This window comes from Ipomoea triloba, chromosome 2 (assembly GCF_003576645.1).
Source record: "Ipomoea triloba cultivar NCNSP0323 chromosome 2, ASM357664v1".
NCBI lineage: Eukaryota > Viridiplantae > Streptophyta > Magnoliopsida > Solanales > Convolvulaceae > Ipomoea > Ipomoea triloba.
The window spans coordinates 5,564,966-5,695,224 of NC_044917.1; the positions used below are offsets into that span (position 1 = coordinate 5,564,966).

Below are 130,259 nucleotides of genomic sequence, written 5' to 3' on the forward strand. Positions count from 1 at the left end.
TTTTTTTTTTTTTTTTTTTTTTTTTTTTTTTTTTTTTTTTTTTTTTTTTTTTTTTTTTTTTTTTTTCTGAAATTTCTAGTACAAGACCTGTGTTCCTAACATCTTGATCTCAATCAGCACATGGTACCAGCTATGAACAAGATCTGTAGTGAAATGGTGGGAAGATGGGAGGAAATTGTGTCGAGGAACGAATCTGGCGAGCTGGATGTGTGGCCTGAGCTTCAAACCATGGCTGCTAATGTGATTTCTCTTACAGCATTCGGCATCAATTATGAAGACGGAAGAAGGGTGTTTGAACTTCAAAGTGAACAAGCTGAGCATGCCATGGAGCTTAGGCATTCAGTTTATGTCCCTGGAGGGAGGTGTTTTATCTTTTTTACCATAATCTAGTTCAAAGAATTTAATCAAATCTATTGCCTTTACAACTATTTATCTTTCATGGAATGATACTGCAGATTTTTGCCAACAAAGAGGAACAGGAGAATGAATGAAATTGATAAGGAAATCAATGCAGTAGTCAGAAGGATCGTCGAGAAAAGGATCGAGGCAGTGAAAGAGGGGGAGGCAAATAACAATGATTTATTGGACATGTTACTGGATTCAAACTTCAAAGAAATCAAGCACCATGGAAACCAGGCATTTGGAATGACCATTGAAGAGATCATTTCAGAGTGCAAGCTGTTTTACCTGGCTGGCCAGGAGACTAGTTCAGCTTTACTTGTGTGGACAATGGTTCTGCTAAGTAGAAACCAAGAGTGGCAAGAACGAGCTCGAGAGGAGGTTGTGCATGTCTTTGGGGACGACGAACCAGATTTTGATGGACTAAATCGCCTGAAAATTGTGAGTACTACTACTCGATCTCCAGTCTCCAAACCTGTCTCCTCAAACATGTGTGTCTGTTTTGCTTGATCCCAACAGGTGACCATGATTCTGCACGAGTCTTTGAGGCTATACCCGCCAGTGGCAACACTAATCCGAATAGTCAAGGAAGAGGCTAAACTAGGAAACCTGTCTCTGCCAGCAGGGGTGCTGCTCCTAGTACCAACAATATTGCTGCACCACGACCCCGAAATGTGGGGTGAAGATGCAAATGAGTTCAAGCCGGAGAGATTCAGGGAAGGGGTATCCAAGGCAACAAATGGTCAAGCCTGTTTTCTACCCTTCGGCGGGGGGCCTAGAATCTGCATTGGCCTAAACTTCACAATGGTTGAAGCAAAAATAGCACTGTCTTGCATCCTGCGACGTTTCTCCTTCAAGCTCTCTCCATCCTATGCACATGCTCCTTACATGCTTCTCACTATAAAGCCTCTGTATGGTGCCCCTCTTATTCTGCACAAGCTTTAATTTCAGCATTGCCAGCAAGCAGCATCTCTATGTTCTACTGCATTTATTTATGAGCTAGCTCTGTGTGTTACTTTTGAGATTGAATGGCAGTGCTTGTATCATATAAAATATATCAAATAATAAATGAGTACCCTCATTTAACTGCTTAAATTTTTAATTGTGGGTTTATTATTCACTATTGGCAATTTCTCACTATAACATTGATGTTTGATTTCTTACCTAAATTGATGGCATTGCATTTAGATTTAGAATTCTTGATGGGGCACACCAGTTCTGCTAATTTCAGTATCAGGCTACTTTTTCCAGTTTTACTTAATAATTTTTGGATATATAGTACAACAATTCTGGTTTATTACAGAACAAAAGATGCTTGCCAATATCCACTCTCTCTGATAAAGACACAAGGGTTAGTTCTGACACTTCCTAGAGGCCCCATATACCCACCCTCTTTGTATTGATGATATTCAGAGAGATCACACTGTGATTGTGCAGGTGATGATGAGAATGGAGGTCTTCTGCTACTTGTTCCTTTTTTCTTTCTCAATAATCTTCTTGATATGTGCATGGAGAGTGGTGAATTGGGCATGGCTTAGACCCAAAACTTTGGAGAAATGGCTCAGGGGACAGGATCTCAAGAGTAATGCCTATAGACTTTTCTATGGGGACATAAAAGAGCTTGCCAAGATGAGGAATGAAACCAAGTCCAAACCCATGAAAGTTCTTTCAGATGAAGTAGTTCCTAGAGCAATACCTTACTTCTTTGAATCCATCCAGAAACACGGTACGCTACACCCTAGAAATTTAATTATATATGTTTATAATGCCATGGTGAGGCTATACTTCTTATAATTATTGGTTTGACTCACGTGCATTATAGTCCAGTAATATGTAAATCCGGCCAGTTTTCTTTCCCTTTTTGCTTTGTAACATCTAAGTCAATCCTGAAACTGTGTTCTGCAGGTAAAAATTCCTTCGTATGGCTGGGGACAATTCCCATGGTGATCATCACAGACCCTGATCATGTGAAAGAGGTTCTGTCTAAGCACGACACTTTTCAGCAGAATCTTACTGATCCAGTAGTGTATAAATTGTCACAAGGGCTACTGAAATATGAGGCAGATAAATGGAGTAAACACAGAAAAATAGTTATTCCTGCCTTCCAATTGGAGAAGTTAAAGGTTTGATTCTTCCCCCCCTCCCCATGCCTGCAAACAATGATTATATGTTAGAAGTATATATTATTAAGGCAATGGCACTAATTTGTATATACTGTCTTTTCTGAAATTTCTTGTATGAGACCCATGTTCCTAACATCTTGATCTCAATCAGCACATGGTACCAGCAATGAACAAGATCTGTAGTGAAATGGTGGGAAGATGGGAGGAAATTGTGTCGAGGAACGAATCTGGGGAGCTGGATGTGTGGCCTGACCTTAAAACCATGACTGCTAATGTGATTTCTCTTGCAGCATTCGGGATCAATTATGAAGACGGAAGAAGGGTGTTTGAACTTCAATGTGAACAAGCTGAAGATGCCATGGAGCTTAGGAATTCAGTTTATGTCCCTGGAGGGAGGTGCTTTTTATCTCTTTACCATAATCTAGTTCAAAGAATTTAAACAAATCTACTGCCTTTACAACTATTTATCTTTCATGGAATGATACTGCAGATTTTTGCCAACAAAGAGGAACAGGAGAGTGAATGAAATTGATAAGGAAATCAATGCAGTAGTCAGAAGGATCATCGAGAAAAGGATCAAGGCAATGAAAGAGGGGGAGGCAAATAACAATGATTTATTGGACATGTTACTGGAATCCAACTTCAAAGAAATCAAGCACCACGGAAACCAGGAATTCGGAATTACCATTGAAGAGATCATTTCAGAGTGCAAGCTGTTTTACCTGGCTGGCCAGGTGACTACTTCAGCTTTACTTGTGTGGACAATGGTTCTGCTAAGTAGAAACCAAGAGTGGCAAGAACGAGCTCGAGAGGAGGTTGTGCATGTCTTTGGGGACGACAAACCAGATTTTGATGGACTAAATCGCCTGAAAATTGTAAGTACTACTACTCGTTCTCCAGTCTACAAACCTATAACCCACAGACAAATTTGTTTCCTCAAACATGTGTGTCTGTTTTTCTTGACCCCAACAGGTGACAATGATTCTGCACGAGTCTTTGAGGCTATACCCGCCAGCACCATCAATAACCCGAATAGTCAAGCAAGATGCTAAACTAGGAAACTTGTCTCTTCCAGCAGGAGTGTTGCTCCTAGTACCAATAATCCTGCTGCACCACGACCGCGAAATATGGGGTGACGATGCGAATGAGTTCAAGCCGGAGAGATTCAGGGAAGGGGTATCTAAGGCAACAAATGGTCGAGCCTGTTATTTACCCTTCAGTGGGGGGCCTAGAATCTGCATTGGCCTAAACTTCGCAATGGTTGAAGCAAAAATAGCACTGTCTTGCATCCTGCGACGTTTCTCCTTCAAGCTCTCTCCATCCTATGCACATGCTCCTTACACGGTTGCGACTATCCAGCCTCTGTATGGTGCCCCTCTTATTCTGCAGAATCTTTAATTTCAGCATTGCCAGCACCATCTTTATGTTCTACTGCGTTTATGAGCTGTGTTACTTTTGAGATTCAATGGCAGTGTTTGTATCAAATAAAATGTACTCCGTATCAAATAATAAATGAGCACCCTCAGCTCAGTTAAGTGCTTAAATTTTTTACTCTGATTCTCCAATTATATAAAATCTAATATTGGGCTTGTTTGGAAAATGTGGGACCCGCCAAAATTTTGACGGATCCGTCATTTTTTTTTACGTTTTGATCATGTCAAAATACCAAAATTTTCGTTTGGTAATTCAGTGGTTTTGAGCAAACCGTTGAAATCCCAAATGCTGCATTTTGCAGGGCTTGGGGTTAGCGTTATGAAAATCCTTCTCCAAAACGCCCTCCTATTAATAAAAAAATAGTATTATAATTATTATTATTACTCCGTATTATTATTATTATCATTATTATAATTACTATTATTTTTATCTTGTTAAGGAGTATTTTAATTTTATTATTACATAATAAAGTTAATAATAATATTATTATTATTACTATTATTGTTATGAATGTCTTTTAAGTCTTTTTACATGTTAACCGCTAATTTAAAAAGTTAATTTTATTAAATATTTTTTTACAATTCTCTGATCAAACTCGTTAACACAATCCGTTATCCGTGAACCGCTAGTATAATTCGTTAAATGCAAAACAAAGCCATTGTCTAATATCGTTTTTTAAAACAGCATTTTTTGTTAATCTATTTATATCAAATAGCAGTTTTAGTCCTACCATTATTAACGTGAGCATTATTGAGTGACCCTCCAATTTTTTTTATAAGGTGACAACTTTGGTTCATCACCAATCGAGATAGCTAAAGTCCTTCAAATTTGCTTTGCACATGGAGAATATGTTAGTCAAACAAATACAAACAATTTTCTATAATTTTTCTATGCAAAAATACAAACTATTGATTATAGTGAAAATTTACAAGACCAAATGCTTGGGACAGTCTATTCTGAGACCGTCAACTTCCCGCGCATTCACCACAGTAAGCTCCAGAGATTACGCAGTGTGTTCCGAAGGCTATGTCAACACCTCTCAGATATGGTTAAACCCATCCCTCTTCTCTCATTTTCTCCAAGAATGCATCCGAGTCCAGTCTCTACCCCTGGCCAAACAGCTCCACTCGTTGATCCTGACATCTGGGTGCTTCAGAGACCGGTTTGTATCCAACCACCTCCTCAATACGTACGCGAAATTGGGTCGTTTAGATGTTGCCCATTTCTTGTTTGATAGAATTCCCAGGAGAAATGTAATGTCTTTTAACATTTTGGTTGGCGGGTACATTCAGAATGGAGATTTGGATGTTGCCGCCAAGTTGTTTGATCAAATGGGCGAGAGAAATTTGGCAACTTGGAATGCAGTAATCACTGGGTTTACCGAGTTCGAGTTCAATGATAAGGCGTGGGGCTTGTTTTCTGAAATGCATGTGCTTGGTTTCTCGCCTGATGCGTTTACTCTTGGGAGTGTTCTGAGAGCCTGCGCTGGATTAAGAGATTTGGTTAGGGGCAAGCAAGTTCATGGGTATGCGGTGAGATCAGGGTTGGATGGCGATTTGGTTGTTTCGAATGCATTGGCTCACATGTACATGAAGTCTGGTGTTCTGGAAGAAGGGGAGAGAGTGATTAGGGAGATGCCATTTCAGAATGTGGTTGCTTGCAATACTCTCATCTCAGGGAAGGCACAAAACCAGTGTTCTGAAGGTGCTCTGGATCAGTATAATATGATGAAGATAGCTGGGTTGAGACCTGATAAGATTACATTTGTGAGCGTGATCAGTTCATGTTCTGAGCTGGGTATTCTTGGACAGGGCCAGCAGATTCACGCTGACGCGATAAAAACCGGTGCCATTTCTGTGGTTTCAGTTGTCAGTTCATTGGTCAGTATGTATTCAAGATGTGGATGCTTGGAGGATGCCATTAAGGCCTTTGAAGAGAGGCAGGAAGCAGATGCTGTTCTGTGGAGTGCCATTATTGCTGCTTACGGGTTTCACGGGAGGGGAGCCGAGGCTGTAGAAATCTTTGATAGGATGGAGCTGATAGGATTGGAGGCAAATGACATCACATTCTTGAGTCTGCTCTATGCTTGTAGCCATTGTGGAATGAAAGATAAAGGGCTTGAAATTTTCGACTTGATGGTGGAAAAGTACAAATTGAAGCCTCGACTCGAACATTACACCTGTGTGGTCGACCTTCTGGGAAGATCAGGCCGTTTGGAGGAGGCTGAAGCCTTCATAAGATCTATGCCTGTCGAGGCAGACGCTATTATATGGAAAACTCTGCTATCAGCCTGTAAAATTCACAAAAATGCAGATATGGCAAGAAGGATGGCCGAAGAAGTTCTGCAGATTGATCCCCGAGATTCAGCTTCTTATGTGCTTCTTTCGCACACTCAAGCCTCTGTCCGAAGATGGCAGCAGGTTTCCGAAGTGAGGAAAGCAATGAAAGAGCGCGGCGTTAAGAAAGAGCCCGGAATAAGCTGGGTGGAACTGAAGAACCAAGTTCATGAATTTATTATGGGGAGTAACTCTCATCCCCAGTCTGAGGAGATTGACAGGTATCTAAAGGAATTAACTGCAGAATTAAGGCTAAGTGGCTATGTGCCAGATACAGGGTCAGTTTTGCATGATATGGATGTGGAGGAAAAAGAGTACAACTTGTTGCATCACAGTGAGAAGTTGGCAATTGCTTTTGCTCTTATGAACACCCCAGAAGGTGCCCAGATTAGGGTTATGAAGAATTTGAGAGTCTGCAATGATTGTCATGTGGCTATAAAGTATATATCCAAGATCAAAGGGCGCGAAATTGTTGTTCGTGATTCAAGTAGGTTTCATCACTTCAAAAATGGAAATTGTTCTTGTGGGGATTACTGGTGACTTGTGAGGAACAATATAACAGTGCCCCGGGGATACACGTGAGCAGTTACCACTTGCCAGATTTATCATCTGCCCGTAAGATCATTAATAAATATTCATTTTTAATATACAAGGTTTATTTTTATTATATTAAAAATTCATTTCCCAGGATCACTAATAAATATTCATTTTTAATATATAAGGTTTATTTTTATTATATTAAAAATTCATTTTTAGGTTGAGTATGTTACTATATTAAAAATTAGGGGTGTATAACAGAAACTACTCGTATTGTGTTCGGAGAGCATTCGTTTATGTTCATTTATTAATATAAACATTTATAAATTCGTTAGTGTTCATTTTATAATGTCCATGAACAAACAAACACAAACAACCTTTATTCATTCATTAACGACCCTATTAAAAGTAAACCTTATGTTAGTGATCCACACTCCACGATACAATGATTGCTAATTGTCTACTCTCCCAAGTGACCTTTAAAAACTAAAACAAACATGAATATATCAAATTGCATGCTGTTAATGAACGGCCAAGTAATCTCCAACCTCTAGCACACAAATATTATTGCAAACTTATCTCCAAATAGTTTGCTGTACGACAAAAATGTCAAAAGGGATAAAACTTGGTTTTTGGGACTCTTATCACCCATGGTGTTCAATACAACATCTGATTTATACATTAAAGAGGACTTCCCCCTAATGAAATTGCATCAATCCATTCAAGTATAAGCTACATATTTGATTTACAAAGTGCTTCGACTTCACTGAATCCACAACCGCAATCTAATTTACCCCAAAGATATCGACTGAAAGTTCGATGAGCTTGAGCCAAGCAATCTCATGCAATAAGATGTTAGAAATATGTCATAAAATGTGAACCAACCTCTAGTTCCAGCATGATAAAAGATTTTAGTCAGTCGCTAGCCTAGCAGCATAAACCACTTCGAAAGAATATGGCGTTTTCATCATTCAGCAGTCTTCAACTTTATTACCTTTCCTCTGATGGCTTCATATCCACGCAGATCATCTGTTTTCTTTTTAAAGATTGACTTAAACTCTGCAACCATCGAATTTACTTCTTTTTCTTTCACACAGATGAATAATTGCAGACAAGGGATAAAGGAATAAACATAAAAAAGAAAAAAATAAAAAGCAAATAAAGAATGAACGGTAAAGTCACTACATCTTCGATCCCATAGGCCTGAAATCTATTGTCCTACAGGACATATGCCATCTTCCAACATGGATTTTATGCAACTAACCAGGACCCCGAGTTCAGCAAAAGAATCGAGTCGACACCTCTCAACATCCTTCAAGAGTCGTCATCAGCTTCTTCGTCAGAAGTGACCGGGGTGCTGGTTGATTCAGCAAGAGATTCAAGCATGACTATAACCTCGGATGGGTCGTCCAAATAATACTTCGCCTTGCTTGGCTTTTGTCCAACAGTGCAGGCAAAAACCTTCGCGTTGAAAGAGAGGATACTTCTAGAGACCGCATCACCAATTACTTCAAACATATCCTCATCAGATCTGTCGTCACCAATGCAAAGCACAAAATCCGCCAGTTTCCCTTTCTCTGCCATAGAGGTGAATATTTTCTCTGCAACCAAACCTTTGGTGACTCCCTGTAAAGAAAAAGCATAAAAAACTTGAGAATTCATACAGATGGCTGATGAAACTAAAGGGTACCATAATAAAAAAGAACCAAAATAGCGCAGATTAAGCATGCAAATGATGAAATGCAACATAATCAGAAAAATAGAAGCAAACAAGAGTTCAGAAATTGTTCACAGCAGTACCACGATATGTAATGTCTAAATAGAAAGAACAAGGGGGCAAGGCAACCCAGCCAAGTTGGTCAGGCTGTTGACTTGGTAGCCACAAGGTTACAAGTTTGATTCCTAGCAGGAGTGACCTATTGGTCTTCTTAGTTTGAGTCGGTTATTGCTATCGTAACCTTTTCTCCCGGTGTATGTGAAAAAGAGTGACGAACTATAGGCAACCTAGGCTGATTTACTTCCTTGGGGTCCTTTGCAGGCTAGGGTCACAAGGCAAGGATTGCCCAGTGTGCACTCGGATAGTGGCTGTGGGTTTCCCTCGTCACTCAAAAACAAAATAAAAAGAACATTTTGAAATGCCAACACATAACAGAATGCAGCATACTCTACAACCAAAACAGTCCAAATTGATGATACATACCTGAGGCTTGACTTCTACAATGTGCTGCCCACTTTTCACCGCAACAGGTTCATTTGCCAAAACGCTCTCGAGATGATCAAGCATCTCCTTTGCCTGAGAAAAACCAAAACCAGGATCTGCATCACGATACTGCCAAACTATAGCACTTTCCTTCTTTTCAATGGAAGAACCATCTGTAGCATCAGTATAGGACTGCATCACAGGCTCAGCAAGCTGCATCCATCCAAAATCAGAGCCCTGACCAGACAGTTCCCAATCATGGTCTTGTGACCGCCTATGTTTTACAAGTTCAAAAGTTAGCAAACTTCAAAAGCAAAAGAGGTTAAGAAAGCAATGCCACTTGACTCCATAAAATAAACCAAATAAAAGCCTAAGTGCACCCACAAAATCATTATCTACACTTTCTTACATTATCCTTGCTAAGACAAAAGTTCATTGACAATGGGTAAGGCACCTCTTCTCAAACCAGAACACTTCCAAAATTATAGATTCTGATCATATAAATAGAAAAGAAAAACAAAAATTGTGCTAACATAAAAAATTATGTTCTGAGAACTGAACAGTACAAAATATGATATATAAATATTCCTGCCGAACTCTATAATAGAAAGATATATAAAGCAGGAAGGGTGAAGGATGCAAGGATAATGATACGAGAATAGAGATCCCCTCTGTTTGTGCTTTTGTCATATAAGTGCATCATCACGACTTTATCCAATCAGATATATATCACTAAGATACGTAATCTAGTAAGGGAAAGAGTAGGAAATCATACCTCAAGAAGTAACCATGTTCTGCAGCAAGCCCCAATTTCCTACAAGGAGAGAACCACTTGCTTAAACTGTCCCTTCCTCTTCCACTAACTATAAAGACTGTATTATTTTGATCACTACAGATTCTGTTTAAAATTGAGAGGACTCTTTCACTAGGAGACTTGATGATAGAATTTTGGGGCATAACAGTTCCATCATAGTCCAGTAATATCGCTCTGCTCTTAGCCTTAATATAGGCTGCCTCAATATCATCTATTGAGAGCTTTCTGAAGTTGGGATCAAGGGCCACAACTCTGAAACCAAAGCCCAAACCAATGCCATAGCATCTTTTCCTAAAGTGATCAGCACAAGTTCTCTCCATATCTTGCAAAAAGCTCCGTGACCAATAAGCTATATCATGAGTGCTAACATAACGATAATGTTTCTCATGTCGCATTTGTTTCTCTTGCTCAGACATTGATAAAGCCTCATTCATTGCCTCAGCAGTAGCTTCAACATTCCATGGGTTAACACGGATGGCCCCACTTAGCGAAGGAGAACACCCAATAAATTCAGATATCACTAGCATGCTCTTCATGGCTCCAGCCAAATCAGAATCTGCTTCTGCACCAGGAATTCCTTGTCTACACACAACATATTCATATGGAGTCAGGTTCATCCCGTCCCTTACAGCTGTAACAACAACACATTCTGCGACACTATAGTAAGCCATTTTTTCACTGCTTGATATGGAGTTATCAATGAAAACTACTGGCTCATATCCAGGATTGCCAAATTCCTTATTGATTCTCTTGCAGCTTTCCTGCATCTCAGCATGTATTTCCTCCAAATCAATCCCTTTCCCTCTTGCAGGATTTGCAATTTGGATGAGCACAGCCCTTCCTTGCCACTTTGGATGTTGTTTGAGCATGTGTTCCATAGCTAGAAGTTTTAAGTTGATGCCTTTGAAAATATCCATGTCATCAACTCCAAGCAACACGATTTTTCCTTCAAATTGCTGTCTTAGCTCCTTGAACTTCTTCTCTTTATCAGCAAGTCTCATCACTGATTCAATATGTCCCATATGTATACCAACAGGCATAATCTTTATCCCTACCGTCCTCCCATAGTACTCCAGCCCAATATAACCCCTTTTTGACTGGTACTCTAAGCCTAACATCCGACTGCAGCAAGAGAGGAAATGTCGTGCATAATCAAAAGTGTGGAAACCAACAAGGTCAGAGCAAAGCAGAGCCTTGAGAATTTCGTCTCTGACAGGAAGTGTCCTGTAAATCTCAGAAGAAGGAAATGGGCTATGAAGGAAGAAACCCATTCTCAGTCGGTTGAATCGCCTCCTCAAGAATGTGGGCAACACCATCAAATGATAATCATGAATCCAAACAAAATCATCCTCAGGATTAAGAACTTCAATCACCTTTTGTGAAAAAATCTTATTCGCAGACACATATGCTTCCCACATAGATCGATCAAAGCGGCCTCCATGATCAGGTGAAAACGGCAACATGTAGTGAAAAAGCGGCCACAAATGTTTCTTGCAGAATCCTTCATAATACTTCTCCATTAAATTTGGGGGAAGGAAAGTAGGAACGCACTGGAATTTTTCCAAAAGATAGCTGGAGACATCATCCTGTTCAATTGGATCAACATCAACACACAAAGATCCAACGTATTGCACTTCCATTTCTTCCGGTAAACCATCCTTAAGTCGGAATAGTATCGAGTCCTCATTCCAACTAAAGCTCCACCCTTCATTATCTGGTCTTCGCTTTGCTTTCAAGGGCAACTGATTAGCAACAATAATCATCCTATCACAGACTAGTGAAGACACATTATCAGAAGCAACACTATTAGCCTGTTCATCTTCAAACTCACAGATACTACCAGGCACCGTCATTACCCTTGGCATTGGCATCCGTTTACGCTCCCTTTCCCTCCCCATTTCTGGAAAATTTCCAGCTGCCAAATCTAAAAGGTTTGTATACGATCTTGACATCATCTTTGCAAAGATACTAGGAGTCTCTCCTCAACTTCACCAAGTAAGCAGACAACGTCGGCACCCAAAATTCACTATTGTCTCCGCAAATGGGTAATTCTCAATTCCCTGAACAGCACAAATCCACACCATCAAAGATCAAACCCCTAAATCGAGCTAAAAATAATACTCAGGAAAAAAGAAAACAATAAAATCGAACAGAAACACAATTCTCATACCCAGACAAGCATCTGATCCGATGCACATCTAGAGCAAAAAATCGAAATAAAAACACTGAATTGTAAAAACCCTAACTTTCACATAACACAACAGAAAGACAAACAATTCCAAACTGGGAAATACCTATATGGCTGAATTGGGATAAGCATAAAAGCCAAAAAATAATAATAATAATAATCCAATCTTCTCACCGAAAGACTCAAGCTTTGGGGTTAAATTGGACGGATTTCTTACGCCGGAATGATACTTGAGAATCAAAGCAATTGGAAATTGAGAAATACTTGTTGTGGTCCAGTCGATATAGCATAGAATCCAAATCTTCTTGAGTGATAGAGTCGATCTCTGGGGCTAAATTGAATGGATTTCTAGGGTTGGAAAAGAAACCAGGAAATCTAGAGTACTTGCTCTTTTTATCAACATTTATTTGTGGGTACACATAAAGCTCCCCCAAAAAAATATGTACGCTGGAAAGTCCTGGTCCCCTGTCCCCAGGAAAATGAATATTCAGGGAATAAATTTTCTACAATAAAATAACACAATTATAAATCCGTACAAGCCCACTGTTTTTTTTTCCCCAAAAAAAAAAAAAAAAAAACTAATTTTCATGTAAAACGTGGTACCCTGTAAGGAACAACTCGTAGGTACATGAATCCAGCACTCATTACAAAATAATTTGGCCGGAGTATTAAAATAATCCTGCACTCATTACAACTCGTAAGTTACGGAGTATTAAAATAATTTTTTAAATAAAAATTAAATAAATTAGTCGGTCACCGGTGACTTCGCCGGAAATTTGGCCGGAAAATTTAACGGCAGGACCAAATGTGATACAAAATGAATAGTCATGTACCTAATTTGAAAATGTTAATAGTCAAGGACCAAATGTGATACAAATTGAATAGTCATGCACCTAATTTGAAATTTTTAATAGTCAAGGACCAAAATTGATACATGTATTATAGTTGAGGGACTAAAAATGATATTTTCTCTTATTTTAACTAGCTTATTCTTTAAAAAAAAATCACTTTTTTCTTTTTTTTTTTTCTTTTTTTTTTTCTTTTTGTAAAAGATTTTTGTTTTTTATTTGTATCATATTTGATTTGGAATATATGCACCATCAGCTTATTGTCAATAAAGTATTTTTATTTTTATTTTATTATGGTACCAATATTATAATTATAATAGAAAAATTATAAGAAACACTATTTGCATTTGCTAAAAGCTATTTTTTTTTTGTATGCAATACCTATTATGTTCAATGCATTTTCAAAAAAATTATGATAGATAATAATATTTTTAATAAGAAAAAAATTAAAACTTCATCTTCTAATATTTATAAGATATATGTGTTTCTTTATTTATTTTGATCATTTAGTTTTACTAACTTTTGATTATTCATTGAACATTATTCAAATGCACATGACGCGTATTTACAACTAGTAATTTTATTAAGCAACAAACTTTTGGTTGAATCTCATCAACAACATTTTAAATTTTTGTTAAATCCAACAAACTATATGACATGTTAGAAAGATGACATGACATATAATATGATATGGCAAGGATAACGGTCACAGTGTGTATGACATGATAATAGCAATTCAATTATTAAACAATAACATTTTTAATTATTGTTATTATGCCAGTCTATGTAGCATGAAAATCGACAGGGAAATGATAATTTTAGAAAACGACGCGTTTGACATGACAATAACAACTCAAACATTAAACAAATAAACAATAACGTAACATTTTTAATTATTGTTATCATGCCAGCCTATGTAGCATGAAAATCGACAGGGAAATGATAATTTTAGAAAACGACGCATTTGACATGGCAATAACAACTCAAACATTAAGACAAATAAACAATAACATTTTTAATTATTGTTATTATGCCAGCCTATGTAGCATGAAAATTGACAGGGAAATTATAATTTTAGAAAACGACGCGTTTGACATGGTAATAACAACTCAAACATTAAACAAATAAACAATAGCATTTTTAATTATTGTTATTATACCAGCCTATGTAGCATGAAAATCGACGAAATGATAATTTTAGAAAACCGACGCGTTTGACATGCCAATAACAACTCAAACATGAAACAAATAAACAATAACATTTTTAATTATTGTCATTATGCCAGCCGTAGCATGAAAATCGACAGGGAAATGATAATTTTAGAAAACGACGCATTTGACATGGCAATAACAACTCAAATATTAAACAAATAAACAATAACATTTTTAATTATTGTTATTATGCCAACCTATGTAGCATGAAAATCAACAGGGAAATGATAATTTTAGAAAACGACGTGCTTGACATGGTAATAACAACTCAAACATTAAACAAATAAACAATAGCAATTTTAATTATTGTTATTATACCAGCCTATGTAGCATGAAAATCGATAGGAAAATGATAATTTTAGAAAAACGACGCATTGGACATGCCAATAACAACTCAATCATTAAACAAATAAACAATAGCATTTTTAATTATTGTTATTATACTAGCCTATTTAGCATGAAAATCGACAGGGAAATTATAATTTTAAAAAACAACGCGTTTGACATGACAATGACAACTCAATCATTAAACAACAACATTTTAAATTATATATATATATATATCATAATTAGAAGTATTACACTAATAAACAAACGTAGTATATCAAATCACTAATAAATAATTAAATAGTAAATATCAATTATCACAAATTTATGAGTGTGTTTGTTTCACAGGTTTAGGTACATATCAGGAATGAGTATCAAAATACTTGGTGATGATAATGGATTTTGGTGAAAGTATTGTGTATGTTTGGTAGTAGGGTGGAATGAGAATAATTATTAATAGTTGAGGAAGCGGAGGAGGAAGGGAAATGGAACCCTTATTTGATTAGGGAATGAGTTTTGCAATTAAGAAGTAATCAAAACTTATAGTAGTGTTCTGTAAATCTGTCAACCCAACAATACAATGATTTTGATACCCATTCCTGATAGCTAAATATGTCAACCAAACATATCCTAACTGATGTCAATGTCTTTTTATATATGTTCACAAATATCTACATTATATTGTTTTCGATTCTTTTTTAATACAACTGGCTCTATTACGTACATTGTAGTATCTGTTCATACATACTTTAAAAAAAAATATTGTTTTCGATTTAAGAAATGCATCTTTTTTTTTTAATTTTTAATTTTTAATTTGTGCCGAAATTATAAAATGGGTCAACATTTTTTTTTTATTTGCGTCAATTTTTTATTTTTTATTTTTAAATTTTGGTGATAACGCAAAAACATGTTTATGAATTTAAATCAACTAGCGTATTAACACATGAAATGAAACACAAGTACACCCAGTACAAATCATTTGGCAAAATCACCATTGTCGATTTGAGTTCAAAAATATCTACAATTTTAAATGATTTTCAATTTGATGAAACTAGGATTCTCATATGGGCACCCAAGAAATTAGTCCTGATGAGATGAAGAAATAAAAAATAAGTGATAGAGAATAATAGTTATATGTCAGTACACAATGTAATTCTATTACAATAAGCTTTCTAAAGTCTAGATAGTTATGACATAGATTCTTAATTAGATACATTTCATTTTTTCCAGTTTAATATTCGTCTTTATCAAGCCAACCACCCATCTATCTCATCCATATCACTTTATCCTAAATGAAGTACATAATCTCCTTTATTGCCACTACTCCACTAGTTCATGCTTTACGTCCTAGGTCAACTCATGAGTCATGATCAAGCTCGAAAATCATGTCCTAACACTGCACATTTGTTTGATAGGTTATATTGATTTTTTTTTTTACTGAGTATTCTTAATATATCATTTTCAACCAGGATTACATGCAAGTGGGCAAGTGGCAACCCCCCCCCCCACCCCCACCCCTCATAAAAAAAAATTTTGTCAGTTGTTTTAGCTGGATAGGATTGGGGCAAGATTGTCGAAAGTGAAGAACTTTACTATGACATGTTTGTACGTGTGAGATGATGGTGGTCCATTTCTTCTTCCATCATTTTTTTGTCCTTCTCAACAAAACATTGCCCATTATAGGGTAAGCAGCCTACTACTACTAATAATTCAATTTGGTTCAATGCTTCCCTTTTTTGGATTTTTTTGGGGTTGTCATCACAAGCTACTCTTGTGGTTAGGGTTTAAAGAAGTGAAGTCATGCTTGCTTTTCAATTTTGCTTTGATGAAATATCTAGATTCTTTTTGAATACTATCAAATTTAATTTAATTTTGAACCGTTTAAATATTGAGTCAAAGTAAAACTTATGGTTTGAGTAGCACCCGATTGCATTCCCATATGAAAGGGGGTGAGTTCATTGGTTCAAGTCTCAATTGAAGCGATATTGACTCTTTGTGTTTCAGTAGGTTGAGAAATGAAACGTAAAAATTAGACTCTTATTTATTTTTATAATTACTTGTTCAGCTATTTGTTAGATCGATTTGATTGTATAAAGTTGGGCCTCAATGCATAACAATTTGTTATTAATCTTTCGACAATTGAGTTTATATAAATATTATAATCTCTGAAAATAAATAAAAATAAAAATTAATTTTACTTAAATGTCATTAGCCAAAAAATTGTGCCAAATAATTGAATAAGAAATACATTGGGCATTGCTTTCAAAAAGAAATACATTGGGCATTGGTGAACATAGATGATATATAAGCCAAATTACAAGGAAACCACCGACATGTGAGGCAAATTATACAGGCCATTGATGGCCAATTTATATCATGGACCAGGGTCCAAGTCCACAACTTTCACTCTTCAATCACCTCTGGAGTGGTCATTACAAAATCCTGCTAATACGATTTCTTAAAAATTGGATTCTAGTAAAATACCCAATTCATCATCTTCATCATTTCCTGTCAATTATACTCCGGATTGATGCTTGAACTTGCTTATCAATTTCCACCATTCTTCTGTTCTTATTAATAGGGACAAACCTGAAGGAGAAAAAACCAATTTAGGGATAATTGAAGGATGTGTCCCTTCTCAAAAAGTCTAAACTGATAGTTAGATGGTACATTTATGTCTATGCATTGTATGTCAATACATCATCTCACATGTGCGGGTTGAATACTACTTTTTGATGGGCTCCAACCCATGACCTCTTCATAGAGTTGATTTTGGTACCAAAATTGAAAGATGTGTTCATAGTTGAGTTTTACATTTATGTTTATAGAGAGAACCCTAAACCCTATATATCCTGAAATTATCAAGTAAAAAGTAGCCTGGTGCTGAAATGAGTAGAATTGATGTGTAATTCTATATCTGAATGCAATGCAATTACTAAATGCTGAGCTGCTTCTTTAATGATTTAGCTAAGAAATCAAACATCAATGTTATAGTGCCAAATTGCCAAGGATTAGTGAATAGTAAACCCACAATCTCTGCAAAAGTATCACTATTCAAAGCTGCTGCTAAAAGAAGGAAGAAAGAAAGAACGAAACGCGATGTTTGACTTGAGTTATTTAAAGCAAGTTCCATTATTTAAGACATGATATGGTGCAAAAGTCACAATAATGCAAGATGAAGTTTGCTTGTTCTTTAGCTAACAAATCACATAGCAATATAGCCTGGAAGTGGCAAACATGCGTAGATGCACAGTTAAGATCCTTCAAACTAAGGATTTCTGTTATGTTCATAACTGATGTATTAATGTATAGGATTAATCATGTCTGCAGCTATGGTTTTACAGTCTCTGCAGAATGAGGGGAGCGCCGTGCTGAGGGTGAACGGTTACTATTGCGAATGGAGCGTGAGCATAGGACGGAGACAGTTCAAAGGAGAAGCGCTGCAAGATCATAGCCAGAGCCATTTTTGCTTCTAACATCGCGAAGTTTTGTCCAATGCATACTCGAGGCCCCCATGAGAAAGGGAAGAAGCATATTTTCCCCTCGGTTGCCTTTGACACTCCTTCGCTGAATCTCTCCGGGTTGAACTCTTTTGCATTTTCGCCCCAAATCTCCTTGTCGTGGTGTAATAGAATCGTTGGTAGAAACAGCAACACTCCAGCTGGTAGATGTAATTCTCCCAATTTAGTGTCCTTATGGACCCTTCGGCCTGTTGTTGCCAACGGTGGGTATAGCCTCAAAGATTCGAGCAAAATCATTGTCACCTGTACATATTAGAACATGTCAATGAACTTTACAATTTTTACAGTCCAAGTTTACAAAGAACTTACAATTTTTAGCTTATTCAATCCATCGAGGTCTGGTTTATTCTTCCCAAAGAGCTGCAAAACCTCCTCTCTCGCTCTCGCCTGCCAATCTTGATTCATGCTCAGCAAAATCATAGTCCAGACAAGCACCACAGAGGTGGTCTCTTGCCCAGCAAAATAGAAAAGCTTGCACTCATCAATCACTTCTGATATTGTCATCCCGAAATCCTTATTTCCATGTTCTTCGATTTCTCTAGAATTGGACTCCAACAATATCCCCAATAGATCCTCCTTACTGGCCTCCCCGGCCTCCATTGCCTTCAATCTTTTATTAATTATGCCCCTTATCGACGTTTGAACTATGTTCTCTATTTCATACATTCTTTTGTTCCTTTTAGTTGGCAAAAACCTAGGAATAATCATATTTGCTTTAGTTAATAAAAGTAAAACCAGACATACATTTAGGCAAAGACTGTGCTAAACTGGGGAAGGACTTGATCTTACCTCGACCCCGGGATATAAATTGAGCGCGACATTTCCATTACATGCTCAGCTTGTTCTCTTTGAAGTTCGAATATCTTTTGCCCTTCTTCATAGCTACTACCAAACGCTGTGCGTGAAATCACTTCACTAGTCATTTTCTCGAGGAAAGGCCACACATTAACCTCTCCTGATCCTCCCTCTGGGATAACATTGTCCCATTTAGCCAACATCTCAGTGCAGCTCATGTAGAATGCTGGTAGCATATGCTACATGAAAAAGATCAGAATTCCTTAATCAGAATACATATCTATTTATGTTAAAAGCAAAATCTCAAAATCACACAAGGGAATTAGCTAGGAACCTTTAATTTCTCAGAATGGAAGGCAGGATTGATGAGTTTTCTATGTTTGGCCCATTTGTCTTCCTCAAGGGATACTAGTCCTTGAGCCAACAACTTGGTCTGTGGATTGGGGTGAAGGATCTTCTGAAAAACATCATATTTTGCATAGATTTCCTTTACAAGTTCAGTATCAGTGACTATTACCATAGGACTTGGCCCAAGCCACATAAAGCAATTCTCACCTGCAAGTTAATTGCCATTTCTACCATGTTACTTTTGACAGACTACAAGCAACACGTGGACAATGCCTAACTTTGATACCAAATTGAAGCATATGGTCCATCTCAAAGTTAGATTGCTACACATAGACAATCTCTAACTTTGATACCAATATCAAATTGAAGTATGTGGTCCATCTCAACTAAAAATTTAAGCTGATAGTTGGATTGCACATTTATGTTTATATATTATTGGATCAACACAACTATAATCCATCCTATATATCTACTGAACCAGAGAGTAGAGGATTTGGGTAAAATACCATATTTGATGATGGAGTCAAGAATGAAAGGCATGATTCTTGGGATTGTATCATCTGAGAGATTGATGGGTCTGGACTTGGCTTCAGTGATGCTGCTGATTAGGTCTGGCAGGTTTCCATAAGGGGCCCTGTAAGGGCTCCCCTTAAGACCTTGTTCTCTAAGGCACTTCTCCAAACTCCTTGGCTTAAACCAAGCCCACTTCAACAGTCTCCATACATAATATGAACACACTGAGACTACTGCAAACCATATGCCAATTGTTGTACTGGACATAGTCTCAGGTTCTGTCTTCTTCAAATCCTAGAATTAATGGAGTTCTGTTTAGCTTTGTGCCTTCTTTAATGTCTGTCTGTGTGTACAGCTATATATAATTATTCCCTTCTTGTCATCCACAAGTACTGCCACAGTGCCCCACACAAATCAAATTTTAATTGCATTATAGAACAGTTGGAAGATCTAATTGACCTTATTTCAATTTTATATTAACTATAATTATTTTTATATAACTAATGTGTAATTCTACCTATACTAAAATTCTATATTCTCATTTTTCTACTCCCTAATACTCCCTCGTCCCATTTTATGTGTCTGGTTCGGTTAACGACGTTTGACTGAAATTATTATTATTATTTTTTAATGACTGAAATTATTTTTAATTCAATTTTTCTTAATATTAAGTTTAGTATTAATATATAAAATTTATATATATAGAAACTACACTAAAAGTACTATTAAACACAAAAAATCAAATTTAAAAACAAGTAAAAAATAATAAAGAAAATAAACAAATAAGAAAGAGTTTTTGACTCATATGAATAGTAAATATGACAGATAAAATGAGACAGAGGGAGTATATGACATGCTTTTGATTGCTTAATATAAGGGGGCCATAATTTTATCAATTACTTTTTTTTTTCCTCTAATAAACTTTGAATGTACAGAGTAAAAGTTGGGAATAAATTTTTGGAATCCAAATAATATTTTTGAATTAATTTATAATAAAAATGATTAATTCATACAAAAGATCAATCATGTCAACAAATACTTTCTTTCTTTTTTTTCTTTTTTTTTTGGGTCCTCCTAATGTTGTCGTGGATAATAATTGCTTGGTACACTAAGTCAATATGTCACTATCTAGTAGGTGGGAATTGGGAAACATGCATGGGAGTACTCGTCCACGGTACACTCGATGTAATAATAATTCGTTCATCGATTATTCAAATTTTATGACTTTAATCTCCAATTTTTTAATTTACTTAATTTCATCCTTAATTATATAATTTTTTACCTAAATTAATCTTTTGACTACATCAAAATAATCCTAAGCAAGTTGACAAGACAATATAAAAGAAAAATAATTTTGATATTTTTTTCTTGAATTAAGAATAATGTTGTAATATTGCAATCAAATCATATCAAAAGTATTCTAAAATATTACATGCATTCAACATGAATGAGTATTATATATACTGAAAGCATCTTCTAACATAAACTAACCCCAGCAAACATATTATTTTTCCAAGATGTTTTTGTACTCATTCATTGACTATTTATTTTTTAAAGAATAAATAAATAAATCCCAAAAGAAAATACAAAATGTACTTGTCGCACATGATGTATGTACGAGACTATCGATGCCCAATAGCTTCGCCAATTAACTTTAGCTCTTGTTCGAAGAAAGTTACGTGCGAAAATAAAGGCATCGACGTAACTCTCCTATTTTATTAGCCATTTAATAGTTTTGACTTTTATTTCCTAATAAATTCATTAATATTTTTGAACATAGAATTGTACATTAAAATATGTTGAACATACTAACATCCCGACTTTAGCCCGTGGACAACTAAAGCCCGTGTGTTTTTTCTGTTGAGGGGTAGAAACAAATGGGCTAAAACACATTGGCCTTGTTTGGTTAGTAGCGGATCCGTCAATTGTTTTCAGCGTTTTGACTAAAAACCTTGTTTGGTTAATGGCGGTTTGGAGCAGCGGATTTGCTCCAAACCGCAAAGTTACAAAACACTAACGCCCTTATATAATATTAAAAAAAAATTAAACCTTATAGTTTGCCCAGCCTCAAGGCTCCATTCCCCACTTATTCCACGGATGTGGGATAAATGGGGAAACAAAGGGCCTCACCCCCACCCCTCCTCCCTTTTTTTTTTTTTCTTTTTTTTTTTTTGTTTTTGTTTTTTAATTTTAAAACATTATTATTATTGTTATTATTTATTATTTATTATTTATTGTTATATATATATATATACCATTTTGGTCATTTTACGTTTTAATCGCTAATCTAAACAGCTAATTTTACCAAAACATCTTTTTACAAACCGCTAATACAATCCACTGGTCAAACCGACTAATACAATCCGCTATTTGATAACCGCTAACACAATCCGCTACCGCTAAAATCTAACCGCTGATAAAACAAGCCCATTACAACTTGTGGAAAACCAGGGGAGCACCATATTGGGGATGAATAGTGATGACAGTGGTGGGAGAGTGGGCATATGATGGAGAGAGCTCGAAGGTGAAGCGTTGCAGTATCATAGCTAGCGCCAATTTACTCTCAAGCATTGTAAAGTTTAGGCCGATGCATATTCGCGGTCCACCGCCAAATGGGAGGAAGGCTAGCTGTCCATTAGTCACTTTTGAAACTCCTTCGCTGAATCTCTCTGGCTTGAACTCCTTTGCATCGTTGCCCCATAATTCTTCATCATGATGCAATAAGATAATTGGTATTGAGATTAGAACCCCCGAAGGTAATGATAGATTCCCAAGTTTAGTTTCTTCATTTGTCCTCCTGTTTATGGTTGGTCCTGGTGGGTACAATCTCAATGACTCGTTTAAAATCATCGGCACCTGTATTTCCAACAAAAATGCTTAAATTAGAGGCTATTGAAATATGTTAATTTGTACTGGTGACTTTTGTACACTATAGATACTACTCCGACAAGTATAAATAGTTGTGCCCAATACAAAAATACACCAAATCAGTACCTTATTAGCTTCAATTTTGCAAGTAACTAAACAATAATTTTGCTGGATTACTTACGATTTTCATACGATTTAATCCTTCAAGAGTGGGTTTATCTCTGCCAAACAGCTGCAAAACCTCTTCTCTGGCTCGCGTTTGCCATTCTTGATGCCTACTCAACAAGACCATAGTCCAGACAAGTAACACAGCGCTGGTCTCTTGCCCAGCAAAATAGAATAGCTTGCACTCTTCAATCACCTCATTGATAGTCATTCCAAAATCCTTGTTTTCATGTTGTTTGATTTCTTTAAAATTGGAGTCCAGTAAAATGCCCAATAGATCATCCTTAGCAGCTTCTCCAGCTTCCATTGCCTTCACTCTCCTGTCAACTATATCCCCAATTGATGCTTGAACTTGCCTGTCAATTTCCACCATTCTCCTGTTCTTCTTAGTAGGAATAAACCTGCAGTAGAAAAAAAAAAACCAGTTTAATCTTATCACTGCGCCAAAAGATATAGTTATTCTGGTCGGCCACCAGGTGCTAGACTTGGCCCTTCAGGCATCCCGACACTTATGTTACCTCCATCCCGGGATATAAATTGAGCGTGACGTCTCGATTACATGCCCTGCTTGTTCCATTTGGAGCTTAAATATCTTCCTTCCTTCTTCGTAGTTACTCCCAAAAGCTGTCCGCGAAATGGCATCACAGGTCAATTGCTGAAGGTGAGGCCACACATCTATCTCTGAACATCCTTCCTCAGCCATAACCTTCTCCCATTTGCCCAACATCTCAGCACAACTCGTGTAGAAAGCCGGGAACATATGCTATATATAATATGTTTGACATTCAAAGTAGCAACAACTACATAATTAAGAAGCCTGAGAGAGATATATGTTATACTAGGTAGCAGTAAATGATAAAAAAAAAAAGAAGGAACCTTTATCTTTTCAACATGGAAGGCGGGATTAATGATTTTTCTGTGTTTATTCCATTTATCTTCTTCAGAGGCAGCTAGTCCTTCAGCCAATAATTTGGTCAGGGGACTGAAACGCGGCTTCTGATAGACAGTATACTTATTTAAGACCTCCTTTATAAGCTCAGGGTCCTTGATGAACACCATTGGGTTTGGCCCAAGCCATATAAAGCAATTCTTACCTGCAATTTTAATTTGTTTCGTTTTTGCTTATAGCTCTGTTTGGTAAATAATCACCTATCAGTCAATTTTGACTTATTTGACCATTATTAGTTGTTTGGTTAATAAGTTTTTGTAACTCTAAAATACTAAAATTCAAAAGATACTCAATGCACCTTTTCAATTAACTTTGTGAGAAAAGAAATTATACCAAACAGCTTTCAGCAAATAGCTAATTTTACTAAACAACTTTCTACAATGAGCTAATGTTATCAACTAATCGTACTTTCTAACTCAATCGGCTAACAACCATTTACCAAAGAGTCATATATGAACAATTATTATACTGGATCTGAAGAAATTAAAGATGGTGAAACAAGCGTACCATATTCTTGAATGGAATCAATGAAGTAAGGAACAATTCTTGAGGCTATGTCATCTGAAAGATTATTCAATGGCGGCTTGGACTTGGCTTCTTTCAGGGACTTGTTCAGCTCTCTTAGATCTCCAAACAAGAAACGATAAGAATTCCCCTTGAAGCCCTGCTGTCTGAGGCATTTCTCTAGTTTTCTGGGTTTCAGCCATGCCCAGTTCAAAGCTCTCCAGGAAAGTAGAAAGATAACTACTGCAAATGGAAAAGCTAAAAGGGCATGAACAATCTCCATCTCAGTGGACAAAAAATGGATACTATTCAATTCTAGCTTCTTCCAACTTTATGTGCAATATATATTTATGTTGATCGATAAAGAAGGGCTCAAATAATATCTCTACAAGATTGTGTGGCAGAAGGGGCCAGTCAGTGGTGGAAACGAGTCCAAACGTTTATTTAATCATTTCTGCTACAGTGCGACTTTGCCCGAACGTGACTAAAATTGTGACAGAGATATATAGATACGGAGTATATTTTTTGAAACCGACAGAGACTTAAAACATATCATTTTTTTTTTTTTATTTCTTTCCCCTTTTTTTTTTTGAATGCTTTAAACATGTTCATTTCTGGTACAGTGTGGGCGAAAGTGATTTGTTTGTATTTGTTTTTTCAATCTTTAAAAGCAACCCCGGAGTTTTTTGCTTAGATTTTTTATTTTTATTTTTGCTTATTTTTTTTTAAATACTCATAATTCTTTACAAATTAGTATATATTCCATGGTGTCATTTTCATTTTTGGTCCTACTATTATTGTGGAATTGCCAATTTTAGTCCACTTCATTAATTTTTGCCACATTGCGGCCAGTCTTATTTAGTCATTGCCACTTTTAGTCCACCGTTAAAATTTTTGTCAAATGGCCGTCCAAAACATGGGTATTTTTTGTCTTTTCATGCTTTGGTCATCTCCTTGACCCTTTGCAGTGGTTTTCCTTACACATTTTCGTCCAATGAAGAGGTCCGACAAAAGTCATGGCTTTGTAATGTGGCTCACATGGCTTTCATCTGACCTCTTCATTGGATGAAAATGTGTAAGGAAAACCACTACAAAGGGTCAAGGAGATTACCAAAGCATGAAAAGACCAAAAATATCCCTGCTTTGGACGACTCTTTGACGAAAATTTTAACGGTGGACTAAAAGTGGCAAAGACTAAATAAGAATGGCTGCAATGTGGCAAAAATTAATGAAGTGGACTAAAATTGGTAATGCCACAATAACAATACGACCAAAAATGAAAATGACTCTATTCTATGCTTTATCAATCTTTTCCAACCTAATAATTAATGTCCCCATTACCGATGTTCAATCTAGTGACCACACATTTAGAATGATGACAGAAGTGCCATCGGGCTTAAAAAAACATTTGCTCTTGCAAATTGATTTTTTTTTTTAATCTCTCATCTCTTATCTTCTTGGGTTAGGAAGAAGAAAAATTGGGTTGAGAATTTCGATTACTTCAATTTTATTGCATCTTTTTATTGTGGTATGCAAAAGAAATTGTTTTGAGATGTATAAATTGAAAGAGTGATATAAATGAAGAGTGGGTAGTATAGGAATGAATTGAGAGTATGATGAAAATCATTTGGTATTTATATAAAATAAAAACTGTTTTTTTTTAATATGCAAAAATTAGTGCACCGGAGGGAAATCACTTGTTCAAAAATCAATATTTCCATTTGTGAAAACCATTCCATTAGTTGATTGAAAAAACTTCTATTTGGGATGCTTTTATAGTCCTAGCTTGCCAATACTTTTTTTTTTTTTTTTTAATAATGGTTTATAACGATAAACTATCAAATTTGAACTATAATCAACAATTCATGGTTTGTCAAAATAAAAAACTTTAATTGTAACCATAGTCTATCTTTTTCAAACTTTAACTATAACCGTATGTGTCTTTATGATTTAAGGTTGTTTCGCATCATGTATGATTTGATTTTAAATTTTCAATTAAATTGAATTGAGACCACCTCTACTTAAAATAGTTATTTTTAAAAACAAAAATGTCAAAATAGTAACGGAATTAAACACGAAAATATATTTGAACCACTAAACTTTAAAAATTAAAGTGTAATTAACACCCAAACACCTAAAATCTGTGCAATCAAATCAATTTGCATGTTGTTGATTTTTTAATAATTTAATTAATTGTCATATGATGTGGCATTTTTAAAACATGTAATGCTCACGTGTTTTACAAATAATCAATAGTGTTCTTCCCCATAGTCAACAAGTATTCTTCATCGTAGCCAACAAGCAGCTTTGCCACTGCCGACCATCCTTACCACCATAATCAACCATCTTTGCCACCACCAAGTATTTAGCTCAAATTCGAAAATTTCTTAACTTTGCTACCAACAATCAAGCTATCAATCCACTTCGTTGTTCTTCGTCGTCTCCTTCATATGCCTTAGTTTCAGAGATGAAGATTTCTTCATCTCAGAGGTCTGAGATGAAGGTGTTGGATTTCCAAGTATAATATAAAGCATGGGATATATATAGGATATACATAAGCACATTCACTTTACAGTATTCATACTATTCAAAATAATACTAATACACCATTTAAGGTTCTGAGTCAAGAAGGTATTCGGAGTATTGTGATCTCTAAAACCACTATGAAACAAAAGGGAAGGTTGGAGATGGAAATGGTATACTAATTTCACATAAGTTGGTAATTTGATAACCAAAGTTATAAAAGTTGTATAATCCTTCAAGCCTGAATATATATGTGATATTCCTAAATTTAACTACAGTTTGCGCAGCACAAGCGGAGCGCCGTACTGAGGCTGCAGAGTTATGACAGTGGTGGGGGCATGTGTGTACGATGGGGAGAGCTCAAAAGAGTAATGCTGCAAAATCATGGCCATTACCAATTTTGCTTCAAGCATTGTGAAGTTTAGCCCAACACATATTCGAGGTCCTCCGCCAAAGGGGAGGAACGTTAGCTGTCCTTTAGTTGCTTTTGACACTCCTTCACTGAATCTTTCTGGCTTGAACTCGTTTGCGTCATCGCCCCATATCTTCTTGTCGTGGTGAATTAAGATCAACGGCATTGAGATAATAACTCCGGGGGGAAGTGTTAAGTCCCCTAGCTTAGTTTCTTGTTTAGTCATTCGAGCTAGTGACACTGCAGGTGAATATAGCCTCAAAGATTCGTTTAAAATCATTGTCACCTGTTTTTAACCATGTACATATTTAGTGTGGAGATTCAAAAAACTGATAGTTAAACTATACATTTATGTTTTATAATATTATATGCACTAAATATACCAAATTGTTTAATGCACTTACAATTTTCAGACGATTTAATCCATCAATATCTGGTTTATCTTTGCCATATAGTTGGAAAACCTCTTCTCTAGCTCTTGTTTGCCATTCTTGATGCCTACTCAACAAGATCATAGTCCAAACAAGCAACACAGAGGTGGTCTCTTGTCCAGCAAAATAGAACAACTTGCACTCTTCAATCACCTCTCCAGTGGTCATTCCAAAATCCCTATTTCCATGTTTTTCAATTTCTTTAAAATTGGATTCTAATAATATGCCCAATAGATCATCCTTACTACCCTCCCCTGCTTTCATTGCTTTCACTCTCTTGTCAATTATACACCTAATTGATGCTTGAACTTGCTTCTCAATATCCTTCATTCTTCTGTTCCTCTTAGTTGGTAAGAATCTGCATCATCAATAACTCACTAACTTAAAAAAACCAAAACTTCAATTATCAAGCTAAAAACATAAAAACAGCTCTGATCTGACATATCCAAAAACATTTAATAGCTTTAGGACTGAGGTGTAATCCTTTAATTCCTTTTAAAATATAAAAGTGATCGAATTTAACTTTACCTCCATCCCGGGATATATATAGAGCGAGTAACTTCTATTACATGCTCGGCTTGTTCCTTTTGGAGTTCAAATATCTTCCTTCCTTCTTCATAGTTGCTCCCAAATGCGGTTCGCGAAATTGCATCACTGCTCAACTGTTGAAGGTGAGGCCACACATCTACCTCGGCTAAACCTTGGTTGTCCATCTTCTTTTCCCATTCGCCCAACATTTCGATACAGCTCAAGTAGAAAGCCGGTATCATATGCTATATTTTAAGAAAATTGTAAAACCAAACTTATGATCAATTCGTTAGTTCATCGTTTTAGGGCAAAAGCAAAATGAAATGATACTAGGGAAAAAACCAAACCTTTAATTTCTCCATATGAAAGGCTGGATTGATGATTCTTCTGTGTTTGGACCACTTATCTTCTTCATAAGATACAACTCCTTGGGCTAACAATTTGGTGAGGGGATTGGAAGGAGGCTTCTGAAACACAGTATGCTTAGTTAAGACATCCCTTATGAGTTCAGATTCCTTGATGAATAGCAGTGGGATTGGCCCAAGCCATATAAACGAATTCTCACCTACATATGTTAATTTCCTTTCCAGTTAGATAACTGTCAGTCTTTTCTATTATAGAGACAGTTCTGACTCTTCAAGTGAGGCTATTTTAAAGCTAAGATTGTGAAACTTACCATTTTTGTGGATGGCATCAATGAAGAAAGGAAGTATTCTTGGGGATATGTCATCTGAGAGATTCATTGGCTTTGACTCGGCTTCTTTGATGCTCTTGGTTAGGTGTTTGAGGTCCCCAAAGATGAAGTTATATTTGTTCCCCTTAAGGCCCTGTTGTCTCAGGCACTTCTGCAACTTTCTTGGCCTAAACCATGCCCAGTTCAGCACTCTCCACAGGTATACCAAGAAAACAACAGCAAAAGAAACAGCTGCCAGACCAAACACCATCTCCATCTGGACTGTACTTGTGTATGTTCTGCAAAAATGTTTGTAGAAATTCTCCTTCTTAGTTTCTGTATGATTGAAGAGGACAGGGCCTGAGATATATTTATATACACACACAACCTGTAGAAGCTGACCCACATTTATCAAAAGCTACTCACCAATTTTATTTATTTATTTATTTTTTAATGAATTATATATGTGGGTTGCTTAATTTTTGAAGTCTTTTTTATTTTTTTATTTTAGGTACTATTGACTTTGTTACAATGTAGTATATGTCCATATAGATTTGTACAAAGAGTCATTGCCTCAATATTTGTTGCCCTATTGGGGTTCAAACCCAGTCACAATTATACCAGTGACCATAAGACCAGGGGATTGGGGGAGTAATACCCTTTTATTTTTTATTTTTGGAAACATATGGAAGGGGGAGACCCCAAAGCCGACACTATCTATCGGTTCTCAAGAAAACACTTGTCCTTCACAAAATTCTCCATCACTTCACGTGGAGATTCTTGAACTCGATTCAATCACACCGCTCTCAAACCGCAAAGCTTAGCAAATGAGTGATGATATCTTAAATAATTGTCTGTGTCATATATTGAAAGTGTAGTTAATAGTTATGAGTATTGTATTTGGACGATTTTGATTTATAAAATTACACTTACTTTTATTTTACCTCATTATATCAAATATAATACTCCGTATATATCTAACTCTTTCACTCTGTCGGTGACTATTACAACGAGCACTAAAGAATATTCGCTTCATTGTTAATTTCATATAATATTAGTGTGTATTATTTAATTAATTATTACATTAATTTTTACGAAAATATTTGATTAAATTATGACGATGACGGTTAATTATGAATAATGATAAATAAATATATTTTTTTATTTAACTTCATGCGAGAATATATTATTAAAGAGTGAATATTAAGAGGAAACAACATTTTTTTTAAAAAGAATTTCAAAGAAACCCAAGGTAAAACCAGTTTCTCAAAATCTTCACAACCAAGAAAGAAAGAAAATATTGTCAAAAAAAGAAAGAAAGAAAGAAAGAAAGAAAATGCCAAAAGCAACAAAAGAAATGCAAAAAACACAAAAACAAAAACAAAACAAAAAAAAAGAAGAAAATTTTTGGATTTATCCAAAAGGTATCACTATTAAGCCATCTCATAAGAGAACCAACGAATGAATGATCCAAAATGTGTCGCTCCTAACAGAACAAACCGTTGAAATTATCATACTTTGCACAATTGCACATAATAATCTGTGTTTTATATGCCATTATTCCTCTGTATGTCTCGATCCGGCCTTTTAATTAAAGAACAATATTTAAGAAAACATTGCTGTATTTTATTTTTACTATGTGATGTTTTGTTAGCTTTCGTTGTTCTTCTCTTGAGTAAAAAGAAAAATGCTATGTGTACTCCAATTTTTTATCCTCACATAAAATTTTTATACATTTGCGTTGAGATTCACATAAAAAATGTAATTTATCAGTGTTTGTTATATTAGAGAGTAAAATTTAGGGTGTAAGATTTGAGAGTCTACGGTAGAAATCTGAGTAAAATTATTTTATCATAACATGTGGCAGTAGTGTTTCTGTGGCGTGACATCAACCTTCTAGAATTATAAATGCATGTGGACAGAAGTCAACGACAAAAACAATAGATGTTTTAAGTAATTGTTGAGTTGCGTGATGGACATTATAATGGCTGATTTATTAATGAATTTTGGTCCTCAATTATATTTAGCGTATATGCAATATAGTTCATGATTTTTAATTTGATCAGATTTGACCCCTCAATCTTTCTAACTTTGATCAATTTTGTCATTTCATTATTTTTCTAGTTAAAATCCATTTAAGGCCGGGATAATTTCAAAATTAGCATAGTATATACTCCTTAATTAGCATATAGTAATCATAATAAAAAACCTCATTTTTATTAAGAATAATATATTATTAAGAATAATATATACACTTTGATTACCATAATTATTCGGATTCACGGACGTCATAATTAGCATAATTATTGAGAAAAGTAGTTATGAACAGATACTACATTGTAATAGAGTCGGTAGTATTAAAAAAAATATTAATTAAGAATAATATATACTCCTTAATTAACATATAGTAATCATAATAAAAAACCTCATTTTTATTGAAATTAATGGTAAATTTTCCGTGCCCATATAGAAAATTAAACATACAGATGTTACGGTGGGTAATTAAAGAAAAATAAAAACACACATATTACATCCATAATTAAAGAAAATTAAACATACACATATTACGTCCATATTACCAACTTGTATTTAACACTTTAATAATCTTACGATGGTAATTAAACATAGAGATTTCTTTCATTTGATTATAGTATATTTTTGTTTCTTAAAATAATATCAATTAGTCCTGATCTTATTTCTATTTTTTTTTTAGACTTTTCCTAATATAATTTTTAAGTAATCAATTTTTGAACTAACACTAATATACAATTTTGACATAAAGATATATATCCTAAAAGGAGGGTGGACGTGGAAACTTGAGAGTGTGTACCTAGTAATATTCATTTTTTTATTTTTTTTTTGTAACGAGAGAATAATCCGCAAACATTATTAATGGTATACATTGGGTAATACTCAATACTTTGTTGGGATGATATGCTGCATATGCATCCTTATATATAGTCTATAAGATGAAAAAAGCCCAATTTAAATAAGAATAATTTGCGCAAACAAGCATAAGGGAGGAGATTTATAATACTCAAACCATTATTATTATTATTTTTTATTGCAAAAATAAAATAAAATAATGGTTTGAGTGTTTGACAATATAATTGTTTAAAACAAAAAACACCAACCTTTTAAGAGCCATAGGCACTAGACAATGTCTTTAATTTGGTCTGTTCCTAAGACGAACATTTTCAGAATGATATTGAAAAACAGTAGAAGTCTGAATATATTTGATAGTCCTACTTACAGTTTGTGCAACAGAAGCGGAGCTCCATATTGAGGTTGCACAGTTATAACGGCGGTGGGGGCATGTGTGTACGAAGGGGAGAGCTCAAAAGAGTAACGCTGTAAAATCATGGCCATTACCAGTTTTGCTTCGATCATTGCGAAGTTTAGCCCAACACATATTCGAGGTCCTCCACCAAAGGGAAAGAAAGTTAGTTGTCCTTCAGTTGCCCTTGACACTCCTTCACTGAATCTCTCCGGTTTGAACTCTTTTGCATCCTCGCCCCATATCTTTTCATCGTGATGAATTAACATCATTGGCATTAAGATTAGAACCTCCGGGGGAAGCATTAGGTCTCCTAGCCTAGTTTCATGTTTTGTCTGTCGAGTCATTGATATCGAAGGTGGGTATAGTCTGAAAGATTCATTTAGAATCATTGTCACCTGTTTTTGGCCATATACATGTTTAGTATGGAGATTCAAAAAGTTGATAATGGAATGTGTACCAAATTAAATTGTTTAGTGTACTTACAATTTTCATATGATTTAATCCGTTGATATCTGGTTTATCTTTACCGAATAGTCGAAAAACCTCTTCTCTAGCTCTTGTTTGCCATTCTTGATGCCTACTCAACAAGATTATAGTCCAAACAAGCAACACAGAGGTGGTCTCTTGACCAGCAAAATAAAACAACTTGCACTCTTCAATCACTTCTCCCGTGGTCATTCCAAAATCACTATTTCCATGTTTTTCAATTTCTTTAAAATTTGATTCCAATAATATGCCCAATAGATCATCCTTACTACCTTCCCCTGCTTTCATTGCCTTCACTCTCTTGTCAATTATACACCTAATTGATGCATGAACCTGCTTCACAATTTCCTTCATTCTTCTGTTCTTCCTAGTTGGTAAGAACCTGCACCAATAATTCATCAACTCAATAGAGAACCACAACTACTTTATTATCAAGAGGAACATAAAATTAAAGCTAACCGGATGACATAATTCAATTGCTGGTTGGCCAATTCAAAAAGAGTTTATAACTTTATTTCGCTAGCTAACAACAATAGCAAATTAAAGTGATATATAAGGCCCTTCTGAATTGGAGTACGTGCAATTCTTTAATTTTACCTCAATCCTGGTATATATATAGACTCCAAAACTTGTACCCTATGCTGGATTTGCTCCTTTTGGAGTTCAAATATCTTTCTTCCTTCTTCATAGTTACTTCCGAATGCAGTTCTTGAAATTGCATCACCGCTCAGGTGTTGAAGGTGAGGCCACACATCCACCTCGGCTAAACCTTGCTCACCCACTTTCTTCTCCCATTCGCCCAACATTTCAATACAGCTCATGTAGAAAGCTGGTACCATATGCTGCACTTATTATGAATTCATTATTTTTAATTAGAACGTACAAAATTAAAGCAAAATGAAAGGAAACTTGGGAAGAAACTAACCAACCTTTAACTTCTCCATATGAAAAGCAGGATTGATGATTCTTCTATGTTTGGACCATTTTTCTTCTTCGTAAGTTGCAACTCCTTGGACTAGCAGTTTGGTCAGCGGATTGTAAGTAGGCTTATGATACACAGTGTACTTAGTTAAGACTTCCTTTATGAGTTCAGGTTCCTTGATGAGTACCATTGGGTTTGTCCCATGCCATACAAACGAATTCTCACCTTCCATGAAAAACAAAGCTTTGTATTTTCTTACAATATAATAATTGTAGTCAATAACTCTAAACATATATAATTCAAATCTCTTGATTTAAGTATTAATTAGTGACTGTAATATTCAAACACCCTTTTATATTCTAAACTATTTGTTTGAAGAGTTTAATTTTGAACTTTTACGTAGATATTTTTATACATTATATTTTTAAAAACCATGTTATGTTGTTCATTTTTAAATAATTTGTGCACAAACTCAACAAGTTTGGGTTAAAAATTATAATTGTTATAAAATACAAATGTTTGACGATATCAATTTATCAAACTTTAATTTACAAGTTTTTAAATATTCTATGCATAATAGGGTATATCTGTGTAGTGTTATGACACATCTGTTATCATTTCAAATATGTAGTCATATATCGAATCTTGGGTGGGGACATTGATTATTTGGGCTGAAATATTAAAAAAAAAAAAAAAGTATAGAACAAATACATTATGTAAATAACCATGAGTGTTTCAAAAAAAAAAAAATTGGTATACTTGTCAAGAAATACAATTTTTTTTTCACTAAATTTAAATGTTTGGATATAATTATTGCCACAAGACTTGTGTGTGTTCCAAAATTCATTATATCTAATCAGTTCCCTAATTCGCAATATCAATATTAGATTTCTAACAATTTAGAAACGGATTCGAGCCAAATAATAGTGAATCTTGAAATCAGCCCACACAAAAGATAGATTGTGAAACATACCATTTCTTTGGATGGCATCAACATAGAAAGGAATGACTCTTGGGGATATGTCATCTGATGAGAGATTCATTGGCTTGGACATAGCTTCTTTGTTGCTCTTGGATAGCTGTTTGAGGTCCCCAAAGACGAAATTATATTTGTTCCCCTTTAGGCCCTGCTGTCTGAGGCACTTCTCTAATTTTCTTGGCCTAAACCATGCCCAGTTCACAACTGTCCATAGGTACACCATGAAAACAACAGCAAAAGAAACAGCTGCCATACCAAACACCATCTCCATCTTTGTTCCAGAAATGTTTCTAGTAATTCTCTTCTTACTTTCTGTATAATTGAAGAGGCAGGGTCTGAGATTTGTTTATATAGGGGTGGATTCTCAAATCTCAGTGCAGAAATTTTTTGAAAAGCGTGGACAAATACTATATACATATTAGTGTAAATGCTTAAATTAAGGTGAACTTTTACTTTATTGGTGTAAAAGTCAAAAGTATGACATATAGACATATAATAAATGCAGATTTTTTTTAGATTGTGTGAACAAAATAGAGAAGATTTTGTGGATAAGCCAAAAAAAGAAAAAACTACAATGTACTTGCCCTTTTTAATTAGAAATTAATTTTTCCCTATCTTTTCAAATTACACAATACTGTACACATACGGTATATTTACGTTATATTTGATATTATATAATTATTTTACTTTTTTTTTTTTAAATAAAGACTCCTATTTGTACTCTTTTATTAATTCTTGTTCGGTTGTTCCGTTGCTTCAGCCGGTAATTGTCGTTCTAATTTTATTGAGAAAATATAAAGAGAATAATGAACTTCTTTATTAAATTTTGGCTCAAATATAGGATTTAAATAGGTGTCATAATTTATTCTAACTAATTAGAATTTTAATATTACATAGAATATTATGTAAATTTAATATAGGGGTGGATTCTCAATGCAGAAATATTTTGAAAAGTGTGGACAAATATTATATACATATTACACGTTATGCTGTAAATGCTTAAATTAAGGTGAATTTTTACTTTGTTGGTGTAAAAGTCAAAAGTAACGCATATAGACATGCAATAAATGCAGAATTTTTTTTTAGAAAGTGTGAACAAAATAGGGAAGATTTTGGGGACAAGCCAAAAAAAGAAAAAACTACAATGTACTCGCCGTTTTTAACTAAAAGTTAATTTTTCCATATCTTTTCAAATTAAACAATACTATACACATACGGGATATTTACGTTATATTTGATATTATATAATTTTTTTTTATTAATAAAGACTCCTATTTGTACCCTTTTATTAATTCTTGTTCGGTTGTTCCGTTGCTTCAGCCGGTCATTGTCGTTCTAATTTTATTGAGAAAATATTAAGAGAATAATGAACTTCTTTATTAAATTTCGACTCAAATATAGGATTTAAATATGTGTCATAATTTATTCTAACTAATTAGAATTTTAATATTACATAGAATATTATGTAAATTTAATATAGGGGTGGATTCTCAATGCCATTTTTTTTGAAAAGTGTGGATAAATACTATATACATATTACATGTTATGCTGTAAATGTTTAAATTAAGGTGAATTTTCACTTTGTCGGTGGAAAAGTCAAAAGTAACACATGTAGACATGCAATAAATGCAAATTTTTTCTGGAAAGTGTGAACGAAATAGGAAAATTTTTGGGGACAAGCCAAAAAAGAAAAAACTACAATATACTTGCCCTTTTTAATTAGAAATTAATTTTTCCCTATCTTTTCAAATTACACAATACTGTACACATACGGTATATTTACGTTATATTTGATATTGTATAATTATTTTACTTTTTTTTTTAAATAAAGACTCCTATTTGTACTCTTTTATTAATTCTTATTCGGTTGTTCCGTTGCTTCAGCCGTTCATTGTCGTTCTAATTTTATTGAGAAAATATTAAGAGAATAATGAACTTCTTTATTAAATTTTGGCTCAAATATAGGATTTAAATAGGTGTCATAATTTATTCTAACTAATTAGAATTTTAATATTACATAGAATATTATGTAAATTTAATATAAGGGTGGATTCTCAATGCATAAATATTTTGAAAAGTGTGGACAAATATTATATACATATTACACGTTATGCTGTAAATGCTTAAATTAAGGTGAATTTTTACTTTGTTGGTGTAAAAGTCAAAAGTAACGCATATAGACATGCAATAAATGCAGAAATTTTTTTTAGAAAGTGTGAACAAAATAGGGAAGATTTTGGGGACAAGCCAAAAAAAGAAAAAACTACAATGTACTCGCTGTTTTTAATTAAAAGTTAATTTTTCCCTATCTTTTCAAATTACACAATATTGTACACATACGGGATATTTACGTTATATTTCATATTATATAATTATTTTACTTTTTTTTTTTAATAAAGGCTCCTATTGGTACCCTTTTATTAATTCTTGTTCGGTTGTTCCGTTGCTTCAGCCTGTCATTGTTGTTCTAATTTTATTGAGAAAATATTAAGAGAATAATGAACTTCTTTATTAAATTTAGGCTCAAATATAGGATTTAAATAGGTGTGATAATTTATTCTACCTAATTAGAATTTTAATATTACATACAATATTATGTAAATTTAATATCGAGGTGGATTCTCAATGCAGAAATTTTTTGAAAAGTGTGGACAAATACTATATACATATTAGACGTTATGCTGGAAATGCTTAAATTAAGGTGAATTTTTACTTTGTCAGTGTAAAAGTCAAAAGTAACGCATGTAGACATGCAATAAATGCAATTTTTGTTGGAAAGTGTGAACGAAATAAGAAAATTTTTGGGGACAAGCCAAAAATGAAAAAATTACAATGTACTTGCCCTTTTTAATTAAAAATTAATTTTTCCCTATCTTTTCAAATTTCACAATACTGTACACATACGGTGTATTTACGTTATATATGATATTATATAATTATTTTACTTTTTTTTTTTTAAATAAAGACTCCTATGTGTACTCTTTTATTAATTCTTGTTCGGTTGTTCCGTTGCTTCAGCCGGTCATTGTTTGAGTTTATACAACTTTCCCATATATATTCACCTATAGCATTATTTGATTGAATTTTTAATATTTGATTACTAATTATGTTAATTTCTTTTAATATTTGCCTCACACCATTGGTTGTTCGCCTTTCATTATTAAAAGTTGCAAATTAAGGGTGTGTTTGGTTCATGGGTTTACACACTATGAATGTGAATTAAAAATTGAATACTATGAGTGTGCGCGGAAGAGTAGAGAAATGTAATAAATTAATAATAGGTTACCATAGACAAAAAGGATTATTGCATTTAACGATTTGAACTGTGAATCATTTGATTCAANAAATGCAGAAATTTTTTTTAGAAAGTGTGAACAAAATAGGGAAGATTTTGGGGACAAGCCAAAAAAAGAAAAAACTACAATGTACTCGCTGTTTTTAATTAAAAGTTAATTTTTCCCTATCTTTTCAAATTACACAATATTGTACACATACGGGATATTTACGTTATATTTCATATTATATAATTATTTTACTTTTTTTTTTTAATAAAGGCTCCTATTGGTACCCTTTTATTAATTCTTGTTCGGTTGTTCCGTTGCTTCAGCCTGTCATTGTTGTTCTAATTTTATTGAGAAAATATTAAGAGAATAATGAACTTCTTTATTAAATTTAGGCTCAAATATAGGATTTAAATAGGTGTGATAATTTATTCTACCTAATTAGAATTTTAATATTACATACAATATTATGTAAATTTAATATCGAGGTGGATTCTCAATGCAGAAATTTTTTGAAAAGTGTGGACAAATACTATATACATATTAGACGTTATGCTGGAAATGCTTAAATTAAGGTGAATTTTTACTTTGTCAGTGTAAAAGTCAAAAGTAACGCATGTAGACATGCAATAAATGCAATTTTTGTTGGAAAGTGTGAACGAAATAAGAAAATTTTTGGGGACAAGCCAAAAATGAAAAAATTACAATGTACTTGCCCTTTTTAATTAAAAATTAATTTTTCCCTATCTTTTCAAATTTCACAATACTGTACACATACGGTGTATTTACGTTATATATGATATTATATAATTATTTTACTTTTTTTTTTTTAAATAAAGACTCCTATGTGTACTCTTTTATTAATTCTTGTTCGGTTGTTCCGTTGCTTCAGCCGGTCATTGTTTGAGTTTATACAACTTTCCCATATATATTCACCTATAGCATTATTTGATTGAATTTTTAATATTTGATTACTAATTATGTTAATTTCTTTTAATATTTGCCTCACACCATTGGTTGTTCGCCTTTCATTATTAAAAGTTGCAAATTAAGGGTGTGTTTGGTTCATGGGTTTACACACTATGAATGTGAATTAAAAATTGAATACTATGAGTGTGCGCGGAAGAGTAGAGAAATGTAATAAATTAATAATAGGTTACCATAGACAAAAAGGATTATTGCATTTAACGATTTGAACTGTGAATCATTTGATTCAAATTACGGTTCACTAATATAAAAATTCTAATCTTGTTTTTTTTTTTTTTTTTTTTTTAATGAGGAGGAAAATTCATAGTGGCTATTCGAAATTTAAGTTATTGAGTTGAACTAACTTTTGACCAAGTTTAGAAAGAAACAAGGATTAAATTACTTGAATCTTCATGCATAGTAAGAATGCTAACATCAATTGATATTTATTTAATTACATAATTAGAACACAAGAAATACAATTATTTAAATATATTAAAGATAATGATAGTCCCAGATGTATAATACATAAGCTGGTAAGCATAGTACAAGTACTCTGAGATAAAACACGCACTCAAGATTCAAGAAGCTAAGCTAAGCTTAAGCAGTATTTTCAAAAGCAACTTTATTTAGTATTCATACAAACCTTAATCTAATTGTTCTCTAGTTTTCTCAGAATTAACTGAGCGCCATACTGAGGTATGAGAGCCATTCCAGCTTGAGGAGCATGCGCATAAGACGGGGACAACTCGAAAGCATAGCCCCGTAGGATCATAGCCAATGTCATCTTGGCCTCTAACATGGCGAAGTTCAGTCCGATGCAAATCCGAGGTCCCCACCCGAATGGGAAGAAGCATAACTTCCCTTTCGTTGCTTTGCTAATCCCTTCGCTGAACCTCTCTGGCTTGAACTCCTTTGCATCTTCGCCCCACATTTCTTCATCATGATGCAGTACAATGACTGGGATGTGGATATGAATTCCGGCCGGTAAGGTTATGTTTCCCAGTTCGGCGTCTTGTTCAATAGCTCGAGTGAATAGAACTCCCGGTGGATACAACCTCAAAACCTCGTTCAGGATCATAGTTACCTAGACAAATTGGCAAGTTTATATATGGCTCTGATATGATTTTGTTTTTTTAAGTACTATTGACTCTGTTAGAACGTAGTATCTGTCCATAGCTACTGAACAGATATCTGATATGGCTATAATATGATAGATGCTGAAAGTTCAGAAGATGAGATGAGAAAGAATACTAACAATTTTGAGTTGGTTTAGCTTGTCGGAATCTGGTTCCTCAGTTGTGCCAATGACTTGTAAAACCTCTTGTCTAGCTCGTTCTTGCCAGTCCAAATGCTTACCTAGTAAGATCATGGTCCAGAGCAGTAAAGTTGAGGTTGTCTCAAGCCCGGCTAAGTAGAATAGCTTGCACTCCTCAACTATTTCGTCTATACTCATTCCGTAGCTCTTACTTCTATGCTGTTGGATTTCAGTGAGGTTTGATTCCAGCATTATGCCCAACAAGTCATCATTTCTTGATCCCCCTGCCTCAATTGCCCTCATTCTTTTATCAATCATTCCTAGTACTAATGATCTCACTTCGTTAAAGATGTGCTTCATCCTCCTGTTCCTTTTGGTTGGCAGAAAGCTATATATACAGAGAAAGGAATACAAAATCAAGATTCAAGAATCCATGAGTCTATTGGGACAACCAGTCAAGTTGATTAGATTGTTGACTAGGTAACTAGAATGGTACAAATACGTTCGACTCTCACTAGGAGTAGCCTATTGGCCTTCTTTATTTGAGCCACTTAGTTATATCTCCTTGTCATTCTCTGCTGATTAGGGTCACAACGTAATGATTACCCTTGAATAGTGGTTAAGGGTTGTTCTGATTACTTAAAAAAAAGTTAAAAATCCAAGAAATCAAGAATCTATTGTTGAAAATTGCAGGATATGATTGATGGTGTGATTACCTTAAACCTGGAATGTTCAAGGAGCGTACTACTTGAATAGTAAGCACTCCTTGTTCTTCTTGAAGTTCAAATATCTTTTTTCCTTCATCATAGTTACTGCCAAAGGCTGCTCTTGAAATCCCATCAGCTGTGAGTGTTCTGAGATAAGGCCAAACATCCAACTCCGATCCTTCTGCGCCCACAAGTTTTTCCCATTTGCTTAGCATCTCCGAACAGCTCAAATAGAATGCTGGTACCATATTCTATATATGTGCAACAAAAACATAATCTGTATTATCAGTACCATTCAAGAACAGACCATTAAATATCTATCTGTTTAGCACAGTAAACCATGAATTTGATAGAATAAGAAATCACTACCTTCAGTTTTTCTGCGTGAAAAGCTGGATTAAGAAGTCTTCTGTGCTTAGCCCATTTATCTTTCTCAAATGATACCACTCCATAGGCTAGCAGTTTAGTCAGTGGGTTACTTGGAGTCTTCTGAAACACAGTGTGTTTGGAGAATATCTCCCTTATAAGTTCAGGGTCCATGATGAAGACCTCTGGTTCTGGCCCCTTCCAGATAAAAGCATTCTTGCCTGCCAATAAAAACACAACATACACCAATAAGAAACAACCTTAAATTAATCAAAATTCTCAAACTAACCCCACAGAAATTCTTGATAACTAGATATACATGAGAGAGGAGGAATTGAAAACGTTAGTTCTTACCATAATTCTTGATAGTTTTGTGAAGGGATGGCAAAACTCTAGGAAATATTTCATTGGTGAAACTGATAGGCTTGGAATTGGCTTCTTCAATCAACTTGAGAGTCTCTTTGTAGTCCCCGAATGGCGGCCGGTACGAGTTTCCATTGAAACCCTCTTGTCTGAGTCTCTTCTCCAACTTCTTTGGCTCAAACCATAACCAGCTCAAGGTTTTCCAGGCCAAATAAGCCAAGAAAAGTGCTGAACAAAGTATTGCAATGCTAAAGCTGCTCATCATATTCAGTATTTCTACTAAAATTGCCCAAATCCCAACTCTATGTATAGTTTGATGAATAAAAAAGAAGACAATAAAGTAGTAGTGACCCAACTCTATATATAGTACAGTTGATGATTAAAAAGGAATACAATAAAGCCGAAGTGACCCAACTCTATATATATACAGTTGATGAAATAAAGTAGAAGTTTCTCTCTTGTTTCCCTTTCGCCTTATCCGACTTTTCTTTCTTTGTGTGGGGATAAAGCTAACTTTGGCAGTAAAGTCAAAGGAGTCAAAGGATCTATGACTATATTCTTGCTTTGTGTGGGGAGAAAGCTAACACGTGTTTGCATTGTTTTAACGAGCAGTAGATATCAGCCAATTATATTTTGACATGTCAGGTAGCTTGGATGGATTTGGCTGAGCATCCACACTTGTGAATGTTATGGGATTTTTGCAAATTAAAAAAATCAAGGCAAAATTACACTTTTCATTCTAAGTTATAGGGTAATTGTTGAATTCTTCTCTAAGTATTAATCATACTCACTTTTCGTCTTCAATTTATCATTGAGTTTGCACTTTTCGTCCCTTTACTAATAAAATATTAGAAACAGAATTTGCAATTTTAGTTTAACTTAGAGACGAAAAGTAAGCACGAAAGGACGAAAAATATAACGCCAATAATAACTTAGGGACCAAAGGTGAGCATGACCAATACTCAGTGACAAATTCTACAATTATGCTATAACTTATGGACAAAAAGTGTAATTTTTTCAAAAATCAAAGAAAGGGTTTTAACAAATGTGGGGATGGATTTTTAAGATAGTATGTTTTCCAAGTTAATGTTTTTTTTTTTTTTTGTGGGGCCCATCATGTAAGCAAAAAAAAAGGCAATGCAAAACTGAGATGCTGGGCATAAAGGGCAGGGAGTGCGCCCAGTAGGTGTGTGCGCGTTTCAATAACTTTTTCAATTTGATGTCAGCGTTTTTTTTTTTCTTTTTCTCCATTTTTTCTTGGCATCCTCTCTCTCTTGAATGTTACTTAAAAAAGGGGGATAAAGCTTGAGCTAACATGGTTGTTCTAAATGTAATCAAATTTTGTTAAAATATTACTCTCCCCGGCCCTAATTGCTTGTCACATTTTTTTTTTGCATGAACTTTAATGCAACAAAATTAATAATGGAGCTAGAGGAAGAGATGAATTTTGTATATATTCCTTCTTAGGGAGTACGATTTTACAAAGAGACGGGTATTTACAAGATAAAGATTAAATAAATAAAGATTTTACAAGATAAGGATAGTTATCCTTTGACTTATCACTTCCTCACAGCATTCAACATTATTACAATTTACAAGAGGTAATGTGTTCCATACCCCTTCACATGAGTCAATCCTTTTTTAAACTTGGAAACTGATTGTGCTCCATACTCTCCATTATGAGTCAGTTCTTTTTTAAACTTGGAAACTGATTGTGTTGACAATGACCATTTATGTTCAATGTGTCCTACCTGTAAATATTAACTCAAATTGGCCTATAGCTCAGTGGGTAAAGGCTCTTGTTTTTTAAACTAGGTGGTTATTTTATTTTATAATGTTTATTATTTTAATACGTGCAAAAATTAAGTAATTTTTTTAATATTAAAATGATATCGTTTTGGATCGTGGTCTATACATAATTTGTCTTTAATCACACCTGTTATGTTGTAAATATTACAATTTCAGTTATAAGTATTATAATATTTTTTTTTTCAAAAGTAAAACTAGTACTTTGACTCTGTTACAATATTGAAACTCAAACCCACAACCTTCCATATGAGAGAGCAACTTGGTGTCACTAGACCATAAGATCCTTAGCACTTCACATATTAATATTACAATATTTACATTAGAATTACATTTTGTAAGTATCACAATTTCAATTATAAATATTCAATATTTATAGTTTACAATTATTTTTACCCTAAATAAATTTACAATCACATATAAATACTACAATATATATATATATATATATAGGGTCATGTTCAGGTGTGGCTGTGCTCTCCCGTGCGGCCGTGCGGTTCACACCACTCAATGTTAAGAAATACACCACTCAATGTTAAGAAACACACCACACAAATATGCACTGTGGTGTGTTTCTTAACATTATGATGTGTTTCATTGTGTTTCACTGTGGTGTGTTTCGTAACATTGAGTGGTGTATTTCGTAACATTGAGTGGTGTGTGACCGCACGGCCGCACGAGAGAGAGCACGACCGCATTTGAACCAAAATCTATATATATATATATATATACCTATTATATAAGTAACAATTTATTTATTTCAAATTGGTATTAAATTTTCTGTAATACGTATTATGATTTATATCATAAGAAACAAACAATTATTCTATATTCTACCTGTGTCGCAAATTAAAGTCCATAATACCGTCTCACACAAGTGTAACTCTTGTCAAAAAGTTATTTATCAACACTCGTATTAAATATTTGACAAATCAAATACTGAGTATGTTAAAGTTGGTCAAATAAACTATATGTTGACTGATAAATTATTTTCCAAACACTTCATAACTGGATAAAAAAGATTAAAAGAGAGGGATGATTTTCCAAATAAACTAAGCAGTATTCATTTTTCTCCAACTAATCGTTCTCTAGTTTTTTAAGAATTAACTGAGCGCCATACTGAGGTACGAGAGCCATTCCAACTTGAGGAGCATGCGCATAAGACGGGGACAACTCGAAAGCATAGCGGCGTAGGATCATAGCGAATGCCATCTTGGCCTCTAACATGGCGAAGTTCTGTCCGATGCAAATCCGAGGTCCCCACCCGAACGGGAAGAAGGAGAACTGCCCTTTCGTTGCTTTGCTGATCCCTTCGCTGAACCTCTCGGGGTTGAACTCCTTCGCATCTTCGCCCCACATTTCTTCGTCTTGATGCAGTAGAATGAGTGGGATGTGGATATGAATTCCGGCCGGTAAGGTTATGTTTCCCAATTTGGCGTCTTGTTCAATGGCTCGAGTTAATAGAACCCCCGGTGTATACAACCTCAAAACCTCGTTCAAGATCATAGTTACCTGAATGCATGTGCACAAATTCACAAGTTTATATATGGCTCTGAAAGTTGAAAATTGATAAACGTTAAGAAGATGAGATGAGAAAGAATATATACTAACAATTTTGAGTTGGTTTAGCTTGTCGGAATCTGGTTCCTCAGTTGTGCCAATGACTTGTAAAACCTCTTCTCTAGCTCGTTCTTGCCAGTCCAAATGCTTACCTAGTAAGATCATTGTCCAGATCAGTAAAGTTGAGGTTGTCTCCTGCCCCGCAAAGTAGAATAGCTTGCACTCGTCTATTATTTCGTCGATACTCATTCCGTAGCTCTTACTTCCATGCTGTTGGATTTCAGTGAGGTTTGATTCCAGCATTATGCCCAACAAGTCATCATTTCTTGATTCTCCTGTCTCAATTGCCCTCATTCTTTTATCAATCATTCCTAGTACTAATGATCTCACTTCGTTAAAGATTTGCTTCATCCTCCTGTTCCTTTTGGTTGGCAGAAACCTATATATACAGAGAAAGAAATACAAAATCAAGATTCAAGAATTCTTAAGTCTATGGGGATAATCTCAGCCAAGTTGATTGGATTGTTGATTATGGTAACCAGAATGCTACAAGTACACTCTACTCTTACTAAGAGCGGCCTCTTAGCCTTCTTTATTTGAATTAGTCAGCTATATCTCCTTGTTATTCTGTGCTGATTAGGGTTTTTCTAATTACTCAAAACAAATTAAAAAAATCCTTGAAATCAGGAATCTATTGTTGAAAATTGCAGGATATGATTGATGGTGCGATTACCTTAAACCTGGAATGTTCAAGGAGCGTTGTACTTGAATAGCAAGCACTCCTTGTTCTTCTTGAAGTTCAAATATCTTTTTTCCTTCTTCATAGTTACTGCCAAAGGCTGTTCTTGAAATCCCATCAGCTGTTAGTGTTCCGAGATAAGGCCAAACATCCAACTCTGATCCATTCTGGGCCCACAAGTTTTTCCCATTTGCTTAGCATCTCCGAACAGCTCAAATAGAATGCTGGTACCATATTCTATATATATATGTGCAGCAAAAACATAATCTTTATTATCAGTACCAGAGCTACTAATTCAAGAACACATACAGCATTAAATAACGATCTGTTTAACACAGTTAACAATGAATTTGATAGAATAAGAAATCACCTTCAGTTTTTCTGATTGAAAAGCTGGATTAAGAAGTCTTCTGTGCTTAACCCATTTATCTTTCTCAAATGCTACCACTCCATAGGCTAGCAGTTTAATCAGTGGGTTAACTGGAGTCTTCTGAAACACAGTATATTTGGAGAATATCTCCCTTATAAGTTCAGGGTCCATGATGACGACCTCTGGTTGTGGCCCCTTCCAAATAAAAGCATTCTTGCCTGCCAATAAAACCACAACTACCTTAAATTAATCAAAATTCTTGATAACTAGACATACTACATGAGAGGGGAGGAATTGAAAACGTCAGTTCTTACCATAATTCTTGATAGTTTTGTGAAGGGATGGCAAAACTCTTGGAAATATTTCATTGGTGAAACTGATAGGCTTGGAATTGGCTTTTTCAATCAACTTGACAGTCTCTTTGTGGTCCCCGAACGGCGGGCGGTAAGAGTTTCCATTGAAACCCTCTTGTCTGAGTCTCTTCTCCAACTTCTTAGGCTCAAACCATAACCAGCTCAAGATTTTCCAGGCCCAATAAGCCAAGAAAACTGCTGAACAAAATATTGCAATGCTAAAGCTGCTCATCATATTCAGTATTTCTACTAAAATTGCCCAAATCCCAACTCTATATATAGTATAGTTTGATGAATAAAAAATCCAACTCTATATATAGTACAGTTGATGATTAAAAAAGAAGTGACCCACTCTATATATAGTGCAGTTGATGAAATAAAGTAGAAGTTCCTCTCTTTTTTCCCTTATGGCCTTATCCGACTTTTCTTGCTTTGTGTGGGGAGAAAGGTAAATTTGGCAGTAAAATCAAAGGATCTACTATATATTCTTGCTTTGTGTGGGGAGAAAGCTAACACACGTGTTTGCACTGTTTTAACGAGTGCAGTAGATATCAGCCAATTATATTTTGATATGTCCGGTAGCTTGGATTTGACCGAGCATCCACCGTTGTGAATTTTATGGGGTTTTTCCGATTAAAAAAATAAGGGAAAATTACACTTTTTGTCCTAAGTTATAAGGTAATTGTATAATTTATTCTTAAGTGTTAGTCATATTCACTTTTCGTCTCTAGTTATCATTGACGTTACACTTTTCGTAATTGTACGAATAAAACATTAGGGACAAAACTTGTAATTTTAGTATATAACTTAAGGACGAAAAATGAGAATGACCAACAAGTATGAATTTTACAATTATCCCATAACTTAGGGACGAAAATTACAATTTTTTAAAAAATCAATGAAAGATTTTTAACAAATGTAGGAATGAATTTTTGAGGTAGTATTTTTAATTTCGCTCCTCAAAATTAAGTGTCATTTGTACAAAGTACAGTTGTACTTACTTCATTAATTGACTGAAATTTTGAAAAAGTAAAGATAAATTGAGAAATGTAGAATGATAACTATGTTTAATTTTGAAGAGATGACACTGTTTTGGGACAAACTAAAAAAAGAAAGTAAGACAAATAAAATGAGATGGATGTAAGTATTTCGTATGTCATACACTCATACTTGTAAGTGTTGTGAATAATAATAATAATAATAATGCTTTCAAAAAATAATAATAATAAGAGTCATTTCCATTTTTGGTCCTACTGTTATTTTGGCATTGCCAATTTTAGTCCATTTCAGTAATTTTTGCCACATTACGGCCAGTCTTATTTAGTTATTGCCACTTTTAGTCCATCGTTAAAATTTTCGTCAAATGACCGTCTAAAACAGGGGTATTTTGATCTTTTTATGCTTTGATTATCTCCTTTACCCTTTGCAGTGGTTTTCCTTACACATTTTCATCCAATAAAGAGGTCCCGCTAAAGTAATGGCTTTGTAACGTGGCTCACATGGCTTTCGTCGGACCTCTTCATTGGATGAAAATGTGTAAGGAAAACCACTGCAAAGGGTCAAGGAGATGACCAAAGCATGAAAAGATAAAAAAAAATACCCCAGTTTTGGATGTTCATTTGACTAAAATTTTAACGGTGGACTAAAAGTAGCAAAGACTAAATAAGACTGGCCGTAATGTGACAAAAATTAATGAAGTGGACTAAAATTGGCAATGCCTTATTGGACCAAAAATGAAAATGACTCTAATAATAATAATAAAATGGAGCTGTAGGGAGTACGACTTTACAAAGAGTGATGGTGGGTATTTACAAGATAAAGATCAAATAAATAAAGATTTTACAAGATAAGGATAACTGTTCAAGGACTTCTATTACATGGATTTTTATTTTCTACTCCCTCACTCGTACTCATTGACGTAACAAGATATAATTGATTATTTTCATCCTGTGAACCCTAAAGAAAATGTCAACATCAAACTATTATATGAGAAAATAAAAGTAGGGAGCAAAATTTAGAAGTTCGTAGTATTTTCCTTATCCAAGTCACTCGGATTGACTTGTCACTTGCTCGCAGCATTCAACATTATTACAAGAGGTAATGTGTTCCATACCCTCCACCATGAGTCCATCCCTTTTGGAACTAGGAAACTGATTATGTTCCATACCCTCCATTATGTGTCAGTCCTTTTTAAAACTTGGAAACTGATTGTGTTGCTAATGAGATTTCAGAACAATAAAATTTGAGGTTTTTAACAAATGTGAGGGATGAAATTTTGGTGATTTTTTCTCTTGTAAGGGAGGGAATTTTGGCTGTAGTGTGGGGCCCACTGTGAAAAAGATAAGTTGCGCCTCACGTGCATATATATTATTTTTATTTTGTTTTTCTTTTCTTCTATTCTCATTTTTTCTTTCCTAATCACACTTGCAAATCTCTTCAAAAACCGATCACTATTGAGGAAGGCATTATGTTCAATGTGTTCGATGGGTGAATATGAAAAGAATAAATATGTATACAGTGAATTACAATATGATTTTATAGGAGATATTTATATACAGATAGGAACACAGAATGAGCTAACTAAACACATATTAATCTAACCACCCTTATGACTCTAACTACTCAATATGTCATACTCGTAAATATTAACTCAAATGGGCCAACAGATGAGTGGGTAAAGGCTCTTGTTTTTTTAAACTAAGGCTATATTTGACAAACCTAGCTGAAAAAAGTAGTTGAAAGCTGAAAAATAACTGAAAACTGAAAAGCTATATAAGCTTGAAGTTGAAATCTGAAGAGCTGTTATGTATAAAAGTGTTTGGTAAAATTAGTTTTTTGATAAGCTGATAAATGTAAAAAGACTAAAATTGACATCTTTATACAATTTAAATAGGTTTGTTTATATATTAAAATATAAAATAATGAAATCAATATATTTTAATAAAATATAAAGTAAGGACATATATTTGAAAATATATAAAGTAAAATAAAATGTTTATAATTTATAAGATTAGTCCATACAAAAAATTAATGTTCAAACACAAATGTCAAATTGAAATTACAACCAAATATATTATAGAGAAAATGCCAAAAGGATTTTAATTGGAGGGGTAAATGATGTCATTTATTTAGAATAATAATGATAAAGATGGCAAAAAGTTAAAAAGCTACTAGCTTATTTTTGAAAAGCTAACTAAAGTAGATTTTCAAAATAAATTCTTATTTTAAGCTACTAGCTTATTTTGAGAACATTACCAAACAGAGTTTTTTTTTTTTTGTTGGTAAAAGGATAATATATTAATAACGAAAAGAACGGGAGGCAGCAAAGCCCCGAAAGTCATACAGCAAAGCCAATTTAACTTTATCAGGGAGGGAGTTAAAAGATGAAAATAAAGTGGCAGATGTGCGATGCAACCCCTCTAAAGCTAAAGCATCCGCAACCCTGTTTCCCTCACGATAGACATGAATAATGGATGACGACCAAGAAGTGATCCTTGAGTGAATGTGTTTGACTGCACTACGAATTCTCCATGGTAACAAGTTGGTGATAGATGTTGCGAATCGCACCAAAACAATAGAGTCAACTTCAATATGTGCCGGGATCATTGATGCTAGCTCACACCAGGATAAAGCAAAGTCAAGTGCCAGAGCTTCTGCTTCAAGTGCTGAGGATGCTATCAAGGGGAAAGATAATCCTACAATGAGAATGCCTTCCGAATTCTGTAAACATGCCCCCCCGGCCGCTCCATTAAAGGAAAAAAAAGCATCGGTGTTTAATTTTAAGCGGCCAGATGGCGGTTTTTGCCATTTTATCCAAGTAATTCTGATTCTCTGGTTAGGAGAGAAAGAAGAAACGATCCCTTCATGAACTAGAAAGTAATCTGATGAACTACTTCTGCGAATAGGATGAATCAGAGATATTAACATTGTCTCTCTTTTAATTTTCGAGATGGCAGCAACCAAAGTGAAAGGTGAATCTTCATAAAGTGCTGCATTGTATAAGGTCCACACCACCCAAAGGATTAGACAAGGAAAAATAGAGCAGTAGAAACCCGAAGCTGTTCCTGGTTGGGCTGAAAGCCACCATGTGTGACATGCGGCTCTTATTGATCGAGCATTATTCAGGGAGATTCCGAACATCACAGCAAATGTTTTCCAAACTCCATAGATGTGAGTACAAGAGTAGAGACAATGCTCCCAAACTCCATAGATGTGAGTACAAGAGTAGAGACAATGCTCTAGTGATGCACTTGCATTAAGGCAAAAGTAGAGACAATGCTCTAGTGATGCACTTGCATTAAGGCAAAAAGGACATATAGAAGGTAGGCAGATTCCAAATCTCTCTAGACAGTCTGGAAATGACAAGAATTTTCTGAGGAGTTTCCACATAAAGATTGAGCATTTAGTGGATAAACCTGGTGCCCAGATACACTTTGAGGAAAGTGTTGAGCCCTTTCTCGGTCTGATCAGATCATATGCCGTTGATGTTGAGCCCTTTCTCGGTCTGATCAGATCATATGCCGTTGATAGTGTAAAATCACCTTTTGTGGATGGTTTCCAGATTGTTTCATTGTCAATTACACTGCTATTTTCATCCACTAGGTCCGCAAGTTGAAACATCCTGCGCCATACTATCGAACCATTTCTCCGGACTGAGCTCGTAGAGTAGCGGGCTTTCATGAACTCTGACCATAAGGAATCTTTGTTCTTAAAGTTAAACCAAAGCTTCGCTGAGCATGCTTGTTGTATCGATGTCAGATTATGAATTCCCAGTCCCCCTTCATCGGTAGGTAAGCAAATTTTTTCCCATGATGCCCAATGGAATTTTTGCTTGCCTTCATATGTTCCCCAAAAGAATCTAGCAAACTTTCGCTCCAGTTCTTTGATAACTTGGCGAGGTAATTGGACAGCTGCGATTGTGTAGAGAGGAATAGTTGTCAGGACATGCTTTATTAGTACCAAGCGATCTCCCGGAGATAAGAGTTTGCGCTGCCAACCTTGGAGTTTGTTGTTGACATTCTCCAAAATATGTTGATAAAAAATGATCTTGTTTCTCCCTTGGAAAATATTCACTCCTAGGTAGCGGAAAGGCAGTGAGGATCGTTTCATATCTAGTATCTCTTCCATGGCAGTAATGCGGTTCAGATTACAGTGTTTTGAGGTGATAAAAAAGCTTTTGTCTGAGTTGATCTTCTGCCCAGAGGCCTGTTGATAGATTTTCAATACCTTGCTTAGATTTCTCAAAGAATTCACCCCTCCATTGGTGAAAATTATAATGTCGTCTGCGAAGCCCAGGTGAGTGATGATTGGACATCTAAACGAAGTTTCATAAGGGGAAATAAGTCCCGAGCCATAATGAAGGAGCAACGAGCGTGATAGGGCTTCTGAGACTAAAATAAAGAGAAGCGGAGATAGTGGGTCTCCTTGTTTTACACCCCTTGAAGGTTTGAAAAATCCACAGGAAACTCCGTTAACTAGCACTGACAGACGAGTTGCATTGAGAAAGTTCATAATCAAATTTATGAAATAAGTTGAGAATCCAAACCTTTGTAAGACTGCTCGTAGGAAAGGCCAAGCTACTCGATCAAAAGCTTTTGACATGTCAAGTTTAATTGCCACGTTAGATCCCCGACATCTTTTGTTGATAGATTGGATTAATTCAAGGGCAAGAAGAACATTGTCATGGGTGTTTCTTCCTTGGACAAAGCCTGATTGTTCTCTAGAAATTATCCTTGGGAGAAGCTTATTAAGACGGGTAGAAATGACCTTTGTAAAAATCTTGCTTACAAAGGTGCATAAACAGATTGGTCTATAATCCGCGAATGATTCTGGATTAAGCTTCTTGGGGATTAGGACTATCTGTGCACTCGAGAAGGCAAAAGGCACCGGAACTCCAATCATGAAATCCAGAACTGCTATGTACACATCATTGTGAAGTATATCCCAGCAGCTCCTAAAAAAAGATCCTGAGAAACCATCTGGACCTGCTGTACTGTCCGGGTCTAAAGCCCACACCGCATTTTTAACTTCTTCTCGAGTCAAGGGGGCCAGGAGAGTAATATTATCTTCCGTGGTTAAGATTGTAGGCAGACAGTCAAGAATAACATGCATATCTTCACTTTCATCTGCTGTAAATAAAGAGGTGAAGAAGTTAACTGCTTCGGATTGGATGTCAACCTGATTAGTAAGAAGACTACCGGATGTGTTTTTGACTGCACTTATGCGTTGTCGACGGTGTCTATCTTTGACCGTAGAATGAAAAAAGCTGGTATTGGCATCCCCTTCCCTCAGCCATTTAACTCTAGCCTTTTGTTTCCAGTAGATCTCTTCGAGCTTTAGAGCTTGGAGAAGGGAGGCTTGAGCATAACTTAGCAGTTCTCGATTCTCTTGGGTTGGTGAAGCATCAAACCTTTTTTCCGCATCTGATACTGATTGATCCAGGTTCCTTACTTGATCAAAAACATTGCCAAAAATCTCTCTATTCCAAACTCGGAGTGCCTGTTTAAGTCTTTTAAGTTTAAATGCAAGAGCACGCATACCCCCTCCAATAGCAGGAACTGACCAGTTTGTTTTCACAAAATGTTCAAAGCTAGCATGCTTGAGCCACATATTTTGAAATCTAAACTGTTTAGGACCCAAAAGATTCGCTTTATTTCCACAAAGCAAAATTGGCGCATGATCTGAGGTAGTTCTGTTCAGAAGCATAATATTGACATCAGTAAAGTAATCTCTAAATGAAGAAGAGAGAAGAAACCTGTCAAGCCTTTTCCAAATTCTTCCCCGATTTCGGGTTCCAGTCCAGGTGAAAGTGCCTCCTGTGGTTGCTAAATCAAGCAAAGAGTTGTCAGCAATGAAAGTTGAGAAATCTGAGATGCTATTTAATTCAGGGGTTGCATTTCCTTTGTATTCTGCCACGCTCGATATGACATTAAAATCCCCGCCCAGTAGCAGTGGTGAAGAGCTTTCCTCTATTATAGCATTAAGTTGTGACCAGAGAATTTGCCTGTCTGTTCTGGTGTGTTTTGCATAAACTGCCACAAACTCAAAGTCAAAATTCCAAGGAATGAAGGAAGCTTTACAGTAAACAAATTGATCACAGTCAATTAAAACCTCAACATTAAAAGAAGAAGACCAGAGAATCCAAATTTTGCTAACCGAAGAAGCAAAACCTTTATGGAGATTAAGAGTTCTGATGTAGGAGTCCAATTTATCATTGGTTAAAAAAGGTTCAAAGATGGCAGAAAGGTGAATGCTCTCATGTCTGATTAACCGTTTGAGCCTGCGGCAAGAGGAAAGCAGGCCCCGGATATTCCAGAAGAGCAAATTCATTTAAAACGGTTAGAGAAAGAAACTTTTGCGATCTTCCCAGCTGCAAGACGGGTTAAAACAGATGGGGAATTGAGAGAGTAATCCTTTCTTGGCCTTCGTTTCTTTCGCGTGACTGTAACAAAATCCTCATTGACGGAGTCAGCTTCATCAGTGGCTGAAGCATGTAATTTTGAAGCGAAAAATTTACTAGATTGCTTCCAAGACTCTAGCAGGGATTGAGAAAAGTTCTGGGCATTTTCCACTTCGTCTCCTTCAGAGAGGTGACCAGGTTGGATTTCAGCATGATCTTCCGATCTAACAGCATGATCATCTAATAAAAAAGGGCCAAGTGTAGGGACTTGGTCTGGTATACTGAGATTTTCATGGTCCGATATTCTCTCTGGTAAGGGTTGATGCTGTTGCTCAATTTGCTTATCCTGTTGAGGTTGCACAGTTACAGGGCGCCAACGTTTGCGGGGCGGAGCAACAGAGTTGGTTGATTGCATCTGAGCTTTCTCCAAACAGAGTTTATAACTTATTAGTAGTTTAAAATAAGATATAAGCTTCTAAATAATCTCTGCCAAACAAAGCCTAAGTGGTTATTTTATTTTATAATATTCATTATTTTAACATGTGCGAAAAATAAGTAATTTCTTTTTAACATCAAAATGATATTGTTTTGAATCGTGGTCCATACAATAATTTATCATTAACCACACCCCTTATGTTGTAAATATTACAGTAGACTCAATATCGCATCCATTGAGGTTCAAATCCACAACCTCCCATATGGGAGAGCAACTTAGTGTTATTAGATCACAAGATTCTTGACACTTCACATATTAATATTACAATAGTTACATTAGAATTACACTTTGTAAGTATCACAATTTCAATTATAAATATTCAATATTTATAGTTTACAACTATTTTTTACCTAAATAAATTTATAGTTTCACATATAAATATTACAATATATACCTCAAATTGATATTAAATTTTCTGTAATAAGTATTATGATTTATATTATAAGGAACAAACAATTATTTTATATTCTACCTGTGCTGCGAATTAAAGTCCATGATACCGTCTCAAACAAGTGCAACTCTTGCCAAAAAAACTACTCCATCTCTCTTATTTTACCTGTCCTATTTACTATTCATTGGTCAAACCAACTCTTTTTTCATTGCTTATTTTCTTTAGTAATTTTTTATTATTTTTAAATTTAATTTTTTGTGTTTAATAATAATTTTAATGGAGTTTATAAATATATAAATTTTATATCTTCAAAAAATAAATATATAAATTTTATATATTAATACTAAACTTAATATTATAAAAAATTAGATTTAAAATAACTTAAATCAAGCCTCGTTAAAGACAACCAAAATGGAACGGAGAGAGTATTTATCAACACTCATTTTAATAATTGATCAATCAAACAAATTAAAGTTGATCAAACAAGTTATATTTTGAGTGTTAAGTCATTTCCCAAACACCAAAAGTCCCAAACACCTCATAACTGGATAAATAAGCAAAGTATCATATTAAAAAAAAAAAAAAAGAATTAAAAGAGGGATGAGATTTATAATTGTGAAATAATTGAGAGAGATAATGAAAACGCCGTCACACTACAAACCCTTAGCTATAATGATAGTAAATACCAGATCTATGATACACAAGCTGATAATAAGCAGAGTAGTCTGAGCTAAAACACGCACTCAAGATTCAAGAAGCTAAGCAGTATTCATTTTTGCCCATCTAATTGTTCTCTAGTTTTCTAAGAATTAACTGAGCGCCATACTGAGGTACGAGAGCAGTTCCAGCTTGGGGAGCATGCGCATAAGACGGGGACAACTCGAAAGCATAGCGGCGTAGGATCATAGCGAATGCCATCTTGGCCTCTAACATGGCGAAGTTCTGTCCGATGCAAATCCGAGGTCCCCACCCGAACGGGAAGAAGGAGAACTGCCCTTTCGTTGCTTTGCTAATCCCTTCGCTGAACCTCTCGGGGTTGAACTCCTTTGCATCTTCGCCCCACATTTCTTCGTCTTGTTGCAGCAGAATGAGTGGGATGTGGATATGAATTCCGGCCGGTAAGGTTATGTTTCCCAATTTGGCGTCTTGTTCAATGGCTCGAGTTAATAGAACCCCCGGTGGATACAACCTCAAAACCTCGTTCAAGATCATAGTTACCTGCATGCATGTAGATAAATTAATAAGGTTATGGCTCTGATGGATGATGAATATTGAAATTTGACAAACTTTATGATAGATGAGAAAGAATACTAACAATTTTGAGTTGGTTTAACTTGTCGGAATCTGGTTCCTCTGTTGTGCCAATGACTTGTAAAATCTCTTCTCTTGCTCGTTCTTGCCAGTCCAAATGCTTGCCTAGTAAGATCATTGTCCAGATCAGTAAAGTTGAGGTTGTCTCCTGCCCGGCAAAGTAGAATAGCTTGCACTCGTCTATTATTTCGTCGATACTCATTCCATAGCTCTTACTTCCATGCTGTTGGATTTCAGTGAGGTTTGATTCCAGCATTATGCCCAACAAGTCATCATTTCTTGATTCCCCTGCCCCAATAGCCCTCATTCTTTTATCAATCATTCCTAGTATTGATGATCTCACTTCGTTAAAGATTTGCTTCATCCTTCTGTTCGTTTTGGTTGGTAAAAACCTATGTATACAGAGAAAGAAATACAATATCAAGATTTAAGAATCTATTGGAGGCAACCCCAATCAAGTTGGTTGTCCCGTTAAATTGATAATAAGAAGTTTTAGAAGTTTGACTTTTAGCAGGAATAGGCCTTATTGGTTTGAGCAAACCCAATTAACTATAAGCAAAACCCATTTTACATATTTGGATAATGCATGTGGTTTCCCTAGTCACTCCTAAAAAAAAGAATCCAAACAGAAGCTTTCTATTAGCCTTATTGGTTTGAGCTAGTCAGTTATGAGAGCAACCTAAATTGGTTTAGCTCCTTGTATTCGTTTGCCAAGATTGCAATGCACAACATCAAATAATGACTGCGAGTTTCTCTGATCACTCAAAAAAATCCAAGAATCTATTGTTGAAAATTTCTGGGATAGATGCATGGTGTCATTGTACCTCAAACCTGGAATGTACAAGGAGCGTGCTACTTGAACAGCAAGCACTGCCTGTTCCTGTTGAAGTTCAAATATCTTTCTTCCTTCATCATAGTTACTGCCAAAGGCTGTTCTTGAAATCCCATCAGCTGTGAGTGTTCTGAGATAAGGCCAAACATCCAACTCCGATCCTTCTGCCGCAACGAGTTTGTCCCATTTGCTTAGCATCTCCGAACAGCTGAAATAGAATGCTGGTACCATATTCTATATATGTGCAACAAAAACAGAATCTATATTATCAGTACCAGAGTTACCAATTCAAGAACCCATACAGCATGAAATAACTATCTGTTTAGCACAGTTAACCATGAGTTTGATAGAGTATGTAATCACCTTCAATTTTTCAGCGTGAAAAGCTGGATTAAGAAGTCTTCTGTGCTTAACCCATTTATCTTTCTCATAAGTTGCCAGTCCTTGGGCTAGCAGCTTAATCAATGGGTTACTTGGAGGCTTCTGAAACACAGTGTATTTGGAGAATATCTCCCTTATAAGTTCAGGGTCCATGATGAGGACCTCTGGTTGGGGCCCCATCCACATAAAAGCATTCTTGCCTGCCAATAAAACCACAACACCGAGAACAAACTACCTTAAATGAATCAAAATTCTCAAACCCCATAAAAATTCTTGATAACTAGACATACATGAGAGGGGAACTGAGGAAAACGTTCTTACCATAATTCTTGATAGTTTTGTCAAGGGCTGGCAAAATTCTAGGCAAAATTTCGTTGGTGAAACTGATAGGCTTGGAACTGGCTTCTTCCATCAACTTGACAGTCTCTTTAAGGTCCCCGAATGGCGGCCGGTACGAGTTTCCATTGAAACCCTGTTGTCTGAGTCTCTTCTCCAACTTTTTTGGCTCAAACCATAACCAGCTCAAGATTTTCCATGCCCAATAAGCCAAGAAAACTACTGAACAAAATATTGCAACGGTAAAGCTGCTCACCATCTTCATTATTTCTACTCATATTGCCCAATTCCAAACTCTATATATTGGTGATGAGTAGAAAAGAAGACAATAAAGCAGAGGTTTCTCTCTTGTTTCCCTTATCAGGACTTTTCTTGTTTTTTATGTCAAAAAAAAAAAGGACTTTTCTTGTTTTGTGTGGGGAGAAAGTTATCTTTGCCATAAAAGTCAAAGGTTCTACAACACACGTGTTCATTAACGAGTGCAGTAGATATCAGCCAACTAAATTATGACATATCACTATGTCAGGTAGCTAGGATTTGACGGTCAACGATGTAATCAACTTTTGTTTTTTTTTTTTTTTTTTTTTTTGAAAACATCAACTTTTGTTAAATATTTGTATGTCATACTCGTCCACGAAGGCAAAGTTCTAATTATAATTATAATTATTAGTATATATAATTAAATTAAACCGGCCAAAATGTAATTTAATTGATACTTATAAAATTTCAATTAAAACAAGATATTATTAAAATTATATATTATGTTAAAAAAACACAGTGCAAACTTTTTAAAATTTTAACAAAATTAAATAAGAAAAAAATTTAAAAAAGAAACTAAAAAAAAGGGTGAGTCTTCTACGAGAACATCTCATATATTCTTATTCGTGACTTCTGAGGAAAAAATGTAATACTTTTAAATCAAAATATATTATTTAGGGGTTGAACAGTTATGAGAAAAAAAATATAATACTAATAATGAATGAATGAATTAATTGTTACTTACAAGAGAAAAAATATAATACTTATGAGAAAATATAATACTTTTAAATCAAATTATAATACTATGGATTAAATATTTATTAATGAGAAAAATTGTTTCCATAATACTTATGAGGGAGATTGTAATATTTATGAAAAACTTGACCTGTCACGGATCCTCATAGAAGATTTTGGTATAAATTTTATATACTAATACTAAACTTAATACTCATTAATTGAATAAAAAGTTAAGTCTCATTAATTGAATCAGCCACATAAAATAAAGGGTCACACTTGTGTTAAATTGTCTCACATATCCTTATTCGTAAGACAGGCTAGGTCGGGTCAATATGTAAATGTAATACTAAATCAGAAACAAAATGTTTAATTGTTACTTGGGAAAACATAATACTTTTTGAAGACAAATATAGTACTTTTATATTTTGATGTAAAAGTATTATTTTTTTTCATGAAAAGTTTTATATTTTTCCTTATAAGTAATGTTGCACTTATAAAGAAAAATGTAATTCATTTGATTAAAACTATAATACTTTTACATCAAAATGTAAACGTATTACTTTTTTCTTCAAAAGTATTACATTTTCTCAATTTTCATATAAGTAATTAATAAGGAGTATATATTTTATTCATGATTTAGTATTATATTTGCTAATATAAGTATTACATTTCATCTTGACTCGGCCTATCTCACAGACAAGGATGAGTGAGACCGTGTCACACAAATTTTTATTGCCTAAAATAAAACCGTTGGGGTAATAGAAAACTTTCTAATACTTTTGCAAAGTGTAAAGGTAGCTTTATTTTAACCAAATTATGCTAACACAATTGCATCAATTTGACTCTATAGACCATCCCACAGAGAAATAAAAAGCTTGCAACTTATATACAAGATAAGGTAGGGCGCAAACTGTAGCATTAAACCAATGAAAATTGAGAGGCACACTCTTCTCTGCAGCTTTTACCTTGGGCCAGATAAAACTGATGGAATTAATGTTGCGCTGCTGATGGCATCACGAGCTTGCCCCTTCTGATTAGACACTTCCATGGTGTTTCTTGGAATGGGTGGATAGCTGAAGTTGTAGTTCAAGTTGGTTTCAATAGCTGCAGAACCTTCTAATGCCTTCACCACCACTGACATGGATGGCCTCTTGGTATAATCACTCTGTAAGCACCAAGCAGCAACCCTCATCATTTCTATTGCTTCTTCTTTCTCTACTTCCAAATCTTTGTTGTACATATCAAACATCTCACCAACTTTATCTTCTTCTATTTTTCTCTTGAACACACTCAGCAAATCCACTTCTTCCTCTGCCTGATTCCAGTCCACATTCTTTCGCCCGCAAACAATTTCTAACATCACAATTCCGAAACTGTACACATCTACTTTCTCCGTTATAACCAAGCTCATCCACTCCGGAGCTATGTAACCCGGAGTTCCTTTCATTTTCGTGACAACTTTGCTCTGGTCTTTTGCTACCATCTTTGACAATCCAAAGTCTGCAACTTTTGCATTGAAATTTTTATCTAAGAGGATGTTTTGAGGTTTGATGTCCAAGTGAATGATCTTACGGTTGCAATCTTCATGAAGATATGCTAACCCTTTGGCAATTTCTATCATGATTTTCTTTTTGGTATGCCACGTGAGACCATGTTCTTGCTCCCCATTAAAAATCCATCTATCTAAAGACCCATTCGTCATGTGTTCATAGACCAGAAGCCTCTGTGATTTTGCTGCACAAAACCCTAATAATTTTACCAGATTGGCGTGCTCAATGCTTCCTATTGTTGCCACTTCCGCCAGAAATGATTTCTTGATGTGATCAACTCCCTTAAGACTCTTTACTGCAATTTTAGTGCCATCTTGCAATTCACCTTCAAACACAGAACCAAATCCTCCTTCTCCCAATTTCTTACTGAAATTTTCGGTCATAGCACTCAAGTCTTCGTAAGAGAATCGAGTTGGCAACCCCGGCACGCCATCCAAAAACTCCTCCTCATCTTCTAGCTGAACTGCTTTCTTTCTAACCAAGAAAAAGTAAATGGAGATTGATAAAACCACACCCATGGAGGCACCAATAGTCCCCAGTAGTATTTTGGCATGTTTCTGCCGAATCCATGGAGGAGTCTGTTGAACCGGTGGGGGACTCTGCTCAATCCGTGGATTAATTTGCGGAGTGGATGAATTTTGCACCTTTAGATAAACAGTGTTGTTGCTTGTGGCGGTCACAAGGGAGAGAACTTCATTCAGCAATAAACAGTATCCGTTTGAATAGCCATTAAAATGAGCTGCTTTGCAGGAGCAGTTCCTTAAACATGCCTTCTTACAACTTTCTAAATCCGTGTACTCACCAGATTCATTTCTCATATCCCGGCCAATATAGCTCGTATCCTTCATCTCCAGAAGAGTATGGAGCTGGGAATGCGCACATGAAATGGGAGTAATTAAAGAACATTCTGTGATTTCTTGACTCCTGTTTCTTTGCGTGAAAAAAACAGGAGGACAAGTGCAGAACTTCTCATCCTTACAAACACTATAACTTCCGCAGACCAAAGGGTATCCACAAAAACCAATCAAACGTACAAAAACATCGGAAATAACCCCCCACGGAAAAGGTGGTGACCACCCGTACACATTCAAATGCCCATCAGCCTCAAACTTGGTGATTTGGTGATCTAATATTGGAGACCGCGTGGAAGCAATTATCCCTTTAACATAATCTACTTCCACATCCGCATATCGATACCAGTACAAATTAGAGGACTGTACATAAGCACGAGCAGATTCGTTATCAAAGTAGAGTGAATACAAACCTTCTCCAAAGTTTGATGTTGATATGCTGGCTTTTAATGTTTGTCCGCTTCGAATTTCTTGCCCAGGTAGCAGTGTGTCTGTAGGATGATCAAAAGACTGCCAAATGGTTTCATTCTTTTGGCCATAAATGACAAGATTCCCAATTGCCGTCAAATTCAACCCGGAAACGCCACTCCCATTGCTGTGCGTGGACCAAACCACGGATCCATTAGAGTCCGTCAACAACAACCCTCCTTCTCGCCTGAGTTCCACACTTGCATTAACCGTGACGGGATGATTCCGGTTAGCTGACCAAACTAGACGCCGGTAATCCAAGTGTAATTCACTGGTGGGAAAACCCGGAACCAGTGCTGGGATTATGAGGATACCGAAGAGGCAAGAAGTGCCAGAGGGATTGCAGAATAAGCCACATGCAAAGATCGTAGCGGTGGCCTGTCGGTACAGGATAACGGCCGCTACTTGAGCTCCATCTGAAGAATATACAGGATACGACTGGTTGTTACTATCAGTCCAGGAAATTATACTGGAATTATTGTCGGCAATTTTATATTCGGCGAGCGGTTGAGCCAAGATAACTATGGATTGCGAGCAATGGATCACAAGGAGTGCTGCAAGGAATACGGTGGTGCACGATGACAATAATGATGGTTGGGGGTGATTCGGAGCCATCATTGTTTAATCAACTGAGAAGCTAAGAAAGATTAAACTCTCAAAAAGCTATAACTTAATTTGGATAAGAAACCAAGATCACAAGTCAACAAGCGAGCTGTGGATTGAAAGATGCCTCACAAGTCATAACAACGCGTAAGAAAATTCAAAGTCTCCGTTGGTTGGCTGACTTGGTTCCTATATATCAGTTAGAAAAGGGAATTGAAAAAGGTTTCCTAGAGACCTGGCAATTGAATTGGTATAAACTGGTTCATTAATGAGTTTATACAATAAGGGTGTGTTTGGTTGGTGGGTTTATACATAAGTTATGGGTATCAAAGTGATTGTTATTCTTTGATAGGTTTTTAGAATACTACTATGAGTTTGAAATACCTCATTAATTGAAAAATGTTTTATTTCTCTACCTCCTTTCTTCTCCAACTATTAATAATCATTCTCATTTTACCCTACCACCAAAATGCAAAATACTTTCACCAAAACTCATTACTCTTACCAAGTATTTGATTCCATGTGTGAACCAAAGCCGTTGATTAGGACACCCTTTTCTTTAAAGCCGTTGATTAGGACAAATAAAATCTTTAACCGATTGTGTTATTTAATCTTAAATGTGGTGCACGAGTAACGCTCTAGGGTTCAAGCTCTCTTGAAAAATGATGAAAAATAACATAAATATGATATGAAATAGGAATGTGGTGCACGAGCATAGGCATGGCTCTCGTCTTCTCGCCGTGGCCGTGCCAACAATATGAGCTACTGGACTCTAGGGCATGCATGACCGTACACCTGTCCATGCATGAGTTGTGACCTTCGTACCTAATTAAATTTGGTCTAGCCATGCATGTCTTGACGGTGAACACTGGTTCGATGACGCAGTTGTATGTGCGGCCACCTTGCCAGTGTGATGATCCAAAATTTAGTGTTTTGGACAAGTTGCACGTTATCCCGTACAATCCCTGACCCGCCTCCTTCAATGTTTCAAATTTCAATCAATCCATGCTCATCCTATAACTCTTGCAATAATTCCCTTGACTCAATTCTAGCATAAATTTAAAATCACTTTCTTTTTTACTTGAACAAGTAAATTTAAACAAGCAAAACAAACAAGGATTTTTTTTTAAAAATATAATATTTACATTCTTAATACAAAATAATGATTAAATATGCGATAAAGTTATCAAAATCAAGACGTGAATGAGCATGCTCTGGAAATAAGTTTACTCAAATTCGTGAGAAATGGGCTGGAAGACTTTGAAGTTTGAAATGGAACCAAAATAGGAGCAGATGCAGCAAGCCAGCAAGTGAAGCAATATATATATATATATATATTAATTCATGAATCATGATTGGCGAGGCGATATAATGCGTCAAATTTTGTTGTCCCACAAACTGTACGTAATTGATGCTATTTTACTTGAGACCGATATGAGCCAGCCAACCAGAAGAGATCGTTGAATTAAACTTGCGTGTTGACATGGGGGGACTTAATTTCATAGATAGCCAGAAAAAGAATTTAAAATTTTAAACCTTGCAATGGGATGGAAGTTGAGAGTTATTTGTTGTGAAGTTTGAATTGAATAAATGTATAAGTTGCCAAAACGAACTTGGATTTTACCTTAATATGAAAAACTTTTCTGGCAAAGATAACTACCCCCGGCGGCGGAAAACAAGAAAATTTTGATAAGAGAGAAACTTCTGCTTTATTGCTTTCTTTTTTATCCATCACCTACAGTCCTACATGTGCAGTTGGTCTAGTATCTAATAAGCAATTTTAGTATGAATATGGTGAGCAGCTTTAGCATTGCAATGTTTTGTTTAGTAGTTTTCTGGGCTTATTGGGCCTGGAAAACCTTGAGCTGGTTATGGTTTAAGCCAAAGAAGTTGGAGAAGAGACTCAGACAAGAGGGTTTCAATGGAAACTCTTACCGCCCGCCGTTCGGGGACCTTAAAGAGACTGCCATGTTGATGGCAGAAGCCAATTCCAAGCCTATCAGTTTCACCAACGAAATATTTCCTAGAGTTTTGCCATCCCTTCACAAAACTATCAAGAATTATGGTACGAACTAACATTTTCCTCTCCTCTCATGTATGTCTAGCTAGTTATGTTGATGTTGAAGAATACTATGTAGTATATGGGGTTTGAGGATATGATTTTAAGGTAGCTTCTTCTGTGGTACGGTGTGTTTTTATTGGCAGGTAAGAATGCTTTTATGTGGAAGGGGCCACAACCCGAGGTCCTCATCATGGACCCTGAACTTATAAGGGAGGTGTTCACCAAATACACTGTCTTTCAGAGGCCTCCAAGAATCCTTTTATGTGGACTAGCAACTTATGAGAAAGATAATGTTGGGTCCCTCCTATGTGCAATAGAATAAAATAAAATAACAAAAACACAATGTAGTGGAATGTAAAAGGAGGATGTGACTTTGGCAGCTTGTGGAGGCAGCATGCGCATGGGGAGTGCAATTTCCACTTTCTCCAATTATTCCCATTTTTTTTTGTTGTTGTTTTCGATAGTGGGCAGCAGCAGAGGAGGGGAATTATTTTTCCCATTTTCACTCTCTTTTTCGGCCAGAGAGACACACACAATGAGGCAGTAAACAGAGCAAGAAAACCCATTTTTCTTCTCATTCCATTCGGCAGTCTGCAGCAGAGGGAAGAAACCATTTTCTCTTCTTCATCTTGGTGCCATTTTGTCATGGAGTTTGCCTAAGCTTCTTGGGTTCATCTTAATCAATTCTTTGAGGTCAGCTTGTATTTATTCCAGGCATCTCTTTGGATAATCTCGTAATATTTGTATTTATTTTTATCCTAGTTTTGGAGATTGAATATTTTGAGTACGAGATATTATTCCTTTTAGCCTGTGAATATTATAAGAATGTTTTGGCCTAGGAGTTGTTGTATTTGATGATTTGTGGATGTATGGCTCGTGTGGTAGCCTAAAACTTTGTACCCGAGATTTGTGATATAGTGGAAATTGTTGTTGTTGGTGGCCCGTGGTTTTTCCCCGTGGTTTTGGGGTTTTCCACGTAAATCTTGTGTTCCTTGTGTTCATATTTATTTTTGGGCTTTTGTGTATTATCTCCTATTTGTGTACCGTGTCGGGTCTGTGATTTTGATTGTCACAGCAAGTGGGATTTTTCCCAACAGATAAATGGGTTAAGCACAGAAGACTTCTTAATCCAGCTTTTCACGCTGAAAAATTGAAGGTCATTTCATAGTCTATCAAATTCATGATTAATTGTTCTAAACAGATCGACATTTAATGTGTGTGTGTTGTTGAATTGGTAGCTCTGGTATTGATAATAAAGATTATGTTTTTGGTGAACATATATATATATATATATATATATATATATATATAGCATATGGTACCAGCATTCTATTTGAGCTGTTCAGAGATGCTAAGCAAATGGGAAAAACTTGCGGGCGCAGAAGGATCAGAGTTGGATGTTTGGCCTTATCTCAGAACACTAACAGCTGATGGGATTTCAAGAACAGCCTTTGGCAGTAACTATGAAGAAGGAAAAAAGATATTTGAACTTCAACAAGAACAAGCAGAGCTTGCTATTCAAGTAGCACGCTCCTTGTACAATATTCCAGGTTTGAGGTATGCAGCATCAATCTCTGCAATTTTCAACAATAGATTCTTTGATTATTGAATCTTGATTTTGTAGTTCTTTCTCTGCATATATAATATAGGTTTTTTCCAACCAAAAGGAACAGGAGGATGAAGCAAATCTTTAACGAAGTGAGATCATCAATACTAGGAATGATTGATAAAAGAATGAGGGCTATTGAGGCAGGGGAATCAAGAAATGATGACTTGTTGGGCATAATGCTGGAATCAAACCTCACTGAAATCCAACAACATGGAAGTAAGAGCTACGGAATGAGTATCAACGAAATAATTGAGGAGTGCAAGCTATTCTACTTTGCGGGGCAGGAGGCAACCTCAACTTTACTGATCTGGACAATGATCTTACTAGGTAGGCATTTGGAGTGGCAAGAACGAGCTAGAGAAGAGATTTTACAAGTCATTGGCACAACAGAGGAACCAGATTCCGACAAGTTAAACCAACTAAAAATTGTTAGTATTCTTTCTCATATATCTCCAATAAAGTTTATCAATATAATTTTCAACTTTCAGCATCCATCTATGATCTATCAGAGCCATAACCTTGTTAATTTGTGTACATGCATGCAGGTAACTATGATCTTGAACGAGGTTTTGAGGTTATATCCGCCGGGTGTTCCATTTGGTCGAGTGATTGAACAAGACACCAAACTAGGAAACATAACCTTACCTGCCGGAATTCAGATCCTCATCCCACTCATTCTGTTGCAACAAGACGAAGAAATGTGGGGCGAAGATGCAAAGGAGTTCAACCCAGAGAGGTTCAGCGAAGGGATTAGCAAAGCAACCAAAGGGCAGTTCTCCTTCTTCCCATTCGGCTGGGGACCTCGGATTTGCATTGGACAGAACTTTGCCATGTTAGAGGCCAAGATGGCATTAGCTATAATCCTACGGCGCTATGCTTTCGAGTTGTCCCCGTCTTATGCGCATGCTCCTCAAGCTGGAACAGCTCTCGTACCTCAGTATGGCGCTCAGTTAATTCTAAGAAAACTAGTGCACAATTAGAATGAGGTTTGTGTGGATACTAAATAATGTTACTCTGAATACATTGTTTAGCTTCTTGAATCTTGAGTGCGTGTTATATGACTTATATCTCAGAGTACTTGCCTATCAGTTTATATCTCCCTGTGAAACTCTCTCATGAATCTCAATCACATCCTTGAAATAAGTTAGATCTAACAAAAATGAGTTATAATAGAATTGCAGAGCATGGAAGATATAAATATAATCAATAATTTAAATTTTAAATATAATAGTATGTATTTTATAATAAAACTATAATAGATAATTTTGCAAAATTGCATCAGTTCAAATTAGGTATATCATACACAAATAAAATTATACAAAGCAAAAGGTGCAAATTGTAGCAAAAGGATTAACAGGAAATTGATACCTACCATGTAATTTGCTTTATTATGTTGTGACAGAACAATGGATTAAGCAGGCATGCCCTTCACCTTGGTCCAGATAAAATTGATGGAATTAATGATGTATTGCTGGTAGCATCAGGAGCTGCTTCCCTATCCTGATTACTGAAGTTGTAATCCAAGTTTAAGTTATTATCAACAGTTGTCAAACCTTGTAATGCCTTCACCACCACTAACATGGATGGCCTCTTGGTATAATCACTCTGTAAGCACCAACCAGCAATCCTCATCATTTCTATTCCTTCTTCTTTCTGCACTTCCAAATCTTTGTTGTACATATCGAACATCTCACCAACTTTATCTTCTTCTATTTTTCTCTTGAACACGCTCAGCAAGTGCACTTCTTCCTCGGCCTGATCCCAGTCCACATTCTTCCGCCCGCAAACAATTTCTAGCATCACGATCCCAAAGCTGTAAACATCTACTTTCTCTGTAATAATCAAGCTCGCACATTCTGGAGCTATGTAACCTGGAGTTCCTCTCGGTGTGGTGACAACTTTGCTCTGGTCTTTTGCTACCAGCTTTGACAAACCAAAGTCTGCCACTTTTGCGTTGAAATTTTGATCTAAGAGGATGTTCTGAGGTTTGATGTCCAAGTGAATGATCTTATGGTTGCAATCTTCGTGAAGATATGCTAACCCTTTGGCAACATCTGACATGATTTTCTTTTTGGTTTGCCAAGTGAGACCATGTTCCTGCTGCTGCTGTTGCTTCCCATTAAAAATCCATTTATCCAAAGAGCCATTGGCCATGTGTTCATACACCAGAAGTCTTTGTGATTTTGCAGCACAAAAGCCTATTAATTTGACCAGATTTGCGTGATCCATGCTTCCTATTGATGCAACTTCTGTCAGAAATGAACTCTTTATTTGATCAACTTCTTTGAGGCACTTTACTGCAATTTTAGTGCCTTGACGCAGTGCACCTTCAAAAACAGAACCAAATCCTCCTTCCCCTAGTTTCCTATTGAAATTTTGAGTCATAGCACTCAAGTCTTGATAAGAGAATCGAGTAGGCAACCCTGGCAGACCATCCAAAAACTCCTCCTCATCTTTGAGCTGAACTTTTTTCTTTCTAACCAAGACAAAATAAATGGTGATTATTAAAAGCACAGGGATGGAAGCACCAATAGTCCCTAATATCATTTTGGCATGCCTCTGCTGAACCCATGGATGACTTATTTTTAGAATTGATGGAAGAGTCTGCAGAGTCGAGGAATTTTGCACCTTCAGATAAATAGATTTGTTGCTTCCCACGTCCATGGTCGCAAGGGAGAGAACTTCATTCAGCAATAAACAGTACCCTTTTGAATAACCACCATCAAAATGAAGTGCTTTGCATGAGCAGTCCCTTAAACATTTTTTTTTACAACTTTTTAAATCTGTGTAGTCACCAAATTCATCTCTCACATTGTGGCCAATGTAAGTCGTATCCTTCATCTCCAGAAGAGTATGGATTTGGGAATGCTCACAAGAAATGGGAATAATTAAAGAGCATCCTTTGTTTGCTTGACTCTGGTTATTTTGCGTGATAAAGCTGAGTTCAGGAGGACAACTACAGTATTGATTAACCCCATCACAAACGCCGTATCTTCCGCAAGCCAATGGGTATCCACAAAAACCAGTAAAAGGTGTGAAAACATCAGCAGTTTCCACCCAGTCAGAAGACTCAAGTATTGATGATGAACTTCCATACGTTCTCAAACGTCCATCAGTCTCAAACTTGATGAATGCTGTAGTATTTGAAAAATATTTGGAAATATCTAATATATTAGCATATCGAAACCAATATGCATTAGAGGATCCCCCTACATAAGCATAAGCCGAATAGTCAGAATCAATGTAGAGAGAATAGAAACCTTCTCCAAAATTTGATCTTGATATACTGGCTTTGAGCGTCTGTCCCCTAAGCCCAGGCATTGCTTTCCCAGCAGGTAGTATAGTGTCTGTAGGATGATCAAAAGACTGCCAAATGGTTTCATTACTTTTCCCAAAAATGACAAGGTTTCCATTCTCCGTCAAATTCAAACCCACGGCAGGATTCCCATTAGTGTGTGTGGACCAAACCACTGTTCCATTAGAGTCCATGAGAAACAAGCCTCCATCTCGCCTCAGTTCCACGCTTGCATTTACTGTCACAGGATGGTTCCGGTTAGCAGACCAAACTAGAGTCTGGTAATCCAACTTTAATTCATTGGATATATCCATATCCATATTCATAGGGCCATGATTGAATATGAGGATACCGAAGAGGCAGGTAGTGCCTGAGTCATTACAGATTAAGCCACACGCAAACATCGCCTCATTATCAATGCTGCTTTGACGGAACAGGAGAACTTCAGATAATGGAACCACCCAATCTGAATAATTTACCACACAAAAGCTGCTGCTTATCATTAAAGTATGCGAGAGAGTATAAAGTGATGATGTACACATAAAAATTATAACATCATTTTTTTAGTAACCTGAATACATTAACAACGCTGAATTGTAGACACTGAGACGATTGGATAAGGCAAATCAATTTTTCTTGGAACAGTTTCAAAGATTTCCCATCTTAACCCTCAAACTTAATAGCTTTAATTTCACCTAGGAATCCTAGGATCAATCTTGGTATCAATTGGATAGTCAAAGCACCTAATAATTTGAAAGAAATATTACTCAAAAATTAATTTTGGTATTAAGCAATATATGAAAGCCAGGTTAATCTTCGGTATTAACTCTTTATTATATAATTATTGGAGAATAAAATTCAAATATTTAAACTTAAATAAGTATGTTTAGACCATTAAATTTTGGTACATTTTAACCTAACTTTGCTAAATTGACACACAAATTATTTTTAAAATTTAAACTATAAAAATTTTTTTTTCAATATATACCTAATTGAATTGTATTTTTCATGGTAAGGTTTGTGTGATATACTGATATGGTATCAAACTATCAATACACTGGATAGCGTTCTTAATGAGTGAACCAAAAGAGATGTTAAATAGAATGCAAGTTAATTTAGCACAAAAGCAATTGGAAATTAGTTCTTACAATTTGGCATAGAAAAATCATGGAAACAATCAAACAGAGAATGAATAAGCAAACAACGAAAATAACAATCAAAAGTAAATGGGGCACTTGCATAGATGTCTTCAAATTGGAGGTCATGCAAATCATTTCGTGTCAAAACACCACAAGACCATATAAATATATATTTATATATTCAAAGGTTAAATGAATTTTTACTTTATGTCCTTCAATTATAAATAAAAATATATATATTTGTAGTCACAATGAAAAGCTACAAAAAAGATCAGAATGAACACTAGCTAGCTAACCTTCTCCATAGTTTGAAGTTGATATGCTGCCTCCGACAAGCTCCATGAAACTACGTTTTACTTGCCCTTGCCGAGGTGGTATAACGTCCACAGGATAATCAAAAGACTGCCAAATGGTTTTATTTTTATGTCCAAAAATGACAAGATTTCCATTCTCCGTCAAATTCAAACCGGAGACACTACGACTCCCATTGGTGTTGGTGTGCGTGGACCAAACCAGGGATCCATCAGAGTCCATCAGAAACAGCCCTCCATCTCGCCTCAGTTCCAGGCTTGCATTTACTGTCACAGTTCGCTTCTGGATAGCAGACCACATTAGATACTGGTAGTGGTAAGTCGAGTTGTAATAAACATATTGGGAATAGAGGAGGACACCGAAGAGGCAGGTAGTGCCCAAATCATCACAGATTAGGCCACATGCAAAGCTCGTAGAAGAATTAATTTGTCTGAACAGGATAACCCCGGTGGATAATCGAACTTCATCTGAATAATTTGGGACATAGGAGTAATTAATATTTATGTTGGTCCAGGAAATAATAGAGGAGGAGGAGTTGGCAATATTATACTCCGCAAGCGGGTGCCCACAGATAAGGCTGGATTGCGAACAAAGGATAACTAAGAGAGCTGCTGCAAGGATATGTAATGATGATTGGGTTTGGGTGTAGTAGTAATGCGAAGCCATTATTGTCTGTATCTGTGTAATCAAAGGATCGGATCGGAGGAGCTGAGGAGAAACAATGGGTAGGAAACCAAGGTCACAAGTCAAGTCAAGCTAACAACACATCATATCAACGCCGACAACGCGTAATTAGTAATTAAGTCAAGTCTACCCATCCAGTCTTCTTCTGTACTAGTGTTATCAATTTTCTGCACTCGTTCAATTTTGGAATAAAAATAGTATTTGGACTGCAAAAATCTACAACCAACTTTTATTCTCATTAAGTATTCAAAAATTAAAGAAATGAATAAAAATCATGAACCCTATTATGTTGAACAATCAAAGCATACCACATCATAGAAAGTAAAAAAAAAAAATGAGAGTACATATAAAATTAGTCTTTTCGAATAGAGACAACCGGATGGATTGCTTGTTTCGTTTTTGAACAAATATCAATTTTGGTCCTACGACTATTACTAAAATGATAATTTTCGTCCACATGTTTAATTTCTATCAATTTTAGTCCCACGACTATTGTTTTAGTACCAATTTTGATCCCACGACTACTGTTTTAGTGTCAAAATTCATCACGTCAGTCACACATCCGTTTAAAACGTGCCGAAATCTATAATTTTTTAAAGTATTTTCATCCTTTTCAACTCAATATCCCAATTTGAGCATGAATAAAGAGATTTAAGCCCTAAGATCGATCACAATTCACAGTTCTCCTCCTCAAATTAAGGTAAAATGAGGAGGAAAACTGCGAATTTTGATCGATCTTAGGACTTAATCCATTTATTCATACTCAAATTGGAATATTAAGTTTAAAATGACAAAAATACCCTTAACAATTTTAGATTTTTTCACGTTTTAAACAGATGAGTGACCAACGCAATGAATTTTGACACTAAAACAACAGTTGTGGATGAAAATTTGTACTAAAATAATATTCATGGGACCAAAATTGATAAAAATTAAACATGACCAAAATTATCATTTTGTTAATAGTCGTGGGACCAAAATTGATATTTGCACTTTAGTTTTTGGAAATAGCATGCAATTCATTCTCTAATTAAAAACTTCTCTTTTCAAACAAATCTGCAATAATAATAAACCAATTCATGTAAGCAAGATTGTCTGTCTGTGTGATGATTTATTTATTATTTTAAATATTATATCATTCCTCGATTTCTTGCATCTGCTCTTCTCTTCTCTTGATAAGGAGAAATTCCATTTATTTAACAACAGAACAGTAAGCTCAATGCTATTCATTAATTCTTTTAGATTTTTTGTATAATATCATCCATCCGTATATAGTAGTAAAACAATCAGAAACACAAGTTATAATGTTAGAACAAACTTATGTTTTTTTCCTTCTAACACGCATCATCAATTTTAGCAAGAATTTGTATATGAATCAGAAAAGAGGTAAAATTGTGAGGGTGATTTGATTCAGAATGCAGATATACAGCCAATTGAATATTATGTAGTATATGTGATGATATGTCACACAAAAATGGGCTATTCTATTCACTTCATACACATAAAAGTATCCTCGACTTTCAAAGGCAGATCATGAGAACTATGCTGCAGACGAGAATTTAGCTTCCATCCCAGGTAGGAAGGATGTCCCGGAATGCATGCACCATCTATCTACTAATACATTAAGTAGACTGGTCAGTTTTGCAGTCATCAAGACCGCACTAAAAAGACAAGGATCAAATAACAAAAATAATGAAATTAAAACAATTGAACTAGGTAAGTACTCACTCGAGTTGACCAATCAAAGTAAAAGTGGTACAGAGAACTCACTCGAGTTGACCAATCAAAGTAAAAGTGGTACAGAGAATTCAAGGCCCATCATCTTCTTGATCTTCCATTTCTTCAAGAATGACATACTTTGTGGTGGCATCTTTAGTAACCGAGCGTCCTATTTCATCCTTTGTGGTGGCATCTTTAGTAACCGAGCCTCCTATTTCATCTTCACTCGACTGACCCTTTTGTAATTTCTTGTACCTGAGAAATACAAGCCATCCACCAATTCAAAATCATCTCAACCATGACTTGAGAAGCCAGAAGAATAATCAAGAATGACAAAGTTAAGGCTGCCTTAGCAAACAGTGAATCTATATCTTCTACTAAATAGATAGCTACAAATATCAGTATGACAACAAGAAAACTTTTACTAACAGATAAGAAACGTACCCTACCAACCACAACATGTATGTTTGCAACTGTCATAAATTTTCTGCACTCATTCAATTTTGGAAGCAAAAATACAACTTGAGCTGCAAAAACCAACTCTCAATTTTCTCCCACTAAGGGTGTGTTTGGTAAAATGCCTTCTGGAAAATGTTTTCCGAGTTTTCGGTGTTTGGCAACGTCCGGAAAATGCGATCAACGGAAAATGTTTTCTGTTGACCAAGGAAAATCAGTTCATTTTTCCTGTCATTTTCTAAAATGCCAAAACGGGTGTTTCGCATGTTCTCGACCAAAATCAAGCCATATCACTCATGACCGTGAACCAAGGAGGTGGGAAACCGCCGGAGACCGTCAGAAATCGGCGAAAACCATCCAGAAACCTGAACTAGTGGTACTTTTTTTTTTAAAAAAAATTCTATTTTTGAATAAATAACATTATTTTAATATTATTATAATTTTTTATATTTTAAATAAAATAATTACAATGTTTAATTATACTATTCTACCCATTTTTCAGAAAATGAACCAAACACACAAAGACAGTTTTTCATAATATATCCAAACACTGGAGATGAAACTATTTTCATGAAAATAACTCATTTTCCAGAAAACATTTCTAGAAGTCATTTTCCTTCTTTTCAAACGGACCCTAAGTGTTCAAATTTTATTAAAGAAAAAAAATGAATAAAAAGCATAACGCTAATTATATTAAGTAATCAAAGCATACATCATTAAGTCAGTGTTGTATTGCATGTTAATTAAGTCACTACTATAAGGTCATCATATAATTATTAAAACCATAAGTACTATTTTATCTAATTAATTATATTTCATATTTTTCATAAATATTTTTTTAACATTTCAAAGTGCTTTAAAATTTCGCCTCACCCAAGTATATTTATGGTGGCTCCACCTTGACGACCCCGTAGTTCATCATAAACGTAACATTGTATCGTAATTTATAATGTGTTCAGTATTTGAATTATGTTATCGGTGTATAATATTTTGTTATACACATTTTTAAATTCATTTAAGGTAACTTTGTTCCCACTAAAAGAAAAAAAAAAATTAAATATGCCCGTGATTGAAACAATCCCAAGCAAATTGGTCTAACAATTAATTTGATAATTACAATGTTCTAAATTTAAATTTCATTTAAATCCGTAACAATCTCGCTTGGTATACCTCTCAAAAGCAAAAGCTTCAATTCGGAATGCATGGAATTGAAACCAAGATATATCACAGATCGAGCTATCAATAAATCACATGTCATCCAAATTATATTCAACTAACGGTGGTCTCCTTTGGTTGGCTGACCTTAAGCTTGGCTCTGATCACTTCAGTATCAAGGAAAATGACATTGAACTCCATTAATGTCTGCGGGGACAACAAAACTAGAGGCATTACAACACCGACACCGTGAACAATACGTTACTATACGTTGGCCTGGGATGGTGATCGATTGAGAAAAATAGCGTTGGCTGATTCCGATCCGGCCGGCCTATTTTTCTTCAAGTNAATGACATACTTTGTGGTGGCATCTTTAGTAACCGAGCCTCCTATTTCATCTTCACTCGACTGACCCTTTTGTAATTTCTTGTACCTGAGAAATACAAGCCATCCACCAATTCAAAATCATCTCAACCATGACTTGAGAAGCCAGAAGAATAATCAAGAATGACAAAGTTAAGGCTGCCTTAGCAAACAGTGAATCTATATCTTCTACTAAATAGATAGCTACAAATATCAGTATGACAACAAGAAAACTTTTACTAACAGATAAGAAACGTACCCTACCAACCACAACATGTATGTTTGCAACTGTCATAAATTTTCTGCACTCATTCAATTTTGGAAGCAAAAATACAACTTGAGCTGCAAAAACCAACTCTCAATTTTCTCCCACTAAGGGTGTGTTTGGTAAAATGCCTTCTGGAAAATGTTTTCCGAGTTTTCGGTGTTTGGCAACGTCCGGAAAATGCGATCAACGGAAAATGTTTTCTGTTGACCAAGGAAAATCAGTTCATTTTTCCTGTCATTTTCTAAAATGCCAAAACGGGTGTTTCGCATGTTCTCGACCAAAATCAAGCCATATCACTCATGACCGTGAACCAAGGAGGTGGGAAACCGCCGGAGACCGTCAGAAATCGGCGAAAACCATCCAGAAACCTGAACTAGTGGTACTTTTTTTTTTAAAAAAAATTCTATTTTTGAATAAATAACATTATTTTAATATTATTATAATTTTTTATATTTTAAATAAAATAATTACAATGTTTAATTATACTATTCTACCCATTTTTCAGAAAATGAACCAAACACACAAAGACAGTTTTTCATAATATATCCAAACACTGGAGATGAAACTATTTTCATGAAAATAACTCATTTTCCAGAAAACATTTCTAGAAGTCATTTTCCTTCTTTTCAAACGGACCCTAAGTGTTCAAATTTTATTAAAGAAAAAAAATGAATAAAAAGCATAACGCTAATTATATTAAGTAATCAAAGCATACATCATTAAGTCAGTGTTGTATTGCATGTTAATTAAGTCACTACTATAAGGTCATCATATAATTATTAAAACCATAAGTACTATTTTATCTAATTAATTATATTTCATATTTTTCATAAATATTTTTTTAACATTTCAAAGTGCTTTAAAATTTCGCCTCACCCAAGTATATTTATGGTGGCTCCACCTTGACGACCCCGTAGTTCATCATAAACGTAACATTGTATCGTAATTTATAATGTGTTCAGTATTTGAATTATGTTATCGGTGTATAATATTTTGTTATACACATTTTTAAATTCATTTAAGGTAACTTTGTTCCCACTAAAAGAAAAAAAAAAATTAAATATGCCCGTGATTGAAACAATCCCAAGCAAATTGGTCTAACAATTAATTTGATAATTACAATGTTCTAAATTTAAATTTCATTTAAATCCGTAACAATCTCGCTTGGTATACCTCTCAAAAGCAAAAGCTTCAATTCGGAATGCATGGAATTGAAACCAAGATATATCACAGATCGAGCTATCAATAAATCACATGTCATCCAAATTATATTCAACTAACGGTGGTCTCCTTTGGTTGGCTGACCTTAAGCTTGGCTCTGATCACTTCAGTATCAAGGAAAATGACATTGAACTCCATTAATGTCTGCGGGGACAACAAAACTAGAGGCATTACAACACCGACACCGTGAACAATACGTTACTATACGTTGGCCTGGGATGGTGATCGATTGAGAAAAATAGCGTTGGCTGATTCCGATCCGGCCGGCCTATTTTTCTTCAAGTTCCGGGACCGAGAATAATTAAGTTGATGTTTATTTTTTACTTTCATTTTTCCTGTCAATTTTGATAGATTATCCTTACCAATTTAAATATGATTGCTTCAATTGCAGCATGCATTTGGCTTTCACTTGCCTAGCTAAGTCAAACAAATTAAATACGCTTTACATGCGGTCATGATTACATTGCCAATTACTATTATTATTATTATTCTTATCTATTTTGTTAGTGGCAGAATTTAGGGCAATGCCCTATAGTGGTTTGTGGCTATTACATAGAATTTATGTTAACCCAATGCCCGAACGTGATTTACTCATTTTGTGTGGTTTGTGAGCTATTCTATATAAGTGAGTTTTATTCGGTGCACACCCTTAGAATAGTGACTACGAGTTCATCTCGTCAACATTTAACTTAATTTTGTTGTCATTTTTGGTAAATTTTGTGTGCCTTCTAAAACCTACCATGAACTGACACATATCAGTATAAGCAATACATAACTAGTATCTTGCAAAATTGCATCAGTTTGACTTAGGTACATCATACACAAGTAGAATTATACAAAGCCAAAGGTGTAAATTGTAGCAAAAACAATAATAAGAAATTGATAACCACTATCTAATTTAATTTGCTTTATTATATTGTGACAGAATAAAGGATTAAGCAGACAATTCACCTTGGCCCAGATAAAATTGATGGAATTAATACTGTATTGCTGGTAGGATCAGGAGCTCCTTCCCCCTCCTGACTATTGAAGTTGTAATCCAAGTTTAAGTTATTATCAATAGTTGCCAAACCTTGTAATGCCTTCACCACCTCTGACATGGACGGCCTCTTTGTATATTCACTCTGTAAGCACCAACCAGCAATCCTCATCATTTCTATTCCTTCTTCTTTCTGCACTTCCAAATCTTTGTTGTACATATCAAACATCTCACCAACTTTATCTTCTTCTATTTTTCTCTTGAACACGCTCAGCAAGTGCACTTCTTCCTCGGGCTGATCCCAGTCCACATTCTTCCGCCCACAAACAATTTCTAGCATCACGATCCCAAAGCTGTACACATCTACTTTCTCTGTTATAATCAAGCTCGTGCATTCTGGGGCTATGTAGCCTGGAGTTCCTCTCGGTGTGGTGACAACTTTGCTCTGGTCTTTTGCTACCAACTTTGACAATCCAAAGTCTGCAACTTTTGCATTGAAATTTTGATCTAAGAGGATGTTCTGAGGTTTGATGTCCAAGTGAATGATCTTATGGTTGCAATCTTCGTGAAGATATGCTAACCCTTTGGCAACGTCTAACATGATTTTCTTTTTGGCTTGCCAATTGAGACCATGTTCCTTCTTTCCATTAAAAATCCATCTGTCCAAAGAGCCATTCACCATGTATTCATAGACCAGAAGTCTCTGTGATTTTGTAGCACAAAATCCTAATAATTTTACCAAATTGGCGTGATCAATGCTTCCAATTGTTGCCACTTCCGTCATAAATGAATTCTTGATTTGATCAACTTCCTTGAGGCACTTTACTGCAATCTTAGTGCCTCTGCACAGTGCACCTTCAAAAACAAAACCAAACCCCCCTTCTCCAAGTTTTCTACTGAAACTTTCAGTCATAGCACTCAAGTCCTGATAAGAGAATCGAGTAGGCAACCCTGGCAGGCCATCCAAAAACACTTCCTCATCTTCGGGTTGGACTGTTTTCTTTCTAACCAAGACAATATAAATGGTGATTATTACAAGCACAGCGATGGAAGCACCAATAGTCCCCAATATCATTTTGGCATGCCTCTGCTGAACCCATGGATGACTAGTTTTTAGAATTGATATTATGGATGGAGGAGTCGAGGAATTTTGCACCTTCAGATAAATAGATTTGTTGTTGCTTCCCTCGTCCATGGTCACAAGGGAGAGAACTTCATTCAGCAATAAACAGTAGCCTTTTGAATAACCACCTCCACCATAAAAATGAAGTGCTTTGCATGAGCAGTCCCTTAAACATCTGTTTTTACAACTTTGTAAATCAGTGTAGTCACCAAATTCGTCTCTCACATTGTGGCCAATGAAAGTGGTATCCTTCATCTCCAGAAGAGTATGGAGTTGGGAATGCTGACACGAAATGGGAGTATTTAAATAACATCCTTGGGTTGTTCGACTTCGGTTAACTGGCGTGAATAAGTGGAGTTGATTATTATCAGGAGGACAACTACAGTATTGATTATACCCATCACAAACACCGTATCTTCCGCAAGCCAATGGGTATCCACAAAAACCAGTAGAAGGTGTGAAAACATCAGCAGTTTCCACCCACTCAGAAGACTCAAGTATTGATGATGACCTTCCATACGTTCTTAAATGTCCATCAGCCTCAAACTTGATGAATGCATTATTTGGAAAATAATTGGACACATCTCCTATATTAGCATATTGATACCAATACGCATTAGAGGAGCGTATATAAGCATAAACCGAATAGTCATAATCAATGTAGAGTGAATAGGAACCTTCTCCAAAATTTGATTTTGATATACTGGCTTTGAGCATCGTCTGTCCCCTAAGCCTAGACATTACTTTCCAAGCTGCAGGTAGTATAGTGTCTGTAGGATGATCAAAAGACTGCCAAATGGTTTCATAATTTTTGCCAAAAAGGACAAGGTTTCCATTCTCTGTCAAATTCAAACCCAAGACAGGACTCCCATTAGTGTGTGTGGACCAAACCACTGTTCCATTAGAGTCCATCAAAACCAACCCTCCATTTCGCCTCAGTTCCACGCTTGCATTAACTGTAACAGGATGGTTCCGATTAGCAGACCAAACTAGACTCGGGTAATCCAAGTATAACATATCATCCAAAAAGACGTTAGTCCAGTGACGGAATAAGAAGACGCCGAAGAGGCAGGTAGTGCCAAAGCTATGACAGATTAAGCCACACGCAAAGCTGGTATCATTGCTGCTCTGACGCAACAGGATAGATAATGGAACCCCATCTGAACAATTTACCACAGAAGAGCTAATGGTTATCATTCAAGTATAAAGTGATATCTTGTGGGACCAAATGTGAGATGGAAGAGAGAAGAAAGAAAGTTTGAGGTGATTGTAATAGAAAAGAGAAAATGAGCGTGGAGAAAAAAAAAAACTGAAAAAAAAAAAACAAAATAAAAAATTGAAATTTTTTTAAAAATAATATTTAAGAGCCTAGGTGGGTACATGCACTTCACAAGATTTGTGCCTCACGCACATGAGGCACAACTTCTCTTCTCAAGGTGGGCCCCATACAACCTGTCAAAAACTCCACATTTGCAAGAGCTAAATATCTCAAAAAAATTCACCCTTACATTTGTTTAAAACCTACCCTCAAAATTTATACTATTCTAAAAACCCACTAAATATGACTAATGGTGAAGGCCTAAGGCCTTCTCCAATAGTTAAATTTTTTGTGTGATTTTTGAATATTTTCTGTAAGTGTGATTAGGAAAGAAATATAAGGATGGAAAAAAAAATAAGAGGAAAAAATAAAAAGTAATCCCTGGGCGCGTGCACTGCACCTAGTGGGCTCTACCATTCTCTGCCAAACCCCACATATTTGCAGGAAAAAACACTCCCCAAAATTCACCCTTACCATTTATAAAAAACTCATCATTAAGTTTTTACTATTCTAAAATCCCTCCAAAACACACAAATGGAGATTGCCTAAGGAGTTAGTTTTTTGTCTCCATAGTGGGCCCCACCAAAAAAATTTAAAAAGACTGTTGCGGATGCACGTGAGGCGCACCAGAAGCACATGCACTCCACGCACAGACTCAATTCTTGATTTCTCTTTTCAAATTTCACTCTTGTGACCAATTGAGCTGTCTGTACAGACATTATTATTATTATTATTATTAGTGCCTTGGTGGACAATTAGGGCCCGTTTGGTTTGCGGAAAATATTTGAAAGGAAGTGGAAGTGAAATTCCATGGAAAAGTAATTACCAGGAATATAAATTCTATTGTTTGGTTGGTGAAAAAGAAGTTACTAGGAATATTGATTCCACTGTTTGGTTGGATTTAGAATGATAATGAATAATATGTAAAAAGACATATATACCCTTATTATTATTATTATTATTATTATTATTATTATTATTATTATTATTATTATCCTAAACCAATAAACTACAAGTCCACAACCCTTATATCAATTTGGGGGCCCAATGTACTGTTAATACAATTAGGTTTACGTTCCTTCATTATTCATCCATTCTCGAAGCAGTCAGCAGATCAGAGCCAGAGGGCAGAGCCGGACTCGCGGCGTTGAGGCGGAGGCGTGTCGTCGAGGCGGAGGCGTGGCGTCGCGGCGAGGCAGAGGTGTGGATTTGCGGACTTGCGGCGAGACGGAGGCGCAGAGCTGCGGCGGCAGAAGACGAGACTGCGATTGGCGAGCTGGAGAGGAAGAAGAAGAAAACAACAAGGGTAAGATCGTCTTGACGAACCTATTTTCTTCCCAACAGCACCAGAAAGTGTAGCTCGGATTTTGTTTTCCTCCAAAATAGGAATTGAAGTTCCAATGGAAAACAAATTTCAGTGAACCAAACACAGGAAAAGAGCAATTTTTTTGATGGAGAGGAACTCACTTTCCATGGAAATGCCAACCAAACATGCCCTTATATTCATATCTTTAAATTTTTGTAAGAAAAAATTACCATTTTAGACTATCAATTGTTTCCCAATTGTCAATGTAATCCTTAGTTTTCAATTTTTAAATAAGTTAATCATCGAATTGTTTAAAATTTCGTCAATTAAACTCTTCCGATGAAATAAAATGGTGATTTTCTCATTTTTAAAATTCTGTCAAAGTGATTATTGAAAGATTTAATTAATGAAATTTTAAACAATTTGAGGATCAAATTAGTTGAAATTTAAAACTATGAACTAAATTAAATAATTAATAGTTGAAAAATAATTAAAGGATCAAAAGGTGATTTTCCTTTTCGTAATTTGTATCTATAGTAAAAGAGAACTTTTATAACTCATTTTGATTGATTAATAGTAATGTTATGTGTCGCTTTCTTATTGGATAGAGTTTTTTAAGTTCTTTTTGATTTGTTAATAATAAAACTTATGTACTCCATATTTTCTACCACGAGTCAACAGTTGCGGGACACCGGGTGCCACTTAACCACAAGGTCTTTGTCATATATATGATACACTTTAATTTATAGCAAAAGTGTAATACGTTGTTTACTTGCAATAGTTATACCATGAACCTGAGTTCATCTTATAAGGTGAGTTCGTCATAATTTACATACTAAATGTTCACAATTTTCATACTGAATGTTCACAATTCATTTAGTATGTAAATTGTGAACATTTAGTTGTGAACTTTCAATATGTAAATTGTGTATTGTCCGTAGAATAATTTGGGCGGTTTACATGCATGAAATAACAGTACTAAGCCTATATACCATAAAATTCAATTCTCCTGACGGTCAATGTACCATAAAATTTAATTCTTCTGATTGACCCGTTTCACGTGTTGAGACTTGTGAGGCTATCTCACAAGAGAATGTGCCTTGAATTAAAGGTCATTCTCTATTGTTGACTTATTTCTGAACCATTATTGGTTAAATTTTAGTATTAAAATGTAAAAATAATTACTCCGTATTTTATTTTTAATACTATTGACTCTATTACAATGTACTATCTGTTCATACATATTTTCTCAATCTACTAAGCACAACGAGCCAACGCCCCACTGGAGCTCGAAGCTGTGACCTCTCAATAATTACTCCGTATTATTTAGTGAATATGTAGAAAACAGATTGAATACTTATACTAACCTTGTCCAATGTGTGATGTGGATATGCTGCCTCTGAGCTCCTCTGAACTGCGTATTACTTGCGAAGGTAGTATAGTGGTGTTTGCAGGATGATGAAAAGACTGCCAAATGGTTTCATTTTTTTGGCCGAACATGACAAGGTTTCCATTCTCCGTCAAATTCAAACCATAGACGACGAGGAGAGGATTAATCCCATTATTAGAATTAGTTTGGTGGGTGGACCAAACCAGGGATCCATTAGAGTCCATCAGCGACAACCCTCCTCCATCTCGATTGAGTTCCACTGTTGCATTTGCTGTGATTGGATGGTTCCAGTTACCCGACCAAACTAAAGCCACGATCTCCAGGAAATAGTAGTGTATGATGACACCGAAGAGGCAGGTAGTGCCCAAGTCATCACAGATTACGCCACATGCAACTTCCCCTTCACTGCTTTCTCTGTACAGGATAACCGTCGGTAATTGAACTCCATTTGAAAAATTTAAGGCAAAGGAGTAGTCGTTATTAGTCCAGGAAACAGTAGAAGAAGAATTGGCAATATAATACTCGCCATCCGGCGGCAGTTGCCCCCAGATAAGGCCGGGTTGCGAACAAAGGAATAGCATGGTACATAATAATAATGATGTTTGGGTTTGGGTGTAGTAATGCGAAGCCATTATTGTCTCTGTGTGTGTGTGTGTAATCAAAGGATCGGATGGGAGGAGCAACAATTTAATGGGTATGAAACCAAACCAAGGTCACAAGTGAAGTCAAGCTAACAACACATCATATCAACGCGTAATTACTAATTAATCAAGTCAAGTCTTCCATCTTCAGCCCTACTGTCATCATTTTCTGCACTCATTCAATTTTGGAATCAAAAATACTATTTGGACAGCAAAAACTACTCTGACTAAAAGTGGTCAAATTTTATTAGAGGAAAAAATAAATAAATAAAAATCATGACCCTTATTATATTAAGTAATCAAAGCATGTCATATTATAGAAATATAGGGATTAGAAAATAAGAGTAAAATGGGGATACATATAAAATTACTCTTTTCGAATAAACAAGATTGCTTGTTTAGTTTTTGGAATTAACATGCAATTCATTCTTTAATTAAAAACTTCTCTTTTCTAATTAAAAACTTATCTTTTCAAACAAATCTGCAATAAATCCAATAATACACCAATTCATGTAACCAAGACTTAAAAACTTCTCTTTTCAAACAAATATGTATGCACCAATTCATATAACCAAGATAGTCTATTGAGCCATTGAGTCACCAATTCACCATGTTTTACATCCTCCCAAATACTCTGTCACGCCGAGATGTGGAGAGCCCTTGAAATTGAGGATTCAACCTTTTAGAAGAAAATTATCCATCTCTGATGATTTATTTATTATTTTAAATATTATATCATTCCTCGATTTCCTGCGTCTGCTCTTCTCTTCTCTTGATAAGGAGAAATTCCATTAAAACAATGAGAAACTCAAGTTATAATGGTAGAACTAACTTATGTTTTTTTCCTTCCGATACGCACCATCAATTTTAGCAAGAGTTTGTATATGAATCAGAAAAGAGGTAAAATTGTGAGGGTGATTTGATTCAGAATGCAGATATACAGCCAATTGAATATTATGTAGTATATGTGATGATATGTCACACAAAAATGGGCTATTCTATTCACTTCATACACATAAAAGTATCCTCGACTTTCAAAGGCAGATCATGAGAACTATGCTGCAGACGAGAATTTAGCTTCCATCCCAGGTAGGAAGGATGTCCCGGAATGCATGCACCATCTATCTACTAATACATTAAGTAGACTGGTCAGTTTTGTCAGTCATCAAGACCGCACTAAAAAGACAAGGATCAAATAACAAAAATAATGAAATTAAAACAATTGAACTAGGTAAGAACTCACTCGAGTTGACCAATCAAAGTAAAAGTGGTACAGAGAATTCAAGGCCCATCATCTTCTTGATCTTCCATTTCTTCAAGAATGACATACTTTGTGGTGGCATCTTTAGTAACCGAGCCTCCTATTTCATCTTCACTCGACTGACCCTTTTGTAATTTCTTGTACCTGAGAAATACAAGCCATCCAGCAATTCAAAATCATCTCAACCATGACTTGAGAAGCCAGAAGAACAATCAAGAATGACAAAGTTAAGGCTGCCTTAGCAAACAGTGAATCTATATCTTCTACTAAATAGATAGCTACAAATATCAGTATGACAACAAGAAAACTTTTACTAACAGATAAGAAACAAATTAAATGGTTTTTACTTCATCAACATGGAGAGAAGAATAACAAGTTCACAGCTCCCTCTAATACCAATGTCGTGTTACTTGCTTGTACCAGTTAAACAAGCTGACACCAACCATAATTGTCCCAAGACCAAGCCCTTTCAACCAGGTAAATTCGCCATGAAAGTAAAATACAGCAACCTGAAGATGCCATCCAGAGAGTTGATTGCAGGTCAGTTTCATACAAAAAGCAATGAACTTCAACAAAAGAGATTTTTAATGTGTATAATCAGTATCTCAGTTCATACCAAAATAGTAATAGCCTCCTTGACAACTCCCACTATTGTCACTGTAACTGCACTTGTAACATATACAAGAATAAATTCTGTCAACACCTGCAACAAATCTGTTCATATAAGGAAAAAAGAAATGCATATAAAAAAAATTTTAAATATAAGAGTTGATTATATTGTTGAGCTCTGCATAATATCTGTTTGGGAAGACTAGTAACAAATGAATAATATATATTACATTAAATTTTTTATTTTGACAGGCCCTATCTTTTTTAGATATAAATAAAAAAGGAGGCCACCATTAAAATTTTGGAACTTTGGAGGATCATTAACAAGCTAAATTCAAATCTCTGAATCCAGAATTCATACCATGAAGAAAGCCAGAGTTCCACCAAAAAGCATCAGTAAACAACTTCTGGTGATAAAAACAGCATATATAAGCTCCTCCTTCTCTAAAAAAAAAAACCCTTCTCAAACATGCTATTATTGTATTAAATTTTTGTACTTAATTATTTTGTTTATTGATTTATAGTATGGTCATCAAAAAATAAATAGTTTTTTTTTTTAAATGCCATTGATAATGTGCCATGTTGTGAGTAACATTCCAGGTGATTTTAATATGGAAAATATATTATTTATCAAAAGTTTTAAATATTTTACTTTGAGAAAAAACTTCATAAGGTAAAAAGTGTAATTTTTTTTGAGTACTATTAACTCTGTTACAATGTAATATCTGTTCATAACTACTTTCCTAACTCTGTTACAATGTAATATCTGTTCATAACTACTTTCCTAACCAAAGGAAGTACAAAGAGCCAATATCGCCTTCACTGAGACTCGAACCCACCCCTCTCATGTGAGAGTGCAACCGGGTGTCACTAGACCACAAGGTATTTGGCAAAAAGTGTAATTAATTACATGAATATTGAATTGCATGATTCTTGAAGGCAAGAGGCATAAATTTTATGGTGTGCGTGGACCAAAGCAGGGATCCATCAGAGTCCATGAGAAACAAGCCTCCATCTCGCCTCAGTTCCACGCTTGCATTTACTGTCACAGTTCGCTTCTGGATAGCAGACCACATTAGATACTGGTGGTGGCGAGGCAAGTTGTAATTATAAAAATATTGGGCATAGAGGACACCGAAGAGGCAGGTAGTGCCCAAGTAATCACAGATTAGGCCACATGCAAAGCTCGTATAAGAATTGATTTGTCTGAACAGGATAACCCTGGATAATCCAACTCCATCTGAATAATTTGGGACATAGGAGCTAATGTTGGTCCAGGGAATAATAGAGGAGGAGTTGGCAATATTATACTCCGAAAGCGGTTGGCCACAGATAAGGCTGGATTGCGAACAAAGGATAAGTACTAGGAGAGCTGCTGCTGCTGCAAGGATATGTAATGATGATTGGATTTGGGTGTAGTAGTAATGCGAAGCCATTATTGTGTGTGTGTATGTGCAATCAAAGGATCGGATCGGAGGAGCAACAGTTTAATGGGTAGGAAACCAAACCAAACCAATGTCACAAGTCACACAAGTCCACACATCATAACGCGTAAGCTAGTAATTAAGCCAAGTCTACGGTCTACCAATCCAGTCTTCTTATGCCCTACTGTCATAAATTTTCTGCACTCATTCAATTTTGGAAGCAAAAATACAACTTGAGCTGCAAAAACCTACTCTCAATTTTCTCCCAGCAAAATAATATCAATAGAGATAATATATAGTTTATAGTGTCTTTTCTATTTAAATTATTTTATCTAATTGATTATATTTCATATTTTTCATAAATATTTTTTTTAACATTTCAAAGTGCTTTAAAATTTTGCCTCACCCAAGTATATTTCTGGCGGCTCCACCTTGACTATCCCGTAGTTCATCATAAACGTAACATTGTATTGTAATTTATAATGTGTTTTGTATTTTAATCATATTATCAGTGTCTAATATTTTGTTATACACATTTTTAAATTCATTTAACTTTGTTCCCACTCAAAAAAAAAAAAAAATTAAATCGGTCAGTGATTGGAACAATCCCAAGCAAATTGATCTAACGGTTGACTTGGTAATTACAATGTTCTAAATTTAAATCTCATTTAAATCCATCAGCTATTAACAATCTCGCCTGGTATACCTCTCAAAAGCAAAAGCTTCAATTCGGAATGCATGGAATTGAAACCAAGATATATCACAGATCAAGCTATCAATACATCACATGTCATCCAAATTATATTCCACGGTGGTCTCCTTTGGCTGTCTCCTTCAGTATCAAGGAAAATGACATTGAAGAAGTCGAACAGCTACTGCTACCTATCTATGGGCATCAACTCCATTAATGTCTGCGGGGACAACAAAACTAGAGGCATTACAACACCGACACCGTGAACAATACGTTACTATACGTTGGCCTGGGATGCTGATCGATTGAGAAAAATAGCATTGGTTGACTCCGATCCGGCCGGCCTATTTTTCTTCAAGTTCCGGGTCCGACAATAATTAAGTTGATGTTTATTTTTGGCTTTCATTTTTCCTTGTCAGTTTTGATAGATTATCCTTACCAATTTAAATATCATTGCTTCAATTGCAGCATGCATTTGGCTTTCACTTGCCTAGCTAAGTCAAACAAATTAAATACGCTTTACATGCGGTCATGAGTTTACATTGCCAATTACTATTATTATTATTCTTATCTATTTTGTTAGTGGCAGAATTTAGGGAAATGCCCTAACGTGGTTTGTGGCTATTACATAGAATTGAAGTTAACCCAATGCCCTAACATGGTTTACTCATTTTGTGTAATTTGTGAGCTATTTTATAGAAGTGAGTTTTACTCAATGCATATCCTTAGAATAGTGACTACGAGTTTCTCTTTAACCTTTAACTTAATTTTGTTGTCGTTTTTGGTAAATTTTGTGTGCCTCCTACAACCTACCATGACACATATCAGTATAAGCAATACATAACTAGTATCTTGCAAAATTGCATCACAGTATAAGCAATACATAACTAGTATCTTGCGAAATTGCATCAGTTTGACTTAGGACCATCATACACACAAGTAGAACTATACAAAGCTAAAGGTGTAAATTGTAGCAAAAACAACAGGAAATTGATACCAACTATCTAATTTGCTTTATTATGTTGTGACAGAATAAAGGATTAAGCAGACAGTTCACCTTGGCCCAGATAAAATTGATGAAACTAATACTGTATTGCTGGTAGCATCAGGAGATGCTTCCGCCTCCTGATTACTGAAGTTGTAATCCAAGTTTAAGTTATTATCATCAACAGTTGCCAAACCTTGTAATGCCTTCACCACCTCTGACATGGAAGGCCTCTTTGTATAATCACTGTGTAAGCACCAACCAGCAATCCTCATCATTTCTATTCCTTCTTCTTTCTGCACTTCCAAATCTTTGTTGTACATATCAAACATCTCACCAACTTTATCTTCTTCCATTTTTCTCTTGAACACGCTCAGCAAGTGCACTTCTTCCTCGGCCTGATCCCAGTCCACATTCTTCCGCCCGCAAACAATTTCTAACATCACGATCCCAAAGCTGTACACATCTACTTTCTCCGTTATAATCAAGCTCGTGCATTCTGGGGCTATGTAGCCTGGAGTTCCTCTCAGTGTTGTGACAACTTTGCTCTGGTCTTTTGCTACCAGCTTTGACAATCCAAAGTCTGCCACTTTTGCATTGAAATTTTGATCTAAGAGGATGTTCTGAGGTTTGATGTCCAAGTGAATGATCTTATGATTGCAATCTTCGTGAAGATATGCTAACCCTTTGGCAACATCTGACATGATTTTCTTTTTGGTTTGCCAAGTGAGTCCATGTTCCTGCTGCTGTTGCTTCCCATTAAAAATCCATTTATCCAAAGAGCCATTGGCCATGTGTTCATACACCAAAAGTCTCTGTGATTTTGCAGCACAAAACCCTATTAATTTGACTAGATTGGCGTGATCCATGCTTCCTAGTGTTGCCACTTCAGCCAAGAATGAACTCTTTATTTGATCAACTTCTTTCAGGAACTTAACTGCAATTTTAGTGCCTTGGTGTAATGCTCCTTCAAAAACAGAACCAAATCCTCCCTCCCCTAGTTTCCTAGAGAAATTTTGGGTCATAGCGCTCAAGTCTTGATAAGAAAATCGTGTGGGCAACCCTGGCACACCATCCAAAAACTCCTCATCTTCGAGCTGAACTTTTTTGTTTCTAAGCAAGGATAAATAAATGACAATGATTGTTAAAACAACAGCTATGGAAGCACCAGTAGTCCCCAAAATCGTCTTGGCATGCCTCTGCAGAATCCATGGATGGCTATGCATATGTATGGTGGACGAATTTTGCACCTTTAGATAAACATCATTAGTGTCGCTTGTCGCAAGGGAGAGAACTTCATTCAACAATACACAGTATCCTTTTGAACCATAACTATTAAATTGAGCTGCTTTGCAGGAGCAGTTCCTTAAGCATGCATGTTTACAACTTTCTAAATCCGTGTACTCACCAAACTCGTCACTCATATAATATTCACCAATACAAGTAGTATCCTTCATCTCCAGAAGAGTATGGAGTTGGGAATGTTCACACGAAATGGGAGTAATTAAAGAACATCCTTGCTTTGGATCTCTACTGTCTATTTGCGTGAAAAAGCTGTTTTTAGCAGGGCAATTACAGTATTGATCATACTCACAAACACCGTATCTTCCGCAAGACAATGGGTATCCACAAAAATCAATTGAATCTGCAAAAACATCCTCAAACTCATGTGTTGATGACAATCTGTACGCTCCCAAATGCCCATTAGGCTCAAACTTGAGGAATTCATCGGTTTGCCAATATTCCGAAAAATTTACATATACTCCCATAAGCGGGGTATATTGATACGGGTAGGCATTAGAGGAGCGTAAATAAGCATGAACCGAATAGTCATCACTAACGTAGAGTGAATACGAACCTTCTTCAAAGTTTGATGTAGATATGCTGGCTTTCAGCGTCTGTCCGGGTTTTACTTGGCCAGGTAGTAGGGTGTCTGTAGGATGATCAAAAGACTGCCAAATGGTTTCATTATTTTTGCCAAAAATGACGAGGTTTCCATTCTCCGTCAAATTCAAACCCACGGCAGGATTCCCACTAGTGTGTGTGGACCAAACCTCTGTTCCATTAGAGTCCATCAAAAACAAGCCTCCATCTCGCCTCAGTTCCACGCTTGCATTAACTGTAACGGGATGGTTCCGGCTAGCAGACCAAACTAGACTCTGGTAATCCAACTTTAGACTCTGGTAATCCAACTTTAATTGTATATACATATCCATATCCTCTTGATTGAATGAGAGGACACCAAAGAGGCAGGTAGTGCCAAAGTCATCACAGATTAAGCCACACGCAAACATCGCATAATTATGAATGCTGCTTTGACGGAACAGGATAACTCCAGATAATGGAACGACCCAATCTGGAGAATTTAACACAGAAAAGTTGCTGGTTATCATTAAAGTAGGCGAGAGAGTAAAGAAATATTACTTGGAAAAAATTTTTTGAATTTTTTTTTTTCGAGTTCTATTGACTTGGTTACAATGTAGTATCTATTCAACCTAGTGAAGCGCAAAGAGTCAAATGCCTCCACTGAGGCTCGAACCCACTCCCTTCTACATGGGAGTGTACACCGGGTGCCACTTGACCACAAGGCCTTTGGCAATATTACTTGAAAATTAATTTTGGTGTCAAGCAATATTTGAAAGCCGGGTTAATTTCCGGTACTAACTCTGTATTATATTTTTTTGAAAAAAACTCTGTATTATATAATTATTGGTGAATAAAATTCAACTATTTATACTTAAATATGTATGTTTAGACCATTAAATTTTAGTACTTTGTAACCTAACATTGCTAAATTGGCACACAAATTATTTTTAAAAATTAAACTATAAAATCTTTTTCAGAATATACATAATTGAAGTGTAATTTTCATGGTAAGGTTTGTGTGATAGGTTGAAATGGTAGGAAAGTCACTTTGTGCTACTAAACCACAAGATAATATAAATATATATTTATATATTCAAAGATTGAATTAATTTTTACTTCCGATCTGTCCTTCGATTATAAATAAAAATATATTTGTAGTCACAATGAAAAGCTACAAAAAAGATCAGAATGAACACTAGATAACCTACCTTCTCCATAGTTTGAAGTTGATATGTTGCCTCTGATAAGCTCCATTGGCCTACCATTTAGTTGCTTAGGTGGTATAACGTGCACGGGATAATCAAAAGACTGCCAAATGGTTTCATTATTTTTTCCAAAAATGACAAGATTACCATTCTCCGTCAAATTCAAACCGGATACACTACGACTCCCATTGATGTTGGTTTGCGTGGACCAAAACAGGGCTCCATTAGAGTCCATGAGAAACAAGCCTCCATCTCGCCTCAGTTCCACGCTTGCATTTACTGTCACACGATGGTTCCGGTTAGCAGCAGACCACATTAGATACAGGTGGTTGCGAGGCGGGTTGTAATCAAAATATTTGGAGAGGAGGACACCGAAGTGGCAGGTAGTGCCCAAGTAATCATCACATATTAGGCCACATGCAAAGCTCGTAGAAGAATTAATTTGTCTGATCAGGATAGCCCAAGTGTATCCAACTTCATCTGAATGATTTGGGACATAGGAGTAGTTAATAGTATTTATGTTGGTCCAGGAAATAATAGAGGAGGAGTTGGCAATATTATACTCCGGAAGCGGTTGGCCACAGATAAGGCTGGATTGCGAACAAAGGATGAGAGCTGCTGCTGCTGCTGCAAGGATATGTAATGATGATTGGATTTGGGTGTAGTAATGCGAAGCCATTGTTGTCTCTGTGTTGTGTAATCAAAGGATCAGAGGAGCTGAGGAGCAACAATATAACGGGTACTGGGTAGGAACTAGGAAGTAGGAAACCAAACCAAACCAAACCAAGGTCACAAGTGAAGTCAAGCTAACAACACATCATATCAACGCGTAATTACTAATTAAGTCTACCAATCCAGTCTTCTTCTGCATGCCCTACTGTCATAAATTTTCAGAAAATGATATATGTAATTCCATGATAACTGTCGGCATGTGTACAAATTTTATTGGGTAAATAAGTGTAAATGGATTAAAAAAAAAAAAAAAGTGGTCAATTTTGTTATTTAAATCAATCAAAAAGATGACACATTAACAACAATAGTTATATCATGAACCCGGGTCCATCTTGTAAGCTGAACTCGCGTCCATTTACATATACATATTGAATGTTCACTGAATGTTTACAATTAGAATTGTGAACATTTAGTATGTAAGTTATGAACCCAGTATATCAATTGTGAACATTTCGTATGTAAATTATGTATTTTGGATCCGAGTCCACATAATAATTTGCCCATCAGCATGGATAAAAAAAATAGAGTAAAAAGTGAGAGTACATGTAGTATTACTCTATATTTTATGCACTCATTCAGTTTTGGAATAAAAAATACTACTTGGACTACAAAAATCAACCCTCAATTTTTACTGGCACAAAGTGTTCAAATTATATTAAATAATAAAAGCATGTCGCATCATAGGGAGTAGAAAATGAGAATAAAATAGAATTACATAATAATTACTCTTTTGGAATAGACAACAAGCCGGATTGCTTGTTTAGTTTTTGGAATTAACAGGCAATTCATTCTCTAATTAAAAACTTCTCTTTTCAAACAAATCTGCAATAAATCCAATAATGCACCAATTCATGTAACTATGTAAGCAAGATTGTCAGTCTGTTAAACCATTGAGTCACCATAATTTACATCTTTCTGTTAAACCATTGAGCCATCATAATTTAAATCTTCCCAAATGCTCCGTCAAACCGAAATGTGGAGGGCCTTTGAGATTGGAAATTCAACCTTTTCTAAAGATGGTCTGTCTCTGTGGTGATTTATTTATTATTTTAAATATTATCATATGCTCTTCTCTTGATAAGGAGAAATTCCATTAAAACAATGAGAAACTCAAGTCATAATGGTAGAACAAACTTATGTTTTTTTTACTTCCGATACGCATCATCAATTTTAGCAAGAGTTTGTATATGAATCAGAAAAGAGGTAAAATTGTGAGGGTGATTTGATTCAGAATGCAGATATACAGCCAATTGAATATTATGTAGTATATGTGATGATATGTCACACAAAAATGGGCTATTCTATTCACTTCATACACATAAAAGTATCCTCAACTTTCAAAGGAGATCATGAGAACTATGCTGCAGACGAGAATTTAGCTTCCATCCCAGGTAGGAAGGATGTCCCGGAATGCATGCACCATCTATCTACTAATACATTAAGTAGACTGGTCAGTTTTGTCAGTCATCAAGACCGCACTAAAAAGACAAGGATCAAATAACAAAAATAATGAAATTAAAACAATTGAACTAGGTAAGAACTCACTCGAGTTGACCAATCAAAGTAAAAGTGGTACAGAGAATTCAAGGCCCATCATCTTCTTGATCTTCCATTTCTTCAAGAATGACATACTTTGTGGTGGCATCTTTAGTAACCGAGCGTCCTATTTCATCTTCACTCGACTGACCCTTTTGTAATTTCTTGTACCTGAGAAATACAAGCCATCCAGCAATTCAAAATCATCTCAACCATGACTTGAGAAGCCAGAAGAACAATCAAGAATGACAAAGTTAAGGCTGCCTTAGCAAACAGTGAATCTATATCTTCTACTAAATAGATAGCTACAAATATCAGTATGACAACAAGAAAACTTTTACTAACAGATAAGAAACAAATTAAATGGTTTTTACTTCATCAATATGGAGAGAAGAATAACAAGTTCACAGCTCCCTCTAATACCAATGTCGTGTTACTTACTTGTACCAGTTAAACAAGCTGACACCAACCATAATTGTGCCAAGACCAAGCCCTTTCAACCAGGTAAATTCGTCATGAAAGTAAAATACAGCAACCTGAAGATGCCAGAGAGTTGATTGCTGGTCAGTTTCATACAAAAAGCAATGAACTTCAACAAAAGAGATTTTTAATGTGTATAATCAGTATCTCAGTTCATACCAAAATAGTAACAGCCTCCTTGACAACTCCCGCTATTGTCACCGTAACTGCACTTGTAACAGATACAAGAATAAATTCTGTCAACACCTGCAACAAATCTGTTCATATAAGGAAAAAAGAAATGCACATAAAAAAAATTTAAAAATATATATAAGAGTTGATTGTTGAGCTCTGCATAATCTGTTTGGGAAGACTAGTAACAAATGAATAATATTACATTAAATTTTTTATTGAGTTAATTACCAAAATGATCCCTTGACTATAGTGAAATTACCAATTTGGTCATTGACTATATTTTTTGAACAATTAAGTCCCTCGACTTTAAAAATTTTAACCAATTTGGTCCTCCGTTTATTTTGCCGTTAGACATCCGTTAAATCAGGACCAAATTGGTAATTTCGGTATAGTCAAGGGACCATTTCAGTAATTAACTCTTTTTTATTTTGACAGGCCCTATCTTTTTTAGATATTATAAATAAATAAAAGGAAGGCCACCATTAAAATTTTGGAACTTTGGAGGATCATCAACAAACTAAATTCAAATCTCTGAATCCAGAATTCATACCATAAAGAATGCCAGAGTTCCACCAAAAAGCATCAGTAAACAACTTCTGGTGATATGCCATGAGCTATTGAAGTGATGGCTCTTACTGAATTCATTCCATGGATCCAAAAAAAGCGAGAGCAGCGCAGTTGAAAGAGCCATCACTGGAGTAACGTAGCTCATTAGGGTAAGCGGATTTTTCAGACCTGAAATTAATTAATGTAAGCAGTTCAGCTTTTCTTCAATTAATGGTGAATACCTAACTCCTAATCCGGTAAATAACACAGTAAAGATCTTGATTTCAAGACAAGTACAAATATGAGTCATTCATTATATGCACAGCCATCTTATTGTTTTCCTGTAATGACTCTACTTTGAGCCTGCCAAATGTCTGTTTGACAAGAAAAGTAGAGTCTTGCTAGGTCTCCAATAAAATATTGGAGCAGCTTCATATCCTACAACAGAATTATGCTTCATAACAGTACCTCCTTAATGAACTTCAAGCTTCCTTTAACTATCTAAAAGTAGCTCAGTTCGCTACCATTTATGATGTCAATGGTAGACCAATATTCAAGGTTTTATAGAGGTGAAATTTTATGGCTTCCTCAACTCAATGAAGTCCTCAACGATTCTCTATAAAAGGATGGATATAGGAGCAGAGGGCATCCTTGCATGGATTAGGAAAGGAAGATATATACAATTGCAACTCATTTCTGCTTTATGGGGTTTTAAAAGTTTGGTTCTGTGGCATAATAGGTCAATGGGTTAGCATTAGGCCACTACGCCAAGCCCGAACTTCCTCAATATTTCTATATCTAGTAAGGACAAAGTGTAAAAGAACAAATTTTATCAAGGAAGTGAAACAAGTAAAAGCAACAGAGGAAAACAAGTCTCAGGACTAAAACAATAGTTCAAACCCCAAAGCCACCCGCCAATCCATCTACAGATTGAATTAAGGAGCCCCATAAAAGCACATACAGATTTTGTACATATAAAATCATGAATACAAATCTGTCCCAACAAATTGAATGGCATATTGAAAGCCCCACTTCCATAGCATGTTCAGAAGCCTTAAAGTAACGTCCATATTCAGATTTCAATGAGAACTACACTTTCTCCACCATCAATTAATCACATCTTGCTACAAGGAAAAATGACAATATAAAATGCCATGACTCTCATACCATGTTCTCTTGTTGTATAGATAACCTATTCAGACAACAAGGAGTCAGAACCTTCTTAACCTAAACATATGCCTCGCAAATAGTTTAATATAGTTCTAAGAATTACACAGCGTAAAAGCAAAATTATTAATAATGTGTTGCTGCATTCATGAAGTAAAACTACATACAACTGTACAAATAAATAACTAATTGGGTTAAACCAAGAAATAACAATCTGTATCCGCATAGACATGCTCACATGCACAAAAAGTCAGTAAGTATGAAGGCATTGGATGCTGATGTGTCTGATGTAAACACAAAGAGGATAAAAAGATGTTGATGTCCCTTACCATAGGTTTCTTTCTTTTTACGCCAGTTTTACATCAGCATACACCAGTGGGATGGAAAATAGGAGCCAGGAAAACAAAATAGACAATGTAAGTCACCTATTTGTTTTGGATATTAAATAAATTTTCCAGACCTGCAAATAAGGAAGATTACAAGTACCATACCTGCAGAAGTATCTGTGTCATCGTCCATCGAAACCCAGACATAAAAGCAGCAAGCATAACTAAGATGAAACCCCAAAACTGAAACTCCGTTTCCTTTGCAACTTCAAGAATGAAGGATACAAATTAGAGATAACCATAAACCACAAACAGAAAGAGGCAGCAAAATTGTCAAGTGCTAAACTAAATTATCTCATTACTTACTGAAAATATACCATGTATTAAATGTGTAAAGAATTGGTCATATTTCAATGCACCTTTTAGCTTTTGATAGTTAAGTCTCTGGGAATTTCATAGCCTATAAATACTAGACTTTTGCAAGATTTCAATCAAGTTAATCTAGTAATTACGTAATCTATCTTGTCCCGTGCAAAAGTGTGTATATCTTCCCCCATTATTCTACTAGCTTAACAGATGTAGCTTCCACCTTACCAACAGGTGGTAGTCCACTGGTCCATTGCCACCCAAGAGACCTTCCAACTTAGTATTCTTAACAACATTAATATTACAAGATGGACACAAAATATAGATAGTTCAAAGTGCACTATGCCATGGAAAAGGAAGAGAGAAAAGAAGCATGAATTTTTTTATACAAAACTATGCCAGATGTGTCAGCCTTAGATGGGCGTGGCATATTTGAAATAACACATACAGAAATCAATACAATCTATAATTGGTACACAGATTGCATAGAAGAAAGGACATATACGCATCAAAAGATTAAAAGTCACAAGAAAATCACAAAATGAGAAAAAAAAAAAAAGATGATCCAACCTTTACTTTCTAAAGAAGTTATCATAAGCTCAGCATTGTTTCTACACCCAATAAGGGTGTCATTCATAAAACAGTAATAAACCATCAAGAGAACTTCACTCATCCTATAGGTGAGCAGCTTAACTGCCGTGTCCACTTCTTGAAAACTGGAATGTTAATTATTTTAAATGCTTAAGAGCAACTTGTTACTCATTTAAGCCCCCCACAAGGCCACAATCCACACACACACACACAAAAGGAAAAGAAGGAAGAGCAAAACAAAGAAAACCTGTGGAAGTTTAAGTAGATTGCAATTGCTTTATTATCCCTTTAACTTTATCAAAAGAAATAAAAAGAAATTTTTTGAATTGGTAAAAGATTAATAGATAAAAATACATAATAACTTCTGGATGACCATGACATTAATCACATTGCATTGGAAGTAATATCTGGAACTTATTTTTGTTGGCAATACATAAGGAAAAAAATGTTCAGTAATAAGAATGTCAAGTCGTAATAAAATATGCTTATAATAAGTATATGAAGGAGAATCTGCATACCTGTCAACAATATTCCAACTGAGATAATTAAGATGATTCCGAACAGTTTAAAACTTGGAGACTCCAACCTTCCACAGAGAGTTTTAGGTTAGGTAGACTATCATAGGAAATATAAAATGCAAACTTAAGAAAAAATTCATTCTAATCATATTACAATCGAGAAAAACCACTATAGTCGAGGACTAAATTGGGTATTAACCCTATTACAATCACATGCTTTCAATCAGTGTGGACTGAATCACAAGGTCATTAAAAAATATATTTAAAAATGTGGAAAGAATCAGCATCACTTGAACCAGACATACGCAAGCTTTGTCATATTAAATATGAGAGTGATGTGTGGATTTGGTGACATTTATTAGATACATACTCTCTCAGTGGTGCACTAACTGGATTTGCTTCAGAGAGAATATAATAATCATATATATAAATCCTTTTTATATAAGCAACACCTCTTCTTTCACAAAACAAATGCTCTTCCATGGGAAGGGAGGGAGGGGGGTAAATCTTGCTAAACTTACAGCACAAAATGCAGAAAGAGTAACTTTTAGATTAGCATACTGTTCCGCATATTTTATGAAAAATATAAAATCAGTTACTTACACTAGTATAATAACAAATGAAGTTTAAATATGCATACTTCTTTAATAACATGGGAAAGAAATTACCTGAAAGCAAAGGCAAAAAATAGCAGGAATATTGGTGCTGCTGATTTACACTGCAACAGAAGCATAACAGATTTCCATTAATGAGTTCTGCATCCTTTTAACAGGCTATAAAGAGAAACACCACTCTAGTCAAACCCACAATCTCTTTTCTACCCCTCTATGACCAATAAGGGAAATAAACAACTAAAGCGATGTTTGGTTGAAGTCATATCATATCAGCCCTGTAATGTGAGCATTAGAATATTATATGCCTTTTTGGTTCAACGGAATAAGATTTCAAACTTGGTTTTTAGTTTTTTTTTTTTTTTTTTTTTGCCACATTCACGGGAATCTCATTCCCAATAAATGTTTAGATTATGTGAGATTTCTAGGAATGTTATATTACCTAAAAACACTCTTTCAAACAGACACCCCCTAAACATTAGAAAAACAGAAGTTTTAAATTTTTTTCTTTCAAGGGGTTGTATATGGATGTCAATAAGTCTCTTAACTATTCCTCTCTATTTGCTATAAAATGGAATGTCCAATGAAGGGTTCAAATGTAGCAGAAAATCCAGAAATGCTTGGTTCAGATAAACTCCTTTTTATATTTTAAGTACATTTGCTATAAATTGGAATGTCCAAAGAACATTGCATATAAAGATAGTTACTCGCATGTTTTTGATGGGAAAAGGTGCAGTCAAAATTTAGTACAAAATTGCAGTACGACAATCCCAAGTATATACCATCAGTAAATATATATAGAGAGGAAATAATGACCAACCATGGTGGCAAATGTAACCGTGATGAAAACAAGAGATTCATTGCTCAAGTTAACATCTAATGCAGTGCCAAGAGCTGTTGGTACAACTGTGAAAAGAGAAGCCCATGTGTAGCATTAGTTATTAGAAAATTAATAAAATAATTATCAGAAGTGGAAAAAAAATGCAAGGGAAATGGAAGGTCAAGATTTAGAGGAGAATAAATCCTGAGCACAGTATTAGCAAAAACAAATAAAGGAGAAAAGTTACCTCTCAAGAAATAGTCTTTCCATGACATTGGTATAGTTGGCTTAAATCTTTCAGACCAAATCCAAGTTATTGTATTAGCCAAAATAGCTTGCATTGTAAAATGGACAGTATTCATAAGTAGGGGAGCAGGGAACTTCCCTAAATGATCCCCTAGAAGTGTTTTATTATACCTGTCCCATGCAAATAGAGAATAAGACGAAAAATAAATGATTCTCAGAGTTACAATACTCCAGAAAACATAAGAAGAAACACTTAAAAAGTTGTCATTATCTAGGCAAGGGAGAAACTTACATCGTCAAAATTGTACTGAAAATGTACCAAACAAGTATAAAGAACAGTGTCTTCAGCACATCAGTAACCGAAATAGGGCTTCTGGAAAACGGCCTTGATGTGTCATGATAGTTTACAAATCTCTCGCCCACTGATGAATCAGAACTCCGACCATCTTTAGAACCATTCTCTACATCGAATGGCACATAACTCTCTTTTCCATGTCTTGCAGACACTTCACCCAAGTCAAAGCCACCTCTCATTCTTTCCCAAAATGTACCTCTTAACTGCTGTCTCTCTGCCTCTAAAGATCCATCTCCTATCTCACTTTCACTATGATGAAGGTGAGGCAATTCAAAATCCGAATCCTCAGCACCACCACAAATATTCACATCCCCCAGTTGAGGTGAATGGAACGCTCCATCCTCATCGAACCAGCCGGAGAAGGAAGGATCCCTACGAAAAACCGACACGGGATGCTCACTATAGCCGCCCTCACTCTGACCAACCTCAAGCTTCTGTAAAGGAAGCTCAGTTTCTACCATCTCAGAGCCATATATCCATCGGTTCGATCAACATTCCCAATCCCCAATCAACCCCTCGCAGCTCGAATCTCACTGAAATAAAACCTCACCAGCAGCCCTAAATATTAATCCAAACTATCCGTGATCTGGCAACTCAGAAATTCCTCACCTCTCCACCTAATTCAATAAGGTCAAGTTCATTTCCAACGAACCAAATGAAACAATAATCCAAAAAACTAAAAATAATAAAATAATAAAAACGGATCTTGCGATTCCAATACATCACATGATTGGGAGAATGCGAAGCATAAGAATGGAACTCACCAGAGTCTGCGTGGAGCCAAAGAGCTGAAGAAGAAGAAGGAATTAGATGACAGATTTGAGGGTTCTTTTCTGGTGAGAGATCAGGTTTGGGAATTCAGATCTGTTATGTGGAAGAACACGGAGGGAGGGAAGAAGGAGTTGGTTTGACGTCGGGGGTGTCGTCGCTGTCTTCTGTTACGAGTTCGGAAGCCGGAAGCTTTCCCAGCTAAAGTATTTGTTGACTTGTCTAATGTTTTTGATTAAATTCCAAGATATCAGTTGCTACGTACCAAATAATAATAACACTCCAAAAATTTTGCAACCAAAAATGGGTAAAAAGAACTTCAATGTGAAGCATGTTTCCTGAAAAAAATAAAAAATAAAAAAGGTTCTCGTTCAAAAAATATTGGAACTATTTCTTTCCTTTTTTATGACGTCAAAAAAACATTTAAACCCAATGTCTTATCTTAAAAGAAATTATAAAACAATGTTGCTAATGCCCTTGTGGTCTAGTGGCATCCGGTTGCACCCACATGTGGGAGGGGTGGGTTCTAGGCGATGCTGACTTTAGGTTGAAACAGTAGTTTATGAACAGATATTACATTATAACCGAGTCAGTAGTACTCAAAAAAAAATTATAAAGCAATGCCGAGCATTAAAAACCTTTTTAATCGATGATAAGATCTTAAGATCTGTTTGAAAATTTAAAAACTTATTTTCGAAAGTTATTTTTTATGGTTTCAAAAACCATTTTTGATTTTCAAAACCAATTTTGTTTCTGAAACCATGGTAGTGGAACCAAATGTTGGTTTCAAAACCCAATATTTGGTTTCTGGAGTAAAATATTTTGGTTTCGGAGCATTAATTTCATACTCCAAAATTCAAAAGAGGTAAATATATTTTTTCCAACTATAGTTAAATTCTTCAAAGTTGCCTTAGATCGTCACATTCAAATCTGTGATAAAAAAGTTTTCATTTTTTTATTTGTCAAAAAACCGTAACTTTTTATAGAAAGTTGACAAATGACCAACTACACATTAAAAGCATTATTTATATGATATTACAAATACTCATGATTAAGAATGTCATTAGGTTGAATAAAGTATATTTGCAATCCAACTCACTCATATACACTTTTTTTCACTCAATCCCATAATTAGTGAACTTTTAAAAAATTGTAGGCCTTTTCTTAACTATGTATACTCTCCATTTTTATCTTATTGTTATTTTTATCTTACATTGAAATTAGAATACAAGTTAAGGGGTGAATATGAAGTTGTGGATTGAATTGTTTTTTTGGTATAAACATAACAATGCAAGTTCTGGAAATGACATAGAATAATGGTGGGCATAGATAATTTGACTGGGGCTACTATGAAATTATTGAAGATGTCGAAATATTACCAATTATCAATAACATAAAAACAAAATAAATATTCTTTTTTTTTCTTTATATTTTCAGTTAACCTTGTTTGATATCATGTGACTATGTAAGAAATGTCTTAAATATGTAATGATTTTTTTAGTTAACAACTATTACATTTTTAATTAAAAATATTAGTTATAATGAAATTATAATATTTACTAATTAGTTTATAAAAAATATTATATTTCACTTAAAATTGTTGCATATTAAAAAAAAAAACTAATTAATATGATTATTAACCTTCGTGCATGATGTTTGAGAATTTTTTTTAAAGCCACTACAAGTTGCATTTGGTGCACAAATAATGTCTATTGAACGCGTGACAACTATGGCGTGATTATTTGTTTCCCTTTATTTGCCTTACAAAGAAAAAAATTCCACATAGGCGCCGATTAATTTCCGCCTAGGCGCTAGGCGCCAGTCGACCGCCTAGCATATCACCTTAAATGGTGGTCTAGGCGGCTGCCCGACTAGGCGACCGCCTAGGCCGCTTAGGCGCTGACCGCCTAGGCCTCCTAGGCGCCGACTAGGCTGCCTAGTCAAGCAATTAACTATTGTTCTTCTTTTTTAATGAGCTATTTCACTCAAAACAACATCGTTTTTAGTGAAATAACCCTAAATTGTAAAAATCTAGATATTTTTAGGTTAATATTTAATATTTTCTTATTAACTATTAAAGTTTTATATAATTTATAATTATTAGTCTTTAAAAAATTGAAAATACTTAAATAAATTTAAAAAAAATACACTAACACCTAGGCGGCCTAGGCACTAGGCGCTCCCAGAACGTTCGAGAAGCGTCTAACGATTTTTTTCAACCATGAGCATGTAGTTGCTCTAAAAGCTTGAAAGGAGCACATGTTTAAAAAAAAATGAATTAAATCTAAACCAACTTAAGACAAGACCAAAACCAATTGACTTGGCTTTTAAAATATGAAAATAATCTTTTATTTTTCACATTACATGTCTGTTTTATTTGTAAAAATTAAAAATAAATAAACACTATGACCAACCGTTTTTCTAGATCAATCACAATATTACACTTATCCTCATGTCAACATGTACATACACTATAATAACTCTAAAAACTTAGAAGGTTAGTGTATCCATCAAGAAATTGAAGATTTGAAGGAAATACTGAATAGCTAGCTAGCATTTAGCAATTGCCAGTTTGCCACATTGCATTCTAAACTAATGGTTATCTTATCGGCAAGATCGAACATGAAGGAAATACTCAAATAGCAGCATCAGATTCCAGTTGCCGGAGTGAAATGCCCCATCTGTTCTGCAAAAACAATCATGCATTCTCTACCATTTCTCATCCCAATCTCTCTTCTCTCCGACTCAACTTCCTCTGTCAGGAACTGTTGCCAGAACACGTCGTTCCCTCCCACCGGCACCGCCGCCGTGGAACTTCTCCCCTCTAACCGATCTTTCAATCTATCAACATCTACGGCACAAGCAGCGTTGGTATGAAAAGACGAAATTTCAGGGGTATCAGTTTGAGTGGAAGGTGAAGAGAAACGGGAATCTCCAGAGGGGGCTTGGAAATCAGTTACAATAACCGGAGAGGCCTGTAATGGAAGCGTCTCGAAGTTTCCATAAGCTTCTTCGCCGTTAGAAATTCCGTTGAGGATGTTGTGGCAAACAGTTATGGAGGAATCCAGGTTGTTAACCAGCTCCAACTGCCCATTGGAAACGGAGGGTTTCCGCTTCTTGTTATGGACAACTTCAAGGCGGTGCATAAGATCAGGTTTCAGAGATATCTGCTGCGCTATTAGGGCCACAACTTGGCGCTGCCGCTCATCGATGCTCTGCAATCTCGAATTCAGTGACTGAAACTCAAATCTGCATTCGCGATTCTCCTGCTCGCGCCTGTCTAATTCCACCCGGAGCGAGGTGTTCTCCTGCTTCAAACTCTCTATCTCCTCTTCCAATTCCCGTCTCTCCGATTCACTCAACGGAACGCCGGAATTCGGTTGAGCAGAGTGGCTGTGGATTGGCTTGCGGCGATGAATGTTCTTCAGGAGATGCGTCTGCCCCCTTATGAACTCATCGTTCGCGAACTCCCACTGCTCAGCATCAACCTTTCTGAAGCCCTGCCAAAGCCCACACAAAACTATGAAACAGAGGTAATATAAGATTTTCCCTAGATTTTCCCTAATAATATACTGAGTAGGTTTATTATGTAGTTTGATTGGATTAAATATCTGAAAAATTGTTATTCAATCAGACTTTGTGTCTATTATCTAGGACTAAATATTTAAAAATTGTTATTCAATCAGACTTTGTGCCTATCATTGTAATTCTGACTTCTAATGGGACAGAAATGACTAACCGTCTACCAGCAATACAATAACAAGATCTCAATTATGACCGGAGATCAATATTGCTTCGATTTTACTACTACAAGATTAAGTTTTTCCTAGACTATTATATAATATGTTAGATTGTATTTGTATCTAACAGGTATAAGAAAAGGTGAAATATATAGTGAGTGCTTACATATGTATTAAGCTGACGGATGAAGCTGGAAAAATTGTTGTGCTTAAAGTACTTAGGCAGCAAGTCCCGGGCGAATTCCGGCGGGTTCCAAACGACAAAGCTCCGGCCGCCGCGGCTCCATGAAACAACGGAGTTGGTTGCACGGTCATCCACCAGTTCATATGTCTTTGCCAGAAACGGCGCAGGTGAAGCAGAGCCGCCACCCTGAGTTCCATCCATTTCACACCAACCAAATCTACTTTATATACGTCTCTGCAACTTTTCTGTTTTCATCCAATTCAGGGAAAAGCACAAGCACTGACAAAATCCCTCTTTATGAGATTGCTTTTTGAGTTTAAAGATTGAAACTTTTTCAAATTCAAACCCAAACCCAGATGATAAAACTGAAATTAGCCAAACCCCAGTTGATTCTTTGACAGAAAATTCAAGAAAAACCTAAACTGGAACTAGAAGGTGAGATTGTTGAGTGGAAGAAAGCACAAGAGAGTGTGTATATATAAAAGCGATGAGGATGAGGGGGGGGTGGGGGGGGGTGTTGATTTGATTGACGGCGTCACATTTCACCTTGACCAAGAGAAAAAAAAGGAAAGAGTAAGGATTTGACTTGGAACAGGATGAACAGAAATAGATCGTTGGTGCGAAAATCTCAACGGTTCATTTTGTTCGTTGTATTTGACCCAATTTTTGCAACGTTGTCGGCGGTCCAAGTTTGAAGAGAAGGTGCAAGTGGACGTATAAATTATAATTGCCTCTAGTGAAGGGAACTAGTGTGGATAGCCGCCTAATAATTTTTCCAGAGATTTTAATAATTATAAGTTATATAAACAAAAATTAAACAGTTACTGTAGTATGGATGTGTTAAAAATAAATAAATAAATAAATAAATTGGGCTCTTCAATCTTCATGTTTACAACCAGGGAAATAGCATGGAAGTGGTTTACCTTTTACTTTAGCAAAGTGAGACAAATTATTGGGTGGTGATTCAGAGAATTGAGTCTAATATTCTACCATCAAAACATCACGTCGGCTCTAATAAATATAAGGAAATAAAGTTATGTCTTTAACTTTTGACGTAATAGTAAACGTAAACACAAATGTTTTATAGACAATTGTGCATATTAGAAAATTTTCAACTACTTTGATATATATTTCCTTAAAATTAAATATTCATTTGAAATATACTTTTTTAATCAAAAACAAATTTAGTATTTTAGTAGGCAAAAACGTGTGTGAGACCGTCTCACCATGAGACGGGTCGGGTCAGATCGGATCAAGATGCAATTGTAACACTTATATGAACAAATGTCATACTTATATGCTCAAATATAATACTAATGAGGAATAAAATTTTTGTTACTTATAAGGGTAAATGTAATACTTTTAAGGGAAAATATAATACTTTTACATTTCGATTTAAAAGTATTACATTTTTTCTCAAAAGTATTATATTTGCCCTTATAAGTAAGGAGCACTTGTCAACATTACTTACTATGAAAAATGTATTACTTTTTCTCTTATAAGTAACACAAATTATATTCTTGATTAGTGTTATATTTGAGCACATAAGTATGACATTTGCACATATAAGTGTGACATTTGCATGGTGCTTTGACCCGACTCGACCCGTCTCACAAATAAGGATCCGTGAGACGGTCTCACACAAGTGTGACCCATTTTAGTAACACTAATTTGCTAATTTGGTAAATAATTTGGTTTTTATGCATTTAAACATCATATATTGAGTATTCATGTATCACCAACCATCAATTCATCAATTTAAGTATTATACATGTTGAAGTGTATTTTATTTAGGAATTCAGCTTTAATTTTAATTTTTGTAGGAAAATTAACTAAATATGATATTTAAATGGTTATTTTAAGACAATGTTTTAAGCAAGGTTGCAAAAATCGCTAGGCGCCCTCTAGGCACCTAGGTTTTTTTTTTTTTTTTTTTTTTTTAGTTAAAAAAAAATTAAAAAAAATATTTTAAGTGTTAATAATTGTAAAGTGTTTAATATTGTAAGTCTTTACACTTTAATAGTTAAATATTTAATACTTATTAAGTTATTAGTTATTATTTATTATTTATTAATTATTAGTGCATTACTTATTAGTTTAATTTAGTTATTACTTATTATTTTATTATGTTATTACTTATTAGTTATTTTTTATTATTAGAGTATTAGTTAATACATTATAACATTAATAGTTTAAATGTTTTAGATTTATAATTTTTTTTAATAAAAAAAAAAAAAAAAAAAAAAAAAAAAACCAGCCGGCCGGCCTAGGTGGCCCAGGCGGGCTAGGCGGCCTAGGCGCCCAGCCGCGGAGGAAGCCGATTTCGGCCTTCCTCGACGCGGCCGGGCGCCGCCTAGCGCCTAGGCGCGATTTTTGTAACACTGGTTTTAAGTGAAGCTCCCTTCTAATTTGAGATAATTTTTGATTGATAATTAAATATATTTTGTACGGAGAAATATTGTTGTTAACTTGTTATTATTAAATAATTGCAGGACTGCTATTTCAAAAAAATAATAATAATTACAGGACTTTACTGTTATACGGAGTAGTATTTTATCATCTGAGATTGAAAAATTTATTCATAATTTGGCCGCCTGTATTAAATGATTGGTTGGCCTCCGTAGTGCAGAATGGGATCGGATACAATGTTGATGTTGACTGAGTAGTGAGTGCTGCCATAGTGCCATGTAACATCCGTGATCATCTAATTAAGCTCTCTTCCCTTGACGGATTTGTTTGTAACATATGGTCCGTTATGTCTCCTGTCTTAAGGAGCTTGTGAAAGGAAGTAAACCGTGACATATATTTTAATAATGCATTCATTGCAATGATATAGATACTTACTTATTTCTCATAATCTTACATTTACTAGCCACCACAATCACACTCAAGCTTTCACTATTGGACTATGCTCCGAGAACTAAGGACTTGCTACATACTCGTGACTTTGGGAAGAGAAACGTGGAAGAAAGAACAATTTCGAAATGCATGCATGGATTGTTTTTTACAAAAATTTGCAATACTATACATGATTGGGAGTGTAGTACGTTGATATATATTTTAGATTTAGATTTCTATTTAGAAAGTGAAGAGATTGTTATTGTAGTTATAATGGCCTAGTAATAATGTTGAGTTTGAAGCAATTTAATCGCTCCTACTACTTCTTTAAGCGCGTTTTAATTTGTTCGAATGGCATTTCGAAGAGTGATTATAGTAGTCGCAAATGGAGTTAATAAAATTAATTTTAATTTATTAGTCACTATTTTTTATACAGCAATAAATATACAACACAACTTCACAAATTAAAGGAACTTCATAGTCACCCTACAATTATTATTTTTTTAGAAAAAATTTAAACTAATAGAAGTATTTATTTTGTAATAAATTAATAATCCTTGAATTAAATAGATTAACTGGGATGAGATGTATGTGCATTATTGAGAAGTGAGTAGCAGTAGGTAGCGTATGGTTGATTTGAGTGGGGATGTTTGGGGGCATTGATGAGGCTTGCGCAGCCAAAACGTACCCCACAAACCACAACATGTATGTTTGCAATTAAATAGCCAAAATTTTCAAAGATGGATTGCGGAGAAAATAAGCAGACTTCATGCATGCACCATCAATGATCAACGTAACAGTCTAACCCCAGATATTTTGAGATTACAGGGATATATACACACTACTTCACTAAAATAACCTCATATAAAATTTTTTTTTAAAAAAATAGATTACATTAATTACCATTGATATTAAGGTGGCAGTGTACATCATCTCTTAGAGCATCCTCAAAAGTATGTAAATAAGGTGAGTTTAAAAAGGAAGCTCTCTGCTGCCAAGCGTTTAAAAAAATAAAAAAATTAATCTTAGTACAAATGGCATGTGAAGAGCATACACTTACCTATGTGAGTCCATAAGATATATTTAAGTTAAACTAAATATTTAGCATCACAATTTATATTATTAGATTTCAATTTAATTATTTTGTATATTTGATTTTGTTGGTGGTTGAATCATTAGTGATTAGTCTAACGCAACAAATATGAATAAGTGATCCAATTGAATTGCAAATTATGGTGAGTATGCATTAGTGTAAAAATGAGTAAATAATAGCAATTGAATGATAATTATATTGATGAAAGGTAAAGCAAGCTAAAGTCACCTGGAGCATGTTGGAAATGAATATTTTGTGATCTTTTGAAACATTTGAATTATTAAGGAGTGAAATACCTCGTGGTTCGATGACATCACATATGAGTTTATAAGTATAAAATTCAAGTATGAAACATATTTAAAAAGAATCATGTTACATTTTTTACTAAAATTATTTTTTAATAATTACTGATTAGTGTGTCATCATTTTATTAATTATTTTTATATCAAATTATGATGTTGACTCTTTATTATACAAACCAAAATGGAAAAAATAAAAATAAAAATAAAGCAATCCAATTCAATAAAAGAAGAAGGTAGAAAAAAGGCAGTTTAAAAAAGACAAGGAAGAAAGCTCCAACCATAGCCAACATCTTCTGACTTTGGCAACTAAAATAGATTGGACATTTTTCGATATAAATAAATGAGAGAAAGTGACACATACTCCCCACCCCCTCCCCCTTAAGGCCTTAACTCATCAAAATTTCACATTTAACCCCTGAACATTTCATTTTTTTTATACTTTTAACCTCCTCCCTCCTCTATTATCCGTATTCTAGAGCTGTCAGAAAGAGGCCAAACCCGAATACCCGATGAGTTAGACCCATTTAAACTAGCTTTAAACTGATCGGGTTAAATATTTTTTTTTCAGTTGATCTATTTAGCCCAGCAATCCAATATGTGATAGACCGATTTACAAAATATAACTTGGACAAAAACGACCGAGTTGATCCGTTTTGACATATCTCTATCGCCCTCATCCTCCCAATATCAGTGTAATACCAAAACTACCCCCAAGGTGACTAGGCCCCATTAAGTCCAACAATTTTCCAGACTTTTTTTTTTTTTCAAATATCCAAAAACTAAAAATAAAAACAGCAACTCTTTTCCATAACATTCATTGAGTTTAGAATTCGTGTAGATTTGGATATATTTTGACTGATTCCCTCATTGGGCAGAAGTAAAACCAAACCATAGTCAATCCCTATTGAAATCATCACAACATCATTTCATAACCAAAAAACAATATACGATCACTAAATATCAAAATTCTATTGCTTATGCAGCTCGATCTATTTATCACTTCCATGCGCTAAATATGGTGCAATAAGTTGCCAGAGCGAGAGCAATGCAAAGTTCAACGTAACAAATTAAACAATGTTAGATCCATATAAATATAATAAAGCTTGTCAAGAGAACAAAAAAGTATCGTTAGATCCTCAAGAGATGGTAGGTGGTACTTAAATGGAAGATGGTTGAGGAAGCAAGGGGGTTAATAAGTATAAGAAAACTGAGATGAAGGGCGTTAAGTGTAAGCATTTGGTGTAGTGTTGTTTTCTTTATAAAAAAAATGAAGCAGGCCGGCAGGGAGGTGATCGATGCACATTATTGGCGGATTTATATATATATATTATGTGTCTGTAAGGGTAAAGAGCAGACTTTTGGTCGGTTGACCAACTGCCGCAGATTGAGAAATGGCGATTCCTCCGGCGGGCAAGCGTGTCCAAGAGATCTCCGCCGAGGCGGCGGAGCCGCCGCCGCGTTTCTTCGTCAAGGATAACGGATTTGGAGGTGGTGTTTCTTCCGCCCAGGTAGCTGATATCCCGGTCATCGATCTCAATCTGCTTCTTGGGACTGACCCAGATGCCAAAGAAGCTGAATTTACCAGATTCAAATCAGCTCTCAACTTCTGGGGTTGCTTCCAGGTCTTCTTTACTCCATCCAACACTTCATTATTTTAGATATAATATCCCTCTCCCACATTTTATCTGTCATACTTAATAGTTATTGATCACATTTTATCTGTCATACTTAATAGTCATTGATCAAACTAACTCTTTCTTGGCTTATTTCTATTAGCATTTTCTTATAATTTTTAAATTTGATTTTTTGTGTTTAATAGTATTTTAAAGTAGTTTCTAAATATATAAATTTTACATTTTAATTCTAAACTTAATATTATGAAAAATTAAATTGTAAATAACTTTAGTCAAGTCTCGTTAACCGAATCCGACACATAAAATAGGACGGAAGGAGTAATTGACAAGTTAATTTTAATTAATAGTATGTGTTGAATAAATCATATCTTATGACTCTAATTACAAAGAAATAGAAATCAGTCTAAGTTGTTCATAACTGATATAAGTTTTTTTTTACTATTAATTGTTACTTTTTTTTATTCCTAACTTGTAGTTGATTGGTCATGGAATGTCAAATTTATTTCTTGAGAAAGTACGAGGTGTGGGCAAGGAGTTCTTTTCTCTACCAATGAAAGAAAAAGAAAAGTATGTTCGATCAACCCAAAGTCCTGAAGGGTATGGGAATGACTCCGTACTTGCAGAGAACCAAATATTAGATTGGTGTGATCGACTATTTCTCAAAATCTACCCCCAAAATCAAACAGATCTTCACTTTTGGCCTCAAACTCCTCCTGACTTCAGGTATACTTGGGAATGTTACGTTGTTTCATATGTACATTGAATAATTTTATATATGTACAATTGCATATAAATTAAATATGATGTTATTTTTTTTTTTATATCATAACCATCACACTTTTTTTTTTTAAAACTCCAATAAATCGAGATAGACACATTATCGAATCACATAAATCTTTTGTTGCTTACTTATTTTCCGTCATTGTTCTAAATTTCTGTTCGCGTTAATCTCAATTCAAACTTTGATCACCTCATGTTATAGATCCATATCATGCATGTGTCAATTTATGGTATTTTTGTGATTTTCAGTGAAATAATGCATGAATATAGCAGAAAGATGAAGGGTTTGGTAGATGAGTTGTTAAAGATGATGGCAAAATCATTAGATATAGAAGAAGATGGTTTGTTGAATCTGATTGGGGATGAACCGACATTGGAAGCAAGGTTCAATTTCTACCCAAAGTGCCCAAAAGCAGATTGGATTTTAGGGGTTAAAGCTCATGCAGATTCATCGGCATTCACCATTCTCCTGCAAGACAAAGAAGTTGAAGGACTTCAAGTTCTCATGGACGGCAAGTGGTATAGTGTCCCGGTATTGCCTCATGCCTTAGTGGTCAACCTCGGAGATCAAATGCAGGTATGCTTTAGTTATGTTATATTTTTAGTTCAACTAAATAGGCTATTGATTCAGATATATTTATACGGATATAAATTTGGTTCGAATATAAAATGTAAAAATTTTACATATATTAGACTTAAAATAATTAAACATTTTTAGTTGGACTGCACATTTATGTTTATATTATATTTATGCTCACACAGCTAATGAGTAATGGGATGCTGAAGAGCCTGGTTCATAGAGCAGCGGTGAGTTCAACACAAGAAAGGATGAGCTTGGCCGTGTTTTTCACGCCGGATGCCGACAAAGAGATCGGGCCGGCTGAGGGTTTGGTAAATGCGGAGAGGCCAAGATTGTATAGGAGTGTGAAGAATTACAGGGTGATCAATATGAAGTGTTTTCAGAGTGGGGAAATACCCATTGATACTCTCAAAATTTGAGTACTTCAACTTTCCTTCAATATTGAATGGCTTGGGTAGTGATTATTTCTTAGGTTGTTATACTGGAGTTCGCAGGTTTGGTATCCTATACATAGATGGAGAGAGGCCACTATTGTATAGGAGTATGGAAAACTATAGTGAGATCAAAATGAAGTGTTCTTGGAATGGACAAATTAAAGCTAAGCCGAGGGTTTGGTATCCTATACATAAGATGGAGAGAGGCCACTATTGTATAGGAGTGTGGAAAACTATAGGCGAGATCAACATGAAGTGTTCTCGGAATTGAATGGACAAATAGCCATTAATAGATGATACTCTAGATATCTTACAAAAAGCAATTTCTGGAAACAAGATTTGTATTAACATTTTAAAAACTATTTTCTCCCATTTATGCAACTATTTGTTATGGATGGCAATTCAACTCAACCACCACAACAAAAAAATCGGTTTCCACCTTAATCAGAACAGATAATTTTTTCAGGGAATGAAGAGGGGATGGGAAGAGCTTTCTCATCCCGCCGAGAACAAGGAAGGGATGGGGACAACATTCCAACCCCGATTCCTGAAATTATATATATATATATATATATATATAAAAGTAAATTGAATGAAAAAAATTGTTTTATTTAAGAGCTTGAATTTGGACATTTTGTAATTGGTATTTGGTTATGGAATTAACATTTGAACAATTTTAATATATAAGTATTGTTTAATGTTTTAAAGTATTTGATATTACTTCTATTTGAAATAATTGGAAGAATGTTAGAATAATTAGATATTTAAATATATCAATTTACAAATTAATTATATATTTAAAAGAGTATATATTATTTTAGACTCAACCAAAAAATTGGGACGAGAAATCTCTGTTCTTAAAAAATCTCCGCAAGGATGGATATGAGCGTCCATCCCCGTTGGGGAACTGAAAATGGGAATTGAATTCGGAGGCGGGACACCCCATTCCATTCAATCGAATCAATCCCTTCTATTTGTTTATGCATGTAGGTCGGACTATATACGTATAGTAATTTTTAAAATGGGAATACATACAATGTTTCCACAAATTAAAGTTGAAAACAATTCTTGCCAGTACCATTTCGGTTGAATCTGTCGCATAAGATATTTTTTGTGTGATTTATCTCAAATGTGTGATTTGTGAGCTATTACAAATGAGTGAAGTTTATTCAATGTATACGCTTGGATAATGACTAAGTGTTATCTTGCCACCTAAATAAAACAAGTTACATTTACTCTAATTCTCCAACTACTTATTTTTAAAATTTTCATACTATATTTTTTATTTTTCAGATAAGAGGTGAGAAATGTACACGTAAAAACTAATAGGTTTTCTGATCCCTTCATCAGTTTTTCACAATTGTTATACCATAGACTAGGATTTATATTGCATTGTGAACCCTGATAAAAAAAAATATGTGTCTGCAATTAACACATTATGTACTTACAATTAACAATTTCTGTAAATGTAAACAAATTAAAGGTACATATTATGATAACTACAGACACATAAATTATTAACTGCAGGTACAAAATATGTTAATTGTAGACACATAGCATATTGATTAACATGTTATGTGTATACAATTAACATATTTTGTACCTGCAATTAATAATTTATGTGTCATGTTATGTGTCTGTAATTACCATGTAATGTGCCTTTGATAAATTTATTTACAGATATATAAATGATTAACTGTAAGTACAGAATGTTTTAATTGGGTACAGAATTTTAAAATTATTTTTAGAACATGGTCCACATTACAAAGTAGACCATGGTCCATACTCCATAGTATAATTTGCACCTTTTCCATTCAATAAAAAACACCCTAATTTTAAGAAATTGCTAATCAAAGGAATTCTTGAAAATTTAAAGATGCATTATTGCATTTTAATGTTTTATAACCCAATTTGGGAAAAAACAAAGTTTGTTTGAAATAAAATTTCACAAATTAGTTCAGATTTAAAAAGATGCACATATTAGTTTAACCCACCCACACCAAAAGTAATTTTAAAGCACCTTTTAAAATACAAAGGATGGTGACCAATAAAATCTTATTTAATTCCTTATTTGGTCCACTGTCGCAATCAATTACCCAATCTCCTAACTATTAATGTTACTAGTTTCCAGTAAATTAAGATTAAAATCTACTGATACAGTCAGTAATACCCAACCTCATGGGCAAAATATCCTTATAAATATTACCATTTTTCTCATAAATAACAATTAATTAATTTAACCCTAACTATTTATTACACTTTTTCTAATAAATAACTTTTCAACTCCTAAATATTATACTTGTATTTAAAAATATTATACTTTCCCTAACAAACAATTTATTTCTAATTAATATTCCTTATATTTGTACAGACGGTGTAAAAAGAGACTTACCTTATGTATTGGTAATTTAGTCTGCATCTCCAAAAATGGAAAGGCAATAATTTTCGAACACTTTCCTTGTAATCATATCATTATTAACCTTAAAAAGTTAAAACCAAACCTTATAAAAGAAAACCCACGCTCTAATTCGCTATTCATTTGATCAAAATCATATATTATTACAACGAAGTTTCTCTCTGGCCCTCTTTGTGATGGGCAGGTTTTCTGGAGTTGCAGTTCTAGCTCTTATCTGTATGGCGAGCCAATCACCGATCAGCGCAGGGGACGATGACGATGAGACACCGGAGCCCAGGAAGTGTAAAATCCCTGATCTGTCCCTAGGAAGTTGGGTTTACGATCAGTATTTCCCGTACTATGATACACCAGAGTGTCCTTTCATACAGAAGCAATTTAGGTGTGATACAAATGGGAGGCCGGACAAAGAGTACTCGAAATATAAGTGGCAGCCCTTTGGGTGCAAAATGAACAGGTAGAATTTTTGATTAGTTGATGTTTTATTGAGGAATATAGATAATCTGTGTTTGATTTGGGGCGGAGTGGGAATTTTATGTGTGTGCAGCTTTTATGGGGCGGAATTTCGGGAGATTTTGAAGGGGAAGAAGATGATGTTCGTAGGGGATTCGCTGAGTAATAATCAATGGCAGTCCCTTACTTGTATGCTTCACGTGTTACACCTGGAATCGGATGCAGCTGCTAACTATACTTTAAACAGAGTTGGGGAAGTTTCTAATTTCACACTCACTGTAAGATATATGTGATTTCTTAAAATCCTCCTCGTACTATATATATGTGTGTATCTATTGGGCTCTGCAATTTTGATCAAGATTGGGAATTAATTGCAGACGTACAATGCTTCCATCTTTTACCACCGGCGCATGTTTCTTGTTGATCTTGACAAGGAAAACGGCGAGAGAATATTGAAGCTTGACTCCATTAGTGAAGGTACCCATTGGAAGGAGATGGACTTTCTCATCTTCGACACTTGGCACTGGTGGCTTCACACCGGCCGGAAACAAGCGTAAGATTTTTTATTTTTTTTTGGGTGATCTTGGGTGGAGGTGGAGGTGGAGGTCGAAAGAGTCAAGTTTAACTGGTTCGTACCTTATAAGTTATAACTCTAATCAGCAAAGAGTTAAACCAAACTAGATTGTCTTGACCAGCTCAAATTAAGAAAACTAAATTGTTGTTTTTGTTATAAATGGACTTGTAACTTTATTGTTATCAAATAATTAGACAAATTGGCTGGGATTGACTTTTTTTTCTTTCTTTTTTTTTTTAATTGCAGATGGGATTGGGTCAGAGAGGGAAACGTGACATACAAAGACGGAGATCGGGTAGTTTTATATACAAAAGCACTTAAAACTTGGGCAAAATGGGTCGACTCGGAGGTAGACACGAACAAGACCAAAGTGTTCTTCCAAGGAGTTTCTCCTGACCATTGGCAAGAGTAAGTTCATTTTCCTCTGTAAATTAAAATTAATTAATTCTACAATAAAAAAAAATTCGGGCTAATCCCAAAAATCCATCGTGTGACATGTCTCAACTGTTTCGTGGCACAAATATTAGTGGTGTCAATGGATCTCAACCGAAGACCTGCATAGGAGAAAAATTACCAAACACTAAAGAAGGATGCACACTCCCAGCAGAAGAGGTGCTAGAGGGGGTTCTAAAAAACATGACCAAACTGGTGTACTTGCTGGACATTACTAAATTGTCACAGATCAGACCAGACGGGCACCCGTCGGTTTACGGCGTGGGAGGGCACATCAGCCCTGACTGCACTCACTGGTGCCTGCCCGGAGTCCCTGATGCATGGAATCAACTCTTGTACTCTGCTATTACTGAAATTCTCGCCGCCGAGAAAAATGGCATTATTATTTCCAGTGCCACATTTCCTGCATTATTCTTCTCTATTTTATATACATTGTTTTCGTTGTGGTGGTGAGAATCAGATTCTCTGAACCCAACGAGGTACAGGAATCAAAAGCCCACAAAGAATGTATACTCATATCTAGGCTATAATTGCATAGTTTCAACTATTTCATTTAGGAATAAGTGGTGCATTCTTCACTTTATTAAAATTTATTAGTTTGTTTTTTCGCTTTGGTTTATAGTGGATCGTTTAAACCAATATATAATAAATGTTCATTTTTAATATACTGAAAGTTCGTTTTTAAATAATATACTAAATAATTAATCTTTAATATATAAAAAATAACTTTCAAAAAATTAACATTTAATATACCAAGCATAGATCCTCAGTATAACAAAAAAGAACTTAAGATGGACAGGTTCATAATATAATGATTGTTATTTCACATGTCCATCAATCACTTGGTTACAAAAAATAAAACTAAAAATAAAAATTCCAAAAAAATATATTAGTTTTGAATAGGTAGATGGTGTGGGTTTCATTAAAAATAAAATAAAATAAAATAAAAGATGGTGTGGGTTGGGTTGTTATGCTGGACCCATGTCTACCTTGCAATGTGGACTTGGGTCTACATTCACATACATTATACTCTACATTCACACTTTGTAAACTCTACATTCACACATTACATGATTATATGTTTAGTAACTATATTGCCACTGTTATGCATTCAGACATTCAAAACTCTATATTCACAGGTCCTATACTCCATATTCACAACTTGAGAACTCCATATTCACACATTACATGGCTACAAGTTGGTAGAACTTCTTAACTCTATTACATATTAACACATGCATAACTCTACATTCACGATTTCTATACTCCATATTCACAATTTGAAACCTCCACATTCACACATTTCTGGGCAACTCTACATTCACACAATCATAAATCTACATTCACACTTTAAAACCTTTACATTCACACATTTTTGGACAACTCTATATTCAACATACGTTTACTAATTAAAAATAATAAAAAAAAAAGACAAAAACGACATAGTTTTGGACCCAGGTCCACCTTGGACCTGGGTCCACAACATAATTTGCCGTGTGGGTTCTGCTAGGCAATTTAGTTTTGAAAACCGTACCAACATGACATTAACCCTATCCGTTAGGCTAGAAGTGAGGCCCACGGGGTTTACGACTTTACGCCCCACCAGCTACACTATATTTTAATTTATCGCCACACATGTAAGACACTACGTGATATTTTTGTCCTGTCTATGACCGCAAATTATATCGTGGAGCATGGTCCACAATGCATTATGCACCATAATCATAACTGATATTGCAGTTGTGTTGAACGGATACTGCAGTTGTGTTGAAAAGATACTGCATTTGTGTTGAAAGGAAACTGCAGTTGCACGGAATAGAGGTCGTTCATCCGTTCAACACAACTGCAGTTTCAGATGAATGACATGGCCTCTGTTCCGCACAATTGCAGTTCCTTTTCAACACAACTGCAGTATCCTTTCAACACAACTACAATATCCTTTCAACACAACTGCAGTATCAACCATGACCCATGATCCACACTCCACAATGCATTGTGGACCATGGTCCACAGTATAAGGACTGGTCTATGACCACAAAATAAATAAATAAAAGAAAAACTAAGGAAAATAATAATCTTTCGTTTGGGTGAACGAGAAAAATTTGTAATCACTATAATAGATAAACCCAATCTATGATTTAGCTATCCTAATCCTTATACCATGAACCAAGGTTCATATTACACTGTGAACCATGATTTATGTGTATGTATTTTGTAATTGTAATTTGTTGTGTATTACGTTATAGAATTCTATATCTTAAAGTATGAGTTTTGTATTTGAAACAAATTAATAATTGTGTATTATGTCATGAATTTTTGTGTCTTATGTTTTAAAATTTTATATCTATGAACACAAATTATGTACACAAATCATATTTGAAAAATAAGTAAATTTATAGCATGTGTGTGTCTTATATTATGAAATTATGTACTTTACGGGTAAATTTTGTACCTCGTCTTTTTAATTCAGGGTCCATAATCTTATACCATGTGCCTTGTGTTGTGATTTTTTATGTTTTGTGTTATGAAATTCCGTATTTTACAAATATGAATTATGTTCATGCTCGTTGTTTCAATTCAGGAATCATAATGCTATGTAGACCATGGTCCCATGATATAAATTGCCATGATTTAGGTAGGTACGACTCCCTATATAAAGTCTTTCAACATATCATTTGTCTTAAGACAAATTATATCTAGGAACTTTGTGCAAAATGATGTCATTTATGAAGTGTCAATTAATGGATCATATTTAATAATTTCAGTATGTACTGTGTTCATAATATTTTTTTTTTATATTTATAAACATAAACCTTAATGTCTTTAAACACTAAACTAAATATACATCATATACAAATATCTCCATTCAGTTTGTAGTGTACTTATAATAGTCATAAAAACAAAGCTTAATGATGTATATTTATAAAAATAATCTCCCTTTTCTCCTTATTTTCAGCAATCATGAGTTGTTGATATATACCAAAATGCATGGATCAAATCCTCACTTTTTTCTTATGAGATCATGTTCTCACCTTCATATCAATCCTCATTTTTTAACTTCTTGTAATAGTGTTATTGTTCTAGGGGTTAAAACTGTATTTATTTTAAAGAGTTAGAGGTGTATATTATAATGTTAAAAGGTTAGGAACTAAAACAACTAGTAAGGACCATTTGAAAGACAACTAAAATTGCATCTCTCTCTAAAGCTTTATTATATATACTATATACACATGTGTTTCTGTATATGTATTATATATTTTTAGAATAATGCTCAAATAGGCCGCTGTATTACACACGAATATGAAATTGGGTCATTGAACTAAAAAAAAAAGTTCACTAAACAATGTAAATTATGTAATTAAACAAAAATTAACTTGTTTGACCGGTTACTGCTGACGTGTCCGTTATTTTTTAAAAAAAATATTTTTTTTATTTTAAATACACTCTATTTCTATTTCTTAAATAAACCAAATACTAGAATAACATTCATAAAGTCAATTATTTTAGCGAACCAAACAATATCATACAATTTATTTTCTATTTCTTGCATATTTCATTCCCTATGAAATTGTATTTCTATTCTTTTAAAATTCATTTCGTAAACTAAACATGTTATTATGAGTAGAGAGTATTTATCTGTGAGATGGTGACATCAAGCAAAGCATCATAAGGAATCATGATGGAGACAATAACTAACATTCCCCTTAGAGCATGCTCGTGTTTTTTCACAAAATTTTAAGGTTCCATGTAGGATACAGGGTATGCCGGGGGGGGGGGGGGGGGGGGGGGGAAGGGCGAGATAAAAGAAAAATTGAAAAGAAAAAATAAAAAATATTGCTGCTTTTAATTACACGTGACACGTGCAGCTAACGCGCACTTACAACAAAGAAAAGTTTTTTCTTGTAGTACAGTGAAGCGCACAAAAAACTTACATTTGCTGTAATTCAATTTTATTCTTTCTCCTCCAACTCAATCTACAAACTTGAGAAAATTATGAAAGAAGTTCTGATGGGCTTTCTCTAATCACATTCTTTCTCACCTACCATTATTATACAAATAATTAAAATTATTTTTACTTGTCCCCACGATGCATGGGCTCTGCGTTATATAAACCGTGTATGTTGCTTCATTTTCAATTAATAAAATGAAATATTTAATCCTTTAAAAAATGAAATATTTAATAAAGAAATTAATACATTAATTAAAAATTGTAATTATCAGGTCTAATTTTACATATTTAACTTATAATGACATAAATTAATTTCCAAGTAATTACGAATTAATAAGTACAAAACAGTTGTGGTGTATATCAAGTGTCATATATATTAACAGGTAAGGTAGTATTTGAAAATTAAGGTAAACTCAACCTAGTTAGATTGTTAACTTAATAGCAATAATGTTATAAGTTTGACTTTCAATGGGAGCAGCATATTGGTATTTTTAGTTGTTATTGACAAAGTTACAAGTTCCTCTTGGCAATCATGTAGTAGTTACGGGTTTTCTTCGTCACTCAAAAAAATATTTAAAGATTTTTTTTATTTAATTAGCATTATTAGCATTTTCCCGTGAAATATAAATTTTTATAAAAATACTCTTGGAACATTATTAGTGTTTTTTCTAGGAAAAGAATGATTTCTTTGATTAATGAGAAAACTCACAACTGTTATTCAAAAGTGTGCTTTGGGTGAAACTTGCTTCAATGGAATAAATCAACCCCTTGTGCCCATAGCTGGCCGGACAATTATCACAATAAATTAAACTTTTTTTTAAAAAATAATACTGACTCTATTACAATGTTATATGCTTATACCTACTTTCTCAACCTTTTAAGGAAGCAATTTGATGTCACTGAACCACAAGATTCTTGACACAGTAAATTAAACTTGAAAATTTATGATTATTAAATTAATTCTCTGACTAACTAAGTAAAGGTTGCGAAGAAAAAAAATGGGTTCTGGCCAGTGAGGAGTATTTTATACCCAGAAGTGAGGACTGAGATGACAGATAGATAATGGCGGTCAACGTCAAAAAAAGCATACGACTTCCAGCTAATAAATCTGACTCAATTATCCCTTTGCAAAAAGCATTTCAATTGTACAGTATATATGTCACGCTACTTCATGCGGACCCTGCTTGCTTCTTAGCCGATACTTTTCCATATACTACTCCGTTCCAAAATGGTTGTTTGGTTCGTTTAACGATACTTAACTGAAGTAATTTTTAATTCAATTTTTCATAATATTAAGTTTAGCATTAATATATAAAATTTATATATTTAGAAACTACATTAAAAGTACTATTAAACACAAAAAATTAAATTTAAAAATAATAAAAAATTACTAAAGAAAATAAGCAAAGAAGAAAGAGTTGGTTTGACCAATGAATAGTAAATAGGACAGGTAAAATGGGACAGAGGGAGTAATACACTATCAATTTTAAAACTGAAACATAGCGTTATATCATTACATTTATATTTTCTTCTTTTACATCTCTAGTTTCATCTCATTTTTAATTCTAATAAAAATTAATTAATTAATAAATGAATAACAGTCAAATAATCCATGAACTACACATGAAACCAGGTCCAATACTAACTTGGCTGTTAACATTTTAAAATATTTTTTAATTAACAATTTAAATAAAATAATTGTTAAACGTTACGTCAACAGTGGACATGGAGTGTTGATTCCTTTTAGCTTAATTCTTAGTTTGTTTATGGAGCGAATTGAATTTATTTTTTTTGAGTTAGATAGTCAAATTATATTTTCGTGTGTAGTTAATACTTAATTGGCCCTTATTCTATTATTAATTTAAAAAAAAAAAAACCATCTTTGCCAAATAAATGATTAGCTAGACCATAAATTTTACTGCCAAAATTAACAAATATCTATTATGGGCATCCTCAATATGGATAATTTTTTGAGCTACGTGCCAACTAAGAGAGATGGGAGAAAAAGAAGTATGAAAAAAAAAAAGGAAAAAAGAAAAAGTAAATTTGACGCACAAAGAAAAAGAAAATAAAAAAACTACACGCGTGGGGTTGGGTGTGCATGTGCCGCAAATACGTATCGTTGTGCCTGCCTTTGATGTTCCTCTCTTATGCGGATCTCACAAAAAATTAAAGTCTTACATGGAGATTTTGGTCTTCTCTTTTTTCTACACGATTTAAAATATAGGTATTTAATAGTTTTAAAATTCACTAAATAAATAAAAAGTATTGTAATATTGTACTTTTTTTTTTGAATACTACTGACTCTATTACAATATAGTATCTGTTCATAACTACTTTATCAACCTATATTAAAGCACAAGAATCAGTAAACCCACCACTTCCCATATAAAGGGAAGGGTTTGATGCCACTAAACCACGTGCAATAGTACGTACGGCGGATGTATCATATTAAACGCGTTCCGCCATCATTTTGTTGGAATCCAAAACTTTGTGAGCCACCCATCGTTTATAAAAGTAATAAAACGACTATTCATATTTTCTTTTAGTTTATATAATTTGTTTTTATTAATACGATATGCTTCTCTTCTTTTTTTTTTTTCATGAAAAAAATGAGTAAAAAAATTAAAAATTTACATTTTATTTCTTTTAAAATTGGTAATTTAGTACTCCGTAGCCTGTATTAGAATTTGAAATGTTGATGCCAATAGAATCAAAAAAATTTAAACCTTTTCAAAAAAAAAAAAAAATTAAACCGAAAAAAGTTTCTAATTTTTTACAAATATTTTTGAAGTTATTATTATTATTATTATTATTATTATTATTATTATTATTATTATTATTATTATTATTATTATTATACCCAATTTGGTATAGGCATAACAAATCATCAAGCCTATTTTTTTCATCAATAAGCCAAAATAAAATAGGCGCATTTAAAAAAAAATCTCATTTAATTTTGATTAATCCACCAGGTGGATAGAAAATAAAAGTTGTTTAACTACAAGTATATTAACAGTGAAATTGTGTGCCATATATCAAGGGCTTCAATTCTTTTATGATGGGATAAGGAGTATAATAGACTAATAGAGTGCTTCTTAAAAAGTGACTTTGTTGCTGTGGCAATGCATAATATTGTCAGTTCATATATAACGTTACGCTGGGAAAATGTTTCTTGATCAAACAAAATACCCAGTAGATCTTATTAAGTATAAAACAAATTAGTTTCAAAATTGAAAAGAGGAAAAAAAAAAAAAAACTTGACTTAGTTATAGGTTGGTTGCCTTTGTTCAATTCTCCCCTTTTGTCCTCTATAGAGGAAGGAAGCTTGAAGCTTCCTCTCTTGAGCATATATATAATATATAAACATAAAATGTGCAGTCTAACTATCAGCTTAAACTTTTAGTTGAGATGTAACACATGTTTCAATTTGATATCAGGTAACCTTTTATTCAGTTTTCGGATAATATTAACCTACCATTTGAGTGATTTGACTATCTTGGTGGTCGATAAAATCAACAATTATCTTTCATCATATTAAAATTATAGACATAAAATACCATACCATAAAGTTTGCCGGGAAGTACTAATGGGGGGCCTTTGCCCCCTCCTTTGCACCCAAAAAAAAAAAAATAAATAAAAAAATTTGCAGGGAAGTATTATTAAGAGGGAAAATGACAAGATTCATAACGAAGAGAGAGATTTTTAATTTGAATAATGAAGAGTGGAGGACGATGGTCCAATTCTGCAATCCATGCATTATTTGGAAAACGCGTAAACTAAGTAAACAATGAAACGTGATTGGCTTAGAAGCTCATTCAATTCTCTATGACCCCATTACATACACTCCCGTCAACTATAATGAAATTAAAATAATCTTTCTTTACAATTAGTCAATTACCCCCTCCGATCCGATCCTGTCCTTTCATGGCAGCTCATTGGCGGCCATTAATATACTGTGGAAAGAAAGCATATAAGACGACGACACAAGTCTTATAAATATTTATTATGTTCTCACTTAATATCTTTATCATATATTCATATCATACTATATATTAATCAATATATACCTATGATTTCAACGATTCGTGGGGTGAGACCGTACGAATCTTTAAAATCTAGCCAGTCATCGCAGTATAATAATAATAATAATAATAATAATAATAATAATAACAATAATAAGTTTTTGGATTAATTTTTTATTCAATTTAATGATATGATGAACTAAGTGGATGGTCTTAAGTTAATTGTTTCAATTTCTCCTTTTTTTTTTCTTTCCCTCATATCTCTCTCTCTCTCTCGATCTCTTTTATAGTTGGAACATTTTTCTTATAAATTTAAATTTATTTTATATTATTTGAAAAAAAATCAAATAAGTTATTTAACAACACACAATAATATAATTAAAATATTAAACTTGAATAAAAATAATGTGTAATATATTAACTCATTAAACAAGTTAAATTTATTTAACCAAACCAAATATTTGACTGTTCCTAGTAAAAATGCTGACATGCGATTAAAATTTTTAAAAAGTAATTTTTCTTTTTAACTTTTGCTGATGACATGGATAACTTTATTATGTGAAAAAAATTAAAATAAAAAAAGTGAATGTAGTGTTAGCTTCTTGGTTGCCTTTACCCCCTCCTTTGCTTTTGCCAAAGACGAATAGAGAATGCTCTTCATATTTTGTTTTTGGAGGCGAGGGTTTTGTCTCTTCGTCTTTGACTAGGGACGAAGATCAATCGAAGATGTAGGTCTAATTGTTATATTAGAAATTTATTTTATTTTCTACTTTTACAATCACATATTTACATAAGCGTTTGTTTTTATGTAATGAACCACATAGGCAATGTAATTGGTTGGAAATGGAATCAATGAATTTTTAGTTTGACTTGAGAGTTAATTATAGTTTTTTAAAAATTAGGTGACCGATTTGAATGATTTATTTAACTATTTTCTATGTTTTAATATATCGAGAAAGAAAGATGTAATCATTCTAAAACATTAGCCTGGTTTCACAGAAATTGATGTAAACAATACTTGAGTTACATATAGCAAAAACAATTATTTGAATCATATCCTCTCAAGGGAAGTATCTCATACCCCAAACATATAGCAAAAACAATTATTTTAATCCTTACGTGCCAAGCTGCCGTTGACCAGTCCAAGGGGCATGCAACGTTGTTTTCATGCCAATAAAGTAAAACAGCCTTTCTCTGTTTAATTAACTTTTTTTTTTTTCCTTGTTTGAACACTCCAGAAAAAAACAAGAAAAATAATAATTCCAAAGTATTATTGTCCGGCATTAGAAAGCTATTACCCTGTTTGCAAAACCAACTTTATGGAATACCAAAATGATGGCCATAATTTGAAGATAATTATAAAATTTGGAATCAATATGCAAGGGTAAATTAGTAATTTTTTGAGTGACAAGAGAAATCAACAGCTATTATCAAATGATGTACGTGTATTGAGTAAACATTATTTTTGTATAATAGTACGTAAACTATACAAAAGAGGGATATATAGATTAATAATTTACCACTTCTAAGATAAAAATTCACCATTTATTAGTACACATGATGATTTGGTTAATTATACTCATTATTGTAGCCAACAATCTCTCATTGTCATTATTATTAACAAGAGCACTAAAACGTAATGATAAGATTTTTATCTGTTGGCACTGCACGATCTCTAATTAATCAAATTAACCATGTAATTGGCTTTACTAATAACTAATTATTATTTGATGGGTCTGATGAAAAACTATAATATTATGCAGTAATAATAATGTGGTGTACATGGAGCGCTACAGGGGTCTTCTTGACCAGCTAATAAAGTCAATAGTGAATAGTTATAAAACTACATTTTGCATGGGCGGTCTTATAAAGCAGATGTGACCCCCGCAATAAAAAGATTCATGCATCTTTACTGCTCGATGTCGCAATATCTCTAGTACTCATTGAGAGAGAGCCTGGATCTCAAAAATGAAAATACTATGTCTTAAGATCCAATACAATAATAATCAAGTATCAAGAGAAAGAAACAATAATAATAATGTAATGATATTGGAACTCTTGTTTGTATATGTTTTTTTTTTTTTTGGAAATGTGTTTTTTTTTTTAAAGAAATTTTTAATGGTTTTTGAATCATGAATCATCGAATATGTATTCAAATAATTATATGTATATTTTTTTTTTCTGAATTTTGTTATTTGATTTTTTTTTCTGATTATGTATACTCGTATTGATATCTAGCTAATTTGTAATTTTTTTTTTCTATTTTTGTTTGTTTTTCACTTATTTGTTTTGAATTATTGTCAGATTAGTATGTAACTATGTATATGTGTATGTAAATATACGTATATAATGTGTATGTATAATGTATAATACATATGTCTGATTATTTTAATGGATACTATGTGCAGTTTGTTAAATTAACTGATGAATGTTATCCATTAGTTTAATAAAGTAATTTTGTTCGCAATTTAATACTTTATTTCAGTTATGGAAAAAATTCTTTAAATGAAAATTTATTTTTGATGAACAATCTAGCCAAAGGTTGTGTAGAAATTTTAAGATGTTCTTTACTTTTTGATTCCACCGGACAAAATTTTTACTTTTGGCCATGGGAATAAGTGTGTATTTGAACATAGTTTTACTATTTATACAAAATAAAATTATGTATGCTAGTCTTGACCAATGCAAGAAAAGGATGTGGGGCAACACAAGCAAGTATAACTTATACCCAAGTGATGTATGTTCTTGTGAGCTTGAATTGTCTTCGCTTGTGGGATATCGTAGCTAGTAAGACCATGGCTTATCTTGGTCCTGTTTGGTAAATGACTGTTAACTGATGATTGGGTTGGCTGTTTGGGTTAGAAGGTATGATTTATTGATAACATTGGCTGGTTGTAGAAAGTTGTTTGATAAATTAGCTGTTTGGTATAATTTCTTTTCTCAAAAAGCTAATTGAAAAAGGCTGTTTTGAGTAGCATTTTGAATTTTAGCATTTTGGAGTTACAAAAAGCTTATTAACCAAACACTTATATTAAGTAGTAATTTTTTAACAAAGTCAAACAACTAATAGTGGTCAAATAAGCCAAAATTGGCTAATAGTCTGATTATTTACCAAATAGGGCCCTTGTCTATTAATGGACTATTAATATTGGGATTGTTTACATTGTAGTATCTGCAACCTATTGAAGCATAAAGAGTCAAATCGCCTTTACTGAGCATAATTACAATAAAATGAAGTAAAAAGTGAAAGTTATTTTATTAATATGCGATCATTATCCCAGTTATTATATTTCTATACAAGTGAAGTGTCAAGTGTCCCTTGAAGTATTGAAGAGCTAATATTGTTGTGTATATATATAGGCTCAGATATTTCATTTGTAAGATGTAAAACTGGAGAATACATATATCAATAAAATCTTTCCCCTCTCTCCATATTCTCTCTGTATATTTTCTCTTATCGTTTCTTGCAATTTCTTCAGTTTTATAACATATATAATGTTATTTTCTTATTTTATAGCTTAGGAATAAAAAAATATAAATTTTAATTTTATTAAAAAGGTTGTTGTAATCACTTTATCTTGTCATAAACACTAAACGTACTATAGGTGATGTGACAGAAGATTAATTTGTAAATTCTAACCCATTTTTCCTTTTAAATCCAAACAAAGAGAAAATAAGATCACATTTAATTTTCTATTATGCATTTTTAGTCATTCAACCACACTAATGGTTAGAATTATTATAAAAAGAGTTTGGTTAGTTCTTTTTATCTGTTAACTATAAAGTTATAAATTTTAACTTTTAGTAGGAGTAATCTTACAAAGCAATATTTTCTATTGAATTGCTTAATTATGAATAACTTAAACTACTTAAAATTTTAATGGCCATTTGATACAAGAATCACAACTGAAGATTTACATAAAGCACACCAAACTATATAATGAACGACATAAATTTGTTTCTATGCTCATGAAAATGTAAATCAGTTTAGAGTCAACATTCGAATCCCAACATGCTGCCAGAAACAAGTCTTATTAGTATTCGTCTACCAATATTTTATTTTAAAAATGTTTTAATTAACCTTAACCATTGGGGTGGGGTCCATTTCACTCCCTATCTACCCGAGTTAAGATTCCCCATCTCCCATAAATGAATATGCTAGCCTCCATTCTGGCTTTTCTACATATACATACATGTGCAATTATCGTTTCCGCGTTTATATAATCACGAAGCTGAGCCAAAGGCAAAGACAAAGTGGGCAACGACTGAGCTCACTCACCTCCCTTCCCGAATTGCAGTAATGGAAACCCAACTCAGCCCACCTTTTCTCCCCAGAAACCTTCCATTTCTCTGCATCCTCTGTTCTCTTCAGCTTCTTCTTCTCTCACCCTCTCTTTTAGCTGCCACCCCCAAGCTCCATCAACAAGAAGGTGCTGCAAATTCCCCCATTTTCTTCCCATTTCACGCGTTTTGTTTTCTTGGAAATTAAAAGCTAGCCGTATATGTAGCACAAGAATTCTCGCAGATGGGTTATTGCAAGCTTATTCTTTTCTTTCTGTGGTTTAATTTCGGTTTTTTTTTTTGTTTGGTTGCAGTGATAGCACTTAAAGAGATCGCTAAAAAGTTTGGGAAAACGGACTGGAATTTCAGCAAGGATCCTTGCAGTGGAGTAGAGAGTTGGAGCCCCAAAATTCCAAGAAAAAGCTTCGAGACTACTGTTACCTGCGATTGCTCTTTTGATAACAACGCCACCTGTCACATCACTGCCATGTATGCGCACTATCTCCTCTTTACGTGCAGTATTATTATCTGATTTTTTGCGTATATACCCAACAAGGTTGTGTCGTTCCCTGTTCTGAAAAGCAAATTCCCATTCTTGGTCGGCCTAAAGAGCATGCTGGGTATGCTTAATTTTGGCTGTCTGGTGCGAGGTTGAGAGAATTTTTATGTTTTTTTTTTTTGACATTTTTATTAGATTCCACGCGGCTAATGAGCTGTTGAGTCATCTTAATTTATTATTTCTATAAATTTTATTGGGGGGTCGGGATATAGGACCCAAAGATTTCGCCTTTTGTGATGAGAACTAAGAGTTTGACTATCAAATGAATGCATTTAATTGTCTGAGGAGTTCTCATTCCACTCCATGAAGTGTAGAGTTTACAGATTCTAGAAGAAGGCTTACTGCTACAGCTTGGTTGACTCAATAGTAAGTCAACATTTTGCAGCCCACCGCCGGCATCCAGCTGTATAATGGATGGGAACTCAGTTATCCCTTCCCAGTATTATAGTTTTATTATTATTATTATTATTATTTGTTGTCACATTTTTAATGTTACTTAAATTATAATATTTCCAGCATTGATTCTCTGTCAGGGATTCAGATTTCAGGAAAGGCAGATGCATGATTAAGCTAATGATGAATAAAAAACTTGACTGTCCTATACTAGTTTGATTTTCTGCTTGAGCTTAAGAACTTTGCTGGTTTACATTCTTGAATGGTTCTAATATGAATGGACTGATGGTGTGGTGGTAAACAATTACTGCAGAGCTTTGAAGTCGCAAAATTTTTCAGCCGGTGTTCCACCCGAGTTTGCAAAGTTCCATCACCTCAAGAGCTTGTAAGTCTATTCCAATGCGGTGGAGGAGCATGCTAACTTCTTTGTGCTAGCTATAATTATATTGCATTGTTTTATGCAGGGATCTCAGTCGCAATTATCTGAATGGCTCGATACCACAACAGTGGGCGTCAATGCGCTTGCTTGATCTGTAATATTCTTTCCTGCCCTGATACTGTTCTTTGCTCTATATAATCTACAGTACTGTATATAATATGGTTGTATTTTGTACATGCAGCTCCTTTATGGGGAACCGATTATCGGGACCATTTCCTAAAGTCCTCACCAGAATCACTACTCTCAGGAACCTGTATGTGAATCTTTTTTTGATTTTTGGAAAATTTCATTTCTTTATTAAGTCAATACATAAATAATGTTTGTTTCTGCTTTGCTTTGTGTTATGGTCTTTTTATATTTGCACCAAATGATTGTAGTAATAGAGCTCAAGTTCCGCACTAGCTTTATCCAGTTTTTATATTCTGAATTTTTTTATTCACAGGAGCATAGAAGGAAATAACTTTTCAGGAACCATTCCCTCAGAAATTGGAAACTTGATTCATCTTGAGAAACTGTACTTTTTCTTCACCTTACTCATGGACATTCCTTCTTCAAACTGACCTTAAAAAGTCTTCTTTCTTGTTCGTTTCTACTAATGTTATTTCTTTATTTCTTTTTAGCACCCTATCATCAAATGCATTTACAGGAAATCTGCCATCCACATTTGGCAAGCTGAAGAACTTAACTGATATGTGAGCATTCAATATTTGATTTTTTTTTTTTTGGCTGTCTGATAATGCAGGAATGCCATTTTAATGTCATAACTAAGTTCTTTCTATATATTTTTAGGAGGATTAGTGACAATAACTTCACTGGAAAGATACCCGATTTCATTGGCAACTGGACAAACATTGAGAAACTGTAAGCTTTCCTGTACTTTTTTGTGATATTCATAGAACTTTCACCTCTGTAAATGCGTTTAGGTTTAATTGAGGAATCTGAAACCTTAAAAGTTCTGACCTTTACAGCATATTCCCCCCCCCCCCCCCCCCCCCCCCCCCCCCCCCCCCCCCCCCCCCCCCCCCCCCCCCCCCCCCCCCCCCCCCCCCCCCCCCCCCCCCCCCCCCCCCCCCCCCCCCCCCCCCCCCCCCCCCCCCCCCCCCCCCCCCCCCCCCCCCCCC

The 130,259-nt window shown here is 34.8% G+C and overlaps 23 protein-coding genes, 2 long non-coding RNA genes and 1 pseudogene across 30 annotated transcripts in view; 7 read left to right on the forward strand and 19 right to left on the reverse strand.

Annotated features, from left to right (window-relative positions):
• Nucleotides 1-1,519, forward strand: part of LOC116010448 (cytochrome P450 CYP72A219-like) — a 4,042-nt gene extending 2,523 nt beyond the window's left edge. Inside the window, exons 3-5 of the mRNA XM_031249865.1 lie at nucleotides 118-362; nucleotides 456-840; nucleotides 919-1,519. Coding sequence (XP_031105725.1) covers nucleotides 118-362; nucleotides 456-840; nucleotides 919-1,344 — 1,056 coding nt within the window. The 3' untranslated portion in view covers nucleotides 1,345-1,519. The remainder of the gene's footprint in view (nucleotides 1-117; nucleotides 363-455; nucleotides 841-918) is intronic.
• On the forward strand, nucleotides 1,251-4,073 carry LOC116010450 (cytochrome P450 CYP72A219-like). Its single transcript, XM_031249866.1, has 7 exons — nucleotides 1,251-1,310; nucleotides 1,703-1,750; nucleotides 1,837-2,125; nucleotides 2,305-2,522; nucleotides 2,674-2,918; nucleotides 3,013-3,397; nucleotides 3,495-4,073. The coding sequence occupies exons 3-7, from the start codon at nucleotides 1,840-1,842 to the stop codon at nucleotides 3,918-3,920; spliced, it is 1,560 nt and encodes a 519-aa protein (XP_031105726.1). The 5' UTR covers nucleotides 1,251-1,310; nucleotides 1,703-1,750; nucleotides 1,837-1,839; the 3' UTR covers nucleotides 3,921-4,073.
• A 767-nt stretch (nucleotides 4,074-4,840) lies between these two features.
• On the forward strand, nucleotides 4,841-6,937 carry LOC116009752 (pentatricopeptide repeat-containing protein At2g41080). Its single transcript, XM_031248879.1, has one exon. The coding sequence runs from the start codon at nucleotides 4,847-4,849 to the stop codon at nucleotides 6,830-6,832; it is 1,986 nt and encodes a 661-aa protein (XP_031104739.1). The 5' UTR covers nucleotides 4,841-4,846; the 3' UTR covers nucleotides 6,833-6,937.
• A 429-nt stretch (nucleotides 6,938-7,366) lies between these two features.
• On the reverse strand, nucleotides 7,367-12,510 carry LOC116007292 (probable alpha,alpha-trehalose-phosphate synthase [UDP-forming] 7). The gene is made up of 4 exons (XM_031247937.1): nucleotides 12,206-12,510; nucleotides 9,805-11,903; nucleotides 9,030-9,303; nucleotides 7,367-8,455 (listed from the first exon to the last, which is right to left on the reverse strand). The coding sequence occupies exons 2-4, from the start codon at nucleotides 11,796-11,798 to the stop codon at nucleotides 8,144-8,146; spliced, it is 2,580 nt and encodes an 859-aa protein (XP_031103797.1). The 5' UTR covers nucleotides 11,799-11,903; nucleotides 12,206-12,510; the 3' UTR covers nucleotides 7,367-8,143.
• A 5,009-nt stretch (nucleotides 12,511-17,519) lies between these two features.
• Nucleotides 17,520-19,918, reverse strand: LOC116011219 (cytochrome P450 CYP72A219-like). The gene is made up of 5 exons (XM_031250753.1): nucleotides 19,588-19,918; nucleotides 19,068-19,288; nucleotides 18,728-18,972; nucleotides 18,248-18,632; nucleotides 17,520-18,181 (listed from the first exon to the last, which is right to left on the reverse strand). The coding sequence occupies exons 1-5, from the start codon at nucleotides 19,859-19,861 to the stop codon at nucleotides 17,756-17,758; spliced, it is 1,551 nt and encodes a 516-aa protein (XP_031106613.1). The 5' UTR covers nucleotides 19,862-19,918; the 3' UTR covers nucleotides 17,520-17,755.
• A 1,959-nt stretch (nucleotides 19,919-21,877) lies between these two features.
• LOC116011161 (cytochrome P450 CYP72A219-like) lies at nucleotides 21,878-24,423 on the reverse strand. Its single transcript, XM_031250684.1, has 5 exons — nucleotides 24,084-24,423; nucleotides 23,504-23,721; nucleotides 23,146-23,390; nucleotides 22,644-23,028; nucleotides 21,878-22,450 (listed from the first exon to the last, which is right to left on the reverse strand). Exons 1-5 carry the CDS (start codon nucleotides 24,361-24,363, stop codon nucleotides 22,025-22,027), a joined length of 1,554 nt encoding a protein of 517 aa, XP_031106544.1. The 5' UTR covers nucleotides 24,364-24,423; the 3' UTR covers nucleotides 21,878-22,024.
• Nucleotides 24,424-26,761: 2,338 nt separating this feature from the next.
• Nucleotides 26,762-28,991, reverse strand: LOC116008512 (cytochrome P450 CYP72A219-like). Its single transcript, XM_031248690.1, has 5 exons — nucleotides 28,651-28,991; nucleotides 28,322-28,539; nucleotides 27,975-28,219; nucleotides 27,420-27,804; nucleotides 26,762-27,301 (listed from the first exon to the last, which is right to left on the reverse strand). The coding sequence occupies exons 1-5, from the start codon at nucleotides 28,922-28,924 to the stop codon at nucleotides 26,876-26,878; spliced, it is 1,548 nt and encodes a 515-aa protein (XP_031104550.1). The 5' UTR covers nucleotides 28,925-28,991; the 3' UTR covers nucleotides 26,762-26,875.
• Nucleotides 28,992-31,896: 2,905 nt separating this feature from the next.
• On the reverse strand, nucleotides 31,897-34,585 carry LOC116011097 (cytochrome P450 CYP72A219-like). Its single transcript, XM_031250613.1, has 5 exons — nucleotides 34,309-34,585; nucleotides 33,343-33,560; nucleotides 33,011-33,255; nucleotides 32,411-32,795; nucleotides 31,897-32,322 (listed from the first exon to the last, which is right to left on the reverse strand). Exons 1-5 carry the CDS (start codon nucleotides 34,583-34,585, stop codon nucleotides 31,897-31,899), a joined length of 1,551 nt encoding a protein of 516 aa, XP_031106473.1.
• A 4,415-nt stretch (nucleotides 34,586-39,000) lies between these two features.
• Nucleotides 39,001-41,634, reverse strand: LOC116010137 (cytochrome P450 CYP72A219-like; the record flags this gene model as incomplete). The annotated part of the gene is made up of 5 exons (XM_031249407.1): nucleotides 39,001-39,648; nucleotides 39,820-40,207; nucleotides 40,536-40,777; nucleotides 40,896-41,113; nucleotides 41,247-41,634. Coding segments are annotated over 5 exons (1,671 nt in total), but the record flags the coding sequence as incomplete, so codon positions are not given.
• A 2,381-nt stretch (nucleotides 41,635-44,015) lies between these two features.
• Nucleotides 44,016-46,318, reverse strand: LOC116004624 (annotated as a pseudogene).
• A 3,062-nt stretch (nucleotides 46,319-49,380) lies between these two features.
• On the reverse strand, nucleotides 49,381-53,412 carry LOC116010138. Its single transcript, XM_031249408.1, has one exon. It carries the CDS (start codon nucleotides 53,410-53,412, stop codon nucleotides 49,381-49,383), a length of 4,032 nt encoding a protein of 1,343 aa, XP_031105268.1.
• Nucleotides 53,413-54,955: 1,543 nt separating this feature from the next.
• Nucleotides 54,956-57,520, reverse strand: LOC116004610 (cytochrome P450 CYP72A219-like). 2 transcript variants are annotated; one of them, XM_031244730.1, is made up of 5 exons: nucleotides 57,215-57,520; nucleotides 56,876-57,111; nucleotides 56,505-56,746; nucleotides 55,685-56,072; nucleotides 54,956-55,587 (listed from the first exon to the last, which is right to left on the reverse strand). In XM_031244730.1, the coding sequence occupies exons 1-5, from the start codon at nucleotides 57,492-57,494 to the stop codon at nucleotides 55,153-55,155; spliced, it is 1,581 nt and encodes a 526-aa protein (XP_031100590.1). In that variant the 5' UTR covers nucleotides 57,495-57,520; the 3' UTR covers nucleotides 54,956-55,152. The 2 variants fall into 2 exon arrangements, with proteins under 2 accessions (XP_031100590.1, XP_031100599.1); XM_031244739.1 differs by having other exon boundaries at nucleotides 56,876-57,093; nucleotides 57,215-57,519.
• Nucleotides 57,521-59,070: 1,550 nt separating this feature from the next.
• On the reverse strand, nucleotides 59,071-61,651 carry LOC116004600 (G-type lectin S-receptor-like serine/threonine-protein kinase SD2-5). The gene has a single exon (XM_031244718.1). The coding sequence runs from the start codon at nucleotides 60,621-60,623 to the stop codon at nucleotides 59,187-59,189; it is 1,437 nt and encodes a 478-aa protein (XP_031100578.1). The 5' UTR covers nucleotides 60,624-61,651; the 3' UTR covers nucleotides 59,071-59,186.
• On the reverse strand, nucleotides 60,671-61,709 carry LOC116010140 (G-type lectin S-receptor-like serine/threonine-protein kinase SD3-1). The gene is made up of 2 exons (XM_031249410.1): nucleotides 60,797-61,709; nucleotides 60,671-60,699 (listed from the first exon to the last, which is right to left on the reverse strand). Exons 1-2 carry the CDS (start codon nucleotides 61,707-61,709, stop codon nucleotides 60,671-60,673), a joined length of 942 nt encoding a protein of 313 aa, XP_031105270.1.
• Nucleotides 61,710-63,482: 1,773 nt separating this feature from the next.
• On the forward strand, nucleotides 63,483-66,348 carry LOC116004662 (cytochrome P450 72A225-like). Its single transcript, XM_031244799.1, has 6 exons — nucleotides 63,483-63,762; nucleotides 63,903-64,051; nucleotides 64,835-64,915; nucleotides 65,072-65,316; nucleotides 65,409-65,796; nucleotides 65,914-66,348. The coding sequence occupies exons 1-6, from the start codon at nucleotides 63,483-63,485 to the stop codon at nucleotides 66,346-66,348; spliced, it is 1,578 nt and encodes a 525-aa protein (XP_031100659.1).
• On the reverse strand, nucleotides 66,118-70,866 carry LOC116004574 (G-type lectin S-receptor-like serine/threonine-protein kinase SD2-5). Of its 2 annotated transcripts, XR_004094829.1 has the most exons (3): nucleotides 70,099-70,866; nucleotides 66,741-69,129; nucleotides 66,118-66,324 (listed from the first exon to the last, which is right to left on the reverse strand). XR_004094829.1 is itself a non-coding variant. In XM_031244684.1 (2 exons), the coding sequence occupies exons 1-2, from the start codon at nucleotides 70,778-70,780 to the stop codon at nucleotides 66,797-66,799; spliced, it is 3,015 nt and encodes a 1,004-aa protein (XP_031100544.1). In that variant the 5' UTR covers nucleotides 70,781-70,866; the 3' UTR covers nucleotides 66,602-66,796. The 2 variants fall into 2 exon arrangements, 1 of the variants encoding a protein (XP_031100544.1); XM_031244684.1 differs by lacking the exon at nucleotides 66,118-66,324 and having other exon boundaries at nucleotides 66,602-69,129.
• A 1,303-nt stretch (nucleotides 70,867-72,169) lies between these two features.
• On the reverse strand, nucleotides 72,170-72,696 carry LOC116004668. Its single transcript, XR_004094837.1, has 2 exons — nucleotides 72,569-72,696; nucleotides 72,170-72,412 (listed from the first exon to the last, which is right to left on the reverse strand). It is a non-coding gene; the product is annotated as an uncharacterized LOC116004668 (long non-coding RNA).
• Nucleotides 72,697-76,757: 4,061 nt separating this feature from the next.
• Nucleotides 76,758-78,587, reverse strand: LOC116004652 (G-type lectin S-receptor-like serine/threonine-protein kinase SD2-5). Its single transcript, XM_031244788.1, has one exon. It carries the CDS (start codon nucleotides 78,335-78,337, stop codon nucleotides 76,928-76,930), a length of 1,410 nt encoding a protein of 469 aa, XP_031100648.1. The 5' UTR covers nucleotides 78,338-78,587; the 3' UTR covers nucleotides 76,758-76,927.
• LOC116010141 lies at nucleotides 78,385-82,692 on the reverse strand. The gene is made up of 3 exons (XM_031249411.1): nucleotides 82,074-82,692; nucleotides 78,529-79,242; nucleotides 78,385-78,461 (listed from the first exon to the last, which is right to left on the reverse strand). The coding sequence occupies exons 1-3, from the start codon at nucleotides 82,675-82,677 to the stop codon at nucleotides 78,385-78,387; spliced, it is 1,395 nt and encodes a 464-aa protein (XP_031105271.1). The 5' UTR covers nucleotides 82,678-82,692.
• Nucleotides 82,693-83,602: 910 nt separating this feature from the next.
• Nucleotides 83,603-84,096, reverse strand: LOC116004673. The gene is made up of 2 exons (XR_004094842.1): nucleotides 83,981-84,096; nucleotides 83,603-83,862 (listed from the first exon to the last, which is right to left on the reverse strand). It is a non-coding gene; the product is annotated as an uncharacterized LOC116004673 (long non-coding RNA).
• Nucleotides 84,097-87,550: 3,454 nt separating this feature from the next.
• LOC116004583 (G-type lectin S-receptor-like serine/threonine-protein kinase SD2-5) lies at nucleotides 87,551-91,495 on the reverse strand. Of its 2 annotated transcripts, XM_031244706.1 has the most exons (3): nucleotides 90,782-91,495; nucleotides 89,566-90,063; nucleotides 87,551-89,352 (listed from the first exon to the last, which is right to left on the reverse strand). In XM_031244706.1, exons 1-3 carry the CDS (start codon nucleotides 91,455-91,457, stop codon nucleotides 87,776-87,778), a joined length of 2,751 nt encoding a protein of 916 aa, XP_031100566.1. In that variant the 5' UTR covers nucleotides 91,458-91,495; the 3' UTR covers nucleotides 87,551-87,775. The 2 variants fall into 2 exon arrangements, with proteins under 2 accessions (XP_031100566.1, XP_031100559.1); XM_031244699.1 differs by having other exon boundaries at nucleotides 87,551-90,063.
• A 1,183-nt stretch (nucleotides 91,496-92,678) lies between these two features.
• LOC116004632 (probable sugar phosphate/phosphate translocator At1g06470) lies at nucleotides 92,679-100,272 on the reverse strand. Of its 3 annotated transcripts, none has more exons than XM_031244767.1 (13): nucleotides 100,011-100,269; nucleotides 99,184-99,863; nucleotides 98,893-99,062; nucleotides 98,646-98,731; nucleotides 97,883-97,932; nucleotides 97,215-97,282; nucleotides 95,905-96,005; nucleotides 95,743-95,755; nucleotides 94,251-94,435; nucleotides 93,686-93,772; nucleotides 93,488-93,582; nucleotides 93,056-93,217; nucleotides 92,679-92,937 (listed from the first exon to the last, which is right to left on the reverse strand). In XM_031244767.1, the coding sequence occupies exons 2-12, from the start codon at nucleotides 99,705-99,707 to the stop codon at nucleotides 93,094-93,096; spliced, it is 1,503 nt and encodes a 500-aa protein (XP_031100627.1). In that variant the 5' UTR covers nucleotides 99,708-99,863; nucleotides 100,011-100,269; the 3' UTR covers nucleotides 92,679-92,937; nucleotides 93,056-93,093. The 3 variants fall into 3 exon arrangements, with proteins under 3 accessions (XP_031100627.1, XP_031100621.1, XP_031100635.1); XM_031244761.1 differs by having other exon boundaries at nucleotides 92,679-92,940; XM_031244775.1 differs by lacking the exons at nucleotides 92,679-92,937; nucleotides 93,056-93,217 and having other exon boundaries at nucleotides 93,517-93,582; nucleotides 93,686-93,732; nucleotides 100,011-100,272.
• Nucleotides 100,273-102,339: 2,067 nt separating this feature from the next.
• On the reverse strand, nucleotides 102,340-104,393 carry LOC116005025 (heat stress transcription factor A-4c-like). Its single transcript, XM_031245247.1, has 2 exons — nucleotides 103,921-104,393; nucleotides 102,340-103,514 (listed from the first exon to the last, which is right to left on the reverse strand). The coding sequence occupies exons 1-2, from the start codon at nucleotides 104,137-104,139 to the stop codon at nucleotides 102,663-102,665; spliced, it is 1,071 nt and encodes a 356-aa protein (XP_031101107.1). The 5' UTR covers nucleotides 104,140-104,393; the 3' UTR covers nucleotides 102,340-102,662.
• Nucleotides 104,394-109,541: 5,148 nt separating this feature from the next.
• Nucleotides 109,542-111,630, forward strand: LOC116011340 (probable 2-oxoglutarate-dependent dioxygenase ANS). The gene is made up of 4 exons (XM_031250890.1): nucleotides 109,542-109,793; nucleotides 110,281-110,528; nucleotides 110,835-111,162; nucleotides 111,348-111,630. Exons 1-4 carry the CDS (start codon nucleotides 109,563-109,565, stop codon nucleotides 111,582-111,584), a joined length of 1,044 nt encoding a protein of 347 aa, XP_031106750.1. The 5' UTR covers nucleotides 109,542-109,562; the 3' UTR covers nucleotides 111,585-111,630.
• Nucleotides 111,631-114,142: 2,512 nt separating this feature from the next.
• Nucleotides 114,143-116,133, forward strand: LOC116007860 (protein trichome birefringence-like 43). The gene is made up of 5 exons (XM_031248530.1): nucleotides 114,143-114,469; nucleotides 114,560-114,743; nucleotides 114,843-115,018; nucleotides 115,286-115,447; nucleotides 115,567-116,133. The coding sequence occupies exons 1-5, from the start codon at nucleotides 114,192-114,194 to the stop codon at nucleotides 115,943-115,945; spliced, it is 1,179 nt and encodes a 392-aa protein (XP_031104390.1). The 5' UTR covers nucleotides 114,143-114,191; the 3' UTR covers nucleotides 115,946-116,133.
• An 11,540-nt stretch (nucleotides 116,134-127,673) lies between these two features.
• LOC116010103 (probable LRR receptor-like serine/threonine-protein kinase At1g07650) overlaps nucleotides 127,674-130,259 on the forward strand; it is an 8,584-nt gene continuing 5,998 nt past the window's right edge. The window contains exons 1-8 of the mRNA XM_031249366.1: nucleotides 127,674-127,896; nucleotides 128,062-128,236; nucleotides 129,013-129,084; nucleotides 129,164-129,232; nucleotides 129,320-129,391; nucleotides 129,581-129,652; nucleotides 129,759-129,830; nucleotides 129,928-129,999. Coding sequence (XP_031105226.1) covers nucleotides 127,767-127,896; nucleotides 128,062-128,236; nucleotides 129,013-129,084; nucleotides 129,164-129,232; nucleotides 129,320-129,391; nucleotides 129,581-129,652; nucleotides 129,759-129,830; nucleotides 129,928-129,999 — 734 coding nt within the window. The 5' untranslated portion in view covers nucleotides 127,674-127,766. The remainder of the gene's footprint in view (nucleotides 127,897-128,061; nucleotides 128,237-129,012; nucleotides 129,085-129,163; nucleotides 129,233-129,319; nucleotides 129,392-129,580; nucleotides 129,653-129,758; nucleotides 129,831-129,927; nucleotides 130,000-130,259) is intronic.

Bases quoted from the DNA above. Each gene is read 5' to 3' on its own strand.
- LOC116010138 (XM_031249408.1), bottom strand. From the start codon at position 53,412: ATGAATTTGCTCTTCTGGAATATCCGGGGCCTGCTTTCCTCTTGCCGC.
- LOC116004632 (XM_031244767.1), bottom strand. From the start codon at position 99,707: ATGGTAGAAACTGAGCTTCCTTTACAGAAGCTTGAGGTTGGTCAGAGT. The intron at 98,732-98,892 runs GTAACTTTTCTC...CTCTTTTCACAG, and splicing joins GAAAGACTATTTCTTGAGAG to TTGTACCAACAGCTCTTGGC. The intron at 93,218-93,487 runs GTAAGTAACACG...TGTATTTCTCAG, and splicing joins AGCTTGTTTAACTGGTACAA to GTACAAGAAATTACAAAAGG.
- LOC116008512 (XM_031248690.1), bottom strand. From the start codon at position 28,924: ATGGAGATGGTGTTTGGTCTGGCAGCTGTTTCTTTTGCTGTTGTTTTC. The intron at 28,540-28,650 runs GTAAGTTTCACA...TAACATATGTAG, and splicing joins TGATGCCATCCACAAAAATG to GTGAGAATTCGTTTATATGG. The intron at 27,805-27,974 runs GTAAAGTTAAAT...TTGATGATGCAG, and splicing joins ATATATATCCCGGGATGGAG to ATTCTTACCAACTAAGAGGA.
- LOC116004652 (XM_031244788.1), bottom strand. From the start codon at position 78,337: ATGAAGGATACCACTTTCATTGGCCACAATGTGAGAGACGAATTTGGT.
- LOC116011219 (XM_031250753.1), bottom strand. From the start codon at position 19,861: ATGTCCAGTACAACAATTGGCATATGGTTTGCAGTAGTCTCAGTGTGT. The intron at 19,289-19,587 runs GTATTTTACCCA...ATTAACTTGCAG, and splicing joins TGACTCCATCATCAAATATG to GTGAGAATTGCTTTATGTGG. The intron at 18,973-19,067 runs GTTCCTAGCTAA...TTTTTCATGTAG, and splicing joins TCCATTCTGAGAAATTAAAG to CATATGCTACCAGCATTCTA.
- LOC116004583 (XM_031244699.1), bottom strand. From the start codon at position 91,457: ATGGCTTCGCATTACTACACCCAAATCCAATCATCATTACATATCCTT. The intron at 90,064-90,781 runs GTAGGTTATCTA...TAAATTCTCCAG, and splicing joins AACTTCAAACTATGGAGAAG to ATTGGGTCGTTCCATTATCT.
- LOC116010141 (XM_031249411.1), bottom strand. From the start codon at position 82,677: ATGCTATTCCTTTGTTCGCAACCCGGCCTTATCTGGGGGCAACTGCCG. The intron at 79,243-82,073 runs GTTAGTATAAGT...TAAATTGTTCAG, and splicing joins CACATCACACATTGGACAAG to ATGGGGTTCCATTATCTATC. The intron at 78,462-78,528 runs GTTTTTGTGGAT...TCAATACTGTAG, and splicing joins TGTTTTCACACCTTCTACTG to TTGTCCTCCTGATAATAATC.
- LOC116011097 (XM_031250613.1), bottom strand. From the start codon at position 34,585: ATGGAGATGGTGTTTGGTATGGCAGCTGTTTCTTTTGCTGTTGTTTTC. The intron at 33,561-34,308 runs GTATGTTTCACA...TTTTCATGGAAG, and splicing joins TGATGCCATCCAAAGAAATG to GTGAGAATTCGTTTGTATGG. The intron at 32,323-32,410 runs GTAAGTACACTA...GGCCAAAAACAG, and splicing joins GATTAAATCATATGAAAATT to GTGACAATGATTCTAAATGA.
- LOC116004610 (XM_031244730.1), bottom strand. From the start codon at position 57,494: ATGAAGATGGTGAGCAGCTTTACCGTTGCAATATTTTGTTCAGTAGTT. The intron at 56,747-56,875 runs GTGATTACATAC...GCACATATATAG, and splicing joins TTCACGCTGAAAAATTGAAG to AATATGGTACCAGCATTCTA. The intron at 56,073-56,504 runs GTACAATGACAC...CTGTATACATAG, and splicing joins TTGTACATTCCAGGTTTGAG to GTTTTTACCAACCAAAACGA.
- LOC116011340 (XM_031250890.1), top strand. From the start codon at position 109,563: ATGGCGATTCCTCCGGCGGGCAAGCGTGTCCAAGAGATCTCCGCCGAG. The intron at 109,794-110,280 runs GTCTTCTTTACT...CCTAACTTGTAG, and splicing joins ACTTCTGGGGTTGCTTCCAG to TTGATTGGTCATGGAATGTC. The intron at 111,163-111,347 runs GTATGCTTTAGT...ATGCTCACACAG, and splicing joins ACCTCGGAGATCAAATGCAG to CTAATGAGTAATGGGATGCT.
- LOC116011161 (XM_031250684.1), bottom strand. From the start codon at position 24,363: ATGGAGATTGTTCATGCCCTTTTAGCTTTTCCATTTGCAGTAGTTATC. The intron at 23,722-24,083 runs GTACGCTTGTTT...TTAAAATTGCAG, and splicing joins TGATTCCATTCAAGAATATG to GTAAGAATTGCTTTATATGG. The intron at 23,391-23,503 runs GTTCCTTCTTTT...TATTATATATAG, and splicing joins TCCATGTTGAAAAGATAAAG to CATATGTTCCCGGCTTTCTA.
- LOC116007292 (XM_031247937.1), bottom strand. From the start codon at position 11,798: ATGATGTCAAGATCGTATACAAACCTTTTAGATTTGGCAGCTGGAAAT. The intron at 9,304-9,804 runs GTATGATTTCCT...TGTAAAACATAG, and splicing joins GAACATGGTTACTTCTTGAG to GCGGTCACAAGACCATGATT. The intron at 8,456-9,029 runs GTATGTATCATC...TTTTCTTTACAG, and splicing joins TTGTAGAAGTCAAGCCTCAG to GGAGTCACCAAAGGTTTGGT.
- LOC116010140 (XM_031249410.1), bottom strand. From the start codon at position 61,709: ATGGCTCCGAATCACCCCCAACCATCATTATTGTCATCGTGCACCACC. The intron at 60,700-60,796 runs GTTTTTGTGGAT...GCAAAGAAACAG, and splicing joins TGTTTTTGTACGTTTGATTG to GAGTCAAGAAATCACAGAAT.
- LOC116004600 (XM_031244718.1), bottom strand. From the start codon at position 60,623: ATGAAGGATACGAGCTATATTGGCCGGGATATGAGAAATGAATCTGGT.
- LOC116010450 (XM_031249866.1), top strand. From the start codon at position 1,840: ATGATGAGAATGGAGGTCTTCTGCTACTTGTTCCTTTTTTCTTTCTCA. The intron at 2,126-2,304 runs GTACGCTACACC...TGTGTTCTGCAG, and splicing joins TGAATCCATCCAGAAACACG to GTAAAAATTCCTTCGTATGG. The intron at 2,919-3,012 runs GTGCTTTTTATC...ATGATACTGCAG, and splicing joins GTTTATGTCCCTGGAGGGAG to ATTTTTGCCAACAAAGAGGA.
- LOC116004662 (XM_031244799.1), top strand. From the start codon at position 63,483: ATGAATATGGTGAGCAGCTTTAGCATTGCAATGTTTTGTTTAGTAGTT. The intron at 64,916-65,071 runs GTCATTTCATAG...ATATATATATAG, and splicing joins TTCACGCTGAAAAATTGAAG to CATATGGTACCAGCATTCTA. The intron at 65,797-65,913 runs GTTAGTATTCTT...ACATGCATGCAG, and splicing joins AGTTAAACCAACTAAAAATT to GTAACTATGATCTTGAACGA.
- LOC116007860 (XM_031248530.1), top strand. From the start codon at position 114,192: ATGGGCAGGTTTTCTGGAGTTGCAGTTCTAGCTCTTATCTGTATGGCG. The intron at 114,744-114,842 runs GTAAGATATATG...AATTAATTGCAG, and splicing joins TTTCTAATTTCACACTCACT to ACGTACAATGCTTCCATCTT. The intron at 115,019-115,285 runs GTAAGATTTTTT...TTTTAATTGCAG, and splicing joins CACACCGGCCGGAAACAAGC to ATGGGATTGGGTCAGAGAGG.
- LOC116009752 (XM_031248879.1), top strand. From the start codon at position 4,847: ATGCAAAAATACAAACTATTGATTATAGTGAAAATTTACAAGACCAAA.
- LOC116004574 (XM_031244684.1), bottom strand. From the start codon at position 70,780: ATGGCTTCGCATTACTACTACACCCAAACCCAATCATCATTACATATC. The intron at 69,130-70,098 runs GTTAGCTAGCTA...TAAATTATTCAG, and splicing joins AACTTCAAACTATGGAGAAG to ATTGGGTGGTTCCATTATCT.
- LOC116005025 (XM_031245247.1), bottom strand. From the start codon at position 104,139: ATGGATGGAACTCAGGGTGGCGGCTCTGCTTCACCTGCGCCGTTTCTG. The intron at 103,515-103,920 runs GTAAGCACTCAC...GGGCTTTGGCAG, and splicing joins TCCGTCAGCTTAATACATAT to GGCTTCAGAAAGGTTGATGC.